Raw genomic sequence first — 142,627 nt, 5'->3', positions numbered from 1 at the left:
AGACTTCCAGCCTGTGTGTCTGGTAGGTGCACCAGAGAGGCAGGGAGCCCAGGAGGAGGGCAGGTTTCTGCACAGGACTATAACGAGTTTGATAATGGGTCAGATCAGGACATGCTGACTTGGGGTGCTGTCAGAACAACCATGCGGAGATGTCTTGCAGGTGCCTGGAGGGGCAAATCCACAGCTACAGATTGTATGAATTGAGCTCCAGCTTCTATTCACAAGATTAAAACGCATTAGGTTAATGAGTGCCCCTGCCGTTGGCTTGTTTCAAGGTTCATTTTCATTTGCTTTCTGAGCATATTGCAAAGAATGGATGGCTGTTAAACTCCTACTACCTCCCCTGTCAGATTTTTTTAAAATACTGCCTGAATTGAAAGCAGGCAAATTAATACATGCATAACTAATTGCCCCTATAGAATCAGGGATTATTTTACCTCTCCCTCAGCCAAAAGGTACTCATTATTTAATGGATTAACAAGCAACCCCTAATGAAAGCATTACATTCAGTCTATCAGCTGCAATGATTTAGAATAATTGGGTCTACAGGTCTTGCCCCGAGATACTGTTGACCTGTTGCTTTTTGAAAAGCCTTACCTAAAATGTCCGAATTAGCTTGCATTACTTTAAATACTCTAAAGTCACTTAAGATATTTTCCTGTTTAAGAAAAATTCTGGTGGGGAGTTTCCATGGAAATGGGAAGTTGGTCCCACTTAATCTATTCAAGAGGTATTTACTAAGCGCTTCCTCAGTGTTCTGTGCTGGCGGATAGTCGTAAATCACAGACACAGTCTGTCTAGTGCTGATGGCAGGAAAGAGAAAAGAAAGGCCACCACAGGTGATAGTGCAGAGGGGAGGGGCCTTTACCTGAAGGAGAGGTCAAGGAAGGCCGTTCTAGGGAGGTGATGTTGAAGCGGACTTGAACCTGGAGAACAAAGACAGTAGGGCACAGTAGGGGAAACCTGACAAGGACAGAGACGGGCTGGAGCGAAGATGTGAAAAGGGCAAGAAAGAGAGACAGAGAGAAAAAAGAAGGTGCCAGAGAGGGAGGCAGGAGCCCGAGGACCAGAAACTCGCAACGAAGTGGGTGGCCCCTGAAAGCTTTGGAACACAAGAGTGATGCGATCAGATGTAGGGCTTTCAGAAGGTCCTTCTGGCCACTATGGAGGGAGGATGTGAGGGAGCAAATCGGAGGTGAAAAGACTAATTAGGAGGTTGTTGATAAGACATCCAGATGAGACTGGATAGTAACTAAGATCAAAACAGGTGTGAGGACAAAGTGAACCCGTTTGGGAGACGCTTCTGAGGCCGGACAGACAGTTTGGAGAACACTGTGACACGCACATATTTGAGTGCCTCGTCTTCTGCTCAAGCCTCAGCCCACTCCTGTCCCGCTTCTGTCTCCTTCATGCCATTGAGCGATACCTGCCAATGCCTACCTTTGTTCCAAACAACACTTCCTCTCCTTAATCCCTTAACAGTCATTGGCACAGACAACTCTGACCTTGGATACTGTCCTTTCTTTGCATCCACAGCCCCGCACTTCCCTGGTTTCCTCATCCCCGCTCAGCTGTTTCTCCTCAGAACTTCCTTATCTGTGTCCCTCTACTTGGTTTCCAGATACTGCAGGGACTTGGGCTTGGACCCTTCTCTACATCCACTCCCTTCCCAGGGGTTCTCATCCATACCCCATCTTTAAAACCATCTGTACGCTGAGAACACTCAAGTTGGTATCCCCAGCTCTCGTGTTTTCTCGCATCTCCAGACTCACGTATCCAACTGACCTAACTGAGCCTTAATGTCATCTCTGGGTTTCCCCTTGGACATCTCAGTGTCTCCACGAGCACCCTGAACCCACTGCTTCTGCAGTCCCCTCCGCTCAGGAGATGGGGCCGCCGGCTCCACAGCACTGAGGCCCCGGAGGCCGTCCTTCTGGGGCTCCCCCACTCCCTGCCAGTCCGGTCCAAAGGCAGATCCACAGGCGGCTGCCGGAGCCTCAGGCTGATCAGACTACATCCATCCTTGCTCAGTTTCAGTCCATTTTCCAAACATCCACAGTGTTTTTTCTTTGTTAATTTTGCCAAATCACTTCATCATAAAGAAAATAAATCCAAAGATTGCAAAGCTCCCCCTATTTTTTTTGCTGTAATTTGTGTCCTTAGGACAGAAGTAAAACAGACAAATACTTATTGAATTTCTCTATTCAAGGTTAGGTGCCAAGGGGGGAACGCGATGACCAAGGTGGGTATGACCCACGCCAGCAAGCACCAGTAGAGGAGACCTGACATGAATAGAGAGTAATCTAAATATGGGGGCAGAAGCGCTGTGCTGTGAGTCAAGCGCCCATGAGGCCCTCTTGAAGTTCAGAAGAAGGAGATCATATTTCCGGCAGAGGTGGTTAGGGCCTGTTTCATGGAAGAAATAGTTCGGGCAGGTACTTAAAGGGCAGGTGGGATTTGAACATGTTGAGATTAGAGGAAAGGGCATTTTAGGGAGAAAGAACAAGAAAGAAAGGTGTGGGAATAAGGGATGGCTCCGTTTGGTTGATGTACAGGAATGCGAAAAGGACGGAGTATGAGAAAGCTGGTAAGTAGTGTGAGACCTGGAAAGCCCTGAATTACGTGCTAAATATCTTAGCCTTTATCCTCTAGGGCAGAGACAATGGAAAATTATGGAGGTTCTTGAGCAGGATATTAACACATGAATAAATTTTAATATGATGAGAACGATCTGGCAACAGTGCATTTAATGGTTTAGAGGGTTTACAGTTTCCATCCCTTAATTTCTTCTCCGCTTCTCCAAAGCGACACTTGCCATCACAGAGTTCTTCAACAGTCTTCTCTTCAAGACGTGAAGTTTAATTTTCCCTCTTGAGTGTGGGCTGAACTTAGCTATTCACATCTAATGAATGGAATAAAGCAGGGACAGGAATAAAGTGTGAGACTCCATGGTTAGGTCATAAAAAGACACTACAACTACCATCTTGGTCACACTGTTTCTCGGATCATTTATTTTGGAGGAAGACAGGTCCTAAGTTGCGGGCAACCCTATGGAAAGCCCCATAGGGTGAGGAACTGAGGCCTCCTACAAGGCTTCCTACAGCCAAGGAGGCGAAGTTGGAAGTGGGTCTTCCACTCCCAGCCACATCCCATCTGGATGGCAACCTCATGGGAGACCTTGAGTCAGAAGCACCCAGCTAAGATGCTTCCAGATTTCTAGCCTAATGAAATGATCAGATAATAAATACATGTTGTTTTAAGCCAATAAATTTGGGATAATTTCTTATGCAGCAACAAATACAAGTATCTGGAGTGTTCTTTAAAGAGCAACTCAAGACTATATTGCCCCTGCGTTTGATACCCCTCAGTGCCTTCCCATTTCACATGAAAGCAAACCATTTTCTCCTATCTGGCATGAAGACAGAGTGAGGCCAACAAATCCTGCCCCCAAGAAGCTGGGCAAAACTGTCAACAATAGCCATTTCAGCTCTCTGGAAATTAACCAAAGTGATATACCAAACTGAGAAGTGTTTATTAATGAAAATTACTAAACTCGGGGTTAGAGCAACATGAATCTGTGACATTTCTGCCTGTGTATGCTCCTCTTCTTGAAAGCAACAGAGAAATACAATTAATGACTCACTTTTCATCCAAAATATTGGGAACCAAAAGCAATAGAATGACATACTCAAAATGTTGGAATAAAACAAACTGTCAAGCAAGAGTTCTATATCAAACAAATATAAAAAATGAAGGCAAAATAAATACATTCTCAGATATAAGCAGTGACTGAAAGAATGTGTTGCTAGCAGACCTGCCTTACAAAGAAATACTAAAGCTGAAATGAACACTCATCAGTTACTTGAATTCACAAAAAGAAATGAAGAATACCAGAAATGGTAAATATAAAAGAGTCTATAAATAGATTCTATTTCTTCTTGTTCCTTTTAAAAAAGATAAAAGATTGGACAAAACCTTTAAGATTGGACAAAGCAATAATTGTTACACTGGATGGTTAGGTTTCTAATAGCACAAAGTATGGGGAAGAAAAATGAGACCTGTTGGAGCAAAGTTTCTGTATTTTTCTGAAATGAAGTTAGTATTATTGGGAAGCAGACTGTGCTAGATTAAGATGCATATTGTAACTCCTAGAGCAATAACTAGTAAAATAACTCAAAAAATAGTAAAAAAAAAAAGTCGACACATAAAGAGGTTCATGAAAACATATTTAACATAAAATAATGCAGCAAAGGAGAACAAAAGAGACATAAGACAAACGGAAAACAGATAGAAAAATGTCATTTAATATCAGGAATATCAGGAATGTCATTTAACATGAATAGCATAAATACCTTAAGAGACAGTGTCAGACTGGGCAAAAAAGCAAGACCCAGGTATTTGCTGCCTATGAACAGAAAAACCATAGATTCAAAGACACAATAGGTTGAAAGCAAAGACATAGAAAAAAGATATACCATGCAAACAGTAACAAAAAGAGAGCTGGAAATTCTATATTAATATTAGACAAATAGACTTGAAGACTTAAAGACAAATCATATTAGCACACATAATGTAGGGGGGTCACGGGGAAGACAGTATAGCACAGACAAGACAAGTAGTGACTCTATATCGTCTTACTGCACTGATGGACAGTGACTGCCATGGGGTGGGGGGGTGGACTTGATAATATGGGTGGATGTTGTAACTACAATGTTGCTCATGTGAAACCTTCATAAGATTGTATATCAATGATACCTTAACAAAAAAAAGAATGAACATAAAATTTTTTTTAAAAAGACAATCATAATGATAAATGGGCCAATACATGATTTAGATATAACTATTATAAATGTATATGCACATATCAACCTCTGTTGGTTGACCCAAAGTAAGTGAAAGGAGGATGGACTGAATTGAAAGGAAAAAGAGACAATTAACAATAATAGCTGGAGATTTCAGTTTCTCAACAATTGATAAACAACTGGACAAAAAGTCAACAGGGGTAGGAATGTACCCCTGGAATGCAGCAGCTGTGGAAAACAGTATGGCACCTTCCTCAAAAAATTAAACATAGAATTACGATGTGATCCAGCAATTCCCCTACTAGGCATATATCCAAAAGAACTGAGGACAGGGTCTTTGAAAGATACTTGCCTACTCCTGTACATGGGGGCACTATTCACAAGAGCCAAAAGGTGGAATCAACCCAGATGTCCATTGATGGATGACTGGATAAGCAAAATTGGTCCAGAAATACAATGAAATATTATTCAGCCTTAAAAAAGGGAATCTTATCACATGCTACAATATGGATGAAACTTGAAGACATTATAAGTTAAATAAACCAGTCTTACACACACACACACACACACACACACAAAACCCCACAAATACTATCTGATTCCACTTATATGAGATATCTGAAGTAATCAAGTTCATAGCAACAGAAAGTAGAATGCTGGTTACCAGGGGCTAGGGAGAGGGGGAAAGGTGAGTTGTTTTTTACTGGGTATTGGATTTCAGTTTTGCAAGATGAAAAAGTTCTAGAGATCTGTTATTATAACGATGTGAGTATACATAACATTACTGAACTGTACACTTAAAAACGGTTAAGATGGTAAATTTTATATTATGTGTTTTTACCACAATTTTAAAAGAATCAACAAGGATAGAGAAGAATTGAACACTATCAACCAACTTGACCTGACATCTATAGAAAACTCCCAAAGGCTAAAGAATGCACATTCTTTTCAAGAACACCTAGAACATTCTCCATGAGAGACCATCAGCTGGACCACAAAATAGGAGTTTTAAAGACTGAAATCATATAAAGTACATTCTCTGGTCACAACAGAATTAAAATGGAGATCCACAACAAGAAGGAACCTAGGAAAGCCTCAAGTTTTTCAAAATTAAGCAACACTTCTCAATAAAATATGGGTCAAAGAAGAGATCACAAGAGAAGTAAAAAAAAAATACTTTGATGAGAATTAAAACAAAAATACAAAGTAAGAAAACGTGTAACTAAAGCTGCCCTTATAGCGAAGTCTGTAGCTGTAAATGCCTAAGCTGGAGAATAATAAAGGTCTCCAATCAATAACCTAAGCTCCTCCTTCAAGAAAATAAAAAAAGAAGAAAACGACACCGAATCCAGCAACATAAGAAAAGGATTGTAGGCCATGGCCAAGTGGAATTTATTCCAGGAAAGCAAATTGCTTTAATATCCAAAAATGGATTAATGTAATATGACACATTAATGAAATAGAGGACATACCTCTGTACATAGTCCCTTCGATGGGCACTTTATTTATTTACTTATTTATTTTAAATTCCCTCAATTGTACATTAAAAAAATTTTTTTATTAAGGTATTATTGATATACACTCTTATGAGGGTTTCACATGAAAAAACAATGTGGTTACTACATTTACCCATATTATCAAGTCCTCACCCACACCCCAATGCAGTCACTGTCCATCAGTGCAGCAAGATGTCACAGATGCACTATGTGCCTTCTCTGTGCTACACTGTTCTCCCCGTGACTCCCCCCATCATGTGTACTAAACATAATACCCCTCAATCCCCCTCTCCCTCCCACCCCACCCACCCTCCCACACCCCTCCCCTTTGGTAACCACCAATTCCTTCTTGGAGTCTCTAAATTTGCTGCTATTTTGTTCCTTCAGTTTTGCTTTATTGTTATACTCCACAAATGAGGGAAATCATTTGGCACTTCTCTTTCTCTGCCTGGCTTATTTCACTGAACATAATACCCTCCAGCTCCATCCATGTTGTTGCAAATAGTAGGATTTGTTTCTTTCTTATGGCTGAATAGTATTCCATTGTGTATATGTACCACATCTTCTTTATCCATTCATCTACTGATGGACACTTAGGTTGCTTCCATTTCTTGGCTATTGTAAAGAGTGCTGAGATAAACATAGGGGTGCATCTGTCTTTTTGAATCTGAGAAGTTGTATTCTTTGGGTAAATTCCAAGGAGTGGGATTCCCGGGTCAAATGGTATTTCTACTTTTAGTTTTTTGAGGAACCTCCATACTGCTTTCCACAATGATTGAACTAGCTTACATTCCCACCAGCAGTGTAGAAGGGTGTCCCTTTCTCCACAGCCTTGCCAGCATTTGTTGTTCTTAGTCTTTTCAGTGCTGGCCATCCTTACTGGTGTGAGGTGCTATCTCATTGTGGTTTTAATTTGCATTTCCCTGATGACTAGCGATGTGGAGCTCTTTTCATGTGTCTGATGGCCATCTGGATTTCGATGGACACTTTAAAAAGTGCTTTGCATGTTTGTACAATGTGAAGGCCTTGAAAATGTGCAGTTAGTGCCAGAATGTGAATCCTTTGAGTGTGAGCTATACTTGGTGAGTGTTCTAGTGAGCAGAGTAAAGCAGAAGTGATGACGCTATCTCTGGAGAGCAGGTCGCACCAGACATTGAGGCTTCCCCCTTGGTCTCTGGGCTTGCTCCCTCTGGGGAGAGCCAGCTGCCAGACCACAAGGACACTCAAGCACCCTGTCAAGAGGCCGCACGGAAAGGAACTGAAGCCTCCAGTCAACAGCTGGGTGAGGGTGCCATCTTGGAAGCAGGTCCCAGCCCCAGCCACGCCGCCAGATGACGCAGCTTTCCTTGCTTGTGGTTGGACTGCATGTTTGTGCAATGAGAAGACTTTGAAAAGGTGAAATTAGTGAAGGAAGTTGAATCCACAGTGGGGAACTCTGTAACCCCTCTGGCAACCTTCTCACACACAAGGAGGGAGCTACAGTGGGGAGGTTTATGAGATTTTTATGGGCAAAATGAACCTCCAGGGCCCCAGAATGAGGAGGAGCAGTACTGGCAAGGGATGGGGGCTGCCGGTCCTCCACCGCAGAGCTTCCCAATTGCTGACCTCTGAACAGGTCCCAGGTCATACAATGTTGTCATTGTCTATGTATCACAATGTGAAAAAACTTGGAGGCAGAATTTCCTTGTTTTTTAAGCCTAAATAAGGGTGAATAGAGAATGAAATCCGGTTATTTGCAACAACATGGATGAACCTGGAGGACGTTAGGCTAAGTGAAACAAGACAGGCGTACAAAAACAAAGACTGCGTGGTCTCCCTTAGATGTGGAAGGAACCTAGTCTACTCAAAGTCACAGAAGCAGAGAGGAGAATGGCCACTGACAGTGGCCAGAGGAGGAGGAAGTGGGGAGGCATTGGTCAAGGGGTACAATATGTCAGCTATGCAAGATGATTGTTGAAAATGGAAAATAGATACACGGATTTTTTTTAGTGCCATTTCCCCACCTTTGTTTTTGCTTTAACTTTTCCATTATACAGTTTTTTCTAAAAAGTCTTTATGGAAGACTTCTCGGGCTCAGACTGGAGAAAGGCTGCTCACTTCTTAGTAGCAGGGCTGGTCACTCTGGGATCCCTGCTGCCACACTCCCCAGCGTGAACACAGATGATGTGCGCAGGAAGTAACACTGAGAGCAGCCCCTAGGAAGAAGCCAAGGGGAGTGCTGGGGAGACAGAGGCCCCCGGAGAGAGTCCTGAGCCCCTCAGTCTAGCCACCCCAGAGGCTGCCATGACTCCTGTCCTTCCTGGGTGGGTGAGCTGGGTCATTTCATTATTTTCCTTCTGGTCATTTGAACTTCTTGCCATTGTCCTGACCATTACAGGAATCACCTCTTACCCCAGTCAAGTGTGGTTTGGGAGTCAAGGTCATACAACAGGCAGCTTCTCTGGACGGAACAAGATGTGTTGCTCTGGAGGGAGGTGTGGGCACTGCAGCCCCCTAGGGTGTCTCTGCATGTGGGTGCTGAGTACAGAGGTCCCTCCTGGGGGACTGCCCAGCTCCTGCCATCTCTGGAAACTGAGGACTGCCTGTACCCTCACCCTTTCTGAAGGGATGCTGCCAGTTTCTGTGTTAGCATCCCATGACCTGATCTCACCTGGTGGTGGCAGATGGGGCTGGAGTGGACACTTGCCCCAACATGGGATCCTTAAACTCTGTTTCCCAGATGTTGGGACTAGGACCAGGGACATTCGTTCAAAGGTGCTGGTTGATGCAGCCAAGAGGTGGTGCAGGGCTGGGCTGGGGAATCAGAGACAGCCACGCTGCAAAGGTGAGGGATTGCGTGGCTCCTGAGAGATGGTGCACCCCACTCCTGACTGACCGACCAGCTCCGACTCTTCATTAATACTGACAGCACTTGTGACCCTCGCTGCTATGAGGCCCCATCCCTGTGTCCTTCCCATGAATTCCTTTTTTTGCTTGGCCTAGCTTGAACAAAAATCTCCTTATGATCAAATGTACCCTAAGATCCTAAGAAACTTCTAGAAAAAGCCCACAGGTATTTTATTCTTGGTAATATTAGATCTTCAATGTCTACTACATTTATATTAAACTCTATTGATGGGAATTAACTATTAATTATTTCACACTACTTTTCTTTTACCTAATACAACTGATCGATATTACTAAATGATATTTAAATGCAATTTCCAGCTTGTCACTTCCCTGCTGAATTGGTAAGGACACTTAGATGCAAGAACTAAGGAAAAGGGGAATTTATCATGAGGCTGTGAGGAGTCTTATGGAAGCAAGGGCAGGAAGGCAGGGAAAGACTGGAACCAGGGTCTGGAGAGCCATTATAACTGTTTCTCTTAAGTGCTCTTCCTGCATCTGCTAATGATCTCCTTCCCTCGACAGATTAGCATCCTATGCATTTCCAGGCTCCGTGTCCAAAAGTGTGGCCATCAGAAAGCCCTGAGGGTACATCCCCACTGTTCAAAAACCAACCCCAGTTGACACTACAATATCCGGGCTTCAGGTCCAGTTCATGAGTTGGAGACTGATAACACAGCTTGGATGACGTTTCCATCCCTGAATCAAGAAAATGTGGCCTAGAGCCGGAGACAGCTATCGAGTGATGCAAAAGTGGCTGCCAGGGTCCCACCATTGTTATGGGGATTTTGGCTGAGTTCTTGTTTGAACACCATGTCCATTCCTGGACCAATCAAAGATGGCCGGGGGACAGCATTATGTTCTACAAAATGACCAGCCTCCCATCATGTTTGTTTGCCAGGCAGACCCGAGGAAAGGGCAGTTCCCAGGTGAAAAAAGAGCCAGAGAAGCCATCTCAAAATGAGTCTGCTGTCTTCCATCCCCGCCTCCCCATCCTTTTCTTATTCACGAGGAGGAATCGCCCTCACCCTCCAGCCACCCCAGCCAACCGCACTGCCGTTCTCTCCCCTCCCCTGTCATCTGGCAGGTAACTCCTCTAACCCACGTGAATTTCTTCAGCAATATTTGGATTCCCTTGCCTCCTCCCTCCTCGGAGGCTCACATTGTCAACGATGCCTTCTCTTCGGGATCGTTTTCTTCCCCTCAACTCTACCCTTCCTACTGACATTTGTAAATGCTCCAATATCTCCTACTTTGGACTAAGTCACTAACCATTCATTTCCCAACCTCCAGACTCAACTCCAGACTTACCTGATGTCCACCTCTCTTTCCTTCCCAACTACATTTCTGGAAAGTCTGTGCTGGCTCGTCTCTTCCTTCTGCAGTCGGCTGCGCTCCGGCTCTTCCTCTCCCCACTCGCACAGGAGCTCTTGCTAAGGTCACAGACCCAGGGGTCCCTTCCCAGTCTTTTGCCCCTTTCCGATGTCCAGCATTGGATACTTTTGTCCCCTCCTTCCTCCACAACAGCACGCGTTTCCCTTGACTTTGGGATCTCTCACACCCTCTGGCTTTTCCTACTTTCTCCCGTTGGTCTCTGGTCTCCCTCACTGACCTTCCCTCCTTTTCCTCTGGGACCTTGTATGTTGGAGATGCTTCGGGCTTGTTCCAGACCTCTCACTCTATATTCGCACCTGTGCCCACAGATCCAGTGATCTTTGTGCCCTGGTGATTCGTGAATGTTTGTACCTAACCCTGCTGTCTCCTCTGGGCTCCAGGTCTTCATACCCACTCACCTTCCACGGCTCCTCTTGTCAGTCTTAAAACATTTCAAACACAGCCTGTGCAAGGTGTACGCGGACTCCCTCCACCCACCCTTACGTCTCACCCCTGTCCTCTTCCTGTGCTCTATATTTTGATGAATGGTACCACCTTTTCTGCTCAAGTAAGAAACCCAAAGGTCATATCTGAAATGTCTTTTTTATCCCATTTTCAATCCGTCTCCTAATGCTCCTTATATTCAACCTTTTTACTCTGTCATCATTGCCACCAAACTGGTCACCATCTTTCGCCCAGACTGCAGCCTGCCCATGTCGCCTCTCGCTCTTTTCTTCCACTGCCGGAGGCGTTTGGTTTTGCTGCCGCTTTGGTTTGCTTGTTTTAGCTGGCTCGCTGCCCCTGCTTTGCTAAAACAGCTCAGTGGCTTCACACAGACCCAGGCGCCAGGCGGCAGGTTCCAGCCTTACAACCCCGTCTCTCAGTTCCTCAGCGTGCTATGGTCTCTCCAGCCGCACGGCCTTTGCATTTGCTGCGTTCTCTCAGTTGGGGTGGTGAGTCCCTCTTCTTCTTGGTTTAGGTAACTTTAATTCATCCTGCCGACCTCAACTCATATAGCATTTGCCCTAGGGTAGCCTTCCCGACTCCCCAGAAGAGGGCAGGTTTCCCTGCTGTATTTTGTTGTGGACCAGTGGTTCTCTACCAGGGGCTGTTTTGCCCCCCAGGAGCTATTTCCCAGTGTCTGGAGATATTTTTAGTTGTCACGTCAGAGAGGTAGGGTGGGGTATAATATTGGTATCTAGTGGATAAAGTCCAAGAGTGCCCCTCCCCGCCGTGCCATGCCATGCACAGGATGACCCGTACAGCCCGGAGTACCCAGCCCCAGGGTCAGCAGTGCTGAGGGTGAGAAACCTCCTCGGCAGCCTGCGCTCCTGGCGTTTGCGGTGGCGTCTCAGTTTGACTGTGAGCTTCTCAAGAGCTACAGCTGTGGTGGTTCTTGTCCACATGGGGCCTCCATGCCTGGCACATCCCTATACGCTTCCACTGGTCCAGGTGCCAGGACACTAGGCAGGATCTCTTCCTCCCTTCTTGGTGAGGGCACCTTGAGTTTCCTGTGGCAACAGCTTCAGCATTCCACTGGGCCTCCCCTCCACCCCGATTCCCAGCCATGGGGTAGGCATGTGACCCACAGTAGAACTAATCAGCATCTCTTATTTTTGAAAATACAATTGGAAAATTTCATAAACAAGCAGTGAATAAATACTGGGAAACGTCCAGGCTCTTTCATCTGCATCTTGTCTATGCTGCTCTCACACACAGCAGCAGAGTTAAGTGCTTACAGCAGAGACTGTACGGCCTGCAAAGTTGAGAGCATTTGCAGCCTGGCTATCTCCAGAAGATAGTTGCCAACCCCGACCTACCGCAGTAATTCCTACCGCTGAGTCCTTGAGCTGCCCGGGACCCTTCTGAGGCCCGCTTATTCACTCACCCTTCAATTTTGTCACCTTCCCAGTAATATTCCACCAATGCTCCCTCCTCCCTTTTGGGCTTGGTTTAGCCAGAGAAGATTTCAGATGTCACCTAAAAAGCCTTAACTAAGGCGGGAACCCGACTGAGGTGTGCTAAGTAGCTTGACACCATGATAGGTTGAATGGCGGTCCCCCAAAAGGTACTGTCCATGTCCTAATCCCCGGAACCTGTGGACGGGGCCACACTTGGAAGAAGAGTGTTTACAGATCTAAGTTAAGGATCTCAGAGTGAGCTCATCCTGGATTATCTGGCTAAACCCTAAATCCAACGACAAGTGTTCTTATAAGAGACACAATGGAGGAAGCCATATGAAGCTAGAGGCAGGCATTGGAGTGATTCTCTGGTAGGCACGGCCAATGAACACTGGAGCCAAGTGAAGGTGGATGAGGCAGAGAAGGGATTTCCCCTAGGGGCTCCAGAGGAAGCATGGTGCTGTGGACACCTTGATTTTGGACTTCTAGCCTCCAGAACCATGACAGGATAAATTTCTCTTAAGTCCCCAACTCGTGGTAATTTGTTACAGAAGCCATAGGAAACTAACGTACATCAGCCATTTCCTAATGCACTTAGGATAAGATCTGGGCTCTGTAAATGTTTACAAGGCTTTTCTTTCACGGCCTGGCCACTGGCTATCTTTTTTTTTTTTTTAATCCCTACCTTTTGTTTTTAAATAGAATTTATTTTTGCAGCAAAATTGAACAGGAGGCACAGAGATTTCCCATATACCTCCTGCCCCCACACATGTATAGATGCCCCCAACATCAACATCCCCACTGAAGTGGTACATTTACTAAACCTGATGATCCTACATTGACAAATCACTGTCAATTCAAGTCCATGAGTCAAGTATAGGTCAGGGTTGACTCTTGGCATCGTATATTCTATAGTTTTGGACAAATTTCTCATTACATATCCACCTTTCCAGTATCATACGTCGTAGCTTCACTGCCCTGAAAATTACCTGTGCTCCACTTATTTAGCTCTCTGTCTCTCCTCAGCCCGCGCAACCACTGATCTTTTTACTGTCACCATAGTTTTGCCTTTTCCAGAATGTCATATATTTGGAATCGTACAATAAATAGTTTTTTCAGACTGGCTTCTTACACTTAGTAATATGCATGTGATTTTTGTTTTTTAGCCTGCTGATGTGATGGATTACTTTAATTGGGATTTTTGAATGTTGAACCAGCTTTGCAGACCTGGGATAAATCTCACTTGATCATAATGTAGAATTTCTTTTATTGTTCGGTTTGATGTGCTAATAGTTTGTTGATGATGTTTGCACTTATGTTCGTGAGAGATTTAGCTCTGTAGTTTTCTTATAATGTCTTTTTATGGAATTAGGGTAATGCTGGGCTCATAGAATGAGTTAGGAAATATTCCCTCTGCTTCTATCCTCTGAAGGAGATTGGAGAGACTTGGTATCCTTTTTTCTTTGAAGGTTTAGAAGAATTCATTGGTGAACTCATTTGGTCCTATTGCCTTCTGTTTTGGAAAGTTATTAATTATTGATTCAATTTCTGTAACAGATATAGGCCCATTCAGATGATCTATTTCTTCTTCTTGTGTGAGTTTCAGCAGATGGTCTCTCTCAAGGAACTGGTCCATTTCATCTAGGTTATCAAATCTGTGGGCATAGTTAGTTGCTGATAATATTCCTTGATCACCCTTTTAATATCCATGGGATCTACAGTGATCTCCTCCTCTCTTTTTTTTTTTTTGATATTAGTAATTTGTGTCTTCTCTTCTTTTTTTTAGTTAGCCTTGGCTAGAGTATTAATCTTTCCAAGGAATCAACTTTTGGTTTTCTTGATTTTCTCTGTTGGTTCCCTGTCTTCAATTTCATTGATTTCTGCACCAATTTTTATTATGTTTCTTCTTATTTTGGATTTTATTTGCTCTCCTTTTTCTAGTTCTTAAAGTGGAAGCTTAAATGATTGAATTTAGTTCTTTCTTCTTTTCAAGTATGTATGTCTAGGGCTATTAATTTCCCTCTAAGCTCTGCTTCACTGCATCCCACAAATTTTGAAAAGTTGTATTTTCATTTAGTTCAAATATTTTTTAAATTTCTCTTAAGATTTCTTCTTTGACCCATGTGTTATTTGTAAGTGTGTGGTTTAATCCCCACATATTTTGGGGTTTTCTGGACATCTTTCTGCTAACGATTTCTACTTTAATTCCATTTTGGTCTGAGAGCAGACACTATATGACTTTTATTTATTAAGGACTGTTTCATAGCCCAGAATGTGGTCTGTTTTGGTGGATGTTCCATGTGAGCTTAAAGAGAATCTTTCACTTTTTGTGCCCTTTGTCAATTTAATTTAGCATTTTATATAATTCCAGTTTTCTTTCTTGTCTTACTGTATCACTTGTAATTAAAAAAATTTTTTTAGTGGTTGCCCTAGAGTTGGCAATATACATTTCCAACTAATCCAAATCCACTTTCAAATAACCCTACACTGCTTCAGGGGAATACTTATCATTTTTATAATAAGAAACTATTCCTAATGCCTCCCTCCTGTCCCTGCATCACTACTATTATTTATTTCACTATATGTAAGCACACTCAATTGGGTACTTTGTTATTATTTTGAGCAAACTCTTATCTGTTAAATCAGTTAAGATTTAAACAACAAAAGTTGGATTTTATCTGCACTTATTTATTCTCCAGTGCTCTTTCTTTCTATAAGTATATCCAGATTTCTCACCTACATTATTCTCCTTCTGTCTAAAGAACTTTTTTTTACAATTTTTGCAAGGCAGGTCTACTGGCAAAAAATTACCAGTTTTTGATTCTCTGAGAAAGTCTTCATTTCTCCTTCATTTTTGAAGGATAATTTCTCAGGATACAGAATTCTATGTTGTTGTTTCATTCCTTCTCTTTTTGCTTGCATAGCTTTTGAAAAGTTGGATGGAACTCTTATCTTTGCTCCTTTAACAGGTAAGATGGTTTCATTCCTCTGGCTTCTTTTCAAAATCTTGTCTTTACCTTTGATTTTCTTAAGCTTGACTACAATATTCCTAGGTTTTGTTTGTTTGTTTGTTTGTTTGTTTGTTTTGGCCCTTATCCTGTGTGGTGGTGTCTGAACTTCCTGGACCTGTGGTTTGGTCTCTCACATTAAGCTGGGGTAAAGTCTCAGTTATTATTGTTTCAACTATTTCTTTCATTCCCTTCTTTCTTTCTTCTCATCCTGGGATTTCCACTACTCGTGTTTTACACCTTTGGTCATCGTCCCACAGTCCTTGGATATTCCATTTGGTTCGTCTTTTTCAGTCAGTGTTGTTTCTTTAGTTTTCAGTTTTGCAGGTTTCTGTTGTTGTGTCCCCAAGCTCGGCGACCCTTGCCCCAGCCATGCCAGTGTACTCATGAGCCCCATCATGGGCGAACTTCCTGTCACAGGGTTTTCCATCACCAGCATTTCTTTCATTTTTCTTAGAACATCCAGCTCTCTGCTTACATCATCCTTGTGTCTTACATGCTGCCCACTTTCTCCATTAAAGCCCTAAGCATATTAATCTTAGTTTTTTGAAGCTCCTGGTCTGATAATTCCCCTCTGCCATCTCTGAGTCTGGTTTGGATGCTTGTTCCATCTCTTTAAGTTGTACTTTTTTGCCTTTTAGGTGCCTTTTGACTTTTTGTCAAAAGGCAGACATGCTCTACAGGGTAAGAGGCTCAGCTGTGAGCAGGCCTTCAGTGATGCTGCCCCAGGTGGGCGAGGGGCGAGGGGCGAGTGCTGCTCCCGTGGTTTGGTCTCAGGCTCTCGGGGAGATGTGCCCAAGGCCACACCCCTCACCAGGGCTTCTGTTTTATTCTGCCCACCTCTGGGGGATAGGATGGCTCCAGTGGGCTGGCACTGACTATCTCCCTTCCCCAGGGTGGCTTATGCTTGATGAAGCTCCTAACAAGCTGCTCAAGTACTTTCTCCTGAGGGCCTGACTTGTTAAGAGGACAGGAATGTTCTGGCATCTTTCAAAATGGCCCTCTTGTCTCTCTTCCTGTGCCTGGTGTTCAACGTGATTCCTGGGGAGGCTCCTGGGAGCTGGGGGTCCTGTCACTGGGCCCCCCTGCAGTTTTTACCTCTCAGAAATGCCCACACTGCACCTCCAGTGGCCCCTCCATTTAAGTGTTTGCCTCCCCGGCGCCAGTGCCCAAGCAGGCTGGGCCTGCGGGTTTCTGCTCCGGTAAGTGTAAATCCCGTCAGCCTGCATGGGTCTCTAATTTAGGGTCCGTGGCTTGCCCTGTGATTTCACTCCTCTGACAGATCTAAGAATAGTTGTTGATTTTTCAGTGTGTTCCGTTTTTTAATTGTTAGGAAGGAGTGGTGACTTTTAATCTCCTTACATGCTAGGCCAGAAACTGGGGGTCCCATTTTTTTCTTAAAAAATTACGTGGGTCCCTACAGTTCCTTTACCTTTTCATAGGAATTTTAGAGTCAGCTTGTCTATTTCTACAAAAATCTTTCTAGGATTTTGACTGGTATTGTACTGAGCTCGTAGACCTTATTGAACTTCCAACCCATGAATACAAAATCTCTCTCCACTTAGCTGGGCCTTTTTGATTTCTTTCACCAGGGTTTTTGGTATTTTTCAGCATAGATTTTAGCCTAGGCATTTCATGATTTTTAGTGCCCTTGGTAAGTGGTACTTTAAAATTCTTCATTGTCTAATTGTTCTTCGCTAATGTATAGAAGTTCAATCAGTAGAACTCACCTTGCCTACTGTGACCTTGCTAAATGCATTTATTAGTTCTAGGAGCTTTGCAAAAAACAGGATTTTGTATTTTCTACATACAATCATGTCTCCTGTGAACTGAGTGTTTTATTCTTTGTAAACAACCTCCGTGACTTATTTCTTGTTCTTACCTTCTTCTGCTAGATAGGGCTTCTCGTATGATGTTGAATAGACATGGTGAGAGTAGACATCCTTGCCTTGTTGTTGATTTTAGGAGAAAGGCTTCAGTTTTTCACAGTTAAATATGATTTTTGATTTTAGATTCTTGGTTTCTGTAATGCACCTCATCTGTTTAAGGAAGCTCCTTCTATTCCTAGATTGTGGAAAGTTTTGATCACGAATCGATGCTGAAGTTTGCTGAATGCTTTTTCAGTTTCTCTTCCCCCACCCCAATTTTGTGCTTGTCGGTAAGGTTCTCCTTTGGTCTATTGAATTACATTCATTGATTCTTGAATATTGAACCAATTTTGCATTCCCAGAATAAACCTCCTCCACCTGTCATGGTGTATTCTTTTTATGTATTGCTGGATTCAGTTTGCTAATATTTTGTTGAAAATTTTTGTATCTATGTTCATAAGGGGTAATGGCCTGAAGGTTATTTTTTTCCTGTAGTATTTATTTCAGGTTTTGATATTGGGTAATGGTCTAAACATTGAGTTGGGAAGCAATTTCTTTTCTTCCATTCTTTGGAAGATCTTGTAAGAATTTGTATTATTTCTTCCTTAATGTTTGGTGGAATCTATCTCTGAAGACACGTAGGTCTGGAGTTCGGTTTTGTTTTGAAGATATTAAGCTACAAATGCAAGTTCCCTGTTATATATGGAAATATCTACATAATCTATTTCCTCTTTAGTGAGCTTAGGAAGTTTGTGTCTTTCAAAGAATCTGTGCATTCCTCTAAATTGTCAAATTTATAGGTATAATGCTCTTGAAAATATTACCTTGTCCTTTTAATGTCTAAGATCTGTACTTGAAGATCTTTTATTCTTTCTTGATATTGGTAACCTCTGTCTTTCTTTTTTATTTTTTCTTTTCAATCAGGCTAGAGGTGTATAAATTTTGTTGATCTTTCTGAGGAACCAGTTATAGGTCTGATTGATTTTTCTAATTCCCCTATTTCAACTTCCTTGCTTTCTGCTTTTGTCTGTATTATTTGCTTCTTTCTTCTTTGTGTTTAAGTCGCTCTTCCTTGTTGTTTCTTAAGGCGGTAGCTCTCAGATCACAGATTTGATACCAATCCTCTTTTCTAAGATAAGGGCTTACTGTTACCATCTGTTCTCCAGGTACCGCTTTAGCTCCATCCTACAACTTTTGATCGGTTGTGTGTTCCTTGTCATTTCATTGAAAACATTTTTAATTGCCTTTGTGACTTTTCCTTGACCTATGGGTTATTTGCACATGGGTTTTTAATTTCCAAATATTAGAGGGTATTCCAGGTATCTTTTGTTCTTGGTTTCTAGTTTAATTCCTTTGTGGTGAGAAAATATACTTTGCATGATTCCAGTTCTTTTAAGTTTATTGAGGTTTACTTTATTTCCCAGGATACAGTCAGTCTGGCTTGGTGAAATGTTCCATGCACACACGAAAACATGTGCTCTTGTTGTACGGAGGGTTCTATCAATGCCACTTGGGTTTTCTGTATTCAAAAGCCATTTTAGTTGAGTTTTCTGTATCTTGCCACTAAAAATGTTCCTATCAATAAGGAATTATAATTGGCCGGGGTCATTTGCCCAGTTCTGAGGCCACAGGAGCAAAGTCCTCTAACTGGCACCCCCTTCAGTGTCATGTGACTGGAGTTGAGGATAACGGTTCCACAAAGGTATTGGGGCTGTTGGTCACAAAACCAGTAAATGCTCGCTGCTGTCCACTCTCGGCTCTAAGTGTGCACGTGTACACGTGCATGCACACAGACACATGCTCATGGTTCCAATGTGTACAATGATAAAAATCCCCCCATATGCATCTCCTAAATAACTCAAAATCTTGCTTGTTTTCCAAATGAAGATAATTTGAAGTCACATCCCATTAAAACACAGCTCCAAGCCTATGTTCTCTGAGTGAGACACATATGCCTTTTGATCATATCTGACTGCTTCCTGCTTCAGTAACCGAGGTCCTAGATGATGAATGAACACACGTCTACCCCTTCAAGGATTTCTTGGTGCAGAAAAGCCATTAAAAAAAAACAGTCCCCAGGGCAGTTGTTACTGCTTGCTTGCTTGTCTGTCAACATGACGCATCAGCGTACCCACCCAGCGGCTGCTGTGGGAGGTGTCTGATGCAACCAGCGCATGTCCCCGGGCAAGAGAGGATGTTGAGGAAGGACTGTGAAGGCACAAAGAGAACACCTGCTGTATTTGCTAAGTCAAAGATGCACACCAGCTTCCAGGCACCATGTTGGTTTCTTCCAGAAAGGAGAAAACAGGGGGTTTCTCCACAGTTGTACCACTTGACTGATACCTGGTATAGTGGCTGGATGGGGACTCAGTGGGGCTGTTACAGGACTCGCCAAGCGTGCCCCTTCCAAGCCCCGGATGGTGATGGCAATCTGTATGTCCTCCCGAGAGGCAGTAGTGCTTTTGGTTGCTATGCTGGAGGGAAGAGGAAGTTATGGTGTTTTCCTCTTGGCCTGCCTGCAGTGGTGGAACTCTCTCCATGCCTTCGTAAGCCAGGGAGAGGACACTGTTGATGCTCAGAAGATCCATCCCAGTTGTTTACATTTGAATGGCAAAGAGCCTTTGGGTGGGCTTGCCATCAGTGGTCCCGATGATAACTCCGCTGATCTCTGGGTCCACATGTCCCTCACTCCAAATGGCAGACCATGCTGATGTGGTCATCAGGGTTCACGGGATCCCAATAATTAACAGTAATTTGGAATACATATCCATTAACCAAATGTTTGGTTAAGTCTCTTCTCCCAGGGCTCATTTCTCCTCGGGGAATGCGAGGAAGAAGACTTACAATTTGCCTTGGTGCTTGTTTAGGTCTCAAGGCTGCCTTACATCTGCTTTATTCTAGACGAGAGACTGAATCAGCGAAGTGCACTAGCATTCATTATTAGACAGAAGGCCTTGACTTTCCTGTGTCTTGATTTTATTGATATCCTTAAGTTGGGCCTATTGTCATTGGACCTGGACTTATTTATTTTATAAAAAACAATGGGACATCTGTCACTAGTTTCTGAGAGCCCTGTAATTAATTAACCACAGTTAAAGATCTCTGGGCACCACACCATTTTGTAAAATTGAATCACCATGCATCCCTTGCTGCCTGTTGTGACACACAGGTCCGTATTTGCTTCTGCCAGGTACCAGGGGCCACCTGGACCAAGCCACCCGGGCTCCTCCGATCCCCACTGCAACTGGTCAGTGAGACCAACTACAGCCCCAACTCCCAGCATTCCCGGGCTAGGAAAACAGGCAATAAAAAAGCCCATTTTGAAAAGACTGACATCTTTCTCACCAATCCAGTCCTCACGGCAAAGGTAAATGTATTCTTCCCAGGCCTAAGTGGGGGCGTAGCAAAGGGTTGGGGGTGCTGAGTGAGTGGGAAGCATGAACTAGTTCCAGTTCAGCATTCCTGCCTGCTGAAGTCTTTGAATTCTTTCCTCTCTCTTATGCCAAAGCGTTTCTGGCCTGCCCATGTCATTTTGCACAGAGCAGCATTCAGAACATCAGCCCAAACAGCAAATTGCTGATGCAGCTGCCCGTGTCTCCTTCAAGAGTACCCTCAAATCAATGACGTCGTCCTGATGCAACAGTGAACTTTTCCAGGCCAAGAGGAAAACGCCATAACTTCCTCTCCCCTCCAACACAGCAACCAAAAGCACTACTGCCTCTCGGAAGGACATACGGATTGCCATCACCATCCGGGGCTTGGAAGGGGCATGCCTGGCGAGTCCTGTAACAGCCCCACTGAGTGAACTTCCATGCCCCCAGTATCCCCGTCTGTTCTCACAGATGTGCCCCAGAGGATGCCTATACATACTAACAAATCCCTGCTCTTCTTTCAAAGTGTGATCCTGTCACCTGCCCTGGTTCTGCCTTTCACTCCCAGACCATGTTGAGTCGGGATTCTGGTTACCAGCCGAGCAAACATTTGAGGTACGAGGGCGTAAGAGAAACGGTTCCCTTTCCTAGGAGGGGAAGGGTCTTTGCTAGGGGAGGAGAGGTACAATAAGGAGTGTTTCAGAATGATGGGGTCTGGGGGAATCTCAGACTGTTTCTGGATATTTTTATCCCAATTCCAACGGGCCAGGCTTTCTTTCTCACCACTGCTGTAACTTTCAGTTAAAAGTACTATGGCCAGTGAATTTGGCTGTGTTCATTCAGCAAGCTGGAGGAGCCGTCTCAGATGGGTTTGGTTTTTAGTGGTCTTAGGTTTACTTATCACCAGTTACAGAGTCCTTGAACATAGTTATAAAAAGGCTCGGAGATTTTATTCCCTTCCCTGAGGCAAGTATTCTGAGATTTGGGCTATGGATAGTTTAGTTTTAAGTTGGCTGATGCTGACAGAGCAACCACTCTGTTTCATTGTTTCTGCATTTCTCATCTGCTTTAAATTAGCCTGTGGACAATGTGAAGGGGAAAAGGCATAGTATACTAACTTTTTATTGAGAAATAATTCTCACACCATATAATTCATTTATTTAAATGTACAATCCAGTGATTTTTAGACTATCCACAAGGTTTGTACAACCATCACCACTATTTAGTTCCAGAGCATTCTCACCGCCCCCAAAAGAAACCCTGTTTCTATTAGTCACTCCCCATCCCTCCCTCCCCCCCAGACCCTGACAGCCACTAGTTTACTTTCTGTCTCTATGGATTTACCTGTTCTGGGCATTTCATATAAATAGAATCATACAATATGTTTCCTTTTGTGACTGACTTCTTTCACTTAGCATAACATGTTCAAGGTTCAGCCATGTTGTGGCATGTATCAATACTTACTTCCTTTTTATGATTAAATAATATTCCATTGTGTGGATATACCATCTTTTGTTTATCCATTCAACAGTTGATGGACATTTGAGTTGTTTCCACTTTTTGACTATGATGAGTAATGCTGTTACGAACACTCATGTACAGAGATTTTTGTGTGAACCTGTTTTTATTTCTCTTGGGTATATATCTAGGAGTAGAACTACTGGGTTGTATAGTAACTCTACGTTTCACTTTTTGAGGAACTGCCAATCTATTTTCCAAAATAGCTGCACCATTTTACATTCCTAGGAGCAATATTTCAGTTTCTCCACATCCTTGTCAGGACTTGTTATTGTCCATCTTTCATTATGGCCATGTTACTGGGTATGAAGTAAAGTATGTTACCTTTTCTGTAAACATAAAGAGTACAGTATATTTGTATGTAATTGCTTATTAGCTGACAGAAGAGTTCTCAAACCTTACACAAAAAACTAGTAACACTGGTTGCCTCCACGGAAGGAATTTGGGAGGTGGCCAAGGTGGGAAGGAGATTTTATACTGTCTACCCTTCTCTAAGTTATTATGTTTTAAATCATGTGGAAGTATTACCTCTACAAATAACTAAATTAAATTGAACCTAAAAAAATTTTAATTACATTTATTGACTTAGAGCAGGGATTGGCAACTATGATCTATGGACGAAATCTAACCTGGTACCTATTTTTGTGTGGCCCATGAGCTAAGTAGTTTTTACATTTTTCAGAGGTTGAAAACAATAAAAGAAGATTCTTTTGTCACCCATGGGAATTATTTGAAATTCAAATTTCCATGTCCACAAATAAAAACGGCCATGTTCACTTGTTTACATATTTGTGTGGTGTTTTCCTGCAGCTGTGGCAAAGATGGGTGATTGTGGCAGGAACTGTATGTGGTGCTCTCGTTGCTTTACACTGCTGCTTGGAAGAATGCAAATTGCAGTTACACAATTATAACTCAGTGGCATTTTGAGTGTCATGTATATTACCATAGTGTGACTTAGAAGAAAACTACCAGTGCGTATCCTTTACATCAAAATAAGAGAAGACGACAGAAGTGGACTGTGAATGTCATGCGTGTAAGGCATGATGGAGTGTGGATTATGTTGTTATCAAATAATTCCCAAATCACAGGAAAGTAATGGTCAGAAAAACTAGAAAATTTAAAATACTATCTTAACATGACAGAATTTCTTCACAGAAATAAAAAATGATAAGGAATCTGCTGTCTAAATAAGTTGTAAAGTGGCTCATTTGTTAGCCAAGAAAGAAAGCCATACAAAAATGTTAAGTTAATTAAATAAGTTGATTGCAACAGCTGAATACATGTGTTCATGAAAAAAAATGAACTTGTTTAAGAATATTTTCCTTGAATTGAGAATAGTTGCCTGAAGAATTTAGAACATTGGGAGCAGCAACAATTTAAGAACAAGGCAGATGTTACTACTCAGTTGTTTATTCAATGAGTCAATGTTAAGTTAGAACTGATTAAAGCATTAGCCTCTATGAATGGTCTGCACTGAACTACACAGGTGAGAATATTTTCAAAGAAGTTAATAAAACAGTAATTCAGTACAAGGTGAGGCAGAATCAACTAAGATGTGTTACAACTGAAGGTGGTATAAATATGTAGAGCAGCAAAAGGCTTAGCTGCACAAAAATGCAAAGCTTGTGAAAATGTAAGGTATTTAAACCTGTGGTAGTGCAGATGATACAGATTTATCAGCAGGAACTTTGAGGAAAATATCTGAATGTATCATGCATTATTGAACCAGTAGTATCAACAGTGAACTTAATTTGTTCTTATGGACTTAATCATCAGTTCCATGAAATTTATCAGAAATATAAAATGAATATCCTGACTTGTCTTAACACAGAAATTTGAATACTTATCAGTAGCAAAGTTTTATTGGGATATTTTGTGCTTGGGGCCATGATCAAAATTTTTCTGAACAAGAAGAATCTCCTTAAAGCATTATTACGAAACATTAAATGGCTTTGTAAATTGTATTTTTCTATGGACTTAAAAAATTTTTTAATGAATTCAAACCAATATTCAAAGGCGGTATAGTGTTTATATGTAAAATTTATATTGTGGTAAAGTCATTTCAACTTTACTAATATTTTTTGAATCACAAGTAATGTCAAACTTCTTTATATACTTCCCATGCTGTCAAAAGTTGAAACAAGATGGAAAATTCCCATACAGACTTGCAGTGCATTTATGTTTTGAACTCAAACTATAGTTCAAGTGGTGTTTTTTAGACCTTGATGCAAGCTCAAAGGAAATCTACATATTTCAAAATCCATTTAACTGTGCAACAGAGCAGCTTCCACATAATCTTCAATTGGAAGTGATTATTCTGAAATGAAATGACAAGAGAACAGGTAAATATCAAGAGAAGAATATAATAGAATTCTATAATTGCCTTGTATGTGATCAGTATGTTCAATTAAAATTACATGTTCATGGACTGATAATCAGTTCTGGCAGTACCTATCTGTGTAAGAAGATGAAAAATGTAACATCTCATTATAGATCAGCATTAATAGGTGATTATTTGCAATTGATCTTGATTATAGAAGGCACTAACTTTGATTATCAATTAAACAAACATTATACCGAATGTTTTGCTAACAAATGTTCCATTCTTCTCATTATACCTGTATAACAAAAATTATATATACTATACTTAGTCAATTTTGAATTTCATCAATTAAAATTTTGTAGTTGGTTTCCTTTCTTTTTTATATATAAGTATCTATTATTGAGTTTGACTCTTTACCCACAGAATCTAAAATATTTACTAACAGAGGCCTTCTTAAAAAGTTAGGTCAGATGGACTTAATAGATATATGCAGAACACTCTACCGAGCAACAGCATACACATTATTCTCAAGTGCACATGGGACATTTTCCAGGTTAGACCATATATTAGGCCATAAATTAAGTCTCAATTGATTTTAAAAGATAGATATCACACAAAGTATTTTCTCTAAACACAATGGCACGAAGTCAGAAATCAGTAACAGAAGGAAAACTGGAAAATTCAAAGATTTGTACAAGTTAAACAATTCTTAAACAACCAATGGATCAAAGAAGAAATAACAAAGAAAATTAAAAACATTTAGACCTGAATGAAAATAAAAACACAGCAAACCAAAACTTATGGGATGCAGCAAAAGCAGTACTAATGGAGAAATGTGTAGCTATAAACACTTACATAAAAAGCATGTCTCAGAACAACCTAAATTTACATCTTAAGGAACTAAAAAAATTAATGAAAAAGTAAACCTGAAGCTAGCAGAAAGAAGGCAATAATAAAGATTAGAGCAAAGATAAACAAAACAGAGCACAGAAAAATAGTAGAGAAAATAAATGAAACCAAAAGTTGCTCCTTTGAGAAGATCACCAAAATTGACAACCTTTAGCTACAAGGACAAATAAAAAAAAGAAGACTCAGATTACTAAAATCAGACATGAAAGTAGGGACATTACTACCAATTCTACAGAAATAAAGAGGATTATAAGAAATTACTATGAAAAATTGTATACCAAAATGTTGGATGACCCAGATGAAATGAACAAATTTCTAGAAACACTGAAACTAAATTATGTAGAAATAGAAAATCTAAATAGACATAACTAGTAAGGAGAATGAATCAGTAATCACAAATCTCCCAACAAAGAAAATCCTTGAACCTGATGGCTTCACTGGTGAATTCTACCAAATATTAAAAGGAGAACAAATGCCAATCCTTCTCAAATGCCTCTAAAAAATTTAAGAGGGAACACTTCCTAACTCATTCTATGAGACCAACATCCTGATGCCAAAGCCAGATAAAGACAGCACAATAAAAGGAAACTACACACCAATGTAATACACCACATCAACAGAATGAAGGGATGAAGGTAGGGGGCAATCCCCACATGATTGTCCAACTGATGCAGCAAAAGCATTTGACAAATATAACACCTTTTCATGATAAAAACTCACCACAGTAGAAATAGAAGGAAACTACCTCAATGTAATAAAAGCCATATGTGAAAAACACACAGTGACTTTCATACTCAATGGTGAAAGACTTAAATATTTTCCTCTAACATCAGGACCAAGGCAAGGATGCCCACTTTCACCACTTCTGTTCAACATGGTACTAGAAGTTCTAGCTGAAGAAAGTAGGAAAGAAAAAGATCAAAGCCATCCAAATTGGAAATATTAATTATTTCTTCCCCCAGGTGATATGATCTTATATGTGGAAAACTCTAAAGATAAAAAAAAAACTGTTAGAACTAATAAACGAACCCAGCAGGGTAGTAGGACACAGAGTTCACACACAAAGATCAGTTGCATTTCTGTACTAACAATGGACAATCTGAAAAAAATTACAAAAACAACTCCATTTATAATAGCATCAAAAAGAATTAAAAATCTGGAAATTAACTTAAAGAGATGAAAGATTTGTACAATGAAAACTACAAAATATTGCTGAAGGAAATTAAAGAAAATGTCAATAAATGGAAACAAACCCCATCTTCATGGCCTGGAAGACTAAGTATTAAGATGTCAATACAACACAAAGCAATCTATAGAGTCAGCATAATTCATGTAAAAATCAAATTTAAAAATTACCATATGATCCATAATGCCACTTCTGAGTTTATACCTGAATAATTGAAAGCAGGATCTGTAAGAGATGTTTGTACACTCCCTTTTACAGCAGCATTATTCACAGTAGCAAAAAAGTGAAAGTGACCCAATGTCCCTCAGTGGGTGAATGGATAAGCAAAATGTGTATGAACATATAATGGAAGGAAGTTCAGACACAAGCTACGACATGGATCAGCCTGGAGGACATTATGCTAAGTGCAATAAGCCAGCCCCCAAAAGACAAATACCGCGTGATTCTCCTTACACGAGTGAAATGGCAGAGTCAAAATCAAAGAGACAGACAGTAGAACAGTGGATCCCAGGGGCTGGGGAGGGAGAGGAATAGGGGGTTAGTGCTGAAAGGGTACAGCGTTTCAGTTTCAAAAGATAAAAAGAGTTACTGAGGTGGACAATGCTGGTGGTTGCACATTATGAATGTATTTAATACCACTGAACCGTGCACTTGAATGGTGAAGATAGTGGTGTTGGTAGTGGTGGTAGGAGAAGATGAAGGTGAAAATGATGATCTTGAAGGTGAAAAGAAGGTGAAAAGGCCGTGGGCTGTGCCTTCTATACCAGAGTGCAGGACTCTGCGCTCCAGACACCACAGGGGTCTGTGCTTCTTTCCCTGGACTCACCTGTCAGATACTTGGAAATAATCACCCCAAGTCTTCTTTCAGAATAAAATCTTGAATTCCTTTGAAAAAAATGTTAATGTGATGCTAAATAGATCAGAATCAATGATGAAAATAACAACAGAAACCTCATTAGTTGCATTTGGAAGACGTTAAAAGATGAACATATTATTTTGAAAACCCATAAATAAGGACAGAGAATCAAGCATTTACCTTGCCTGTCCTATACATAGTGTGTATTTGGTAACCAAATAGTAAATGAGAGGAAGTTCTTTTTTAAAAGAAGCATTCCAGCTAATACATGGAAAAGGAATGCTACTATTAGTTTTTTATTATCTTGCAGCCCCTGGTGAAATAATGAATTTAGATGTTGAACATCAATGGTGCTCCCAACAAAAAGGGAGAAAACAAGACATCATGTTTTTTCTGGTGAAAGTAATACACCACCACCTATGAAGTCATCTTGCCAACAAAATTGAACCGGATTCTAGGCCTCTAAGACCAAGTAGAAATTCATGAGGATTACAGAGGGACTGAGGAACATGTTAAACTGCACCCCAATAATTCAGTCCGCAAAGTCCAGACTGTGGGAGAAAAATCATTTCAAAGAAGAAAAAAGGGAGATGTGTATGTATGTTGGGGGAAATCTACAAAAAAACTTAAAAATTATGTCCAGGGATCTTATTTCTGGATCGTTATTTACTTTATTTCATTTGTACTTTTTTAGAGCAGTTTAGAGTCACAGCAAAATTGAGTGGAAGGTCAAGAGATTTCCTTGTTCTCCCAGCCCCACATGATCGACATCCCTCAACAGACTGGCACATTTGTTACAAGGAATGAACCTTTACTGACACATCATTATCACCCAGAGTCTACAGTGCAGTCCACTCTTGGTACTAGACATTCTGTGGGTTTGGACAAATGTATAATAATGCATTCATAACTATGGTATCATACAGATTAACTTCACTGCCCTAAAAATCCTCTGGGCTCCACTTATTGATCCCTCCCCCCAAGGCCTGGCAACCACTGATCTTTTCATTGTCTCCATATTTTTGCCTTTTCCAGAATACCATATAGTTGGAATCATATAGTACGTAGCCTCTTCACTGAGTAATATGCATTTATGTTTCCACCGTGTCTTTTCACGGCTTGATGGCATGTTTTTCAGTGTTGGGTAATATTCCATTGTCAAAATGTATCACAGCTTATTTACATTTAACCTACTAAAGGGCATCTTGGTTGTTTCCAGTTATGTATAAACCTGCAGTAAACATCAGTGTGCAGGTTTTTGTGCAGATATAAGTTTTCAACTCCTTTGGGTAATTACAAGGAGTGTGATTGGTGAATTATATAGTAAGACTATGTTTAGTTTTGGAAGAAACCAACCATCTTGCAAAGTGCTCTCTTTTGCATTCCCACCAGCCATTAATGAGAGCTGCCGCTCCACATCCTTGCCAGCATGTGGTGTTGTTAGTGTTCTAGATTTTGGCCGTTCTGACAGGTGCGTAGTTGTATTTCATTGCTTTACTTTCCATTTCCCTGATGACATAAGATGTGGAGCATCTTTTCATATGTTCATTTGTCATTTGGAAATCTGTTTTGCTAAGTTGTCTGTTAAGGTCTTTGGCCCATTTTTTAATTATATTTTTAGTTTTCTTATTGTTAAGTTTTAAGAATTCTTTGTATATTTTGGATAACAGTCCATTATCAGATGTGTCCTTTGAAAATATTTTCTTCTGTTCTGTGTCTTGTCTTCTCATTCTATTGATGCAGTCCTTTTTTGCAGAGCAGCAATTTTCAATTTTAATGGACTCAACTTATCAAGTATTTCTTTCATGGATTGTGTTTCTGATGTTTTATCTAAAAAGACATCAATGTATTCAAGAGCATCTTGTTTTCTCCTCTTTCATCTCCTAGGTGTTTTATAATTTTGTGTTTTTCATTGAGGTCTATGATCAATGTCAGTTAGTACTAATCATTTTTTTCCATTTATTTTCTTGATTTTGTAAATTATATCATTGTGCAAAAAATATGATTTTTTCTTCTTTTTTCCAATACATATACTTCCTAATTATTTTTTCTTACCATATTACACTTGCCAAAAATTTCCTAATAATTTGAATAATGGTCATGATAGCAGACATCTTTATATTATGCCAGATTATAATAGGAATGCCCCTAGTATTTGACTTGTAAGTATGAAATAAAATTTTTCATTCTGCAGTAATTCATTTTGAGTTAATTTTTTGAAGGGTAATAAGGTCTGTGCCAAGACCAATTTTTCTGCATGTGGCTGTCCAATTGTTCCACCACTATTTGTTGAACAGACGATCTTTTCTCCATTGTATTGCCTTTGCCACTTTGCCAAAGATCAGCTGATCACATTTGTGTGGGTCTCTTTCTGAGCTGTATTGTCCCATGGATCTATCAGTGTATAATTTTTGCCAATACCACACTGTCTTGATTATGTAGCTTTAAAATAAGTCTTGAAGTAGGGTAGCATCAGTCCTATGACTTTGTTCTCCTTCAGTATTGTGTGGGCTATTCTGGGTCATTTCCTCCCCATATAAATTTTAAAATCAGTTTGTTGATATCCATGAAATAATTGCGGAGGCTTTGATTGGGATTACAGTGACTCTACAGGTCAAGCGGCAAGGAGCTGACAACCTGACAATGTTGGGTCTTCCTATTCATCAACATGGAATATCTCTCCACTTGTTTAGCTCCTTGATTTCAATCATCAGAATTTTGTAGTTTTCCTTATGTAGATTTCCTATGTATTTTGTTAGATTTATACCTAAGTATTTCATTTTTTGGGTACTAATGTGAACCCTATTATTAGGTTTTTCTTAAAAATCAGATTCCACTTGTTTATTACTGGTATATAGGAAAGCAATTTACCTTTGTATTTTAAAATTGTATCCTGCAAACTTTCTGTAATTGCTTATTTAGCTCTAGGAGATTTTTTTGCTTTTTGTCAGTTCTCTTGGATTTCCTACATAGATGATCATGTTATCTGCAAAGACAACTTTATGCCTCCCTTCCCAATCTGTATGCCTTTTAATTTTCTTTTCTTGTCCTATTGTATTAGCTAGAAATTCCAGTGCAATATTGATCAGCCAGTGTGAGAGGGAACATCCTTTGCTTGTACCTGATCTTAATGGGAAGCTTTGAGTTTCTCACTTTAATTATGATGTCGGTTGTGGGTTTTTTGAAGTATTCTTTATAAAGTTGAGGGAGTTCCCCTCTATTCCTAGTTTACTTAGAGTGTCTTATCTTGAACAGTATTGGTTTTGAATATAAATGCTTTTTCTACATCTGTTGATATGATCATGTGATTTTTCTGTCTTAGCCTGTTGATGTGATGGATGACATTAATTGATTTTTTGAGTGATGAGTCAGCTTTCCTTGCATACCTGGGATAAATCCCACTGGGCAATAGTGTATAATTTCTTTCATATATCGTTGGATTTGGTGTGCTAATATTTTGTTGAAGATTTTTGCATCTATATTCATGAGAAATATTGGTCTATAGTTTTCTTGTAATGTCTTTGTCTAGCTTTGTTATTACAGTAATGCTGGCATCATAAAATGACTTTGAAAGTATTCTCTTTGCTTCTGAAAGCAGACTCCTCTGAAAGAGACTATAGAAATCAATATAATTTCTTCCTTGAAGGTTTAGTCTAATTTACCAGCCAACCCATTTCAGGATGTTGCATTCTGTTTTGGAGAGTCATTCATTATTGATTCAATTTCTGTAGTGTACATATATATATATATATATATAGACCCATTCAGATTTATCTATTTCTTATTGTGTGTATTTTGATAGATTATCTCTTTAAAGGAATTGGTCTATTTCATCTAGGTTATCAAATTTCTGGGCATAGAGTTTATACTATTCCTTTATTATCATGTTAGTGTCCACAGGATTTATAGTGAAGTCCTCTTTCATTTCTGATACTAGTAATTTGTGACTTCTTTTTTTTCTTAGTTAACCAGGCTAATCAATTTTATTGATCTTTTCAAAGAAACAGCATTAGTTTCATGATTTTCTCTATTGATTACCTGTTTTCACTGATTTCTGCTCAAATTCTTATTACTTATTTTCTTTTGCTCACTTTAATTTCCTTTTTGTCTATTTTGGAAGCTCAGATGATTGATTTTAGATCTTTCCTATTTTCTAATATATGTATTTAATGTTTAATGCTGTATTTATATGTAAATTTCCCTTTGAGCTCTGCTTTTTGATAAGTTGTGTTTTCATGTTAATGTATTTAAAAATACGTTTAAATTTCCCTTGAGATTTCATCTAAGACCCATGTGTTATTTAGAAGTGAGCTGTTTAATCTCTATGTATCCTGGGATTTTCCAGTTATATTTCTATTATTGATTTGTACTTTAATTCCAATTGAGTTTAGAGAGAAGGCATTGTTTTCTAAATTCAATGATTTCTATTCTTTTAAACTTAAATAGAAATGTAAATTAAAAAAATTTTTATTCTCATAATAGGTGAGCTTTATGTCCAGAATGTGGTTGATATTAGGGAATGTTCCATGTAAGATTGGAGAAATGTACATTCTTTTGTTGTTGGGTGATGTGGTCTATAGATGTCAGTTGTAGCCAGTTGACTGATGGTGTTGTTCCATTCACCTGTGTCCTTTCTGAGAACATGCTGGCTGGATATGTGCATTTCAAATAGAGGGGTGTTGAAGTCCCAAGTGAAAGTCTCATAGTGGAAGTGACAAGTGCACCAGGATTCAAGGGTTTGGGAATAGACTCCACCCTAAAGAAGAGCCAAGGTTCTGGAAGAGCATGTGGAACTGAAAATATTGCTGTGGCCATTTGTGGAAAGTGCAACCTTCCATACTGACTGCACACTTCACGTCCTCAGGTCCCACAAATCCCTATTCTCTCTATTCTCTCCCGTCTGCCTTTTGCTTTTCAGCTGCGCTTGTGAAAGTCACAAATTTTCATTTTTTTTTGATTAATTAAGTACATTTTTGCGTGTTTTATTTTGTGGTGATGTATGGAAATGTTCCGATACATTCAGAAGTAAAGAGAATGGTGTAAGGCATTGCCTGCCATCACCCAACTTCTGCAATTATTAATATTTGCAAATCTTGTTTCACTGACCACCTCCCATTCAATAACTTTGTAGAGAATCTCACCTCACTTGACCCCCAGTAGCCCTGGACAGAGGTGACCTCTCTCTTCCTCTTGGCTTTCCTGGCACAGATATCTGGTGGTTATCCTTTCCTGTTCAGGCCTTTCTTTCCCAGTCTATTTCTCTATTATTGTACTCTCTGAAACCTCTAAATGTTAGAGGACCTCAGCGGCTGGCCATGGCTTTCTTTCCAGTCATCTGGTCTCACCCTTGCCCCTAATATCAATCCACCACGTGCAGATGACTCTTGGGGCAGAGACACCAGCAGATGCCAATAGCCATCCTATCTACATTTCTGCCTGCACAAAGCACACCATATCATCAGAGCCCACACAGGCCTCTTTCTCATGCTCCTTGCCCCAGCCACCGTCATCCTGTGCTTCCCCAAACAGACCCTGAGCTTCCTCATCTCAGGGCCTTTGAACATGCACATCCCTCACTTGGAACATTTCCCTGCTTTTCACTTCACGATCTTCTTCCTCGCCCATTCAATAAATACACGAAGGTATGCATCATACCAATTTAAGAGCTCACCTATTTCCAGTGGGTGGTGAGTGGAAGTGTACACAGATCCAGCTGTGAGCAGGTGAGCTGTGGATCAAAATGTGAGGTCCGTTTGTTCATCATTCAACAAATATCTATTGGATTAAACATCATCCAGGGGAAACATCTTAGGTTAAACGTCACGTCCTCCGGAATCACCCCAGGCTAAGTTAGGGCTCCTGCCACCTAGTCTCAGGGCACGTTTTGCCCGGTGACTGCTTCCCTGTAACATTAAATACGGTTGCAACTATATAATCTATAGGATTTTCATCCCACTGGGCACTGTGATTGGTTCAGAAAGGGGCATGTGATGCAGGTTGGGCCAATCCAAATTCCTCCCTAGGTTTCTTTTCTACCATAAGGGTTGGGAAAGAGTTGCTTTCTTTAGGCTGCAGTTGTTAAGGTGCTATGTGTGTTTGGCTATTAGAGGCCACCATGCCCACTCTGGAGAGATGGAGAGAAAGATGGAGATCAGATGACATTATTTGAGCACCTAGATCCAGCTGTCCTGCCCACTGGGCTTTTGAATTACTTGACCCAATATACTCCTTTCTAAAAAATTAGTTTCAATTGAGTTTCTGTCTCTTTCAATCAAAAGCATCCTGGTAGATACACGACCTTATCTTTCACATGAAGTGCTAAGCCAGGAGTCGTCATTGGTTTTTCTGCCCAGAAGAAGAGCGCCCCTCCCTTCTTCTCCCCCTGCCCCACACTTATTCTACTTGTTCCCGCCTTGTGGTTTAAACAGAAGCTGCCATTTTATAGGCCTCACCCTCCCAGTAACCTTTGATTGGCCCAGAAATGGCTCCTGATTCAAGCCTGGCCTATCTTTCTTTCTTGAGATATTTTTTTGTCCCCAAGGAGTTGGGAGATGAGTTGCAATCCATTAAAATAATATATTACTTTCTAGGGGAACAGTAATACACTCATATTCATATGGCTTCACATCCAAAAGATACTAAAGGTTATGCAGTAAAAATCTCTATAAGGAACTCTCAAAAATCAACAAGAAAAATATAGGCGCCCCAATAGAAAAAATAAATAAAGAGATAGGAGCAAACGGTTTACAGGAAAAGAAATCTAAAATCAGTAAGTATGTGAAGAGCTACATAAACTCACTAGAAATCAGAGAACTACAATTTAGAGCAATAATAGCTATTGTTTTAGACCCATCTGGCAAAATTTAAAAAGCTGGTTTTTGCCAAGCATCAGGAGGATGTGTGAATATACCCACCTTTGTGCCTGCCTGTGGCAGGGGCTGGAGAGGCAATCCAGAGAATGATTCGGCACCTTTAGTGAAATCAAATACGTGCTGTACTGCCCAGAACACCACTGGGTGTTTGTTCAAAGCAACCGTCACCAGGGCCTATGGGGGACATAGGCAGGTGTGTTCATCACACCATTGTTTGGGGTAGCAGGCAGTTGAAGCCTGGGGGGGTCACTGGTACTCATTAGGACTGTCCACAAATATTCCAGCTCTTTCTCTTTCTACAGTCACATGATAGGACTGCACTTCCCTGCCATTAAAGTTAGGTGATATACTTTGGCCACCAAAATATGGGCAGGAAGGATGAATGCCACTTCTGGATGGAAATCAAGAGTCAGTGCAGACTGCATTCTTACATATTATTTTGCCACATTCTTTCACCTCTGGTGGAGCAACTGACAGTGATAGAGATTGTGCCTGGGCTCTGGGTGATTACAATGGGCAGAGCACTGCTGCCAACTTATAATGGGCTGAGGTGAAGAACCAAAATGAATGAGAAATAAGCTCTCCTGGTTCTAAACCATTATGATCTGGGGAGTACTTGTTACTCCCCAGGGTAATCCACTCTAGACTGACAATGGCCACATACACAGCAGTGGGGGTAGATCTTAAAAACAGTGCTGGCTGGAGGAGAACTGAATGAATCTATGCCATAATGCCATTTTTGTCAATGAAAATAACGGGCCCCAAACCGTTTACATGTTTTCCAAGAACACATATACACAAACGGATATAAATCAAATATACTGGGATTGCTGCCAATGGTAGAAAGGGAAATGCAGCTGAAGGGGGATCCGTGAAACAGGAGGCAGCCTGCACAGGCCAGTGACGGCCCTGCCAGGGCCTGGGGAGCATCGTTAACTCTTCTCTGGAGGTCCGATAAGAGGAACAAGATTCCCCCCTTGTAACACCTCCCTGGAGGCAACCAGTAGTACCTGTTTACTGTGTATCCTGCTGGGGGGGCTAAACAAATCCACACAGAGATATTCTCCCCCCAACACCACACACATGTGCAGCTTTTTTATACAAATGGGAGCACAACGGGTTGCTCTGCTTAGCCCATCATTTGTTTCTTGGTGCATTTTTGATGGTGAGGTTGGAACGTCTGAGACAGGGGACAGGCTTTGACACCAGATCGGAAGAAAAAAAGGACTGGGAGAATAAAGCCAAGAAGCAGATATGTACCGTTGATCTTTCCAGAGTATTACGAATCCCTCCATAAAATTCCTCCTTTTCTTGAGGTATTTTATACTGAGTTTCTGTTACATATAATCAGATGAATTCTGACTGATGCCCTCACATGCCACTTTGATCGTGTATCACATTTCCATTTTCCTGGGCCTGTTTTTGGACTTCCTGTTTTGTTTCAATGCTCTATTTGTAATATGTTTGTAATATTTAGAACGTTTTATTTCTGGTAAGGCAACTCTCCCATCCACAGCCTTCATTTTCAGAATTTCATTTTCTATTCTTTTATATGATTTATTCTTCCAGATGAATTATAACATACTAAACTATAACATCCCACATTAAAAAAACTGTACTCTGAGGTTGTGTTAGATTTAGAGGTTTAGAGAACTGACACCTTTAAATGGGGATTCTGCCTGGCCAAAAAACAAGGAGTGATGTTTTTATTTATTTAAATTTTCTTTTATGTTTTTCAGTAAAATTATAGTCTCTCATAAAATTCTGTACTTCTAACGTTTATTTTTAAGTACTTTAGAATTTTTCTTGCAGTTGTAATTGGTGTCTTTTTCTAGTTGTATTTTGTAAGTGGTGATTGTTAGTGTATTTGCTATACTGACAGCATAGCCCAGTGCGTGTGTGTTTATTCTGCATCTTGCCCACTGAGTGACTCTTAGGCTGCGTCTATTTATTGCAAGAAATGGAGGATCTCTTGAAGGAGCTGCATCAGAGTGCGTGCATATGTGCACTGGGAGTGGGGAAGTTTAGTGGTGGCCGTGGGGAGTCCGGGCGTGGAAACAAGGTAGTCAGTCCTCAAGCAGCCTGAGCAGCAGGCCAGTGAGAGCCAGAAGCCAGTGAGAACCCGCTCTCCCTTCCCGGTGGAGGCCCTCTGCCCTGTCCCCGGGCACCTCTGCCCACCTGCGTATCTGCTCCTTTCTCCCATCTGCGCCGTCTGGCTTCTCCCTGCGCTCCTGGGCAGGCTGTCAGCTCAACCGCGGCCCTGCAGGAAGTTTTCTCTGCAGCGCCCGTGGGCGGCTGGCTGCTTCCCGTGCCTCTTCGCTCACACCCCTGCCGATCGGAACCTGGTGCCACCTTGTCCTCTTTTAGCCGCCAGCCAGCAGGTGCTCTGCACGTGGCCATGTGTCGTTCCCTCCTTCAGTCACTTGGAATTTTTTAGAGCACACACACACGCACACACACAGCTCTTGGCCCTCGGAGGGAGAGTCATTTCTGTTTCTTTCAGGGTGGAGAGGGGCAGGGGAGGCAGAGCTTCCCACAGCCAGTGAAAGTTTCCAGGCTGTTGGGGGGGTGGCTCCAGGCAGGGATTCTAGAACCAAAGCGGCGCTGGAGTTCCTGCTCTGCCGGCAGCGGCCTCCGTGGCCCCGGCACGCGAAGTTGCCTGCGCCTCAGGTTCAGCCTCAGCAAGTGGGGGGACTTACAAATCAGAGAAATGGAGTATAGTGTGATACAAATTGCATGTAACTTAATATGTAATGTTATGTCCCATTATATACTTGTAATTATAATATGGTGTAAAAATATCAATATGCAGTGATATGACATTTTAATAACCTATATTAATCTTTATCACAAAATATAATGTAGTATAATCCATTATATATAATTTAATATGTAATACCTTATACATACATAATTATATATGAAATATATTACATAAATATAAATAAGTAGTAATATAAAAATATAATGCAATGTTAAAAATCTATAATCCATAATCAAATTTATAATACAGTATAGTACAACATAAATTATATATATAAAATGTTTTACATATATGTGTAATTACATATAAACTGTATTATAGAAATATATACAGTAATATAGTACATGTTATTAATAATCTATGATATTATATAAAATGTCATAAATAGGGTTTAAAGCCTCTTACAATTGTTAATGAAGGTATTTTGACAGGGCCTGGCACACGAACAGTCAGTAAGCATAACCTTTATTCGGTAGCTGTGTAGTATATCTACTATGTGAGTAGCAAGGTGCCAAAGAGTCCCGGGCGCACAGGAAGCCCTCCATTAACCCTAGCTTTTATTATTAGAGCTATCCAGTCTGTGAGTATTGAAACACTGAGACTAGGACCTGGAACTCAGTAAGCTTCAAGTCTAATTATAGCTTCGTGAATTTTTTGGGGGGGTTTCCTACACTATACAATCATATCCACACATGACAGTATTACCTTTTATTTTCTCATGTTTTTAATTGCAATTATTATTTTATCATCGAATTGTCCTCAGTGTAGCCACAACTTGCAGAGCAAAATGAAACAGTATCGATGAGAGTAGGCGCCGTTCTTGTTCCTGACTTCAGGAATGTTAAGAATACTGCTGGCTGTTGGATGCACACCCACAAGGGCACACAGACACACATGATACTAATGGAGTATCCGTTTATTACTCCTCTGCCAAAGGCCTTAAAATATTCCCCGGAAGGGACCTAATGCTCTCAAGGGCCTTTTCAATCCGCACTGAACAGTCCCCACCGAGTGTGCCTTCCCTTTTGATCCATTAATGTGGAGCACCCTATCAGCCAATTTTGAGATGCTCGTCGTTTTCATTGCTTAGGTAAAGCCCTCTTGCTGTGGCCTGGATCCTGTTTGCTATGATTTAATTAATCTCTTACTTTGTAAAGAAGTGTGTCCAGCAGTAGAGACAAAGTATCAAAAACATTTTAGGAAGAACCCAAGGAGCAAGAAGCAAGCTCAACACGCCAGCATTCTTGCAGATGTTCCCTAGTTGCTGAACCGTATCAGACGCAGACCAAGCTGCGTGGGGTGCAGAAGAACATTTGTCAGAATCGCCTGGTTCGAGGGCATAGACAGAAACTGACCTTTAAACTCTTCTGAATTTAAACTCTTACAATGAGGGTTTGGCTCTCAGAGGGTACCTGGAATTATACCTGAGAAAGCCCTTGGCTTGATCAGATGTGTAAATGAGGTAAAAATTCCTAATTGAAAAAAAAAAGTAAGCGACTTAAGTTAAATTTTTATTCAATACAAGTGGAAAGCCCTAAGGCAAATGATAAGCCACTACTGCAACTTCAGTTTATTGCTGAAACTGTTACAAGACTAACCTCTATATGAAGAAAATGGAAATGTTTATAGTTGTGGATGGAAGCAATTACAGAATTCTAGATGTGGTAATTTCTCAATTTGTTGTACCATTAGCTATAATTTTATAGGTAAAGGTTTAATGCTTTGTTATCATATACTGTTACTTTGAATTTAACCCGTATTGCCTGCTGATTTTTAGATTTCCAGCTACTAATTAAGGAAAGGCCTTTCTCTTTTGTGAAATGTATTCATTTCTGCACTGGAATCTTATTTCTGGAGACAAACAAGAATTATTCTGGCTAGTCCAGTGACAATAATTCTCTTTTTTGAGGAGTCAAGAAAACTTGAATTTTCCCTCAAAACTTTCTACATCAGCAGTCTGGTTTCTCCCTCACCATTTACCGGTTTTGTTTAGGAGCCTCCGTTTCTCTGATCTACATCTTTTTTGTGGCCAGTCGATTTATGATCTGGAACTAAAAAAGTTTTCAGTTTGAAATTAAGGAAAAAATTATAGCACCAAATTACTCAAAATAAACTACTCTGAAGGGTTCTTCAAATGTTAGGAGCCCAGGATATTCAATCTTGAGAGTCTTCAAGAAAATATTGTCACTGTGGGCACTGCTACCAAAGGCTACTTCATAATTGGGAAAGAAAGACCAAAAAAAGGGGGAAATATTGAGTAACTACTGATTTACCAAATGCAAGGTGATTTTTAATGGTTCTTCAGATGTTTGCTAAACACCATGAGATTACAAAGCCCTAAAGAACAGACTTCAGAATGTCTTCACTGGCCAGTTATTACAATGCCTAAAGATCCCCAGGTTGCTATTGATCAATAAACTTCTAAAACAAGTACCAGAGAATAAGAATAATGAGAAAACACAAAAGCATTGTTAACCTTTGCTTCAGGAGCTGCTTGGTAATACCAACCCTGTACACAGTTTTCCATTTCTTAAAGGCCATGTTCACTGACATCCAATTTAATGGAGACTCTTTCCTTTGAAGGGCCCCAACCCTGGGGAACAGAGTCATAGTTGTTTTTTGTTTTGTTTTGTTTTGTTTTTTGTTTTTGTTTTCTGTGGTTCTTTATTTCCTCTTGGAAAAAGAGAAGAACCAGTTCTTGTCTCTGGTTCATGGGTCCTTATTTCTAAGGGCTGATCTCAACTATTGTCAGACTTGAACTTCATCTCTGAAGCAGCAACGTGCATGTGCGGAGGAAGTGCGCAGGCAGCGGTGGCCAGGGGGTTCCTACGCTCACCTACCCACTATCAGAAGAGTGGCACAGACGGTTCATTAATTTCAAGAGTACGTTGATGGAAATGCCCTCCTATTTCTCCAGTTGGTTCCTCCCACAGCTCTTTGTGCTTTGTGCTGGGCACTGTTCTGGGCTCTGCGTTCAATGCCTTTTATTCCAGATTCTGATACTTGAATCATTCCATTATTTATTCTTGTCTTGACTGTACCCCCAAGTCCTACCCCTTCCCAGCCTAAATCTTGACTCTTAGTTTATATCTGAAGAACATCATGTTGAAAAGGGAGGAATCTGAGATGCAAGCCCAGCAATCCATAGGCAGCGTGTCATACGTCCTTAATTACAAAAACACACGTGTATCTCAAAATGTGTGGCTGAAAGACATGACGTGATCCCACGGCCTTCCTCACACTCGTGCCCAGTGCCCTGAGTGCCTTCCTCAGACCCTCGCCTCTTTCACACTATAGGCCTCAGCAACAGCGTCTTGAGTTATTCCTTGTAAAGCACTTAGCCAGGGTCGAGCAGGTAGAAGGCCACAGTAACACCCCAGCTCTTACTGTTCTCATTGTCTCAGTTTGGCAGGTGGCTCATGGGCAGCCCATGCGATTATGTAATTCCTGCACATAATTGTTTACAAATGGCCACCCATAACGTTGGAAGTGTTTAAAAGATTTGATCTTGAGATTTAGGATCTTTCTTTTTTCTTTTTGGTTATATTTTTGGTTCAAAAGTCAAGTATATATGATATTAGACGGGGATGTAATGCACAGCATAGTGTCAGCAGTTACCGTGCAAACAGTGACCCTGTGCAGTCATGGACGTTAGCTGAACATATTGTGGTGATTGTTTATATACATATATATGTAAAATATATATATATGTAAAGTCATTATGTTGCACCCCTAAAACTAACACAATGGTCTATGTCAATAATGTCTGAAAAAAAAAAGCTAAAATAGTATAATGAACCCCCATGGACCCGTCCTCCAACTTCAACAGTCATCGACTTGTAGCCAATCTTACTTCGCCTCTGCGTCTCTCGGGGGTGTGCCGGAGCCGGCTCACTTTGTCGACCAAGAGCACATTTCTTCCCAAGTCCATGTGCAGTGACATACTCCTGGGGGTTTGAAATCAACCGTGATGGGAAGATGTACATCATGGAAACTGGCAAATACTACACATCAAGGCTCCCCTTCCTCGCACCTCCATGCTGGGGAGCCTGTTGTTAGGATTATTTTGGAGCATCATATTACTTTGTTTTAGTTTGTACATTTAAAATATTAGAATTCCTTTAAAAACTCCCCCATCACACATTAAAAGGTTAGCGCTAATTTTAAAAAAATATTGTCAAATATCCAGTTGCTATTCAAATTTCCCTGATAATTTCCTAATCTTTAAAAATTATCAGTTTGGTCAAATTGGAATTGCAAATAGGCCTGCACTATAGGGATGCGATCAGCAAAATCTAAAATATGGAAAACTTTACAGGACAAACGACCTAGTTCCTTCAAGGCTAAATTGTAAGGGTGGGGGGCTGGGCAAGGTAGGGGAAGGGAGGAGAGAGGGAGGGAGAAACCTACAAATTCAACAGATTTAATAGGTGTATGAACCAACTGCAGCATGGGGGCCCTGTCCAACCACTAGTCTTCTAAATTTTTTTTCTTCTAAAAGCTTTGTTGCTTTAACTTTAACATGCTATCAATTTCCTCCCATCTTTATTGAGGTATGGTTGACAATTTTTATAAAACATATATTTAAGTTGTACACCTTGATGTTTTGATATATGTATATGTTGGGAAACAATCACCAAAATCAAGCTAATTAATGTAATTAATGTACATCAATTCATATAGTTGCTATTTTCTTTTTTTGTGGTGAGAACACCTAAGATCTACACTTTTAGCACATTTCAAGTATACAATGTGATATTAACTATGGCCACATTGCTGCACATTAAATCTCTAGAACTTACTTGTTTGCATAACTGAAATGTTACCTGTTTATCAACCTCTTCCCTTCCCCCTCAACCTCAGCCCCTGGCGACCACCATTCTAACTCCCTGCTTCTATGAATTTGACTATTTTAGATTCCACCTATAAGGGAGACCATGCAGCATTTTGACTTTCTGTGTCTGGCTTATTTCACTTAGCATGATGTGTCCAGGTTCATCCATATTATCTAAAATGGTAGGATTTTCTTTTTTAAGGCTGAAGAATACTTTGTGTGTGCATGCATAAGACATTTTCTTTATGCATTCATCCATAGACAGGTTTAGGTTATTTCAATACCGTGGCTATTGTGAATACCACTGCAGTGAGCATGAAAAGACAGGTATCTCCTGAGGTATTGATTACATTTCCTCTGGCTATAAACTCAGAAATGGGATTGTTGGATTGTAAGGTTGTTCTAATTTTTTGAGGAAACTGTATAGCGTTTTCCATAATGGCTGTACCAGGGTCCATTCCCACCAACAGTGTACAAGGGTTTCCTATTCTCTACATCCTTACCCACATTTATCTTTTGCCTTTTTGATGATATCCATTCTAACAGGTGGGGGTGATATCTCATTGCAGTTTCAATTAGCATTTCCCTGATAATTAGTGATGTTGGGTCCCTTTTCACATACCTCTTGGCTGTTTGTATGACTTCTTTTGAGAAGTATCTATTCAGGAGCTTTACTCATTTTGTAATTGGGTTATTTGGGTTTGGGGGTTTATTTTTTTTGCCACTGAGTTGGTGAGTTCCTTATATACTTGGGATAATAACCCCTTTTGGATATTAATCAGATAAATGGTTTACGCATATATTCTGCCATCCCATAGGTTGCCTTTCACTCAGTCGTTTCTGTTGCTGTGCAGGAAGTTTTTGTTCTGATGCGATCCTGCTTGTTTCTTTTGCTTTTGTTGCCTGTGCTTCCATGTGATATCCAAAACATCATAACCCAGATCAATGTCAAGAGATTTTCCCCATGTTTTCTTCTATTAGTTTTATGGTTTCAAGTCCTATATTTAAATATTTAATCCATTTTGAGTTGCTTTTTTATATGGTGTGAGATAAGAGTCCAATTTCATTCTTCTGCATGTGGCTATCCAGTTTTCCCTATGCCATATCCTAGACTACTTTTTCACATTGGTACTGTTGTCAAAGATTAATTGACCATGGATGTGTGGATTTATTTCTGGGCTTTCTCTCCTGATCCATCAGTCTGTATGTCCATTTTTATGCCAGTACCATATGTTTGATTACTGTAGCTTTGTAACGTATTTTGAAATCAGGAAGTATGATGCCTTTGGCTTTATTCTTCTTGTTCAAGATTGCTTTGGCTATTTGGGGTCTTTTGTTGTTATATATATTAATTTTAGGGTTTTCTATTTCTCTGTAGAATGACTTTGAGATTTTGATGGAGATTGCATTGAGTCTATAGATCATTTTGAGTAGAATGGACATTTTACCAATATTAATTTTTCCAATCCATGAACATGGGATGTCTTTCCATTCACCTGTGCCTTCTTTAATTTCCTTCATCAATACTTTATAACTTTCAGTGTACCAGTTTTTTTATCTTTTTGGTTGTTTATTCTGAAGTATTTTATTTTTGTTGTTATTGTGAATGGCATTGTTTTCTTAACTTCTGTTTTGGATAGTTTATTGTTTGTGTATATAAATATGACTGATTTTTCTATGTTGACTTTTTTATTCTGCAACTTTACCGAATTTATTAGTTGTAACAGCTTTTTGTTGTTGAGTCTTTAGAGTTGTGTACATATATAATAATCATGTCATCTGCAAACAGAGATCATTTAGATGAATTTTTTTTTCTTATCTAATTACTCTGGCTACAACTTACAGTGTGATGTTGAACAGAAGTGGCAAGAATGAGCATCCTGCCTTGTACTGAATCTTAAAGGAAAGGTTTTCAATTATCCTCCCTTGATTATGGTGTTCACTGTGGGATTTTCATACATGGCTTTTATTGTGTTGAGGTAATTTCCTTCTATACTTTTAGTTGAGTTTTTATTATGAACGTGTATAGAACTTTGTCAAAAGTTTTTCTATAGCAATTAAAATGGTCATGTGATTTACACCCTTCATTCTTTTAATACGGTGCATTATGTTGATTGATTTGCATATGTGGAATGATCCTTTCATCCCAGGGTTAATTTCCACTGGATCATGGTGTAAGATCCTTTTAATTTGCAATTGAATTCAGTTTGTTAGTATTTACTAAGGATTTTTGCATCTATGTTCACCAGAGATATTGAACTGTTTTTTGTTTTTTTTCTTGTGATATCTTTATTTGGCTTTGGTGTCAGGGTGATGCTGGCCTTATAAAATGAGTTTGGAAGTATTAGCTATTCTTCTATTATTCTGGATGAGTTTAAGAAAGATTGGTATTAATTCTTCTTTGAATGTTTGGTAGAATTCACCTATGAAGCCATCTAGTTCTGTGCTTTTCCTTTTTGGGAGGGTTCTGATTACTAATTCAGTCTCCTTATTTGTTATTGGTCTGTTTAGGCTTTCTATTTCTTCTTGATTCAGTTTTGATAGGTTGCATGTTTATAAGAATTTATTTCTTCTTAGTTATTCAATTTGTTGGCATGTAATTGTTCATAATAATCTACAATTTTTTTGAGGCATCTGTTGTAATGTCTCTCATTTCTGATTTTAAAATTTGAGTCTTCTCTCTTTTTTTCTTATTCTAGTAAGTGTTTGTTGATTTTGTTTATCTTTTTAAAAAAACCAACTCCTGGTGTGTTTTTTCCTATTGTTATTTTATTCTCTATTTGATTTGTTTCTGCTCTAATCTTTATTACTTCCTTCCTTTTGCTAGCTTTAGCCTTGGTTTATTCTTTTTCTAGTTCCTTGAGGTGTAAAGTTTAGATTGTTTACTTGCAGTCTTTCCTCTTTTCTAATGTAGGTGTTTATCACTATAAACTCACCTCAGTACTGCTTTTGCTACATCCCATAAGTTTTCATATATTGTATTTTCATTTTTATTTGTCTTAAGATACTTTTAAAATTTCCTTTTGTTTCTCTTTGACCCAACAGTCATTCAAGAATGCCCTGTTTTTAGTTTCCACCTATTTGTGAATTTTCTCATTTTCTTACTGCTATTGATTTCCAGTTTCATTCCATTTTGGATGGGAAGTCACTTGGATTGATTTGATCTTCTTAAATTTGTTAAGACTTGGTTTTAACAAACTGTGTTTAACAAAGATAAGTGTGATTTATCCTGGAAAGTGTTTCACGGGTGCTTGATAACAATGTGTATTCTTCTGTTGAGTAGCAAGTTCTGTATATCTCTGTTAGGTCCATTTGGTCCATAGTATTGTTCAAGCCAGCTGTTTATTGATTTTCTGTCTGGATATTTAATCCATTATTGAAAGGCTTTTGATTTTTCATGTTGATTGTGTAATCTGTTTACTAAATTCTCATTTTTTAGTAATTTTCTGTGAGTTTGGGGGAGCAATTATGATATTTAATTATATAATTTGCAATAAAGTATAATTTACTCCTTTCCAATTCTCAGGCCTCTAAGTTTTCTGACTTATATGTCCAATACAGTGATAATCAGTATGGTAATATGAGATATCCTTGTCTATTTTGTTTCTTATTCCTGACACTAATGGACAACCTTTTAGAAGTTCCTCATTAAGTAAAAGGTTCATTTTTGGAGAAAAAAATATTTTATGTATATACATATATATGCACTATACTGCATATATTTTATATAGATGTATGTCATATATATATCCATATAGTCATATATTAAGAAAGCATCCATTAATTACTCCTTTATTGTGTTTCTAAAAATATAAATGGGTTTTTGGCAAAAATTACTATTTTGCTAATATTCAACTAACCTTGAATTCAGACTAAGTCTTAGCTAGGCATGATGTATTAGTCTTAAAATTTAATATTGGATTCTGTTTATATTTCAAGAATTTCACATTACTATTCATAAGTGGTCTCTAATTTTACCTTTAGATATAATGATCTTTATACTAAATATAATGATCTTTAGCAGGTTTTAGAATCAATGTTATTCATATTTTACAAAAATAATTTTGACGTTTTCCTGTGGTTATACTATAGAATAATTTAAGTAATATTGGAATTATTTGACCTAAAAAGGTTCAGTAGAATTCCCTGTAAAACCATGATTTTTTCCCTTTTCCTCCTTAAAATATTTTCTAGTTATAATAAACATACTGAAAACTGCAAAATCATGGGTGTACAGTTCAAAGACTTCTCTCGAATGTAATGTATTTGTTTAAGGAGCATTTAGGTCAAGAAACAGACCCAAGCACCCATAAGCTTCCCTCATGCTCCCTTCCTGCCACCGGCTTCCTGCTCCCACAGAAGCTTGGGACCGTTTGTCATGAGGCTCTCTGACTAGGCTCTGTAGTTTGTCCTTCTGGTAGCTGGTGTGCTTACACTTTTCTGTCTCCACTGGGGTCAGTTTTGATAAACAATGTTTTCCTGGGCAATTATTTCATCTAGGCTTGCAAATGGATTTACACAGAATTATGCAAATTAGTCTCTTATGATTTGAAAGTTTTTTTACCTGTTACCTTCGCTATTCCTTAAAAACTACAAGGCACTGAATATATCTTTCTGGATGTTCCATCAAGGTCCATGCAACAGAAAATTACAAATCCTGTGTGTGTGTGTGTGTGTGTAATCGTGTCATTGAACAGATACTCTTGTCTGTTCAGTTGTCTGCCTAGCTAGCGGTTTATCTAGCTGTCTAACTATTGATCTTGCTATCTAGGCACCTCATGTATTTCTCACAGTGGAGAGAAGAGCAGCTACAAAGCATCTGCATTCACGATAAAGGAAAAAGTTGGCTGGGCTCTCCTTTTTCTCTCCTTTCTGCCTTGGGCTACACTGTGACACCATCCTGCAACCATGGAGGAGGAGCCAAGGGAACTGCGGAGGGCCTAGCCCTGCCTTGATGAGCTGCTAAAATAACCCCAGGAATCACCTGTCTCCAGACTCTTCGTAAGTGAAATATAAACCTCATTTGTTTGTGCCACTCTAAGGGTGCTGTTGTATGCAGCTGAACACAGTCCTAACTGATATAAAGAATAAGATAGGCAAAACCAGAAAAGTTTAGTTGTTCATAGTATATGAATACTTAAACACAGGACAGTTATCATAGAGGCACCAAATCCCCCGACTCTCCAATAGGAACCTGTATAGCAGTTAACCTTATTGCAATGGCCTTTTGAGTGGCACCATTGTTAAAAGCATGATTTGCATAATTATTCACAGTGGTTTAGGTATGATTTTGCCTTTTTCATTTTTGTACAATGGGATACAGATTGGGTACATCTTGCACAGATGATAGGGTTATCTCCTCATAGGGTTTTAAAAAGATTAAATGAGATAATCCATATAAAGGGCTTAGGACAGTGCACATCACATGGTAAAATACTCCATGGTATTAGATTATAAATATTAATTATAATGTAATAGTATTAATAAAAAATAGTGATGTTAGCTACTTGTACTTAGATGGTTAGCTCCTTCTCATCATTCGCACTCCCATAAGTCACCTTCTCTAAGAGACACCCCTCCCAGTCTATTCTATCTAAAGTGGATTCCCTCCCATTCTGCGTTGCCTCCATTCTGTTTATTAGCTCAGAGACCTTGTCAGTGTCTTTATTCCCAGTAGCTGACATAGATCCCATACTCTTTATACATTTGTCAAATAAAAAGATGGTCAAAAATGTCTAAGAAACTATTATGATGAAAGAATGCCCTTTGACACAGAAGAGCTTTGCAGAAGACATTTCTTGTGGTATAGTTTTGCACACATTTAAATAAAAGTGAAGGAAGATAAAAATTCTTCCCAATTCTAGATAGACCCTCTTTATACTAGGCCTCATTGGGGCAGAGGCTTAATGGTTTATTTATTTATTTTCAATCTCTCAAAGGTCAAATATTTATTTATAATATTTGGCCTATACACCTTTATAAAGTGCGGCACAAATTACTAACCTTTAGAAAATACATTGTTTTGCATTTGAATAGAGATGTAAAATTCAGCTAAAAAAATTTAAAGCTGATGGCATCTCGTAGTCAAAGATTTAGACGAAATTCTTCATAATTTTTTGGCTTCCTAAAGATCCTAGAATTTAGATTTTAAAGTAGGCCTCTAAAAGTTAGGTTTGGTATCAGGTCAGAGGGAAAATGGAAACAAAAATGTTTTAAATAGAAGGGAAGAATCCTAAGGAAGAGAAGAGGTCTTAAACACACCTGAATGACTGGAGGTGGCTCCACCGCAAACCCCTGAACTGGCAGGAAGCAGGTGTATGTCCAGCACCTGTGTCCGAGGGAAAGTGACCCCCCAGCCCAACTCTGTCACCTACCCACCCACTCCATCATGAGCAGGGGCGCCTGGTGGACGTCCCCCTGGGGTCCCAGGTCACGGCCTCCTGACAACTGGCATCCTGGAAGGAACACCAGGAGACCTCTTCCTTTTTCTGTACCTTCCCGAAGGACAGGATCATGTCATAGTCAAGCAGAGGCTTGACTCCGAATTTACAGCCCATTTTTGTTCACTGGTCATGTCTCTTGGAGCCAGTTACCTTGACCTCTGTAGGTCTCCCTTGACCTATTGGCAAAATGGTATTAACAGCCAAACCTTTGTTGCTGGGCCATGGTTGGCACACAGTAGGTGCTGAATAACTCTGATTTTTATTACCCTCCTTTTAGAAGTTATCACAAAGGCTCTACCAGGTTTGACCAGCAAGGGGGAGGCTCTGGAGTGATATTTTCTTTGTATAACTGCTCTATGGCCTGGAAATTTGTTTTCTAATTTTGGATATGTGGCTAGTGATGTGGCAATCTTATGTGGCAGAGAAGGTTCCAGAATTTCTACATAGGAGGGGTGTACAGACAGCCATCTTTAAGAGGGGCTAAGGGGACCTATGCTGAGCCATTGTTTTCTGTTGGTCCAGCCTTTGCTTGGATGGGTGTTGGTATGGCGGACTGGCCTCGTGATTTCCCTTGATAGCTGGTACTGGGTTTGAGCTAGTTGTCTTTCTTTGGGGAACTTTGGGGGCTTATGGGATCTGTGGGCTGGTCTTCTGGCTGTATGTGCATAATCAGCATTTATGTAGATTGTTAATTTGGGGGCCCTTTTGATAGTTGTTTTGTAACTAAATCTGCATAGCATGCACACGTTTTCATGTGGACCGAACATCACATAGGAAGCTTTGGGAAGCTTCATGGGGGGGCCATCTGCTTTTTCTGCCATCCTTGGGCTCATTTTGCTCACCTCTGCTAAACTATGCTTGAAGAATAATTTGGCTGGGACTAATTTAATTTGGAAAATAGAACAGGAAGTGGATTTTTGGTCTGAATTACAGAATCAACTTAATGTCCTTTTTGGCTGGTATCAGAGGGCACATGGTCGGTGCTGGGGGAAAAGCTGGCCTCTTCCTCTCCTGTGCAGGAAGCCACGCCAGGGGTGCCACCCAACTTCAGGTGTGAGCCTGGGGGTGAAGGACTAGAGCCCATGGACCTCGAGGCCAAGCCACAACACGCCACAGTCTCATGGAGTTTGGTGTGGGGCCCATGAGTGCTGGAGGCCACTGCCCACCCCCACTCATGGTGGTAAGTTTATTTGTACATTATCCCCCCCAATGATAATTGAATCTTTTTTTAAATTGCATGTTCACGTACTTTGCCCATTTTTGTGATGGGTTAATTCTGAAGAGCTCTTTATTAGGGATATAAGCCTTTTGTTAAATTTTTACCCAGTCCCCCCACCTGTGCATATTTTCATGTGATTTTAATTTATAATTCCCTTCTTCTCCCACCTCCCACCCTTATGGCTTTTGGATCTTAGGTCATCCTTTGAGAGGTCTTCATAAATCATTTTAATTTTAAAAATAGCCATTTTTAAAAGTACTTTTTATGTTTAACCGTGAGATCTACTTGGAACTCATCTGTGTTCGGAATGAAGTAGGGAATCAGTTTGAAGTTTTCCTAAAATGGCTACCTGCTTGTTTCAGCACGATTTTTAGTTTGATAGCCCCTGTTCCCTTGTACCCTGAGGTATGAACTAAATTGTAAGATATTTAAAGTGTAGGTTGTGCTGATATACATGCACATTGATACACACCTCAGCTTTTGAATAACCCTACTTCCCCTCAGGTTGAAACACTTTATTCCTGGATGTCCCCCACATCGCTGAGCCCATTTCTTAAAGCCGGACAGAGATTCTAAAATCCTAACTATTCTGGGCAGCCTCTAGGTAATCAGGCAAACTGTGTGATGACTTAAAAGGGTGAAGATGGTAGAATCTCTGGATAAGGAAGCAATGGAGGAAGTGTAGAATTCTTCGAAGGTGCCTGACTTTTCTAGAGGTCATGGATTTAGGACAGGAGTGGACTTTTCATATGGCTTATGATTGTTTTAGAGACCCAAAGATTAGATCAACAACATCACATAGTGGCCAGATTTTACAGCCACTGATAACCACAGGACCTTGTCACCTAAGTGGGGCTTCCCAGCTCTTAATGCAAGTCAAAACCATGGACAGGTATTTGCTCGATGCCGCCAAGTAATTCATAGGAGTCATACTTTGCTCACATTTAATTTTTATTTTGATTTTTTTAATGCTGCACAAGACAATATTTATCTCACTTTTTTCATTTATTTCTTTTATTTCTTTATTTCTTTTTGCTGCTGTTATTTTTTTACTGAAAGATAGAGGGAACTCTTGTGGCCTTTTTATTTTTCTCTTCTTTTTCTGTAGGCCGCCTTAAGCTTTCTAAATTTGGAATATTTAAGCAAGCTGTAGGCAAAAGGGGTTTCGCAAAATCACTTTGGGGGGAAAGGGAGAGGTTGCTTTGTTAACCATGCCCTATGGTGGGTGATTAACTGCGTGTACAATTACGTTTCACTTTTAATTAATTGTGCTTAAGGCTTAATTAAATCTGGGCGTTCCCTTCTTAGAGCAGCTCGTACTGACGGAGGTGCATGCGCTGGATGATGTCACGGCAGTCGTTGAACACACGGCGGATGTTCTCGGTGTCCACGGCGCAGGTGAAGTGAGGGTAGCAGTAGTGGCGTCCATCCCCACTGGCAGTGCTGATTCTCTGAGGCACGCACGTAGGGGACACGCACGCTCAGTGCCGCCTCTCCTGAGTCCTCCCGCCCCTCACCAACAGGGACATCTACCAAGACTGCTGACCAGCTATTAGCTTCTTGTTAAAACCAAACCAAGTACAGGGGCACAAACCTAAAATTCACACTGGCTGTCAGGGAAATAAAACCAAGAACTGGATCCCTTAACGCCCAGAGTTAGAATGAAGTGAACTTACACCCCACCCCTAAGAGAAGGGAGATAAGTAAAAAAGGTCTGTACTCACCAGAAACTCATCGCGGATGAAGTACTTGGCCCGGGTCACGCGTGGGTCCTCTCCGGGCTCGGGAGTGGCTACAAAGAAGATAAATATTTTGTTACTTAAGGTAATTAAAAGGTCAGAGCAGAGCATCATTGCAGCCCCTGCCCGGATTTCCTGGATTTCTCCATATGCAGATGGAGTAGAAATAAGTTTCTGTTGCTTTCCCTGCAAGTCCTGTATACTTTTGGTGGTGGAAGTGGGGGAGACTTCCGTGCTTGGAGGCTGTTCATAAAGATGCAGCTAAATGAACAACCGCCAAGAACGCGAACTTTTAACATGTGCATGACTTGCATGACTGTGTAGGACCAATGAGCTGAGCGGGCGCCCTCCAACCAGACCCTACGTACCATCCTCAGGAGTAGTGTAGCGAGCAAATTCTGGAAAGTAGTCCTCAATTTTCGATTTTCCAGCAAGGACTTTCTCAGCGAGCAGGTCTTGCTTGTTGAGGAACAGAATCACAGAGATGGTGCGCAGCCACCTAACAAAGACAGAAGCGGGTTAAACATGAGGAGGAGAAAGCCTTGTTTACGATTCTTTTCTAGAACAGTGCAAATACAGGGCTCAAGGTCAGGAACAGGGCTCCTGGGGGGCAGTCAGGAGAACAGGGGGCCCCTGACAGACCTGTTGTTCCAGATGCTCTTGAAGAGGTTCAGAGCCTCCTGCAGGCGGTTGGTCTGGTTGTCCTCCCGAATGACCATGTTGTAGCTGCTGCTGGCCACCACAAAGATGATAGCAGTCACGTCTTCAGCACGAGAAAGCAAAAGCGAGTCACGTTAGTGGTGAGTACGGTTCTTCAGATCGCTACAGTAACATGTCCCTGAAGAGCACCGAGGCCCCCCCACCTTCCGTACCGTTGAAGCACTGGATCCATTTGCGGCGTTCATCGCGCTGGCCGCCCACGTCAAACATGCTGCGGGACAGAAAGGACGCCTGCTCGCACCAGGGGGCGCACGCAGGCCCCCTGCGCCCCCGCAGCCAGACACCACTGCCTCTGCTCTTTGGAAAGGGGGCCATTCACTTACTGGAAGTTGACTTTGTCCACCTGGAACTTGGTTTCAAAGATCCCAGAAGTCAGGACACGGCAGCGGAGCAGATCCTAAAACAAAACCAGGGTCAGTGGGTCTCCCCCAAACCAATCGGAACATTAATAATCACCAATGGGGGGCAAGAATGTTGACTAGCGTAGAAAGAGGGCTCCCAGTCCTTGATGTGAGAACTTTTGCCTACCTGGTCGCTGGGCACATAGTCAGCCTGCTTGATGACATCAATCTTGTCCAGGAAGCTGGGAGGAAAAGACAGGCACACGGGGTGTTCAGAGTTCATGCTGATCACCTGAGACTCCTGAGATTTTAAAAGACTGATTCTGCGCATATCAACCAGCAGGCTCCAAAAACAGGCCTCCCAGATTCTACACCATTTGATAGTGATAGAGTAAATAATTTAAAAATTTCAAATTGCTTGACTTTAATGAAAGTGGCAAGTAGTTTAAAATTGTACACTTCCATGTCATTCCACTTTTAAAAAAAATGTAAAATGTCACTCCTAAAGGATTTTCCCCCCAAGGGACTAATGAAACGAGACTGAGTTACTCAGAATGGGTATTCCTTCCGTCTACTTTTTAAGAATCTCACTTATGAAAGAGAACAAAAGAGGCTGACACAAAGGGGCCCTTTTTGCCCTAACCACACTGAGTCGGAAACAAACACCAAGTTCCCTTCCGGTCTGTTTGGTCCACGTAATAGGACACTCCCGATATTAGACTTTGAATTTTGAGAAAACCCTACGGTCACCCAGGTCCTGGGTCCTTATATGGCAGGGACATGGCACAGAGAGGGGCTCAGGGTCCTAGAGATTGTCCTCAATGATAAAAAGCTTCACACGGAGAAGCAGGCTCTCCACCTCCTCCTCCACGGCCATAACTTTTCCCAAAGCAGAAAGTCTCTTGCTTATGTTGCTCTGCTAGACGCACCATTAGGAAAAATAACTTCTGAAAGATAGGCCAAATTAATACAGAAAATTAATGTTAAAACCATGGTGGTGGGGAGAGGGGGGTGCAGCTGTAACTGTTGTGAATTGGGCCGATCAGAAAAGAAAATCACAAAGGGGAAAAGCCTACTTCAAGAAATTCTGTAAGTTTTGTTCCCCTTTTCTTTTTACGAGTTTAGAGTTAGTCTGGCTTAGAGGATATACTAACTTGCCCAAGCAGTCTTACATTACAGCACCAGTCCAGAAATAGCTCCCCAGCCGCCCTGGCCTCCAGCAGGTTGCCATGGCAACAGAACCACAGTTCTATAAATAGACCATCAGCACCAAATCTTGTGAGAGAGACATCTGGAGTGGGGCCAGCCAAACCCCAGCTCGACAAATAAAAATAGGCTGCTTAAGAAATGGGCAAGGTACCAGTATCTCAACTTTAACATAAAGGCAGTTAAACCAGAAACAGACTGGCCGGAGAAAATGCAGGGCTGTTTTAATCATCCGACGAAGGAAGACATTTTAAAAGTTTTAAGCTATGTTGTTCTTTTTCTCTGAGTTTCCTTAAAACTTCCTGTAAACTGTGCAAATGTTGCCGTTTTCAGATAAAGTGGCAGGAGTAATTTAATGTTCTAAAAACAACTTTTAAATGGTGTGAAATTTAAGGAAAAAAAAAAAAACTTGGCCAAACTACTATTAATGAAGTTGTTACACCCTCCCCTGCTTCCAGGGCGCTCAAAATCACACGGCTAAGCCCTCCTGATCCCGTACCTGTACTTCTGGCTCGGATCCCAAATACAGAACGCAAACAATTCCAGGATTTCCATTTGTTTTGAGTTACTATAATTAGCACTTCCAGCTTTTAGTTCAAACTTTTCAGAAAATCAGGGGCTTTGTTGAAGTCGGGGTAGGGGCGCGGGGTCACGGGGACTGGCCAGGATGGACTGTTTTTCTGTTCCTTGAGAAAATATACAAATGTGCTTGTATATTAAACCGTGAGATAACTACATATGTGAGAATTGGAAATAATCAAATATGTACTTCCTATGGGAAAGCAGGGCTGGGGAAAGGTACACTGATAGACTTCACAGACCCTCACACAAGCTTATGTGATTTATAGGTAACAGGACTGCAGGGAACTCGCTTTTTGTTTGCTGTTTGATGACTGTTACCTTCTTCCTCCCTCCTATTTATTCAACTGGTTTTCACAACAAATTCCTTAGGCTTGGGGCTCCTGAATAGTACTCTGTTAACTTTATGTGAGCCAGTCTGGTACCCTGGTCCTGAATATGTAATACTTTCTATAGTAAAATCCTGAGTTTCAGATACTTACATAAGAGGCTGAAACATCACAAATTATCTCCTCTCCCCCACACCCTAGTCATAAAAGACACTCCCACTTCAGAATATTATAACTGAGACCCATTAGTGCATTTGTACAACAAGGGCAAACACAGGGTATCTTTAAAATTTATGATGGCTCTGACCATCATATCTTTGCTGTATCATGTACAAGAGGTGGGAAGCCATGAACTCTCTAAAAGCAGCTTTCCAGATGTGTGTCATCATGTGTGCACTGGAAGAGAGCCTATGAAGAGATAAGGCGAGGACCCCATGGGGGAAGCATCCTGTAATTAAGGACCAGTTTAAATGAGTAAATAAGGTTGGGGAACCGAATTCAACACCAATCCACCTCTTGATGGACTTTATCTATTGACGCTGGGCTTTACTGCCATCACTCACCTGACCAGAAACACCAAAGCAATCATTAGCTACCAGGCAGGAGGAGGTATATTTTTGTTCTTACCGTACTTTCTGTTTTCAGATTACAGCGATAACAATATAATATTTTTATATTATCCAAAGTGAAAGGGCTACTCTATTTCCCTAAATGCTTGGTGGTCAATCCAATTAATTTTTCCAGGCTAATTAATTACAAACATCACTTTATTGTAAACGATTATTGTTTTGCTCTAACATGCATTAACTGTTTATATAAAATAACGTCGGTGCACTAAAAAGGGCAGTTAAGGGCTTAATAAAACAAATGAATCAGACTAGAGCTTTCTGGCTACAGGTGGGGTAACTGGTTGGCTTTAATGAACAGAACTCATTTGCGAATAACTTTAAAAGGGAGACTTGAGGCTTCTGATATCTTCTCCATCTGTGTCTATTTCGTGTGCTGGTGTAAGAAGGAGGTACTTACTACTGAGCGCAGTCGATCAGCTGGTATTCATTGGAGCGCTCATAGCAGGCGCGCACACCTTCGTCCTCCCACAGAGCCTTGGCGTGCTCGTAGAATTCCTGAAAGTGAACATGAGAATGTCTAAAGACGTGAGCATGCACCAAGATGAGGACACTGTCATTGTAAGTGAGACCATAGTTCACTGCATGACCCACACTTGCTGTGATTCCCAATTGAGAGCAAATTAAGGAATTAGCATCCATAAAGATCTTTCAGTAAACGTGTTAAACGTATTCCAAAGTTGAATTAACTCATGCTGCTCTTACTGTGAATTACTGGTCTTGGGTGGTTTTCCTTCTGTATTTCTTTTTTGGGGGGTGGGGGTGCTCTGCAGAGGTAAAGTCCTGAGTCATTTTGTTTCTTCACACAATTGCTTATCTGGTTAGAATATATGTTAATATGCATTAGGAAAATATGCTAATAAGTGATTCAGTGTTGTGAAAACAAGAAATTCCATTTGTAAGAAGTGCTGTTTAAGAATTTTACCCAAAAATATTTTTAGTTGGGAACTGCTGGCAAATCTGGCCTTGCCCATGGCTGTCCTGTGGAGAGGGGTCATTGTAGGAAGAAACAAAGGCACGAATAACCTCGGAGCTGTTTCAGACTGCAGTGGGTTAGGTTTACATTTCATTTCATTTGAGCATAAAAACACTTTTTTAATTGTATGGGGGAAGTCTTCCCTTACAAGGAAAGAAAAGGCTCTCTCCACTGCCAGTTCAGCAGAAGGATCAAAAAGTCTGTAGGAACATAAAGTCCGGCTGTCAGGTGGACTGATAAAAGGTTACTGCTCTGGTGCATTTTTAATAGGCTGTCATGTTTTCTTCTCCTATTAGAAACACAGAATCACATCTCATGAAAAAGCCTGTGTACTGCATTATGGATATTGTGTTTACTGTTTCATTAATCTTTTTCCTTTTCAAAACAAATGTTATATAGAAAAATTTACCTAGCCATACTTATTAATACTGTTTCCCCACTAGGGTAAGTTTGCAGCCAAACCCACTTAAAATACACAAACACAAATTCCCACGAAAGCCTGACAAAAGGCAACAATAACTCATTGTTTTAACTGTAGACAGTCTTTTCCTTCTGGGCCTTATAAACTCACACATCTTTCCAGCTTGTTTCCCATTACCCTCCTATCAACTATTCTTCCCTCAAAAAGGGGTCAAAATGTATACACCTGTGCGCGGGCAGGTCTGTTACCTAAAAAGAGTTCTTTATGGAGCAGACAGAGCTCCGTAAACAGTGTCATGCACACCAAGCAGGGTGCATGAAGAAAAATCTTTGCATTATCATTTAATGGAAAGTCTTTTCTTTCTTTTTTTTAAATTAATAACGAGAAAATATTTCATTTGCTCCAAGGCAAGGGGCTGATTTTCGAAAAAACCTTAATAAAAGATAAGTGGCAAATTATTTAAAATGAAAATGTCTTTCGCTTATAAAACTCAGAGCTGGCACTCATCCCTGCATCCCTTGACGTCTCAGGTACTTCCGTTTAACTGGACAACTAGCATTTGTCTGCCATATTTAGCATACAGTGCTGTCTATCACGAGACGTGTATGAGGGAAGTAAGGCTGCCACAACTCATGACTTTTTCCCTCATAAAAATTTACAATCTAATAAAGTGAGAATTGTAGTATCGAAGTGTGATGTTTACTTGTGGGGATGGATGAGCCAAGATTTACAAAGGTGACAGAATTTTGCTCATCCACCTTGAGCAAAGCCCTAACGATTGTTAGCTCTTATTTTTTTAAACATTAAAGATGCTTATGGAATTGTCTTTTTCCTAAGAATCACTATCACTAAAATGTGTTTTGCCAGAAGGGTGGCTTCCTCTCAGGTATGTGTGCCCGTGTGTGGAAATCACGCCCGTTCCTGGATGTGAAGGTGACGGGTGGGCAGAGCCCGGCCCACCCGCTCACCCCGGTCTGCTGTGCAGGGGAGGGACCGAGGCTACTCGAGGCAAAGGCCTAGCTTACAGGAGGGAAGTCGAAGTCGGGCACGTTCATCACGCTCAGAATGTAGTCCACTCTGAACTGGTTCTCAGGGTTGGCCAGCTCCACGGGGGGCACCAGGTTGCTCATGGCGGCCACAATGGTCTGAAAATGAGTCAGCAAAGAGGTCAGGGGCACAGCGCTGTCTGAAAGGGAGGCTAGAAGAATGACAGAAGGTACCCAAGCACATACTTCGATGGCCTCCTTCAGGTTGTTTTTGATGTCCTGCACTTTGGTGGCCTTCTCACTACAGTGGGATTGAAAAGAAAAAATAAATCATATTGCATCATGATGACTAACATTGTCACTTTACTCAAGACAGTCCCTGGGAAAGCATAGTATTCTGTTCTTGAAAGAGTTGTGGGTTCAGATCTGTACAGATTGGAGGTTTGTGAGTAAAGGTGGTTTCAAATTATAACCTCCCAAATGTGACCCGAGGACAGGCCCAATTGGGGCAGACCAGCAAACTAGCATCGAGATAATGGTCAAGGCTACTGTACCAAAGTCAGACCTGGGTCATTTATTATTTCAGATGTGGTTCCATTGTCCTGAAGCTCCCAGTGCACACCCTCACCTCCTAAAATGTCCCTCCTGGCCCTCACCAGCACCCCTGTGTCTGTGTTGTCAGGAGGGGGTGGGGGGAATGGTGGTCCATGAGAGATTGGGAAGGAGTTCAATTGGTTTGATTTAGGGTTTCCTGGGCCACTAGATTAGGATATGCAGGTGTTAATTACAAATTTAAGGGCTTTGTAGCTCTACCTGTTCACTTATTTAAAGTGTCACTGTAGCCAGCAGCACCTTAACAACAGCTGAATGCTGACACACACTAATCCCTCAACATGAAGAGCAGTAAGATAAGATTCTGCCCCCCAGAAGTCTTTATGGTCTGGGACTTACATGTCCAGGGTGGGGCGGTAGAGGTTAGAGGTTCAGTTGCTTTATAACGGTCTGAACTCAAGACACACAGAATGGTCTGTGGAGAATAATCTACATTCAGAGTTGCTGGGACAAGTAAAAGTCACATCCTTTGGTTTCTGGGCTCCTGATGGAATGTTTGCACCTGATCACATCAAAGTGCTGTGTCTTTTTGAAACTGTCCTTCATTAGAAGCACAGCCATGGAAGGCTCAAAGTTTGTGTTTTTAAGGGGTAAGGATGGACCTCTTGCTCCAGGTATAAATCCTGCCACATCTACTGCCCCCACCGGGCCTCTGTTTCTGAGTAGGGCAATGGGACCAACATGCATGACCCACCTACTGTGCACTAGGTCCTGGGACGTGACAGCACTGCACATGGAATGAAGGTGCTACTCTCACAGAGGGGGAAACTGAGGCTGAGAGGGACAACATGCCACAGGTGGAAAGGACTGAGCTCATCTTTTTCTTGTTCTGTGTAATTATTTAAGAATCTCTTGAGATTCTCAATTTTTGAAGCATTCACTTGGTTGATTGACCGGGAGTCATGGGCTAGAGGTAGAAGTTAAACACATGATCCCTCAGGAGCAGACATGACAGGTCAGTGCAGGGGACACACAAAGCAGGGTTACCAAGGTGGTTAGAGGGGTGGGGAGGCAAGCAGACCTGGGTGGGGCACGGGCTTGCCTGCCAACAGCCCCGTCCCCCAGAGAACCCAGTCTCTTCCTTTTCAAATAATTATAATAGCTACTATTTCCTGAGCATTTTATTCTTTCAAAATAAATACAGGCAGATCTATTTGAGGGGTGGGCCCTCATTTTCTGAATGACCTTCTTTCAGGCTTTTCCAGGGCCGGTCCCTTTCTGTCACACCAGCCTTGGGGACACTGTTCCTTTAGTATCAAATAATGAGCTGCTTTAGAGGTGCTGTTATCACTAATTGAGGGCAAGCATTTTGGGGGGAATGACAGGTGGCACCCTGATCCCCCTCACAGCCATTTAGCTATTTAAAAACAAAAGGGGCTGCGAGCCAGGAATTTAGGAGGTGAAGGGTGTACTGAACACCAGGAGTAGACAACTGGGCCCCAACCTAGGGTCTGGTGCTGGCTCCCGGACTCTTAATGCAACCACCCTATATTTAAAGGGACTGCAGAGTCCTAAGCCTGCTGTGGGAATTTCCTGCTTTGTATGTGCAGAACTGATGCTCAATTCTGGAATTAGGACCCACAGCCAGACTTGAGTGGTATAGTCTAAGCTCAGTTATTTAGGTGTGAAAACTTAAAAGGACGCGTGTTTGCTCCTGATGTTCACTCATGAATTCAATTTTACCCCAAACCCACAGGACGAATCTGTTCCCATTCATTAAAAACAGGCTCCATTTCCATGGTACCGAGCGCATTTAACCTCTGACTTTAAGGTTCCACCAGTTAAAATTAGGTAAGTCCGGGTATTAAATACGCAACTGTATGTACAACGAGAGAAAAGTATTTCCAGAAACAAGGTTCTTTCACTCAGTTTGATATTTTGGTCTAAGTAGTAGTAGTGTAATTGGAAAACTTCCAGTCTTAAATAGATATTTTGAGAACGTGTTCAGATTCATCTACGTATGTGAATAGGTGTGGGAGTATATCAAGTTTAAAACAGCTAAAATAGAAATCTAAAACCTAAATCGGGTGTGGAATACTAAAACAGAAAATTCTTCCATTGAAGCAATTACTCTGTAGATGGAGATATTATACTGGGGGCTGGCAGGGTTATTGTATTTACTGTCACTTAATTGCAGATTGTGAAATTTAGAGATAAGTCCTAATATGTCTCTAAACGACTAAACAAAGCCAAAATATAGATCAATAGCTAGAATTCTGATGGACTGAACACACTGGGGCTGGGCTGGAAGTACTTTAGGACAGAGTGGCTCCCTCCTCCCCATGTATAAAGCAGTTAGCTGGGTCCTAACTGAAAAGGCCCCCCCGCCCCCCACCGCAGCTACGTAAGTGGTAGGGGGCTGACTAGTAAGATCCTTTCAGTCCTATATCTCATCTTTGTGCTTTTGTGGGAAAAGACAGACAAAAGAAGACAGAAGACAGACGCAAGATACAGGGATTGCTGAGACATGCAGAGAATTTTTATTTATCACATATGTTAATACTTATATCTACTTGTAGAACAGAGTCACAGAAGTGCAGGCAAGGTGTTAGTAGGGCTCAAGGGTTTAGCACAGCATCTAGCACACAGTAGGTCGTTCAATAAGGACTTGTCATATTTCTTAAATGCCAACTTTTGGTACAGTAAGCTGCCACTTTACGAAGATGCCTGTTTTGGTTCAGTACACTACATTTTTGCCAGTTAGAAATTTCACCTTTGGGGTGTTTTTTTGTTTTGTTTTTTAGTTTTTTTTTTTTTTTTTTGGTTTTTGTTTTTTTCAGTTATCTTTATAGGTTAGGTGGCAGGGCCCCATTCCCCTCCCCCCACAACAGAATAGTATTCTTATTAGAAGTTTCTAAGACGGGTTAATTCCAGCATGCAAGGTGTGATAGGACATAGCCGGGAAGATGAGAAACTGTAGCCATCATCTAGGGGTAATAAATTCTAAAAAAAACAGACGAACAAACATGTGTCAGTTGCTTTGTCCCGACACCAATATCCTTTGCCCCTCCCCTCCCCAGCCACAGACGCTGTTTCTTTGAGATGGCCTAGGCTAGGTCAATCAGCGCTGCATGTTCTCATGAGAAATAGCTGCTCCATGACTGCATGCTGAATATGCAAGCAGAGCTAGAGCGGGGTACCTGGCATGCATGTGTGCGTGTGCAAGCGCGCATGTGATGGGGAGTGGGCATGTAGCAGCAAAGAAAAAAAACGGACAATGAATGGGGAAAATGATGGAAGCCAGCAAGCACTTCCTATTCACTAGCTGATGCAAAGTGCCTTGGATTAATGTAAGTGCGATGATTTTCAAAGGAGCAGAATCTTTTTGAGATCATTCTTTAACGATAACCTCCCGCAAGGTGCTGCAGCGGTTTTTTTTTCTTCTTCCCCAGAAAGTAAGGACAGTGCAGCGCCATGTGTTTGAATAGAAGAAAAATTTTTTTTCAAACAGGTCTGAAATTTTAAAATCAGACCGGCCACTGGGTAGATGGAATTTAGGAAATAGTTTTAAAAAACAAGTAGCCGATTCAAATGGAGACTGGGGAAAACATACAGAAAAACATGGATTCTTGAAACCCTAAACTGATGGTCTCATGCTGAAATCTAACTTTCCCCCAGCTGGACCAAATTAAAGGATGGCCGGGGGGTGAGGGGGGGGGGAATGTTAAGAAATTGCTTATGTGTCATGTGCAAACATATACCAAGATGGCTAGATCGCCCCTAAAGGGCTTTTGTTGTCTTCCCGGGTCTCTGCCCTCAGTTTCCCAGTATCATCCTCATGTTTGTTTTGTAACAAAGTTTTTCTGTTTTTGAATGTGCCTACCCATCGCTGTTGCTCCTTGCAGCCTGCGGGTCCTCTTCGCCGCCCCTTTTAAAGAGAGATTGAAAGCTCACCTAATCTGCAAGGCACTTCAATTTCACAAAACCCCACACAGCCTTTCTACATTCCTCAACAAATGGCCGCCATCCTCCCGCTAATTCTTAGGTCGTCTTTCTGGCTAAATTGGAATGTCTACTGAGACTGCAGGCCGTAGAGGGAGAATTCCACACCTCTGCTGCAGTATTAGCTCAGCCTTCTGAGACTTTGATCGGGTACAGGAGGGAGAGATAATTATTTTCTTGTGCCTTCACTAAATGTACATGCATTAGGGAGCTAACGCAGTGATTTATCTCACAATTCCTTTGAGAATACAGCTGTGCGTGAGGCTCCCAATTCTCCCAGATTTCAGCCTTCACCCATGTTGTCTATCTGAACACACAAAGGCATAGACATGGGTGATTTCTGCCTGTGATTTCCTAGTGCAATATTAATTTCCTCCTTTTCTGACGTCAGGAAAATTACCTATAAAATGTTCTTATGTATATATAAGTGCTCCCCATCAGTTGCCACCAATTAAAACTATGTCTGGACTGTGAGACAGCAAAAATAGTAGTAATAATTTTAAAAAACCCAAACCCACTCATAAAATGGTTAAGAATTCCTCCTTCAAGGTGGGAAGGACAGGATAGCTAAGCCTTCTAGGTGGTTTTGTAATTGATTAGCTTATTAGCTCAACCAGTGTTAATTGCACTTATTTTTTTTCTGGCACTATATGTAAGGAAGAGTTAGCTTTGAGTTAGGAAAATCCGCACTTGACCTCTATATTTCTGAAGGTCACATTAATATTGCACGTTACTATAAAAATGTAATCGGCACGGCAGTCTGCGGATAGTTAAGGCAAATTTAATAGCTCAGCGCAGCCCTAACGAAGCGCACGTTTATGGGAGGAGAAAAAGGCCCTACACCACGCAAAACACCCTTTAGTGGATGGATGTCACCATTTCACTGGGAATTCCTAGTGAAGGAAACCTCTTTTGTTGCAATACCGCAGTGAGGAAAAAGAAGGAGGCTCAGCTGGATGAGATAAAAATAAGGTTTCTAGACTCACATGAAGAATTCCCCTGTATGTCACTTTCACAGGCTAAATTTAACATCCTTGGAGATTACCTATGGCTTCCTGTACAAGGCAGGCAAAATGGGAATGTGGCTTCCTCTTTTTAAAAAGAAAATAGAAAACAGAAGTTCTGGTTTTGAATGCCTTGTGTGCATTACAGACTTGCTCACTTAAGGGAGAATGCTTTCTCTAAAAATTAAAATAATTTTAGGATCATCTGTACATTATAAAACTATATTCATTCAAGGATGTCCTGTCTTCCATTGGACTCAAGCTAAGGTAAACAGGGGCTGCTGCATCCTTTTAAAAATGCTAGCCATGTCCAGTTTTAATCAAAATATTTATCTAGAGGGTACTGGTTAATTACTTTTGCTTAACTAGCCCCATGAAGAAGTAACTCCCTGGAAAGTTGCAGGGGAAAAAATTATGCAGGATTTTTTTTTTTCTTTAAATTACAAATTCACAGCTAAAAATGTCTGTTTCAGGTTTTCTGTTTGTTGACTGATGGCAATCTCTGGTGGCAGGGCTTTATTTGAAGGGTGTGTGCCAGGAATTAAGAATTCAGAATTGGCTTGTGACAAATGAAGGTTATTTAATTAACAGCATATATGTGCATATTAATAACTCATTGAGTCATTCAGAAGATTGGTAAAACAGACCATCCTTCTGAGTTCAGTTAAAACGTAACAGCATCCTAAACCAAAATGGCCACTTGTATGAGTGATGTCATCCTTTCTTACCCGATTATTTGATCTAAGAAATTCTAGAATTTTCCATAAAAAGCTGCTTTCAGAAGGGCAGTTCTTTTACCTCGGAAAGGTGATAAAATTCATGTTTTCTCCGTGCTTGGTGCACGTAATGGGCGACAGTGGCATTTTATTGGTTTGTTTTGGGGGCTTGGGGGGCATAACTGAATTAAACTATGCTGTAGTGATTCAATCTCCCCTTTCGATACTAAAGGGAATGAATGCCTTTGAGGGACAAATTCTCAACTGAATGCAGGTTTAAGAAAGGGAATGGACTACTAACCAGCTAGTAACTGCAAACTAGTGCCTTCAGGAGTTTGTAATCTAGTGAGGTTAACTGCTCTTACACCAGTCTACTGGAGGCTCGGTAAACTTAGCTTTTCTGTTTCACACATTTTGTTACATGAGAATGATGGAGGGGCCTATCGGGGTCAGAGAGAAAAAGCAAACTCCCTCATAGGAGGCACTCTCCCCCGTTTGCCTCTTCACGACAAGCCCTACCCTGTATTTTTCTTTTACAACCTTGACATACGCGCGCTCTCTCAATCTTTACTCTCATTGCGGTATCGGTACCTTCATTGTCCTAAGCCAAGATGCCGGGAAGGTCTTTTCAAAGGCAGAAACATTCCTCGATCTGGCCGAAGTACCTAACTTCCAGTCTTTCCATCACTTAAATTTCCCTTTTCATTTCTTTAGGCAAGACTGAGTTTTTGAAAAGGAAACGAAGATTTGCCCGTGATGTTAATTCCAAATCGAGGGGGTAGGGGGAGAATAAGGTGATAAATTATTAACAAAGGCTGCCTCTTGCAACTTTATGTCAGAGTATCATTGAAATATTTCCCTAGTAGTTAAAACACCCTGCACTGGTGCACTGCGCTGAAATCTGCCTGAGGTGGGGCAGGGATGGGGGGAGAAACCCGTCTGCAGAGGTCAGCATCGCTGGGCAAGATGGGGAGCTGGGGTGGCACAGCCCCATCAGCCATGTTGGAGACCCACTGAAAGAAAATCTGTGCGCAGCTCTGCGCAGACCCCGAAGAGGGGCCGGCCAAGCACTGTTTTCTCAGACAAGGGAGACGTTTTACAAGAACATTGGTGCTTCATTATTATTTACTGCTGCATCAAGACTGAAAGGAGGGAAGGGGGAATCCCTGAAGAGCTAGTCCCAGGATTTTCTAATATGCAGGCTGAAAAAATTAAGTGAAAATTGGCTGCCCAGCCCCCACAAACCTACCTAAACTTCCTAAAAGGTTAGTATAAAATTTGTTCCTCTTACTGTGCCCTAGCACAGATTTGACACTTACTCTCCATTAAACCCATTAACATGCAGGATCCTCATTTGCTTCACAATGGTGCTTTTACCAGATTCTCCAGCACCTAGAAAATGAAAGTAAGTCTCAGGTTATGAAGGAGGCATTTTACACACTTGGGGCGGGGAGAGTACAGCTTGCTCTTTTTTCCATAGAAGCAGCACGCAAAAAACAAACAAAATAATAGGTTTGCAATTTTCCTCGACATTTCGGCAAAGAGAAATATATCCAACTCTGTGTATACCTGCAGTATTTTACCATTAGAATAACAAACAAGAATTAAAGGTTTTTCTGTCTTCAAGTTTTTTGGGGGGAGAGGGGGGTTGTAAAATTTGTTAGGTGGGGAAGCAAAGGGGCATAGAAGGAATGACGCAATGTGTCATGGGGGAGGATTGAACTTAAAACTATGAAACTGAATTGTTGAAATAGTAATATTTACATGTCAATGTACAGAGCCACATAATTCATTGTTTGTCAGATGTTTCATGGTTAAAATACCCAGGATTTACAAACAATGCCCAGACACCGCAGTCTCCCCTCCAGATCACGTTCTGACACAGCACTTCCTCCTAAATATTTTCACAATGCAGCTTCTTTTTGTGCAGATTCCCCCACCTCCCGCTGCCCCACCACCCCTTGGACTACTTAAAAATCAACCGCTAAATCCACAATATTACATTTTATATCCACTTATCCACCCTCCTTTTCTTGTGAACTGTATCTTTCTGAAGATAAATGGTCTCTGGATAGAACCAAGGGATGTGGCGGGGCGGTAGGGAATATGGAATACCATCAATTTTCTGACATCTCGAAAAGCACATTTTAATATCATAAACAGTGCTTGAGAGCAACCCTGTTAACACACAGCAACAACTGGTAGGAGGTATTAAAAGGACAGGACTTCAATCATCAAGAAAAATATTCCTGGATACCATAGCATTTTCAGATTCCAACCCCTCCTTAACTGGCAGGGTAAGAAGGGACACAAGTCTCCATTTTAAATCACCTTTCATTTGTAAAAATGTTTTGTAAAAAAAACATATCCACCAAGCTAGGAGGAAGATTGCTATTTTTCATTTTTCTTTTTTGCAAATGCACACTCTCCAACCAATAATCCTCGCATGAACAATGTTTTGCCCTCCTCCCACACAAACCTGTTTGTTTTCTTTACCCCTTTTTCACTTTAAGTTTTATTAACTGTTTTGTTTTGCTGCCCAGACAGCAAGCATTCCTCCTCCTCCTGCCTTTTCACAAGGCATAATCAATATCTGTAAAGTTACAATTCGTTTCCACAGAAACACTGATTTCAAAGCAAGCAGTCTCTCTTAATGAGCCTGTCTCCTATTAAAACACTCAAGGCACTATCACATTCCATTGAGAGAACTCATGACATTAATCAGAATCTCCAATATTATCTGGGAAGTCTTAAAATGTGTAACACCCTTCTTTTACAGGCACAGGCAGATCTGTGCCTCAGTTTCCACCCGTAAGAAATTAGAAAACTGAGCTGAAAAAATTACTGCAATATCTTTTGTGGTACTGTAATTCACTCAGTTTTGATGTCATTAAGATGGATTAAAAAGAGGACTTTGAATATTATTATGTTTCCTCTTGGCGGAGGAGGCATTATTTGGTGAGAATCACCATTTAAAAATGCAAACTGTGTGGTGGTTTGGGCTGCAAACCTGTGCCAGAGGCTATCAAATAAATCATGATAAAATGTAGCCATATAGACTAGTACACCTGGGGAAGATTAGTCCGTGGTGATGCAAGGTGTGTTCAGAGTTAACAGTTTCAAATTAAGTGGAGACTGTAATCATTGCTCAAAGGTGTTAGAAATTTAAGGTACCGTTAGCATCACACTTGTGTTAAATTAGTACTCAGCAAGTTGGCATTCCTTGGGAAGATTCTAGGCTTTTCCAGGTTTACAACTTGGAAATCAAATCATGTGCATATTAATAATCACAGAGCATAACTCTACCTTCAGAAGTTTTAGAGAAGACCTCACCATATGCCATTCAATTACTGAAATTGCAAATGCATAAACACAAGATACTTATTTTCACTTAATAATTTTCTGCTTTACATGTATCTGTGCCCAGAACAAAGACGTGACCCCCATTCAAAAAAAAAGCAAAACCATACACCACCACAAAGAAAAAACCAGCCTTTCACATTTTATTCTGCATAATTAAAGCTGTTTTGTTGAAATATGACCATGAACTAGGTCTTAATCCAGCCAATTCACAAATTAACTCAGCCAAATTAATAAGGAAGTGGAAAACTTCCATACTAATTGTTTGTGTAATTCTTCTGGTCATTTCAACAATTTCTTTTATGTTTTTGTTTTTTCCCCAAAGCACCTTTAATAAGAAAGGAGGAAAGGCCATCTCCTTAGTTAACAACCCCTCTAACCCAACCCGGGTTTTTTTTTTTTGTTTTTTTTTTTTGCCAAAGAGGAAAAACCGCAATCAAAAGAAAACCCCAAACCAAACAACCAAATGTCACTTGACAACTAATTAATGCCTTTTCACCTCCTTCCACCTGGAAAAAGTCTTCTCCTTAAAGCGCTCCCAACCACCCTCCCCACCTTAAACAGGACAAAACACAAAAAACAAAAAAAACGCCATTTCCAGACCTAGAAGCCATTTACAAATGTCATTTTCCAGTTCTGATTTGTGAATGTCTTTTTTTTTTTTTTCACAAGGCACTCAATGTGGCCAACTAACAGGAAAACGTGTGTGTGTTAATGGTTTATGGGGGTGGGGGGGCAGCTGCTACAATTAATTCTCTTCTTTGCTTTTTAAAAAGCCTGCATGTCTGGAAGGGGAAAAAAAGGTCATACTGTAAAAATGACGTGTCATTTGGCTTCGCTGGGCACTCCAGAGTCCTAACTCCATTTTTTCGAGGGGGTGGGGGTCTTATTTTATTTGATTATCCTTTTCCTTCCACCGCCGGCCCAGCCCGGGACACGTCTCCGCGCGCACACAGCCCGTCCTGCCCCGAACGCACCGAGTCGCGCCCAGCGGCCGCCGAGCTCCCTCCGCCCCGCACCCCCCACTCCGGCGCCACGACTCGCCCGCGCCCCCTCCCCCCCACTGCACCACCTTTACCGCTCCGAGCCCTTCCGAGGGGCTGATGTCACTCGCCCCCCCACTCTCCTCGGCCACTTCCCTCGCCAAAGCCGCCCCTTGGAGAGGCCCCCTCCGCCACCGCGGCGCACCCCCCCCGCGTCACCCCCTCCTCTCGTCTCTCCCTGTCCCTGTCCCAACAAATCACACACCCCACGGAGGCGGGTCCCCCTCCCTCTGCCCGCCACCCCATTTCCTGTCCCCGAAACCCTCTTTTTGTCGCAGTCTCCCGAGCCCCGTGGGGCTCCCCCTCCCCCTCCCCAACATGCACCTAAGCCCCTGGCGTCGCGTAGGCCTCGCGGAGAAGGAGAGCGAACAGAGCGAAGGGAGGGCGAGCGCGCCGGCGAGCGGACGGCCAGGGGAGGGGGACCCGCGCGCGCGCGCGCCGCCACGGCCCCTCGCCCCATTTTGACCTCCGCCCCGGGGTCCCCCTTCCGGCCTCGCCCCCCAGAGACAGAGCCCGCGGGGCGGGCGGCGGGCTCGGGAGCGCGCGCGCCCGGGGCGGGGGGCGGGCTCGGCGCGCGCGGCCTGCGGGGCGCCCCGAGGAGCCCCGGGCCGCGGCCGGCGCCCCCCGGCCCGCCCTTACCCAGCAGCAGCAGACGGTGCGTGGCCCGGTAGACCTGCTTGTCCTTCTGCAGCTGCTTCTCGATCTTTTTGTTGGCCTCGCGCTGCGCCTTCTCCTCGTTGCGCTGGTCCTCGGTCTTACTGTTGCCGAGGCAGCCCATGGCGGCGGCGGCGGGGCGCGGGGCGCGGCCGGGCTGCGGCGGCGGCGGCGGGCCGGGCGCGGGCGGCCTCACGCGGGCCGGGAGGCCGGGGCAGCGCCGGGCGGGCGGGCCGGGCGCGGGCTCGGCTTCTCGGGGAGGAGCGCGCGGACGGGCGCGGGGAGGGTGGTGTCGCTCGGACCGAGGGCAGCGCGCAGCTGCTCCCCGCCCCTCGCGCCGAGGCCGAGGGGGTGATGGCCGCCGCCGGGCCGAGGCGGAGCAGAGCAGGAGCCGCGGGAGCTGCTGCCGCCGCTGCCGCCGCCGCCGCTCTTATTGCCTCGGCCCGGGCCCCGCCGCCGCCCCGACCCAAAAGCACCGCGGCGGGCGGGGGGAGGCGGGGGGAGGAGGAGGAGGCGGCGGCGGCGAGGGGGGCGGGAGGAGGAGGCGGAGGGCTGAGGAGCGGCGGCGGCGGCGGCGCGGGGAGGGCGGGCGCGGGCGGGGGGAAGCGCCCCCTCGGGGTGCCCGGGAAGGGGGGGTCCCTCCGCCCGCGCGCGGCCCGGGCCGGCCCGGGGAGCCGCCCCCTCGCCCCCCGGCGCGGGCCCCAGCCCGGCGGGCCGCGGGGGGAGAGGGGGCGGCTCCGGGCCAGTGACGACCCCTCGCACGACGCCAACGCTCCACCCCCCGGGCCGCGCCGCCCTGCGGCCCCGAGGCCGCGGCCCCCCCCCCACCTCCCGCGGGCGCCGCCGAGGGGCCGGGGTGGGCGGAAGGGGAGGGAGCGCGCGCCCGAGCCCGGACTTCGGAAAATTTTCGAACCGAAGAGAGAGACACGGAGAGAGCCGGGGAGCAGGGCGTGTGGAAAAAGCGAGGCGAGCACGAAGCGAAGGGCAGAGCAACCGAAAAGGAAAATGTGTCCACGCACACACGCACAAATACTGAATAAAACTCCACACTACGCAGCGATGGTGTCCGGGGGCGGGGGCGGGGGGCGCGGGGCTGGGCTAGATGAGCCGCTCGTCGCGCCCCCGGCGCCCGCCGCGGCCCGAGCTGAAGGCACCCGGGGTCCCCGCGCGCCCGCGCCTCCGGCGCCGAGCGCGGCCGCCCAAGTAGGAGAAGAAGGCGCAGCCGAGAAACGCTCGGAAGCAGCAGGTCGCCCCGAACACGAAGCCGCAGCCGCGGCCCTGCTCCGTGCGCCTCTGCAGCAGGAAGTTGAGCACCCACGAGGGGCTGCGCACGGAGAAGACCAGGAACACCACGAGGGGCGGGTGGGCGCCGAGCGCGCCGGCCTTCAGCGGCCCGGGCCGCCACACGACGCCCCCGACACGCGGCGCCGCGTAGTAGGCGTCGTCCTCGTCGCCCGAGTCCGCGGCCCACGCGGCCCAGGCCCTACTCGCGCCCGCGCCGCCGGCGTCCTCGTCGACCCCGCCGGCGCCCTCCGCGGCGCCCTCGTCGGCGGCGGCGGCGGCGGCGGCCTCCGAGCCGTGGGCCCCCTCCGAGGCTCCGGGCGCCCCCTTCTTCTTCTTCTTCTTCTTCTTCTGCATCTTCTCCAGCCTCTTCCTCTCCTTCTCCTGTTTCCTCTCCTCCTTCCTCCGCTGCTCCAGCAGCTTCTTCTCCAGCTTCTTGCGCCCCTTTTCGGTCAGGAGCCTCTCGGGGGCCGCCTCGCGCGCCGCGCTCTTCGGGGTCCTCTCGGAGTCCGCGCTCCTCCGCGGGGCGAGCGGCTCTCTCGGCCCCGCCAGCGCCGCAGCCGCCACCGCAGCTTCGGCAGCCACCCCGGCCGCCGCCGCCGCCGCCGCCGCCTTCCTCTCGCGCTCCGCCGCCCGGGCTTTGATCCTCATGGCCATCTTCAGCATGGTGGCTCGGCCACCTCGGGGTGCCCGGCGCGCGCCTGGCCCGGGCGCCCCGCTTGCCCTCGGCCCGGCCGGCCCCCGTGCGCCCCGTGTCGGGGGAGTCGGCTGTGATCCCTGCGGAGCAGGGCGGCCCGGGCTTCGGGCTGCTGGGCGGGCTGCCTACGAGTTAGCGCCAAAAAGGATGAGCAACGAAAAGGGGGCGAGAACGAACCAAAAAGCGCCCAACAACAGCGAGAAACCAAAAAGCACCGAGAAATGTCAAACAACTCAAAAAAGAAGAGCGCAGAGGCGCGACGGCACGAGTTTGCCGTTACCCTCGGGCGCGCCTCGGTTTGGCTCTTGGGCCGCCAATGGAGAGGAGAGGAGAGAGAGATTTGGGGGGCGCCCGGCCGGCGCGGGGCAGGGCGGCAGCGCCAGGCGCCCCTGCCCTGGCGGCTCTTGCCCGCGCCGGGCGACTCGCCCTCCCGCGGGAGGCCACGGTGCGGCCAGACTTACATGTGAGTGAGGTGCACTCACACGCAAGGCAGTGCCCGCCGCCGGCCGCCCGCCGCCGCCGCGCCGGGACAGGGTCCGCTCCGCCGGCGCCGCAGCCCGAGCCGGAGGGAGAGCCAGCCAGCCAGCCAGCGCGCCAGGCCGGCCACCTGACGCAGCCCGCTCCGCGGCGCCGACGCGACTGAGTGTCCCCGCCGAAGACCGGCGCTCCTAACCAGCCCGATGACGCCCCAGCCTCTTCAGAGGACCGACCCACAGCGGCTGCCCCTATAAACCGAAGGGGAAGCCGAAAAATTGGCCCTCCGGGGACGTGTCCAAACTGGCCGCCACATGCCCCGGGGGTGCGGGCCGGGCCGGGGGCGCCGCGGAGTGGCACGTGGGGCACGGCTGCGGGGGGCATCGGGGCGCCCAAGGTGGTGGGCACTGGACCCCGCCTCCTAGACCTGCCTCCCAATTTTCGGCGAGTGGTGTAGCCCTGGGCGGCGTGCAAAGTGTGCGACGGCGGCGCTCACCCCCGCTGCGCGCCTCCTTACCTCCAGCTTCCCGGGTAGCGCACGCGGCACGGCCACCCGCCCCTCCCTCCCGGCGGCGCGCGCCCGCGGAGGAAGGTGTCGGCGAGTCCAAGTCCAAGTAATCGCGACGACGACTGAAAGGGTTTCGCATCCGATGAGAGGTGCTCTGTGAGCGCGAAACTAGCACGGCCGGGAGTAGGCGGCAGGCGGCACGCCCGGGACGCGGGAGCCGGCGGCGGTGGCCCTGGTGCGGGGTGTGCGCCCGCTGTCCCCCAGGTGGGAAGGTGGCGGGCCGGTTATCAGTGGCCCGTCCTGAGCGCCACGAGGGTCTCTGGAACAGAGGGAGAAGTAGTTAATTGAACACGAATTTGTTTGAGAGTTGTTTAAAAACTCTAAAGTGTCCCGCACTAGGATGTGAAGAGGACACTAGGTTAAGAGCAGCGACACAAAGTTCTCAACTCGGCCGCTGCTCACTTTTCCCGGGACCTTGTGGGCCGCGGGTGCGTCTGCTTGAGTACAGTTCATTCATTCATTCAGTCAGTCATATAATTCATTCAATAAATGTTTGGTTCGGGAGGCCCACCTTGTGCCCAGGTGAGCCACACTAGCCAGGGAATCAGGCTAAGACATGGCCACTACCTCTGGTGGGTCAAAGGCCTATCTGCCGAAAACCCAGGTCGACAAAGTTTTCATGAACTCTCTCCCACCTTTAACCTTGACTTCTCAACAGTCAGTAACACTGGGGCTGTTTGGAGGATAAAAACAAAGGAAGGAAGCCTCCCTGTAAACAGAATCACACCTTACCTATCTAGGGCGAAAGGGGTGACTGATACTTCCAGAGGCCTTGAGCGAGTCAAGAGTTTTTAAGTTTTCTTTGAACATAGAAAGACAGTTAACCACTCAACAGGGCAGTTGAGAGGGGACTTCCCCCTGCCCCCTCCCCTCTTTGCTCAATGCTAAGGAAGAAAAGGTGTGACAGATGACGATGTCACGTACATTTTTCTTGGCCCACCAGGTACACTCCTACCTCCACTCTACAAGGCCTCTTTTCTGAGGATCTGAAAGCCCACAGAGCATGATTGCAAGTCTCCAGAGAACACTGGGAATTAAGGCCAGGAAGTGAATGCTGCTTGCCAGACCCTTCAAACTGCAGCTGCTCCCTCACCTCACGGCAGGCCTGCCCCTTTCTCCAGCTCTGCTGAAAAGTTGCTGCTCTGGCCCTCCGCTTCCCACAATCCAAACTGAAGGTCTTTATCACACTTTGGATTATGGCCTCTCTTCTGCACAAAAATAACACCTTTTGAGGAAAGCTCAAAGAAAGCACTGTTGCAGGTTGGTGCTTTTCACCTAAACAAAAGCAGGGAAAAATACTGAACCAATAGACCTGGGTGCACTGGTCAGTCGCCTCACAACCAATAATTTCACTACAGTCTGAAGAGATCATGACTCCTAGTCATTCCCCGACTGCAAGAAAACCACTTGAAGACAGGGCCCAAGTTATATATCTTTATATATATTGAATAAAAACTTGGTTGAATTTGATTAGTTGACTGATTGTCAGTTTTATAAAATTGATGAAGACTTATAACAAGGAGGAACAGGCCAGAAATTTTTGTTATGCTCCATTTGTTCAAAAGCATCTTCCTTCCTGCTTCTAATGTGACAAAACACAAATACATTCTATTTAAGAGGAACAAGGTAAATAGTAACCAATAAAACCTTGATACTTATGCCAGTAGCTACACATTACTACAGTGAATAAAATGAAGAGTCTCCTTATTTGGAAATTCCAGAGCTGGGTGACCACCTTCCCCTTTAAGATAAATATCACACCTGAACTTCGAAAGGAGCAAAGCAGTCCCATGTCATATACTGACACACATTCCAGGCAAGGTACAATTGGGACTGTTGTCCAAGAAATGTATACAGCAAGGTCAGACTTCAGTCATTTCAACCTCTAACCTAGCAGGCCATCCTTGAGGGTAAAAAAAAAATTTTTAAGTGTACATTTCACCTATATTTTATTATGACCATCCACTGATGGACAAATCATTTACTTTGTAAATAAATGACAGCAGGTGGAATCAGGGTTTATAGGTAAGCAAATGACACTCAGAACTCTGAAACACAAGCTCGTTTGTGGTCTGTTCAGCTTTCTGTTTTCACTCGACACAAAGTGAAAGATGAGATTTTACTTAATTGGTGTGGTGAGCTGACACCGTCTAGTTTTCAGTCCAACATTTGGCCTACCTGGGCCTTAAAAGTTTTAATTTTGTTTAAAAAGCCATTCAGATTTGGAAGCTACCATGTGTGACCTTTTCATATGAATTAGTAATTTATTCTGATAGGTTGGTGACGATTTTAAGTACCTGCTTTATGCTTTGAGAGTAAAGCAATCATTAGCATAATTCTTGGAACAGTCTGGACTAGAGAGTTTTCCAATGCAAGGCACCTCTCATTTAGCTCAGGAAGAGATGGAAGTTGTAGAAACTTCAGGCTCCTCAGAGGGGCAAAGGGTATAAAATGCCCGGGGGGGGGCACAGGTCTCTGGCTCAGGTGACTTGCTTCATGCCAAAGCCAGCAAGTTGGGAAAATAACACACCCCTAACTTAAAACACTAGGTCACCTAATGATACAACTTGGCTAAACAGATGGTGTCACACGCTACCCCGCAGGGGTGGCCTAGCAACTCTTCTTCCCAACACTGCATATTTTACAACAATAGATGAATTCACATGTCAGGGTTTGAATTTTATGGGCTTGTGAGCTTCATATTGATGGGTGGATGTGTTCCTTGGCGTTGTCTGAAAAAAAATGCCTTGTCTGCTTTTAGAAGCAATACACTCGCTACAACTTAGAATCTTAAAAATATCATCACCCTTAGTGATGCAATCCAGTTTTTGGACAAGAGTGTTCCTCTTGGCCTTTCATTAATTGGGGTCATTGTAGGAGCCCAGAGAAAATATAATTATAATATTTTTATATTGCCTAGGGAACAATAAATAGGTTTCCACTGAAACAGAAACCTTGGCTGTGAGGCTTTAATAATAGTAGTTAGTGCTTCCATGGTTCTTTCTGTCTTTAAAGCACATTCTGTACTTTATTTAACAGGATAACTGAAATTGTTGTTGCAAATGACTGTGACCTGAAGTCTGTGCTGTGGGATTGAAAAAGCCTTTCCTCTTCCCCATTAATCCCTAGTAAAAAGGTTCTATTATTTAGGACCATAAAGTTCTTAAAAATCTAATGTAGTGATCACCTGCATTTTTTTTCTTGTCATATTCACTAGTTAGTAACTTCAACCACAAGTACTCCTAAACTTACGTTCTAAACCAACACAAATGTTTTAGTTAAACTTCACTTTAGAAAACTTGGAGTCAAGGAATTAACTGCATATGAAATTCCCCTATTTAATTTCCATCAACTAATTTTAAAATAATTTGTTTTTTTATGCAGGACATGGTCCAATCCAAACAGAACCTGGGGATACACTGGTCAATGTTTTTGGACCCAAGTTCTTGAGCCAGTGGTTTGGGATGCTGTTCAAGAATCTACTTAAAACCACAGTGTGAGGGCAGTTGGGACTTTTTGCACCTTTATTGATCTTTCCTGACTCTGATAGGTAGGCCCATCTACGGGAAAACCTTCCTACCCTCTGTGAACTCCCAGTCTCCAAGACCACAGGACCTTTCTCACACCATCCCAGGAGTCCCAGAATGGGTGGGAGGCAGATTTTAATGAAGCCATCATCTACCTTAAAAAGGGAAAACAATGAAAAAGAGACTGTGCATTACTCTATCTCTTTTAAAGCTTAAACTTAAATTGTATGATATACCTGTTAGCCTTGGTTGAAGATTCTAGATGGAGAATTTGGGTTAGGGGCATAATGATCTCACCCATATAGAGACCCGTGGACCCACTTACTGGAGATCTTAATTGGGTGAAAAAAATGTACAGGTGTTACCACTCTATAGCAGGAAAGTTAATTTTCCTAAACCCAAGTATCTTTAACATCCCTTGGGGGCAAAAATTTTCAAGAGGACTAAGGTAATGGGAAAATCTGTTGCTCAGAACTTGTAACTTGGCCTTGAAGATGGAAACTCATCCAGGATGAGGAATAATGTGGGAAAGACTAGTTAAAAATAGGCGTGGGTGAGCTAACTTTCATTTTTATTTACAAGGTGCCTTATTTAAATGACATTTTGATCCAATGTCTTACTAAGCGAGTAACAACAGGAAAAACAAAAAGGTTGGCACTACCAAGAGTGTGCTGAAATCCTACTAAGATGTCCTTAGGTGTAAGAAGCCCTTTAATTTTAATAAGAAGCTCTTATTTTAAACATTTTAATTTTTTTCATTATACTCAATTATTCAAATGTAGCCCCATATAATTAAGAGTTTAGAGAGTTAAACACTCTGGGGTGAGCAGGTAATAAATTTCCTTTCATTAAAATCTGCTTTGTGTATACATATATACAAAGGAAACAACTGCTAAGTACAAGTTCTTTACATCTTGGATTATGACTTTATTTACCTGCTAACCAAATGTGGGTGATCACTTTCAAACAGCCTTGCAATTAGTTACTAGTTTGGGACAACGGAGATGCTCTCAGGACTGTGGGTGTCATTTGCCTTCCTAACTGAAATCCCCTTTTTCTAGTCCTGTTTACATCTGCTGTCAGAAAGCCCTGAATTAAGCAATGAATGTGACATAATTAGTCACACGTTCATTTTGTCTAGAAATGTAGATAGCTTTTCATTTTTTTGTGTTTGCCCACACAGGTTGAAATTGAAATAGAAAAAATCAATTTCAATTTAAATCAAAATCTAAAATAATCCTAGTTTAGCTCCATCCATTTCTCTGGGATTTTATTCAGGGGGGTGGGGGAACCATCAGGGCACATCCGACTCAAGGCTGCCTCTTCCTCTGCACATGGCTACACACAAGCCCCCTACTCCCTGCCAGGCTGCCGCCCCTCCACTCCCTCACTCTGTGGTTTATTGAGGGCTTAGCAGTGTTCACAGCCCTCTCCCTGGCCTCTTGGGAGCCCTCTCAACGTCCCCAGAGCCCAGCTGGCCCTGTGGCTTTCTAAGGTCTTTGCTGACCTCTGGAAGTTACGAGGAGAAAATTATTCAGCTCAAAGCCTTGAGCATTTGCAACCAGTCTGGGAATCAGATGAAAAGGGGACCTTTTTATGAGCTGCAGACCTCAGCTCTACCCACAGCCTCATCCCAGGGTCTCTGCCTGCCGCCCAAGACTGGGAAAGCTGCCTCGGCTGCGTTCCTGAACATTCCTGTCTCTCAGTTTCTGTAGTCGATACTACCTTCTCAGATTACGGCTCCTTTTGTGCTAATTACACCGAAAAAATTGAAAGAATGTCGCTGACTTTACAAAGAACACAAAGCAGGCTTGCTTTAAAAACTAAATATAGCCAGTTTCTTTCAGAAGGCAGACGACTCTGTTTTCAAACGACTTGTACTATGTGGATTAATTGCAGACGGCCAATTCATTTATAAAGACCCAGGTGATGGAAGAAGGGTCCAGCTATTGGGGGAACACATTTAAAATGTGTGGTTGCTTTTGGGGGCCATTTACATAAAATTGGAAGCTCTGATTAATGATGAACTCCCCCCCCCCCCCCGACACCAGCCCAGCACTTGGTTGTAAATTAAGACATGCCAAAGATGGCAGGCTAATCTAAGCTACCATGAGAAGACGAAAGAAGCACAGCTGCTGGCTGGCTAAAAGCAGTACCTGTACTATTCAGGTAGAGATGGAAATTAAATGGAAAGAAAGTCTAACTTCTCCCCCGGGAAGGCTGTGGCTGCTGCAAAATGAGATGTTGCTGTTTTTGCTCATCCTAGTCTCCACTGTATGAGAAATGATCTTGCAAAAGACAGAATTGGGAGGGGTATGCTATCCCCACCAGCCAAGCAAATCATGGATGACAGCAACATCCCCCCTCCGCCCCCGCTGTGAAGTCCTCTAAGGGTTAATACGTGAATGATTTATTTTTCCAAGGAACATTAAATACTGAATTGCTCATGCTGAAATAATGCTACAGCTGTGACCCTTAGGGCTGAGTTTTGGACACTGGCTCCAGTGACAGGTGTACTCGATGTATGCCCAGTTTGGCTGAAATTGGGATGCCTAACTCAAGCCCTACCTCCCCACCGCCCCCATTCATTGGTGGGGACTGTGGAGCCAGCCAGGAGAGGGCCTTTTGCCACAGACACAGAAAACCATGTGTGCTCAGCCATCAATAAAAACACCAGCCTTGAGGGGGAGAATGAAGGCACCGGTACCTGAATGTAAAACAAGAAAATCAACACAGACCTCAGAAGGTAGCGGAAAGAGAAAGTGGGGGCCAAGAGATCCGATCAGGACCAAACAGGTCTGTCCTATGATCCGCTCTTGGATGATTTTAGCAATCGAAGCAAGCTCAGGATTCTAGGAAATGTGTCACCAAAATTGGTATTATTAGAGGAAGTGGCACAAAGCTAGAAATGCAAAGTCTAATCTGTAACATACTAATTGTACCTATTTTTATCCCAGGGTTGCAGTGACCTAACACCAAGAAATAAAAACCCTGGAAAACTAGCCCTTCCCATATATAAGACTCAAATACCTCGAGGGGTGGGAGCCACAGGGCCAAGTTTTCCCAGAGTCCCTTGGTCTGATTTAGGGTAAGACGTCAGCAGTCCCCCACGAGGGCAGCTGATTTCTGCGGGAACCTGGCATCAGTGAAGAGAGGCAAGTGGAGCTCTAGATCAAAGCTTGGGAGTTATGGTAAGATGTCAAACATGCGGGTACAGGGCAACTCTGAAATGTTAGGGACCAACTCGGGCAGGCTGCACCACGCCCATGGGGTGTTCTGGTCTGCAGAGGGAAGGAAGAAGGCTGGGCTATGTTTGGTCAAGCCAAGATGGAACCGCGACCAAGTTTGCCTTGGTCCATCCCACTGACCACAAAGGCCCTGGGTCCCTATCTTCTAACAAGATGGGTGCCAGATGGCTGACGGATAGAGAACGAGCTCCAGATGCAGCCGCATCTCCCACCTTGGACACTGGTTCCCGTAAGGATGACTGATGGTTGGAGGTGTTAACCAACTTAAAACAGCGTTGTTTTTTTGCTTCCTTATTCTGAATTATAATCTCTACATTCTGAGTACCAGGATTTTTCATAACTGGGGCTCCCTGGAGCTGTTTCAGAAGAAGTTGATATAAAACTTAGCTGTGACCCCTGTACTTATAATCATTGAAAGCATCTCAAAGTCTAGGAGAGCTTAACTGACTCGGAATTCCTATCATGATGTTACTAACCCACGCCTCAGGGGGGCGCACCAGAACAGGGTAATTTAAAGTCATTCTTGGCCATACAACTGAGTTTCTTAAATGGTTTTCTATTAATTAAATCAGTAATTATCCTAAGTACATCATTTCGATGAGCTGCCACGAGTTAGTTGAACGCAGAGTGTGAAAAAAAACAAATTGTTGAATAACTAGCATGACCCCCAAGGACAGTTAATGTTTTAATCTTAGATATGACATATCCTCATATTTCATTTACCTTGCACATTCTTAAATGTATTAAGTGTGTTTTCTTCAACCTGGCACAGCTGTATCTGCTAGATTTACTGAGGTTACAGAAGCAAGAGAGGGGAACTTTGATTCAAAAAGGAAGAAGAGGACTCTGAAGAATAGAGCTCTATGACAAAAATATAGTGTCTAAAATGGATGCCAAAGGTAGAAGAGATTTCGAGAAAAACATATGCATAATTTCTAAAACACGTAAGTCAAAACAGCAAGTCTGCAAATGAAAAAGGAGAGCTTCTACTGCATGCAAACCCCAGGGAAACAAACAAACAGAATCACTCTAATTGATAGTAATTGAAGCCTTGCTTAAACCTGCCCCCCAATACCTGATAATTCTGTAAAATCACCCAGCTGTCACTCTTGTTCCTTTGAGAAATATTACATTGATTTGTCTACAAAGACCCATTAGTAGAATTCCAAGGTCTGCTTAACGGGGCTACTAATAAATCTAAGGCATCAATTCGTGACCTTCTCCCCAAATTTTTGGTATGTGGCAAACTGCCAGAATCACGTTTTCAAGGTTCTGTGACTATAACATAAAATAAAGGATCAAGGGTGGACAGCTTTGGAGGGCTGAGCACACCTGGGCTCTGCTCCTGCCTGCACCCTGGAGGGAAAATAAGTAAGATCGATTAGATACAGCATCTGGGGGTATTATTATCAGTGTTCTGCTTCGGGCTGAGCTGTTTGCAAGAAGAAATGGACTGGACAAGACGAGCCCAGGAGGAGGTGCAAACAAGGAGCATCTCCCTTCTCTGCCTCTCTGTGTTCCATTCCTCCCCCATCTGCTTGGCTGTTTGTGCACTGAAAAATCAGGAAAAATTGTAGCCCAGAGAGTCTAAATTGGCTATCCACACGAGAAAGAAAGAAAGAGAAAATGATTCATGATCTATCCCCAGTTTTTGGTGACTTTGAGATAAGCCTGGTGGGGTTGGGGGGTGCACAGTGGGGGCATTTTTTCTTTTCCTATAAAAACAACAGTCCTCATCTTAATTTTTCACGGAACTGGATTGAGCTGGTCGTAACCTAAGACAAGATGAGGGCAGGTGGCTTTAGCTTCCTCTACATTCTATTGTGGCTGCAAGCACCAGAAAAGTCTTGACCCTAAGAATGATGTTGCTGAGAGCCCCGTCGTAAAGATTTCTCCTCCCCACAGCTGCCTGCGAGGACCCGAGTGATGCCTCCCCACCCCTACTCTGCAGCAGGCAGCAGGTGGCCACGGCAGGAGAAGCAAGAGACCCCAACATCCTGTTCATGCCTCCCGTCCTCACCCCTCAAAGTCAAGGCTGGCTTCTAGCTCTGTTCCCTCCTATTCTAAAAGATTCGTTTACCTATGGCATTTGGTCTGTGTTGGGGTGATGTCAGGGTTGGTGGCTGCATGGACTGACCCTCTCCAATGTTCAGGCAACCTGGCTGTCTGTAGACAAAACAACCAGTGCTTTTTAATGACTGAACTTTTGATCAAATTGATTGGATGCTTTAGGGTCAAGAAGACAAAAACTCAAGTCAAAAAAGTCACCAGAATACGAGATTTGTGGGCAATAAAAAGCCCTATGATAGTAGAAAGCATTACATTTTTCTGGCAATGCAAATCCAAGTTTTCAGGTTGTGCTAAATGACTCAAAATTTGCCAGTGAAGAGAAACAGCAGCAGGAATGGATTATTTTTTAAGGTTATATTGTTCCTATTTATTTGGCTTTGCTGCTGCCAGAAAGTGACTTGGAGCCCTCCTTTTTAGCACTATAAAATGTAAATAGTCTAAATTAAGCCATCTAATCTCAACCAATATTAATTCTGACATGAAAAATGAGACCAATTCTTCAGACAGGATTATGACCGCCTGACATTAACTGATCACCTCACTGTGCGTCTCAAAGCACAGGATGTTTTCCTTTCTCAACATGCCTATTTCTAGGAGGGGATGAAATCCTCACCCTTTTCCTTATTCTGACATTGAAAAGGCACCATGCCCGAAGCAGGCTAGCTTTGACCCCCAGATTCTGGGAGCTCCTGAATATTACTTGTCTGCTGTTGTTTTTTTCCCCTCCAAATTAAAATCACTCTATAATAAAATATCCGAGCACCCCGAGGGCCCGAAGTCAGGATGTTGCCTCAAATCTGCCTCCTTGCAGATGAAACTGCTAGCCCCTCACATTGTTTTCCAAGTGGAATTGGTTTAAACATATTTTTCTAGTGTTTTCCCCTCAACTGGCCTACCGAAATCAGCACGATCAGGATTCCTCCATCTCTGTAGCAAGTACAATCACCACATATCTAGATAGAGAAAGAATTTGCATCTCGGCTTATCTCCGGAGGGGAGACTGCAGTAGTTCTAAGGAAAGGGGCATCTCAGTGCAGTCCGGCAGGACAGCGCCTCAATTTCAAGACCACTGCCTTCTCCTTAAGATCCTGCATATGTTGCATTTTGTTTGTTAATCCTCTTGTTAAGTGGGAGAAATAAAGTGGCTTTACTCGGAAATGTCCATAATATACCTTCCACAAAGCTCTAAATCCGGCTGTTTCATATCTGGTGCCAGTTAACCTGCACAATCAGAGGTGTCTCTAGCAGCCTGACGGTGTAGTGAGGGGAATAAGGAACCCCAGAATGTCAAGAATTGTTTGGGGGGAGTTGCCGCGCAGGGGGTCTCTCTTCAGGGAAAGTAAAGCCCATCAGTGTTTAATTCAAGGCCACGAGGTGCTCTCTGTGGCGACCACACTTTCAAATGAAACCTTGTGTAATTCAGCTACACAGAAGCAGCTGAGATGAGCAGGTCCAGATCATCTCTCCTGCTCTGGGTGATACTTTGCTAGAGGCTCTGGAAGCAGCCTGTGCTGTGTGCAGCACGGCAGGAGAGAGCCCTAAAACAGAAAGGCAGCAGGCACGCTGCACCCCTGTTTTTTACTTCTCTCTAAACACTGCCAACCCGGAGTCCCAGGGCCACCTTGGGGCCCAGAGCAATCCCCTGGGGGGCCTCCTATGGGCTCCAAGCTGAGCAACAGGGCCAGGAAAGGGAACTGGGCCCTTCCCTGATTCCTGCCTGAGCCCAATTAAACCCATCAACATCTGCTTCTCTCCACCGCCCCCCCACCCCCCAAGGGCATCCTCTGCCCATTGGAACATTGTCCGCAGGCCTGCAGGCCTTTCTTTGCAGCTCCAAGGCCTTTGAATGTCCATTTCAACCTGCACCTGACTTTAAAGAAAAACACGATTCTCGACAACAGGGTGTGTTTCCACTGAAAACCAATGCTTTCAAAGCCGGTGGAGCAGAGCGCAGGCTGGACTGCCCCTTTCCCCTGGGGGTGAAAGTCACAGCTCACCCCACGAAGGGGACGGGGAGCCAGCACGCAGCAGGGGCCAAGCTGTACCCTATGGGCCCTTCCCCTTCACAATGCACCTCTGGCTAAAAGCAGCAAGGCCTGAGGACAGAACTGGTGATGGGCCCCAGGCCGAGGGCCCTGCTCTGCCTCTAAGCATTCATCACGCGTGGTGGCAGCCCGCTTTGGGCTCGGCAGCTCAGCAGCTCACATCTCTCAGAGGTCCCTTCCCTGCCCCTCCTCCACCAGCCTCCCCTGTAAAAACCAAAAAACATCTTGTTCTTTCATCATAATTAAAGTGCTGTCAGGGCAAATAGCATGGCTGCTATCTGCCGCAGCTGAAATGACCCTCTCCATCCCTCTTCTCTCATTTGCTAAAGTGGGCCTTTCTCTGCTGAAATCAGGCTCTTTGATGATGGAAATTTTAGCTGGAAGCAGTTGAAGCAGTGAGTTCAGAGCAGAACCTTAACCTTGGGAGGGTGGGGAGAAAATCGATGCTTTGAGCCGCCGCTTTCTGCAGCAAGGTGCAGCGGAAGACATCTTAGCTAGCCGGCAGCTACGTCTGGTCTGGCTCCTGATCAAGTCATCATCAGGGTGCGCGATTTAGCAAGATTTGGACGCCAGTTCTCCCTGTTGACTTATCTAAGGGGCAGGGGGAAGCTGTTTAGAAGGAAGTAAACAGGTTCTGGGTCTTGGAAGATAAAACCCAAACGCTTGTCGTTCTCCGAGGGAAAGCATGGCTGCTATTTAATTCTGTCACCAGCCTGTGTGCTACCATGTTTGCCAGAAAGCCACAGCTCCTACGCATAATTAACCGCCCTCCCCCTCAGCCTTGCTCCAGCTGCTGGGGACACCAGCGGTGGGGGCTCTTTCTAAAGACCTGGCCGGGCCTGTCATCTCATTTTGTGCAAACAGCTCTCTCATCCTGTGAACCATCACAGACCTTTCTGAAAAGAGAGTCTCAGGTGGGGCGCAGGTTAATGTTTAAAGAAAAAAAGGGGGGGGGGCGGTTAAGAGAAAAAAGAAGAGAGGCAAAAAGAACCTGTGACCCTGAGCAGTTTTCAGCTCTGCCATCAGAATCCATGACATATATTCAAATACACGTGATGTGAAGAATTCATAACAGTCATCCTCGCCTTCAACTACTTACATTTTAAGGCAACTCACATGTCAGGAGCTTTCAAAATTCGCTTAATTTCCTTTTCCTAGAGATCATGCATCTTGGAAAGGCCCTTTTTGAGGTACACTGGGGAGCTTAATTGGCAGGCTTCCGGTGTTCTATAAGGGTATGCTAATATCTGGCAAGTCAAGTTGGCAATCCAGGCCTCCCTCAATTGAATCATTAGTTGTTAATGCACCTCTGAGCAACTGGAAGCTAAGGTGTGAAATCAAACGGAACTCCAGGGCTTCCTAAGGCTGTGTGACGGGGGCTCAGGGCTGTTAACGTAACACCAGCAATGGCAGTTCTGCTGCTGGATTACCTGCTGCGGGGGGCCGCCTGCCTCCTGCTCCTTCTCCCCACCACCCCTGATCTTTTCTCTTTTTTTAAAGAAAGCAAAGCAACCCTACAGTCCTCAAGTCTTTCATTTCCTGATGATTCTGCATGTCACTGTGTCACAGCAGAGGACACTGGGGAGAAACATGGCGCTGGTCCTATGGACCTGAGCGGGAATGGGTACGGCACCCAAAGGCTGCAACCTGGACCTGGCTCTGGACTCCAATGTCACCCCCACCCCCACCCTGCAGAGCCCAGTCAGGCACCATACTAATACCTGGAGATCTGGAGGGGGGAACCCCCAAGTCCTGGGGTGGTGGGCTAAGAAAGCCAATTCACTGAATTCACTGCACTGAGGGTGCATGTGTGCGTGCACGCGCGCGCTAGGCCACGGAGGAGAAGGGGTGCGAGTGTCCTGGGCCAAGGAAGATGACTACACAGTGCCCCCTCCCCTGCCCCATGCCGTTTTTGATTTTACTCTTGAGGACTCCACTAGTAAAAATGTGACTCTGCCCATTGGCCTCACAGTACTCTATTAAAATGCAAATGTCGCTTAAGGGTAGCCTGTAAGCCTCTGCCAGCTAATGGGATTAACTGAACAGAACACAGCCACCTGCAGGGACGTAAGGAGGCCTGGGGTCAAATCTGCTCCATTTGCAGGCACCCAGGAAGCAAAAGCCAAGCACCACCATTCATGATCTCTTTGAACTGGGCACTAGAAGCCAGTGCCAAGTTCCAGCTGGGGGGTCATCCGCTCCCTGAAATCCCCAGAGCCCTGGAGTCCTCACCTCTTTGAAGTCACTTCTCTTAAGATGCACGGTGCTTTCCAGGTATCCTAAGAGAATGGTGCAGATCAGGAGAGCGGCACCAGCCGGGGTTGGAGGCGAGGAATGCACGAAACTAATTCATTTACGGAGGCTGCAACTTGTAATAACATAACTTTGGCAACTGAGCTCCCTGAGCTGGCCAACAAGCTTCATTTTATGTCCTGAGAATGGGTTCCACTCACACTGATTTCTCGGAGTGCCTGCCAGGTGCACGGCATTAGACAACCACAGACAAAGTGAAGAAGCCACAACTAACAATTCTGTAAATCTGAGTCTTACTCATGGAGCAAAATCGGCCGCTGTCATCTGGGAGTCCTGTCAGGTGAGGCATCTACACAAATGCACTTCCCTCCTCTTATATCTAAAACGATAAATTTCTGTACACAGACTCATATTCTCAAAGAATATCCAAGAATCACGTGTCAGATGCTGAGCATTACGGAAGCCTGGAGGTAAGATGCACTGTATCAACAAACAGATAACTTCAAAATTATTTGTGAGAGGAAAACTGGGAATTAAATTCTGGAATTAAAAGTGTACTTTTCTTTTCCTGATTATTCTACTTGGATATAGACTATCTCTAGCCACACTAGGGAACAGGAAAGAGGCCCGAAGCTGAGGACCTAAGGTGGAGAACTAGAGCCAAGACGGAGGCAGCCGGGGGGTCTAAAATGGTGGGCAGGCCAGGACCTAAGACGGAAGACTGGAGCGAAGATGGAAGGCCACCTAGAAGCCAGGATGGAGTGCACAGTATGTCAGCGCATCTGGCTGTAAACTACAAAAGCTTTCTCAGGACAGGCATCCTAGACAGAAGATTCTAAGGCTAAGCAGAAGAATTTGGGCCCAATCCCAAGACAATTTTCAGCCCTAGAAGATGCTGGAAGGCATAATGTGGCTCCAGTCAGAGCCGAGAAGAGATAGGGGGCTGGCTGGCTAAGGCAGTTCATGGATTTCAGCCACAGCACCGGAAATCTAAATGGTTGTGCCTGTCGAATATCTAGTCATGGCCGTTTGTTTTGACCCAAGCAGATCCTTCTGGGTTTTCTGCAGTTAAATTGTCAGGGTTCACAACGATTTTACGTAAGAGCTGATTTGATTTGCTCAACTAGGTTGGAGAAGTGTTGGAAGGTAGCTGAAGTCTGGTTTTTTTGACAATCTTTCCATCTTCTTTGCCCCTTTAATCATTCAGTAGAGACTGCCCACCTCTGTTGACTTTCTGGGTTTGTTGTGATCCCAAGACCACCAAAGGAGGCAGCAATGTCTTATACCTTGGTCTCCCCTGCAGGAAGGGTGCGGACTAGGCACTCCATCCTTATATATTGAATGAATGAATAAATGAAAATACCCAAATCAGGGCAAACTCACCGACCCGGCGAGGACTTCCTCACTGAGAAGCTGGCAGACACACGAGACGCTACTGCACAAGCTAAAGGAAGCTACTAGAAAGGCAAAGAGGACAAAGCTATTTCCACAGCCAATTTCACCCCCAGATCAGAAAATAACTTATCAGTGAGGAAAAATGGGTACACATGCACCAAGAACTGGGCAGCATTCCATGTTCTTTGCCAAGTTGGACACAATCTGAATGTGAGGTGAATCTCAGATCTGCCAATAGTCAAAAATTGGAAAAAGTACTTCGTGACAACTGTTTTCATTTGGAACTATGATTTTCCTCAATGAGGCCTGCCATTTTATGCTAAATCTCCATTTAACACTTCCCCACCACCTTTCTTTTATTCTGAAGCATGACCAAGATCCCCTTGCCCCCAACAATTCCTAAATATCACAGAAGGCCCATCTTTTAAATTTATTTGTGGCAAGTCCCTTTTCTTGGCCATCAGAACAGCAATTATCCACCCCCCACCCACCAAAACACTGGCCCCCTAATCAACCATTTGCTAAGTCTCAAAGCAATACAAATTGAGGTCAAATCGATTAGGAACACATTTCTAAGTCTTGGCGCTTGGACAGGGTGTGAAACTTCCCGGGTGGAGAGGAGCTAAAGCTTGGGAGTGACCTGAAGCAGGGGCAGCCTGCAAGCCGCCTGGCTCTGCGGGCCGGGCTTTTCTTTCAGAAGGCAGACACTTGGGAGCACAGGTTCCTACCAGAGCAAGCAAGACTAGACTTTGATTTTATTTTTTTCACTTGAGCTAATGAATAAAGCACAGGGCAGAGAGGAAGCACCAGGAAGTTGAAGGTCTGGTCTGTTGTGTTCAGTTTTCTACAGGCCGAGAGATTTGCATCTGGGTGAGAGTCACTCTCAGCTCCCCCCCTGCCCCCGGCACGGGGCAATCAATCCTGTCTGGTCTCCTCCTGCAGAGGCCCCCCTGTCCCCTTTCCTCCTCCCCCCACTCTTCCTCATTGTCTCCCTTCTCTAATGAACATACCCAGGAGAATAAAACTTGTTTTCCAAAGGGGGGAGGCTGTGGGGGGGGGGGGTAGGGGAAGAAAGGAAGGAAGGGAGGAAGGAAGGAAAAAAAAAAATAAAACAATGCCCATACCGGCTCTGGCTGGAGCCAAATTCTTGAGGACACCAACCTGCAAACTTCTAAGGATTCCTAAGGATTTCCTCAACATCTGAGACGTATATGTAATATACACGATGTTTGCTTTCGACTTTAGGATTTGCTTTGTTTTGTGCTGGGTAATTTTCGAATCAAAGACCTCATGAAGATTGGATTTTTTAATTAAGGACAAAAAAGTCCACCATGTGCCTGATTTCTTAAAACCACTCACTTGGGTTAAGGTACGTGAAAAGACTTGCAAGATCAGGTTGTTGTGCTAGAAGGGGGCTTATTACTAATCCCCCCCCCCCCCCAAAAAAAGATTGAACAATCATTCTAGGATGAGGAGAGGAACATATGGGGATGCGAAAGGGCCCACTGGGGAAAGAGGGCAAGGTCAGAGCTGAGAGCCCAGGGCGGAAGGGGGCAGGGGCTCTGGCCCCAGGCACACACAGGGCCCCGAGGGGCAGTGGGCTGGGCTGGCAGAGGGCTGATCCTGTCCTGCCCGGGAACCCGGCCTGGCCCTCAGCTGTGCGGCTGCCTTGCCAGCACTCCAGCCTCTGCCAGGCCACCGGTCCTCCCTGTGTTCCTTCGAGACTCCAAGTTCCTAGAGGGCAGGGACCCCATCTGGTGTGAGGGCTAAATTTAGCAACAGTGCTTTTCTTTTTTCTTTTTCTCTCGGTCCCTTTTAAAAATGTTCACATACTCTCTGTATTTCTCTCTCCTTCCTTTACACCTTTTTTTTCTCCCCTTTCTTTCTCCTTCAACAGTAAAGACCTGGCTAAGGGATATCGGCTGACGTCGAAGTATTTCACAGAGACTGTGGCATTTCACAAGTTCAGAGAAGGCCAGAGGGAAGGAATTCAGATTCCTTGTCCCCTTTTCCCACCTCTGGGAAAGGATGGAGCAAGTCAAAGAACAAAAAAGACACAACAGAGCAGGTAGGAAACGTCCAAGGACATCAGTGTGGGGGGACCGAGCACAAGGCGGCTTACATACTAACACTCTCTGTAGAAGTAGCCATACATCTGGGTAAAGAACAGGAGGCGATAAGGAGAAATAAAACCATGGCAGAGTACGGGTGGGGTAGGGGATTTCCTGCAATGTTCTAATGTCCTTTTCACAATACAACTTTTGGAAGAAAATGGGAAAGGGGCCAGGGCACGTGTGGCGGGCAGAGTCCCATCCTGCGGGAAGCGGACGTGGGCAGTTGGGCCCCGAGCAGCAGACCCTTGGGCTCTAAGAGGGCACTGCACCCTGCAGAGAAGAGGGCTCCGTGTCAGAGCCCCCTCTCCCCGTCTGCAAGCACGGAATATCAGGCCTGTTGCTGAAACTAAGCCCGCGGGGACCCAGGGAAGGATGAAACCCCAAGCTAAGGTACCTCTGAAACCTGGGGCTTTTCTCCACGGGGGCTTCTTACATTTCATCTAGAGAATTCTAAGAGATCCCACTTCCTGCCAGCAGCTCCTCCATTCTGGGCTCTCTGCTGACCTCTGGTGGGGGAGGATCTTTACTGGCCCAGGAGAGGTGCGGGGACCCACAGCCCACCTGGCCTGCCTCCCCTGCACCCCAACATCCAGAGCAGCCTCCATGGGTGGGCAATGCTGTGTTGACTTGCCTCTGCCACGGTTCAGGCTCTAAGCTGAGGGGTGTGGGGAGAAAAGAAGAGCAAGAAAGGCTTTAAAGAAGCCCCAGAAGCTTATGGGCTGAAGTGGAATATTGGACTTAAGTTGGTTACCTAAAGTTAATGTATTTTATTCAGCTTCTCTGACTTTTCAGCCATAAAAGAATGAGGAGAAAGACAGCATCTAAGAATGGGGTATGGAGCAGAAGTCTTGTTGGAAAGGAATAAATCCCCATTACTGGGCTTTATAGGCCCTATCTGAGTGGCTTATCTGGCCCTTCTCAAAGTGATGACCTCAATATTTTATAGCCACTGAAGGAAGGGAGGGAAGGGGGATGGAAAGAAATGGCAAGAGTGCCCATTCTTTCTGGAAACAGGAACTTGGCCCCAGATAGCATTAGAGCCAGCTGACCTTTCACTAGAGAGGGCAGGCGTGACCTGCTCCAAGTCTAGAGTCAGGCCTGAGATGGTGCCATCCTTAGATAGGGAAGACTCTTCATTAATAAGAATGCCCCTTGGTGCACCATGGGTTTGCAGCATCTAGGAATTCAGCAGTGCTGAAAAGGAGGAAAGAATTAAAACTAGCCCTGACATCTGAGACCCTGAAAATCCCACTGACGCTCTCAGTAAGGATTCATCCTCAGCCAGTACCTTCTCGGTAAAAAATCACTGAGTATCTACCCCAAATTCTACTCCCCAGTTTTCCTAAATCTTCCCATATTGTGTCAAATGCTGACTCCTCCAGGAAGGCTTCATGGGTTTTCCTGGTGGAAAAGAGTCTTCTGCCCAGCTCAGAATTTCTTCTCTAGCCCTTGATTGGGGTGTGACAGACCACACCACTCACCTCTGCTTCTTGCAGAGATTCTCCCAGGGACAGGTACCCAGAAATTATTAATAATTTGCCAAAGGACAAAAGATAGGCCTGCAATTTCCTGTGCAATCTGCCATTTTTGGAAGGGACACTTTAAAGCAGAGTGGGGGGCCGGCACACCTGTTCTGGTTAAACTTTTTATAAGGGAATGAAAGAAGTTTTAAAGTGAGAAGGACATGCTTCTCACTTTTCAGATGAGGAAAACTGGGACCCAGAAGATAAAGGATTTGCCCAAGGCCCCAGAAGGGGTTCCTAGGAGAACTGGGGCATGCGCACAGGCTGGGAACTGTGGTCTCTGTGACGGTGTTTTCTTGTACTGGCTGAAGTCTGCAGAGCCAACAGTTAGTGATGGGGTTTGTCCTCTGATATCAGTTATTGGACTGAAAAACCTGTGAATTCTCCTGGGCCCTGGGGGTGGGGCCTGTATTCCCTGAGAGTGGAGCTGAGGGGCGGGGGATGCAGACAGGGGCCTCAAGGCACCAGCACACGGCCGTGGGTTTTGAAAAGCTGAGCTCTCAACAGTAAAAGCCGAGCGCCACCTGCCAGCCAGCTCTGAGCAGCCTTGCTTTTCTTGTTTCTACTTTCCTAAATGTTGGTGTTCTCATCTCTTTCCCTAATAAAAAAAAAAAGGTATTTGTTGCTCAGAAGCACCCCCAAAATAAGAAATCTTATCTTAAAAAAAAAAGAAATATCAGAAAAAAAAGGAAAAAAGGGAAAGCAAGAAAGAAGTGAGGGAATTTCTTAGGAGACTGATTTCTGAGCTGTGCACACCTCTGGGGAGAATAGGACAAGTCCCTTCTCTGCATTCAAGGCAGCCCTATGGTCCCCCTCTTGACCTTCTCCATGACCTCTCACCTTCTTCCTGGCAGAATGAAAGGTCAGCTCCCAACTTTGAGCTTGCCTTAATGTCTGAAGTCAGACCTCACCTCTGGGGAGTCAAGGTATTAGGGCCTGAAGGAAAAAGAAAAGAGACCAGAGGCGTCTGCCACCTGTCAGCTTCAGTTTCAGGATAAGGTGCCTGCAAGGGTTTTGAGTACAAGTCTACCAACTGACTACAAGTCTATCCAGAATCCCTTTTCTCAAGCGCTGCCACTGCCCTAATTGTAGGTCACTACCTCTTTATCCAGAAAGGTGACTACAGATTCCCCAGGGCTCTCTCTTGGACCACCCAAGAAATGCAAGGCCCTCCCCTGACCATGGCAGGACCCCAGGAGGACTCTACTGAGCCAGCACAAAATGGAGCCTTGTTAACCCTTTTAAGATATAAGTTTGAATGTCACTTGGCAAATTCATGGAATCCTCAGAGTGCTCGAGTCAACCATGGTCCCAGGAGTGAGAACTTTCTAACATCCGAGCCAGTGTTCTTCCGCTCTCCTAGGACCCTCCAGAAAAGATGGGTCCTCTGCCCACCTCCTCCCCCATTAGATCAGACTCCCTCCCTTAGGGCAAGTGGGAAAATATCAAAAAGCAATCACCATACCCTCCACCCAGCGCCAACCAACCCACCTGCCCCAGTGATCAGCAGTTCCTAAGGGCGCTCCAGAAGAACTGGACCCCGTCAGGAACACTTCCAACACACACTTGGAAGGGGGCACCCGCCATCCAGTGTCCATCTTAAAATCAGCCCTGGCCATGTGTTTGCAAGACAAAATTATCTAATATGCTTCCCTTTTAACAGCTAAAAAGGAAGAAATGAAATCACATAGACGCTTAATTATAAGTAGCCATTAGTTTTCTGGCAATCCAACTTTTTAAAATGTTCCCCTAATGTCTGGCATTTGTTTTTGGGTTCTGCCCCAAGCCTTTGAAGCATTTCCTTGGAAAGAGACACCTGGTCCCAGGCAAAAGGTCAAAATCAACATTTGAGAAACAGGCCTCAGGTAATTTCAAGGATTCTGCAGTGAGGAGGTGCTGGGGGTGCTCTGCTCAGCGACTTGGAACATGTAAGACCCAGTTTAAATTTTGCAAGTCCAATATGTCATTTGCCAAAGTACCCATCAACTTCTTCCCCTCACCCTAAAGTAATCCTAATGGTAAAAGGAGTGTTTAAATTCACACAGATGTCTGGGGTGGAAATCATCAGTTATTATCTTAACCTTTTATTCCTTCTAGACTTTGCAATTAACTTAAGGGTCACAAATTCTCAACTCTCTAAGAAAAAAAAAACAAAAACCCTGTTTACAAAAATATTAAAGCCTTCTTCCATAATGGTCACTTGAGAGGCTGGTTAGATACAAGTTGTGGGGATTAGGCCACTGCTTAAAAGTAAAATCATGACTTCGTCCTACTATGACCATTCCAGACATACGGGTTGCAGGATCTGCCCTAGGAGGGAGGAGGGGGTACCAGCCATCTTATCAAAGACCAAGTGCAAGGTCTTGATCAGGAAATGTCCTTGCTTAGGGTTTCTGTTGGCACAACCGGCCTTTATTTCTAAAAGACCTCATTTTACCGTTGTCAGGTACAGTCATACAGAGGTGCTTCCCCCGACCTCTCCCAGACCCCACAATGTGACTTCCTGCCTCGAAAGATGAGTTGCTAAAGGTTGAGGGCTTGGAATGAAGGTGACCCAGCTAACAGGGCCCACACCCCATCACTGGTGGCCACACCCTGCCAACTAAAGCCTTCCTTACTGCTTCACAGGACACACGCAAGGTGGGGCCACAGCCACCCCAGAGCTGACCTAGTATTAGCAGCCATCTGAGCGCCAGTCCTCAGGATCTTGGCACCTTTTGCTACAATGCAGAGTGAATTAATTTAGTGCACACCAGACAAAGGGAGAACTCCCAGCTTGCTACAAAGGCCCCTAAAAGACCCCTAAATATAGATGTGATCATTTAAATGTTAAAATCCATTCAAGCCCTGATTTATCTCCCCGGCCTATTGATTAGCTACAGGACTGATGTGGTTAATCAGAGTCTTAGACCAATTCATTACTAACATCCCTGGAATGATTCCTTTTTCCGTTCTCCTTAGGGCCATCTGGGTCGCCTTCTTTTATGAGATTTCTGGAAATTACTTCTACTCAAGAATGCAGTATCACTAATGCTGGAATAAACGATTCTGACTGATTATTAGTAACTGAAGACAACAACCCTTTTTCTGATAGGAAAGATAAATTTCCCTTTTAAGGTGTTTGGGATATGACATGCATGATCTCTACCTTGCACAGAATTTCATCTCTATAATGTTCAGGCAGTCACTGCAAGTAGGGGTGATCCCGCTCCCCAAGGGACCTTTGGCAGTGATGAGAGACAGTTTGGGTCATCACACTGCACATGTGGTGGTAGGGGATGGGGGTGGACTTTATGCGTGCATGAGCGTGTGTGTGTGTGTGCATGAATGTGTGTGTGTGTGTGTGTATGTGTTACTGGCATCCAATGGGTAGAAGTTAGGGAAGCTGATAAATATTGTATGGCGCACAGGAGGACCTCCAACATGAAATATCCATGGAGCCACTATGGAAGACCCTGTGTGTAGACAGAGTCCCCCAAGACACTGCTAAAACCCCAGTGCATAGCCAGCAGGGAGATGTCACAGGTGAAGAAAAAAAGGCTGGGTTTGATTAAAACTTTGGGGCCTGTTAAAGACAGACTTTGTCCTAGAGTGGCTTTCCGGGGAAAGTGAGGTGGAACCCTTCTGTACCTTTGCTGGCTCTCCCCATCCCTCTCATTTTAACCACAGATGTGACACTTTTCTCTGATGCCGCCTCACCATCTAGTGGCCACCTGAAATAGCAACTCACCCTCACCGTCTCTGCGCCTGCCTACAGACATTTAAAAATTCATATTTGCAGGGGCAGTGGGCAGAAGGACCCCTGAATGACATATCAGATTTTATTAATAATTAAGCATTTCTAGGCCTAACGGACCTATGTGGAGAGTGACTATAAGGAGTGAAGATGGACACTTTCTAAGATTTCAGAAGCCCCTGAAGATCAAAGACTCAAGGGGCTGATGACAAATAAGGCCTGGCTTTTTATTAACGAGGACCCCACAAGGCTTCTGTTAAGTCCTTTGGACACTTAGGATGTTACTGTATGTAACCAGAGATAAGAAAAGGGCAGCGATTTGAAAGGATGTGTCCCAGCGGTCCCAGTCCCTTCTGGAGCCATTCACTTCCCAAGTAACCCCATCTAGTCCTAACAGGTTTTCTTGTTTTTCTCTTTTTGATGGACCAATCAGTTACTTTTACAGCTAAAGAAAGTGAGTCCCAGCAATATGGCCCCAGAGGTTGTGGGGAGCTGGGATGGACACGAGCTAAGATGCAGGAACACCTGGCTCCTGCTTCCCTTGGCAGAGCCCTGTCGGGCAGCCCTTCTTGGTACTGAGCATATCACAACACGAACTTTGGTTTCTGTGCATCATAATAAGCATTATGAATGCTTTTCAAAAATCCTACTGCTGCAAACTTACCTGACTGCAGGTCCCCTGTAAAAAAAACATCTTCAGTCATGTGCACATTAGCAGTGGGTTTGATGAAAGGCAAATGTTCAAATAGGGATAAGGAGAGAGGCAAGGTGGTCTTTTGCCTGAGGGGGCAGACAAGAGCTGGATAAACCCAGAGAGGCTCTTCATACCCATGTTACTTGCTTATGAAAAACTGATGTGCAGTGGTAACGCTGAGCCCATGACAGCTTGTCTGTGGCACTCTTTAGAAAGTGGGGACAAGAGATTTCCCTTCCCATTATCAACTCATTAAGGGAAGTTTAAGATACTCTGTCCCACACACCAAATGTGTGTGACAACTTCAGAAACACTGACTCATGAGTTCGGGATCAGATAACAATTCATGCCTTTATACCTCTCTCCTCGCCCCAAATTGAATCATTAAGAAATATTTAGTAAGATCTAATGTTCAAGTTCTGTGGGCAGAACTCCACAAGTCAAAATGCTCACAAATTCTCCTGAGGTTTAACAAATTATTCTGCAGTGCAATTTGGGATTTTCCTGCTAAGTACGACAGCAGCAAGCTGCTTTGCTCGGCTCCATCACACATTAGTCACCTAACATTCTCCCCAGAATCCTGTCCCAGTTATTGCATGTGACAATTCTAACGTGAGAGCTGTGCCCCTTTTGTGCCCCCTGCTTGCTGGAGACCAGAGCATCCTCTGTCTCAACTAAGCATGTGTTGATTGACAGTAATGAAAGGTCACACACTGTTTTTTTTTTATGTTGCTCCCTACCTCATTCTTGAAGGGCTCGTCTTCCATTCCTGCTGGCTGGCCTGCTTCACCATCTGGCTGTTGGGAAGGAAGACTAAAGACAACCTTTTTTTTTTCTTTGCATGTGCAATAACCATAGAACAATCCGCACTCAGGTCCTGGGACTCAACCACAGTATAGAGTCGATTTATAGATGGGGGCTGATAAAAAGGAAGGAGGTGGCAGGGGGCAGGGAGGCGGTAAGTAAAATGCCTTTACCCATCTTCTGCTGGCCAGGTCACTCACCTGAGAGTGACTTCACACAATGATACATTTGGGGAGGTTTCGTTTGTCATCTGCTTGAGCTTTGTTTCTAAAATATATACAAAGAGTGTACTCTGAAACAGAGACCAAGGCCTGGGACTCTGAGAACTTAAAAGTTGACAGTCTTGTGGGGAAACAAACAAACAAGCAAACCCTCAAAACAAAAACATCACTTGGAGCAGGGAGAGAACAGTCTAAGATAATTAAATTTCTAAAAATAATGGTTACCGTTTATTGGGCACTTACATGTGCCGGGCACAAGGTTGAGAACACCCCTCAGAACCTTTCCTTGGTTTCTGGAGGGCAAGTGCGCCTGTCTCCAGAGGAGTTAAGGAGAATGACCTCGCCACCCCCTCTGGTGCTCATGGAAGCCCCCTCCTCCTTGCCCACAGGCTCCTTGGCCTACCTTCGTGTCAGTTTGTATCTGGGCCTTCTCACCTGTCTTTCTCAGTTTTATAAAGACCACTTAGGACTTGATGATTCTTTGGCAGGACTCCCCAAAAGAGACTAGACTCAGGCCCACTGTCCTCTCACTCTCTGGAAACTGCAGGCCAGACAAGCATCTGAGAATGGGACAAAGACCTTTTAGTCTTCATCCTAATGAAACCTGTTAAGGCAGGTGTTAGTAGGGTCAGAGCCTCAGAGTCCCTGTTACTAGAGGACCACTGGGACCGGAGGGGTTGATGGGACTGAAAAGTGCTTATAGTTCCCTTCTAACTGTTTTAATGACAGGGACCCTGCCCTATCAACTGGCCCTGACCTTTCAATTTTGAAAATTGCTACTCTTCCTGAGAAATCTGATTTTAAAATGGACAAGTGGGACATGTTAATTTCATATTCCACTAGGAACCCGGAGAGGCCCAAGGTGAGTTTGGGAAGAGACCCTTTGCCACAGGTTAAAGAAACAAGAAGCGTTAGAGGCCAGTTTTCACTTGCTCTTTGCCTGCCTCCCAAAAGTAGCTTTATGTAGAGGCATTTGAAGAGTCATACTGTGCTGGGGGTAAGGGCTAAGTTTTATTTGGTGAGGAAATGGACTTTCAAAAGAAGAGGCATAGCCAGTCTGAGGAACTTCGGGTCTGGTCCGTTAGGTCAGCCTCTCTAAAAAGAATTTCTTTTCTTTTTTTGCTTAATAACAACCTGTCTACATGGAAGTCAAAGGTGAGTTCTAAGATGCTGCACTGACAATCACTAAGCAGGAATCAGCCCAACTAAAAGTACAGAATACTTTGAAAAAAAAAAAATCACTATGGAGAACACTGGGCAAGAGTTATTTAAAACCCAGGCTGGGATTTTAAGTAGTCTAATACACTCTAGCACTAAAAACATAGGGGGAGCCATGCATAAAAGCAACTGAATTATATCCTCCTCCTCCTTTTAGTGGAAACCTGAGTAAGGAGAAAAGCCTTAGACCCTACTGAAGAAGACTACTGGGTCATCAAAACAAGGTTCTAAGGAAAACCGGTATTAAAAAAAAAAGTGAAAAGGCCCAACAAACAAAAGTCTGAAGTGCTGCCAGATGGGCTAAAGCACATGTGGAAATGAAATATCATCATAGCAATGACAGATATCTCAGAAATGGGGGTGCTCACATTTCATGTACACTCAATGGACTTTTATAACCAGGGATCTGTCAGAGTTTGGCTATAATTCAGAAAGCAGAAAACTGCAGACACCTGTCATTTGACAAGGGATTTTAAGAGCACGTAATACCCTTACAAGAATCATGCTTTCCATTTAAATAATGCTGGATAGCTTATTGCCACATTTTTTTCGTAAGCACTGTCTTACCTCAGTTAGAAATTTTGGATTCCTCTACTTACCTTGCAGTCTTTGGGTGCAATTCCCTGACATTTGATCTCTGAGTTTTTGGTTTATTTGCCTACGAAGTGGGGCCCCTCACGTTTTTATTGCCCAAGGCTGTTTCAAAGGACAAGTGTGCCTTTTAGAAATACAATAAGAAAGTGGTATCATTATGCATAATAATTACTATGACTGGTTACTAATAATGCTGAAGGCAGGGAGATCATCAGTTTCAAGTGTGGAGTGGAGAACTCCACTTTTCTTTGCTTAATACCAGTTTCCCATAGTTCATACAATGTGGGCAAATTATAAAAATTAACCTACTTGTATAGAAAAGAATTGAGAGGCATCTATGGGAAATCAGGTTTTAACAGTCAGGGAAGAATTTCAGCCATTGAGAAGTGTGAAGGACTTTAGGGAGCCAGAAGGGAAAATCACAGAAGTCTCTTGTCATTCTGAAACTTCTGTGGTCTGATAGCCATGCCATTCTCAGTGCACCAGACAGCTCAGTGGAGGCATTTTGGACACGAGAAATGGCAGTACTGAAAAAAAAACAACAAAAACCCTCTGCATGATGGGATACAATGCATCACCATTACACCTGGTGGCATAAATAATCATGCAATCAGCTGAGATTCACTGTATAAATACAGTGTTGGCGGAATGGCCATTATATACAGCATTTGCTTGCACAATTTTAATAAATGCAGCAGATACTGAGAAATTCTATCTAGCAGTCCCTTTAAATCTTAAAAAATGAGGAAATCACACCCAAATTAAGTTGCCAAAAACATGTTTAAATCACCAAAATTACTCAAAAGGACAAGAGAAACAGGGAAATTGTCTATTATTGGATAGTATTGGGAAAAAGGCCTCAACTCTTTAGATATTCTCAAATTTTAGTCATGTTATTATCTACTTACCTACTCGTTTCCTTTTTAAGATTCCCTGTAAAATGGTTAAGCTGTTTGGGCAATAAAAACAGAGAGGGCCTATATACACACATACACACACTCATTTTTAAAGCAACAGATGAATCTGCATGTCACAAATTAGGAACCCAATCAAAGGATGGTCATTTGATCTGCATTTTCAGAGGGAGGAATATATGGCTGTGTCTTGTGTTTTATGTTGGGGCTAGAATGTAAGAAATCCTGTCCTAAATGTAAGTAAGTACTCATTCTTCCTCCTTTCCCCTCCCCAGTCACTCAGACCCAGAAGGGACTCCTCGCTTGTCATTTTGGCAAAATGAAACTGACAAACCACATGGCCACACAGGTTAACACTTGTGCTACAAGATGTGGCCTAGGATTTAGCCTCCCAAACTGCACTGTCTCCAAATGTGCTTGCCACTAACACCCTGGGGGCAGAGCCAGGAAGAGGGCAGGGTGACCCCAGCAAATTTCCTTTTATTAAAGTTAATTCCCCCTCTGGATACCAAACAAGGGTAAACAAGGGAAACTGCTAAGATTCTTAATACTTGGCTCCCAATGGGCTGCAGCATGGACGTTTGCATCACCTATGGTGTGAGCCTCTAGTGCTGATATCAACCGACTGCACTCCCCACCCCCCCACCACCACAATAGAGGGCTCAAGACCTGGAGCAAAGGAGACTTCCTGGTGGGTAGGCTTCATTTCACAAACTAGGCAACTGAGGCTCCAGCATGTAAGGGAGGTGGCCAGTTAGGGTTGTGTGCACACTGTCATCTGGCTCTCCTGTCTGCACCCTCTGTGTCCCCCCTCCCCCATCAGCGGTTTGCTTGCTAGAGTTATGCTGGGAATATTGAAATGGGCCTGTTATGCAAAGCCGGTTGTCTGCAAGGAAACAGTGTGCTGTCATTTGAGGCTCTGTGGTCTTGGTGCAGTTGGGACATTGAAAATTTTAAACTACCCCCTCTTCTGTATATTTCTGGGAAAATGATGATGTCATTATTTCCCTGGGTGGGCACAATTAAAATGACCATCACATTTAAAACTGTGATTTGTGAAAAACACACATCACAATGGTATAGTTATGTCCATAAGGTCATTAATTAAAACGGACAAACATTATAAAAATTTAACAAAGGAGCACAATTGTGATCTTGAAATCCCTTGAAAGTTTTCAGAAAATAAAATAAATTAAGGTTGTGGCGCTTTACTTTTTAAATTTACATACAAGCCTAAATTTACACTTAAAGCTACACACTCAGACCATTGATAATTTGCTCCTTTGAGCTAAGCAGAGATTTGAGAAAGGGAAGGTGCCGAGTGGGAAGGGCCAGGAAAACAGGGGGAGGGTATTGCTGGGGGAAGAGGGGGATCCCGGAGTAGGAAGGGTCACGGAAAGGTGGAAAAGGTGAAGAGAAGGGGGGAGGGGAGGGCCGCCAAAGGTACCCACTATAACCTTTCACATTTTGGGGTATCCCAGCCCACTTTAGAGGAGCTTACCTTTGGTCCTCTTTGCCCCCAGCTACAGCTGCTTGAAAAAATTCACGTGCAAACATTTACATGTTTTACAAGTCATATTCACAGTTTTACTATATTTCGTCCACATACTTAAAATACACTGGAAGCATTTTTGAAAAAATTTTATTTTAATTGCAACTCAAACACAAGACGGCATTCCACTCCCAAGGCACAGCCCCTCTCTTGTAAAAACCAAGCCCCTCCTACTACACTCTTTGTAAAAGGGTAAATGATTGGCTTACCTCTGGCTCTTCCCTAGGAAGAAATTATTTCATATTTTTAACACACAGCCACGCCCACCCCCCTGGCAGCAGCCCCGGGTGGTTTGGGATTGAGACTCGCCTCCAGCATGTTAAGTGTTTTCCTCCCGCCCTCCACCTCCCTACCCCGCCATCCCCCACCAGGTGAGCTGATGTATGCAGAATACCGAGCTTAGGGGTGCAGCCCCTGACGCCCCAGATACCTGAGTGTCTGTTTTTTCAACCGTAAAGGCGGGAGGGTTTGGCGAACGAATGAGAAGTGAGGAAACGCTTAGCGCAAAGGGAAAAAAGAGAGAAAGACATACAGAAAAAAGGTTACGGGAGGCCAACGGGAGGCGCCCCTTCTCCCCCCCGGCCAGTGGCCCAACACATCACCCAAGATGCCCCACCACCTTCTCCGCATTTTTCACGCCGCCCGCTGCAGAGCGCCAGCGCACAGGTACCACCAGAGTGTGCGAACACGGAAAGTTTTTGCCCGCGCCATGGCGCAAAACACGAGACAGCCCGCTCCCCAGTACAAGTACACAGTCGGCGGGTAATTTGGGGGTGCCGGGGATGGGAACTGGGGGACACTTGAGCATATCATGCACAGGCGAACACAATATGGACACCAACACACACCAACGACAAGCTGTCTGAATCCAAGCAGCCGTGCCAGGCGAGGCGGGGGCGCACCTTCCCCAACGACCCCAGCCCACCATGGCCCCAACCAGCCGAGCCTGGGGAATCCCAGGCCCCTCCCGGCAGTTCCTGGCTCACCTGAAGCCCCCGCCTTTCTTGCCGGACCCCACCCCAGGACTCGGGGGCATCTTACGGTCGCTGGCGCTGGTTTGTCCAGCTGGAAACGACCCTCAGTGTTGTACGGCACCACTTTTCTCCCTGGAGGGCACATACTTCGACCACCCAAGCCCTCCCAAGCCCCTCACCCGCTCCCAGGGCAAAGTTAGGGCCCCTCACTGGAACTTTCTAGCAGGCTCTTCCCGCCTTGGCCCAGTCTCCCTCCTCCCACCGCCAGGCCCCGAGCCCCAATGGGCAGCCCTGCCGCCCACTCCCGGGGTCCCTCAGCGGCCCCGCTCCCCACGGGCACGGCCCGCCGCCTTACCTAGAAGCAGCAGGCGGTGTGTACACATGTAGCCCATCTTTTCTTCCTGCAGTTGCTTGTCGATGAGCTTGCTGCGTTTCTTCTCTGCGCGCTTCTGGGCGCGCTTCTCCAGGGCTTCCTTGCGCATCTGTCGGCGCTTCTCCGCCAGAGGAACCTTCTTGACCTTGGGGCTGCGCGGGGCTTTGGGCTGGGGGCTCTCGGCCCGGCCGAAGCAGCCTCCGAAGGCTTGCATGAGGAAGTTGCGGAGCAAGTTGCGCCGGGGCTTGCGGCGGCGGCGGTTTCTCCGGGATTGCAGCCAGCGGTGGCATCCGGAGGTCCCATCGTCGGATTCGTCGCTGCTGTGGTCGTCGTCGCTGCTGACCGACCCTTCGTCGTCGTCGTGGCCGCGCTCCGACCTGCCCCGCCAGGCAAACGCCCGAGGAGGCTGCGGAGTAGGCGGATCGGCAGCCTGGATCTCGGGGCTGGGGGGTCTAAGGAAACGCAGCTTGGGGCGGGCTCCGGAAGCAGGGGCCGCAGGGGCTGCCCCGGGGGCTGGAGCGGCAGGGGCGGCCCCGGCGGCGGGAGAGGCTGGGGCGGCCCCGGCGGCAGGGGCGCCGTCCCCCGTAGAGGGGACCTTTCCTCCCTCCGCGGCAGCGGCGGCTGAGCTTCCTTCCATCTCGGCTGCTTCTCCCTCAGCTGGGGGTCTCTCTCCCTCTGCTCGCTCTCTCTTAACTGGGGCTCGGGAGACCTCGATGGGCGGGCCATCCAACGCGATTGGGGGGCTGTCCATGTTGACGGGAGCGTAGTCGACCCCAATGGGGGCTCTGCCAATCTCGAGCTGGGGTCCGGGGATCTCCATCGGGGGGCTGTCGCCTGTGAGGTGTGAAGGAGCGCCGACGGCCTCTCGGGATGGGCTGCTGCTGGCGCCCGGGACCCAGAGGGGGGGCTCGTTCGCGCCGGGAGCGAGGAGGACCGCACTCGGGATCGCGACTGCCGCGAACTGGCCGCCGTCGTAGTCGATTTGTGGGATAGCTCGGGGGAGCCCAGGGGGTTGGTTGTCACCCCCAAAGCCTCCTCCATCAAACTCAAATGGCAGAGCCTCCTCAGGGGGAGGGCTGCTGGCTCCTCTGAAGCCTGTGCTTGCAGGCCTGAGGGCTCGGGGCTCCTCTGGAGGGGCACTGAAGACCCCTGGACCTGGACCTCCTGGAGCAAGGTCTGAGACCTGCAAGAGAAGTTGGCTGCAGCCTTCCTGGGTAGGCTGCTCAAACTCAAAGGGCATGGCTTCTTCAGGAGGAGGGCTGTACCTCCCCAAGCCTGATCTGGCATCACCAAAGACTCCGGGCTCCGTGAACGCTGGGCTGAAGGCCTCGAGGCCTCCATGGGCCCCAGGGGTACCTCCAGGCTGCTCCAGGGTAGGCCAGAAGCCTCCCAAGCTTGGCTGACCGACTTCGAAGGGCATGGCTTCCTCAGGAGGTGGGCTGTGGCTTCCACGGGTTCCAGCTTCCTCAGTGGCCTGGTTGAGGTCCTGGCGGTTGGGACTGGAGATCTCTGGGGGTCCACAGGCCTCGCCTTCAATCTCGATGGGGACGGGCTCGCTGTGAGGCGGTTCGGTCTCCATCTCTTCGGCTGTGCCAGGCCCAGCACTGGGGGCAGCTGCCCCTGGGGCCTCCAAAAGTGGTTGCTCGAGCTGTTCCCCAAGTTCAAGGGGGATATTGCATTGTCCTGACATATTATTGCCGTCGAGGCCGTTGCACACGCCCATAACACGGTGGCGGACTCTTAAAATAAACTTGGGGCCCCGTAATACGGAGCACCCAACCAAACTAGGGTGAAAAAATTGTTTTCGAAAAAAAAAAAAAATCGAAGTACCAGCTAGAAAGTTCTCCAACCTCAGTTTCCAACCCTCCTAAGATCTGGGGGTTCAAGGCCTCAAACCTTAGATGGTGCTGGAAGAAAGTCTATTGTTGCTGGTGGGGTCTTGGCTCATTCCTGGCCACTTTGTATCCCCTCGGGTTTTTATGCCCCCTGACTCCCGCCTTGGCCTGCCCTCGTGCCCTCCTCTGTCTCTGCGCCAGGCCAGCCCCTCCTGCCTACTTAGATCTGAGGAGCGTGCCGATTCGGTCCGAAAATCGCTCGTAGTGCTCTCTCTCTGCCACCAGGGGACGCCGACCCCAGGGCAGAGGCAGCTCCGGAGTCGGATCTGGGCGCTGGCAGCCCCGGACTTGGGGTAAGGGGGCTGATGAGTGCAGGCCACGCAGGGACGTTTTGGCTCATTCCACTTCTCTCCCTGGTTGATTTGGAGTCTTTCTCCGCTCTTCTCCCCTGGCCAGAGAGAGAGAGCTCGCCTGCGTTGCGGGACACGTGACGCAAGACGTGGGCCCCGGGCTGCTTGAGCGCAGGAGCTGACACCCTCCCTCTCAGACCCAACTGACTCTTCCCGGGGGGGGACGGGACTGCAGGAGGGTTTCATCACCCCAGGTTACCCCTAAACCCCTGAGCCGCAGCCCCCAGCCCTGAGTAGCCTCTGATCCTGAGCCCCAAATCCGGAGTACAAGGCTTTGGACGCATGGGAAGGGGGCGTGGGCACGCTGTGGTGATGCGACAGGTGGTCGTGAGCCCACCAGTAGAGCAGATAGGAGGCTTAGAGTGAGGGGATGCTGAGTGTGTACATACAATTTGTTTTTAAGATGCCTTGGGGTACTTCCCCCAACCCCCCGCCCCCGCTTCTGCAGCTTTCATTTGCCGGCTTGCCGAGGCTGCCTCCTGTAAAGCACTTCAATATCCCCCATCCCCACCACACTCTGGGGGTCTCTACAGTAGTCTAGGATGGCGCAGGTAGGGTTCTCCCTCGTTTATGTGGACGATGATGCGGGAATAAGAGAGTTTCGGACATGTACCATAGAGACCCTCTAAGCAGTAGGTGCCGCGGCACGGAACGGGGGGCGCGGGGAGCACGCGGGGACCCCACGGATTAGCCTCAGAGTTTCGGGGGTCCTATTATTCTTGGGAAAGGTTAAAAGGGATTCTAGTTCGGATTTATGTCTGGTTTAGGGTGGTTTTGGAGACTGGAAAACATTGTACGCATTAAACCCAAAGACACACACCCGTGCCGTGCCGGCAGCGGCAGCCGCGCTGTGCGGCTCCCTGCTGCTGGTGCTGCTAGCTACAGGGTTGGTCCGTCAGCTCCTCTAGCTCTTGTCCAGCTCCCTTCTAACCCCCTCTTCTCTTGCTTTGGGTCTCCCAGGGCAGCCTTTTTACTTTTCTACTGCTAGAGATCCCTGAGGCGGCACTAAGTCCGGCCGCCCACCCAGCGGTTGCAGTGCTGCGCTCCCATCGCCAAAGCGCGTGGTGGGCTTTCAAAGCAGCCGGGGCTAACACCCGCACTGCCTGGGTGGGCTTGGTGAGTGCACACGCACTGCTCTAGCTACTGGGTCTATGTAAGGATTTGAGCCCCGTGGTGGGGGTGGGGGTGCAGGAAATGCTGCTTGGGAATCTTGTAAAACCCGGGACCTGGGCATCAGTGGGTAACACGGACCTGCGAGTCATCTTTAAGTGCAAAGCAGACGGGATGGAGGCAGGTGGTTGCCTGGCCGGCGAGTGGGGTACAGATGGCACGATGAGTGTTAGTTGCACGGGGTGAGCTGGGGCGAGCGGACCGACGGCCTGGATCTCTGTATCACAAGCCACAGCAGGTGTACCATGCGTGGTCCAGTCTCGTTAAGTCTAATGCATCCCTCTTCGAACGAGGCGACCTCAGCCACAGAGCATCGACTATCCACGGCGCACTGACTGTGCATCCACGATCTACATGGCCGCACGGCATGAAGGAAAGCTGACAAAGTCGGACCCTGGATAATGTTTGGGGCCCCCCACAGGCGTAACACCTCTGCCGTAGAGTCTATATAGTTCCAAGTACCAATACTGAACTTTTATCCAAACTTTGGCCAACTACCCCCACGCACCGCGGCTCTACCATTTGTGCATCCATGGAATGGGCCAACTGGGTCCCAACAGTCCCCTCGACCCTAGTGCCGGGTCAGCTATTGGGCTGGGGTCACGCCAATCAAGGCTGCCTGGCGAATGAGCAGGGGGCGTCGGACCGGAAACCGGATATGAGTGGGAGGTCCAATAGGGGGCGCCGCGTTGGAACGCCCTAAGAGGCTGTGCTGCTGGGGTGGCTGGAAGCAGCTGGTGGGTCGTAGTATGGCGGCCAGGCCTGGACGCCACGAGGGCAGCTGGCGCCATGGGGTCACTCTTCCTGATGCCACAAGTTACGATGGCTGAAGGGGGAGCTCGGGAGCTCTCAGGGGCCAAACGTTGGTCTCGCTGAAGGCGGTGGGCAAACCCACCCAACAGAGGGGCAGCTGCTGGGCGAGGCAAGAAGATTCCCAGGGCCTGGAAGTAGAGGGCCAGGACCCTGAGGAGGGAGAGGGCTGCCTGCCCCGATGCGAGGAGCAGCCCCAGAAGGATAAGAAGTTGAGGCCCCAGGGATGCTGAGCCCTGCCGAAGTGGAAGGTCAGTAGACGTTGGGGTAGGGAGGCCGCGATGGGGGCCCTAGAAGTATGGTTGGCTCTGGTCAGGCCTCGCCTTCGGCCCACTTCACTTGGGCTCTTTCCCAAAGCACTATTCATCAAGGAACGGGCACGGGGTCTCTTTGTTAGACATCCTCATGAGCTTGTGGGACCCCTTTGTTAAACACTTTTTCTGGTTATCTTGGGTCTTTGCCAGGAGAGCACATGCGGCGAGGGGATAAAGATCCTGCAGTTACCAATCCTCCATCCTTAAGCAGCATAGAAATGCAAGAAAAGACCTCCAACTGGAGGGACCTTGAAAATCTTGGAGAAAACGGCGTTTCAAATACAGGGGGATAGAGGCCTAGGCTGCAGATAGAAGGTGGGGGATGGGAGACGTTGGCCTACCATGAGCAAAGATCCAGTGGGAGGAAATGAGACATGCCTGGGTAAAGAGAACAGGCTACCTTGCTGGGTCTTGGAAGGGCAGGGAGAGATGGCAGGGAGAACTGGATAGGATCTCTCTGAGGGTATCATGGCGCAACAGGGCAGTTCTGAGGCGATTCTGGTAGGAAATGGAGCAGTTGTTGAACATTTTGTTGTACGTGTGAGGATTTGATCCTAGTTTCAGGAAAGGTTGAGGCAGTGTGGAGGATGTCCTGATGAACAGAACAAAGGAGGCTGTGGCTGGTCATGACCTTTAAAGGAGAGAACTACACCAAAGGAAGCAGGAAGGGACTTAAGAGGGGTCCCAAAGGACCCTCACAACTTCTGCACCAGAAGGGCACAAAAGGCAGAGGAGCCTAAGTATGGCACTGGGACAGAGGACACGAGTGGATTAGAAGAGGAGCTGGCATGGTGGCAGAGCCAATCTGACTTTACACATGGCAGGGGCGAAGAAAGGAGATTTTTACAGCCTGTTATTATGGAAGATGGGTCTGAAGTTTAGGAAAAGGTAAAGACCCCAAATTCAAAGTGACAGTTATAGTTGCTAGGGTATGAATGAAATCACTGGATCAGGTAATACCCTCAAGGGGAGAAATGTTTGGTGATAGAACTTGAACACTTGGAGAGGAAGAGAGACAGTACAGGGAGCTGGAAAGGTGCTGCTGGGAGCATGCCAGAGGGAAGAAGAGAGAATTGGTCAGCACAGCTAAGCTAGCTGGTGGTTTCCTAGCGTCCACCCTGTTGCTGTTTGGGACCAGGTAATTCTCTTTGGTGGAGGCTATTATGGGCACTGTAGATGGTTAGTGGCACCCCTAGTCTCTACCCACTAGATGCCAGTAGCATCCCCTTAGTTGTAGCAACTGAAACTGTTTCTAGACTTTGCCAAATGTCCTCTGGGGGGCAAAATTGACCCCAGTTGAAACCACTGCTGTAGGCTGAGAAAGGACCCTTAGATTTGAGTAGGAATCATCTTGAGTTAAGGGTAAATCAGGACTGGGAAGAGAAAAATTCAGTATTTAACTCTGGTGTTCCCCTTTTTGTCTACTCTTGCTTATTTTTCTGTAGTGCCTGGCCACCAGAACCCAAGAACTACAAATCACTTGGGTGAGTGGACTTCAGAGTTGAAACTCCAGCCCAAATGAGCAGTGACACTTGAGAGACCAGAAGTGTGACCTGATGTTTGTTTTGAGGAGCTAACCTGAAAGGCAGCGGGGTGGCCTAGCTCCAGGGACCAAGCAGCCTGGCATGGTAAGAGCTTGGGGGATCAGCTGTGGGTTGACTGGGGGCCACCCTGATTGTGGGACTGTCTGGCAAGCCCATGCAGGGCTGGCAATCTTGCTGGCTCAAGACAGAGTGTGGAAATGGCCAGTGGTATGAGGTGGTGGACAGCCTAGTCTGGGCCTCACCCTACCAGGGGCACAATTTTCAGGATCTGCCATTATAGTTTTAGAGTAGCAAAGTACCTTAAGCATGAATTTCCAGTTCTGGATGGATTTCTATCAGGGAAAGAGGTATAGATTTGATAGGAAATGCAGGAATGAGGAAGCAAAGTCAACTAATGGGTTCAGGTGGATCAGGAAGAGGAAGGTGAGATGGGCTGGTGAGTTGCCTGAAAGACGGCTGAGCTGGGGTGAAGGACAGAAGCTGTGTGCTGGGGTCAGGACCCTGTTCACACGGGGAGTATGTGAGAGTGAGGAGGAAAGGACTGGCTCTCAAAATCCAGGTGAAGCTGTCTTGAAAATTGTGTTTACTTAGCTACTTAAACAGAATAGGTTTTCTACACTTGATGAATTTAGAAAGTAATGGGGAAAGCTACTCATGTTTCAGTTAAACTCTGCATATCCAAGGAAACTCAGCCTGTTCAGACCAAATGGCTCAGGTGCCGCTGGAACAGATCAGCTGGCTTTTTATGAAAAAGCAACCCCAAAAGGAAAGAAGGTATTTCTTCCCTGTTGACCCTGAATAGCACCATTGCAACCCACAGGGCCCCCTTCCCTGGCAGCAGCCCCATGAGGCTCCCTGGACTTCCCAAACCGGGTCTTACTGCTGTATCGACGCCTCCAGGCCAGCCGGCACACATTATAATGAGCAAATGATTGTTCGTATACTTAGATTGGGGGATTCGTACTCATTGCCCAAAGCACAAGGCACATCCTCATTTGAAGTAGCTGCCTGTCAGCTTCCTTTTTTAGTTCATCCCTGTATCCAGGAAAGAGAAAGCAAAGTAGTAGAGAGTCCCCAAGGAGAAGAGGTGGGCAAGACAGGAGGAGCAGAAAGCAAGAAAGCAGGAAAAATGATCTGTTTTTGGTGGTGACATTCCCTTCTAGCCTGTGTCTTTAGGGTGGTGGGGGGGGGGTGAGAGTGGAATGTTTGCAGAAGAGCCTTCTTTGCAGCCCACCCGTGTCATAAGTTGTCAGTGGGTTTCTTTGAAATGAGGAAAAAGAGAATCTCTCTACCAGTTAGTTGTGCAGAAAAGGCAAAGCAGACAGGAGAAAACACAGGAAAGAGAATGCAGGCAACTAATATGTTTCTCAGCCTCACAATGACAAATGTTTTCTGAGTGCTGACTGAGGAGCAATAAGACTTTGAAGCTGTTCAATTAATTACTGTTAAATTAAGACTTGCTGCGCCCATCCTTACACCTTCCAGCATCTCTCTGCCAGCCGTGGCCGGCGGAGGCAGCAGCCTACTGCTGTCTGCAGAAGGGACTGCGTGGCCAGACTGCTTCAGGCAATGCCAACCGCAGGGAAAATGCCTCAACCTGATGAGGGTGTGGAGCAGGTGCAGTGCTGATTTTAAAGACAATGGAAACCAGACTTCTGAAAACACCGTATCTGCTCAGATTAAAAAGCCCCATGCTGGAGCCCCAGAGGCCTGGGGCCCCCAACCATGAACTCAGACCCCCTGGCTCAGCTCACTTGCTGTCCTCAGCAGCCCCCCTCTTAGAGGGGCTCCCTAGCTCTGCTGCAGCCTGGCGCGCCACTGTCACCTGACCACCGTGCTTGTACAGTGGATCTAGACATTCTCTACTGTTGCCCAAATGGCAGTGGGTCCTTTCTCCAGGCTAGCTGATGATGCAGCAGAGAATTTCGAGGGAACAAGTGGCCATTCTAGAGAACATGACCAGCCCCATAGTAAGGGGACTAAGGGAGGGGCAAAAGTGGGGGCTGGGGTGGTGAGAGGGGATCCTGGAAGATCAGTCTGGCTTTAGTAGAAGCTCTGTTTAAAATTCTGGCAAGTCATAGTGGCAATTCCGGGCACCCTGGGGGCCTCTAAGCAACGTCATTTGAATTTAGGGGAATGGTATACTTCACCTTCTTGCACAACCTCAATTACCCAGTGAATTTTCCTAATGAAATCTAATTGAGACAGCAACATAAGCCAGGGCACTCAGTAACCAGCTTCTGCTGGATCTGGCGGGTGAGGGGTGCAGGGGGACTTATCTTCTTCAGCTACTGGCATTCCTGGCCTGCACCCCTCAAATTTGGGAGTCAGGGCCTCTCCCTGAACCAAAATCTTAAGACTTAGGATTTGGACTATGAAACAAGATTTCCTAGGTCTTAAATCTTCCCATTTGTTTGAAGCAGTTAAGTTACATGTATGAAAACACCCCTGCACCAATGAAATTGGAGTTTCTGGCCCAGGTCTGTGGGAGTCTCCCAGAGGGACAGTGACTTTAGGTGTGGCTACTCCGAGCACTCTGCTAGTGGCCCTCCACTGCCACTCTTGGCTATGAAAAATGCTCTTCCTAGTGCTGAGCCTACATGGCCCCTACTGCCACCAAATATGGGAAGATTGCCATGGAGTCTCCCCCAAACCCTTTGCTTCCCAAATCTCCCATTTCTTCAAACTACTCTTTAGCCCTCACATTTATGGGCCTTATGACTTCCATCTCTATGTCTTTTCTGTTCATTTCCCATGTCCTAATTTCCTTACATCTTCCAGTTTTTTGTGATCCTCCAAAACCTTTTCCTTTTGTCACCCTCAAATCTTCCCCCACGTGACAGACACCACCACCCCTTTTGTCCACGGAGCCTAGTCTTACTCTGGCCTTTCTGATAGCCATGGCCACTGTTAACTTGTGATGGGCTGACCCTAAACCCACAGAAAACAAAAATTGGCCGTGTTTGCACGTGAAGCCAGGAAGGCAGCCTCCCCAGTTCCACCCTGGAATAGGGAGTTTGTGGGCAAGCAGGGGTGTGGGGCATCCTGGCGCCAGCTCCTCTCGGATGTCCTGCCTCTACTGGCTGAGCACTGTCAACAGGTGACAGTGGCCCTGTACTGCAGACTCTTGGCTTTGAGAGAACCAAGCCACTAGTCTCATACTATGGCTGCCTTGCTATGCGAATTAACTAGGCACCAGCACTGGTACCAGGGCCTTTGTGGGGGCGGGGGAGAGGAGGGACTGTGAAATTTTAAAAAGGGACAACAAACATCAGTAAAACTCACCTTATATACAGCCCTGTGATAGTTGGCCAAAAAAGGTTAAAGTATAAAACAAAAGTGGAATGTTAAAATACTTAATTTGACATAAACTTTTTTTTTTTCAACATTTGCCTTCTTTTGCATTTACAACAGACAAAATTGGTTTGGGGGAGTGCAAAAAATTCTTAGCTGTTACAAGGTCCTGCAGTACAGAAGCAGATACACAGTTTATCTATATAACCATGGTCTTAAAATTTAATGGGAGGGGGCAATTAAGGAAAAAAATACCTGAAAGGCTCCTGGGAGGGAGTGATAATGGGAAAAAAAGGCTGAGAAAACTGGTTTATCCTAACTAGCTGCAGCCTCTGGGGCAAAGTTCTCAGGTCTAGCCTAACCAGGGCACTTGCAAGTGTTACCAAATAACACATTCAACACTTGTGGTTAGTTAAGCAGTGTTGCTGTCAGCCGGCTGTCTCCCAAAGCGCCTAGGATTCCCAGGCTGCAGTACTGGCTCCGTGCTGCCTGCTCCCACCCTTCTTAAGAGCTTGCTTTTAGATACTAGATCAGGGAGAGCAGGGGTGGGGGTGGGGGGGGGGGTGGGGGAACAAGCACACCGAAGACAGTCACCAAGTATCTGCTCTGAAGGATTGGCCAGTTTAATTTTCAGGTTCATAGTAGGACATGGTGGAATTCTCTGTTGTCTAACTTGCCTCTTTAAACCATTTTTGCCACCAACTCAAAAACAGATTTGACAAGATTGAGATTCGATCAACACAAACAGATTTCGCAGCTGGGGCTTTTTATTTGATCAACCTTTGAAATTTTGGGGCTCCATTAGTGTTAAAAATCATTGATAGAGTCAAATTGGGCAACTCTGGGCTTCTTAAACTAATCAACTGATGTGAATTTGGAGCTGAAAGGGACGTTGGGAACATCTCATTCAGCTGCTGGGAACATTTTCATTCAGCTCGGATCCAACACCTTTCCCCAGCTCAGCCCGTGCCGTGCTCTTTGAGGACTTTGAAGAAACTGAGGCAGAGTGGGGCTGGGTCTGACACAAGACCACTGGGCAGGGACAGGACTTAGAAGATCCTTAGATCTTAGATCCTGCTACCCCTTCTCTGGGGCATCAGTATTTAGGAAAAGGAGTCATTAGTGTCAGAACCCCCAAGAGCAGGACTAGGAATTCCATCCCTCGCTTTGGAACATGGGGATTAAAAATGTAATGTGAGACTCTCATCCTCTTTGCTAGGCAGTTTCTCGGAGAAGGCCAGCACTTGAGCCGGCATATGACATCACTTGCCTCTGGAAGCTTAATTTGATTTTCGTGATGTGTTTTTTGTTATAGGTCACCTTTCTGTTAAGAGACATACTTTCCCCAACACCATGTTTTCTGCTGTTTCCTCTCAGTAGCTTCCCTCTGTATAAAGAGCAGTGATAACACAGATAAATGAAGGAAAACCCATGTAGATTACTGGAAAAAAAAGGAAGACCTAATTCTTATCCACACTGAAGTGTCAGCTTTCTTCCCCATTAAACCTTCTATCATAGCTGCTAAAAGTCAGCATAGAGTGAAAGGCTGTAAGCAGTTCCAGGGGAGAAGCTTCTAGTGCATTAAAGAAACATCTGAAAACAATTCCCAACTTTAAAATTTCCAATTCTTGAATTCTGATAAGCATAGACTAAAGTTTTGTTAGAAGTAAACATATGCCATATTTTTGACACCACACAGTATGTGAACATGGCTATATGAGTTTCCAACTCAAAAAGTTGAGTTATAAGAGCACCTTTGTCCAAGAAAAAGTTTCTATTAAGCAGATGATTAATGTAGTTAAGGAAAAAATCCAAAATATTGGAGCATACCATTACATTTAACTACCTTTATCCTCCTCCTCTTCCTCTCTCTCTCCATTTGAAATATTTTAACTAGCTGGTAAATCACCTGTGTGGTCAACTATTAAGATGTGTTTTTTTTTGAGAAAATTTTCTCACCAGACAGACCCTACCCAAGTTGAAAGGGCAAATGAGCCCATTCAAATGCTAACCCCAGTTTTGCAGGGTGAGACAAAGGGCCAGTTGGGAGACTAGTGAGTTGGGAATGCTTGGAGAACTTGCCAAAAATGTCTCTGGAAAAGAAAGGCAGCAAGCAGCCTCAGGGAGAAAGGTTTTAAATGTCTATGGAGTAAAATGCCCTTTGCTTGGGTGGGTGCTGGGCACTTCCCTAGGGCACTGATACATTCCTCAGCTGTATGGTCCCTAAAGGCTTTTCTGTCCCGGAGGGAAGTTGGGGGAGGGGACTGAGTGGGGGAGGGTATGTGTGGGTGGGGAACAGGTTTTCAGAATCAGGTAGTTTATGGAAGAGTAAAGATGGCACAGTATTTATGTACCTAGATGCCTGCCCCCTCCAAATAATGACCCTGGCATATTGTAATTAAGAAATACAGTGCTGTGCCCCCCTCCCCTCCCCCAACAGGCAGACTTCTGTTTAAGGAAACAGACCAAGACTAGGGCAAGCTTGCAGTCTAGGCACTGAGGACCTTTTTTTTTTTTTTAAACACTTTATTCAACCTGCAACAAGGCAATATGCTAATTTCTCTAATGAAAAAACCTGTTCCCCAGACCACCCAACCTGTAAGATGGCTCCCACACCAAAAAGCACACCCAAAAAGCCAACCAAAACCCTGGCTTCTTTCACCTGCCCACTAGAGACATTTTACTTGGTGAACTGAGGCTAAGATATTCCCAGAGGAAAAACAGAACACTTAAAGCCACAGAAAGGAACATAGCATCACTGTTCACGTCACGTACAAATTTCAGCTTTGGGGAGCTCTAGTTCATTTAGGCAATGACACACTTTCAAGCCAAAGGCAGGGCACTCCTGGCCCCTCTGCACGTCCTGGGCAGCCTCCATATTTCTGATACATCCATGCTGCCCAGGGAAGCCCCTTGCTAACAAGCTGCCCTCCCACTATTTACTGGTGAGGACCATCACGCATCCAGCAGTCATTAGCGCTGGAGCCCAGGAAAAACTAAGTTATGGGGCGCTGCGAGCCTTTCCTAGGGAAGAGACCTGGAAGGAAAACCATGTAAAGTGTGGTCCCTTTGGCTGCATCCCTTCCTTAGCAGTCTAAGAACGCGACCCGACTTTTCACCTCAAGCCTCAAGCGCTTCACTCCCCCCGCCCCCTCCAAATCATTCTCACCGGCATAGCTCAGATCTGCGCGAGACGCGCACGCACCAAGAAATGATCGATTTCCAAATTGGGTGAGGTTTTGTAATGCATTTCACTTACCAGTCTTTTCTTCCAGGACTGGCGAGAAAGACACCCTTTCCGCCCCCAAGATGCATTACCCGACTGCGGCCGTTTTTGTGCTTGGACAGCGGAGCAGTTTCAACCACCAGGTTACAGACTCCAAACTTCTCTGCACCCGAGCTGAAAATGGCCGGTGCGCGCCTCCTCCCCTCCCTTAGGCTACCGAAGCCGCCGGCCCCTGCCCCCTCTCGACCGGTCGCCCAAGGACTTGCATCGGATCCAACACCTTTCCCCAGCTCGGCCCGTGCCGCGCTCTTTGAGGACGCATTGTAGGGTGTCCTGGTGATAAACGCGACCCCCTCTCCAGCCAGTTTCTTATTCCGCTTTACCTTCATGCGCGCAACCACCTCGCGGGTCTCTCAGCCCCGCTCTTGCACCCCCAAGGGCCTTGCACAAACAGCCCGGGACCTCTCCAGACCAGCTGCGCCCAGCTCTGCTGCCAGACCAGCTGCGCCAAAAGGTTAGCGATGCCCCGACGTGACCCAGACCAATCCACCAACCCTGCTAATCTGTAAGGGCACCCCCAAGACTCCCGTACCTCCTCTACCTGCCCTCCGAGTATGGGCGACTCGGGGGGAACTGCCGGCCGGCCGGGAGAGACTGGCTCTGGAGCGCGTGAGCAGGTGCGTACGGCTCTTTGCTGCGGTTTCTGATCCTGGGAGCACCCAGAGGCGGGTGGTGGCGACTAGGACTGGTGCACAATCGCGGGGGATACTGGCGCCGAGATCCTGCGGCTCCAAATTGGCAGCGCCGGGACCTGGGCTCCAGGCTCTGAGCGTCTTAAAGCGCCGCGCGCGCGCGCCTTTCCTGGGAGCCGGCAGCCTCCGGAGTTCTCGCCCAATCCCGGTCTGATTACTTTTCGCACATTGCAACAGTGTCGCTACAGCGCGGTGGTTCTGGCATTGTGAAAGTTGGCGCGCGCACCCCCGAACTACGTTTCGGGCGCACGCCAAGGCCAGCTGCTTTGAGACTAGCCTCCCTAGGAGGGAAAAAAGCGCGTAAAACAAGTGACTTACCCGTGCCTTTTGGGTGTGCGGCCGGAAACCTGGGGCGGGCTCGGGATACAGTCGCGCGTCCCGGACACCCGCTCGGCGTCCTCAGGCTGTCTCCAGCCCGGCGCGAGGAGCGCCCTGCCGTCCAACAAGACTTTGGCCACCCGGGCACCTCCGGCGCCTTCCCGGCGCCCTGAGGAGACTTGGGGACCCCTTTCCAGCTCGTCCTGGCCCCCCGCCTCCCTGGCTGGCCAGCTGAGCCCACTCTGACCACCTGCCTCCTAACCTACCGTTCCGTCTCCTGTCCTTCCTCCCGCCGCTCCCACACCGATCCCGGGCCCCCCCAGTTTAGCGGTGGGCAACCAACCTGGGCCAAAGAACACAAGGAGAATCTGGACCGCGTCCTCCATTAGTGACGCCGGATGGGTATGGGGCCCCTTTTGGAAGGAGACTCCGGGGACGGGTCGCGGCGGGTGGGTTTCTTGGGTCTGCAGCGGCGCTGCTGCTTCCCCTTGGGCTCTTCGGGGTCCCCCGGATCCTCGTCCTCGGGCCCCTCCCCCTCCTGGGGGCTCTGGGGCTCCTGAGTGCGGGGCTGTGCGCGACCCGGGGACGCGTCGGGGCTCCGCAGCCTGAGCGCGTGCAGGCGCTGGGAGAGAGACTGGCCGAAGGTGGGGCGCCTGGGCCCCCCGGGGCCGCGCTCGTCCTCCGGCTCGGTCTCGGGCTCGGTGGTGGGGGCCGTCTCGGGCTCGCTCTCGAAGTCGGTCTCAGATTCGATTTCAGACTCAGTCTCGGTCTCAGATTCGTAAGCGAACTCCTGCTCGTACCCTAGGCACTCGGGGAGGGAGAGCTCGCGGTCGGCCTCCTCGTGCTCGAGGTCGGCCTCGGGGGGCCCCGGGAACACCTGGGCGCCGGAGCGGTGGTGGGCGTTCGGGAAGCTCCGGCGCTGCTGGGCGCGGGCGTTGGAGGAGGCAAGGGCGCGGAGCAGCGCGATGGAGCAGGAGAGCCAGAGGAGCGCGGTGGCCGCCCGGCGGCCTATGGGTGGGCACAGGTCGTTGTAATTGTGGCGAGCTCGGCGCCACTGCTGAGCCCGGGACCTACGATCCATTCTCTTACGCGCACCCCGAGAAGCTGCCCCGCCCTCCGGCTCTGCAGAGAGCGGCTCCGATGCGCATCGGCTGCTAGAGCCGAAAAAGGTGCACCTTAACCAGGTGAGAGGCTGGGTCCGGAGGTCCCCGGCCCCACCTCGGTGTCGGGCAGAAAGGGGAGCACCTACCTTTCTGACCACTCAACTTCCTAAAGCTCCGCGCCTCTGCTTACCTCTCTGAGCCACCAAAAAAAAAAGGGGGGTGGGGGAGAGGGATGGGGGAAAGGACCAAAAAGTCTGTCTCCTCCTAGGCTCCTGTCTAAGGCTCAGACTCCGCAGTCTGACTGGGGAGAGGTGCCTCCGCTGGTCCTCTCGCCTGGGAGAGGAAAGAGGAGACTGAGGCGAGGAGGGGCCGGGCGGAGAGGTTGTGCAAAGTTGCGCGCCCGGACTTCTGACGGGCATGTGCAGTACGGAAGCGGGGGCGCGTCCCCGCGAGCTGCGCGATGGCGCCGAGACCGTGGCTTAGACCCTAGTGGGCCGGCAGGTGGCAGGAGGGAACCTTGTTTGAAAGGATTTGGATGAATCCAGGGGCGGGGGCCCTGGTGGGTGCCAAGGAGCGAGCAAACGAGCTACAGGTTAGCGTACGTGGGCCGCTGGGCATGGTTCTCCAAGGGGTCCGTATCCCCCCACCCCCATCCCCCCAAGTTCTCTGAGGTCATTGAAAAAATGAGCAAAGCTAGGAGCTGCTGAAACCCAAACTGCAAATTGCAGATATTCAGTGGGAAACAGGGTCCGTATGCGTACTAAGGGTCCAGAGCCTGGGCATTTTCCAAGGGCTTAATAGTTTGGCGATGGTAACCCCAGGCCCTCACTCATCATGAAACCACCTTTGCAGATCTGTTCTAGCGTCCGTAATTAGAAAAGTTTCCAAAAATCACACCCCCCCATGCAGTCACATTTGTTTAATTTACCTCATGGACAAATAAGCATCAAGTCCATGAAGGGCCCTCACAGACCGGGTGATGGTTTGTAAGTCCCCAAACCCACCGGTGGGCGGCAGTGAGGTCTAGCTGAGAATAGTGCTGGAAGACACTTCAATTTGCAGGAACCACTATTTAAGGGAGGTCTTTTCTGTGCGGATATTTGGTAGGTATAGCAGGCTCTCTGCCCTTGTGGGGTGTTTCAGGGTGATCAGCTAGCTACCCAGAAAACCTCAGGTGCTACCCCTGAAAGCTCTCTCTCTAGGAAGTTTGCAACAAAGTTGATTCATTCAACAAATATCTATTTAGAGTGCCTAGCACATTCCAAGCTCTGTTCTAGGTGCTGAAAGTAGAGTTAAAAAAAAAAATGAATGAATGAATCTTATATTAAGGAAAGGATATTTAGGATTAATCTGATGATAATCAGAGCATTAAACCACTCAGAATCCCTCCATAACCACCAACATTGTTGAATCCAACTTGAATTCTGCATGAGAAAACTACTGAATCAACCAGAGCGTTTGGGTTAGGGGATGACTGGATACCCCTAGAGCATGTTGTTAAACCATGAAGACTAAAAAGTTGGAGGAAATCAGTACATCTCTTTCTCAGCCTTGGAGAATCAAATAAGCTCTGTGTCCACTGGCGGAGGGGGGAGGTCCCTGGAGCAGTCGTTGCTCTCAGAAAAGGATGACATTAGAGGCTCTCGAGTCCAGCTGACTGTTCCTGGGTTGTGCACCACCTTCCTGTTAAAACATGGAAGGCCCCTTCTGCCCTAGGCCAGGTGCAAAGGTGGTATATAACTCAGCAAAACCGTCTCCCTAGAAGCCATGGAAGTATTGACAAGGTTGCTTCACTTGGGACACAGGGTTTTTCTGTCACTGAGTCACTAAGGGGAGATGCTTGAAGAAGTGTGAGCTCTTGTGATTCTGCTTTCGCTTTTGAGTGGTCTGCCAGGCTTTGTCACCTGGTGCTTCTTCCTGGTGCTGAAGAGTCTTGCACCCACAGCTGTGACTCAGCATGGTGGGACAACATTAATGTATTGATGTTGTCAAGCTGGAGTTAAGACCCTAGGAAGATCTTAGCAACTGCTTTTGATGTGTCGAGGTTTTTCTTTTTGCATTTTGGACATTCTTGAATGTTCCTGACCTGGCCTTTGGCTGTGCCTTATATGGCATATTGTGTTAGTTTGTAGTATTAAAATAAGGGTTGGTTTAACAAAGTGGGATTAATCTGGCAGACCTCAGAACAAATGTCTGCGTCCTGGTTATGCTTAGTTCTAACGTTTTCCAGAGAGACTGAAAGGGCTTTATTATCATTAAGTGTCTGGATAGCTCCAGTCATCATGTAGGTATTATTATGGGACACTGGACCGGGGCGTTTGGAGATGTTCATCTCAAATTCTGATCTCTCAGCCTCAGCTGAGGGGGCACGTTTCTGAAGGTTTTACTCACATTGACCCAGCTGCTTTATTTCTTTAAATTAGCACAGCTCCTCTAACTGTGTATGGAACATAAAGACATCTGGTTTTCAGGGTGAACTGGGGAAAAAATCAGGGCTATGTGCGTACTAGTGAATGCCCCTTCAATGGAGACGAATGCCAACCGTCAGTGACTAGGTGTGTGATGGTTTTTTAGTGCACATCAGAAAGAACTTCCTTTTTCAGGAGTGCTTTGTGCCTATAATGGAGATGGCAGCCCAGAGCTGATCCACTAATATAGATACACCAAAATTGCCTGCATTATTAAAAAAAAATGTGTATTACATAATACATATTTTTCGACTAGATTCTGCATTAATAATGCACTTTCTTTGCAAGATGCATTTTAATCAGCAAATTCGCATTTTACAAAATGCTGCATTTTAGAGCTCCTACCATGTGTAGTCACAAATACATTTAGTGTATGTTCCACACAGGCTCCAGGAGGAGCAGGAGGACCACACTGAAATATGGTTCTATCTCACACCTAGTGCCGAGGTCGAGCAAATGGATCTGTGCAGAAAATGCTCTTTAAAATGCATTATGTGCAGGACTTTAAAGAGACGCCCGCTGCTTGGTGAATTTCAAAAAGGAGCAAGTGGGTGATGAACGACCTCAGCTTGTTACCAGGCTAAGGAGCAAGGGGCTCTGTCTGTCTGCTGGTAAATAAAGTGTGGGCATATATCACCTTCGGGCTGTGCTGGCGGGAGGCTCCTGAGCCGGTTGGACAGGGAAGTGCAGCTCCCAGTTCATCAGAGAGTCACACAGTACCGTTCTGATGTGATGACATGTGAAGAATACTGTCTCCAGCCCCTTAAAGGATTGTCCCGTGGAAGGGGCATGGAGATGTATCATGTATGGCTCCCGAGGGCAGAAGTAGAATGTATGGGCGGCAGTCACAACAGACAGATTCCAGTCTAACCCTAGGAAGAATATTCTAACAATTAGGGCTCTGAAATGGAACGGCTGTCAGGAGGGAGTGTTAAAACCAAGGACAGATGATCACATATTGGCGGTGTTTTCTGTGGGACTCATGAGCCAGGTAGAGTTGGAACTTGAGCCCACCAAAGCTCTTTTCAGCTCCGATTCTGATTCCGTGGAAGGCATCTGCAGGCCTTGGGAGAGGGGTGGGGGCAGGGGGCGATGGGCTGTGTTGATGGACAAGCTCTTCCGACTCTGCTTCTATTTTAGAAGCATTTGAAAGCGCACGTGGCTCAGGGACAGGGAAGGAATGTTAGGGTGGCAGTTTCTGGACATAAGCAAACAGGTGGATGCAGACAGAACCAGCAGCCTGTGTGGGCCTTTTATAACCAGGTAGGGTTCTGAGGCGCTTTGCTCCCCAACTCACTAGCTGGAAAAGAAATTAGTCAAGTCTGCCTATTAATTATATTGGTCCTCTTTGTCTCCCCTCCTGGAGTTGTCTCAGAAATTAAAAATGAAATTGGCTCTTTAGTGATCATGAGTTGAGTCACTTCTGTGACCGAGACAATTCCAGGCATTGTAGGGAGATGGAGGTAACCGAGAGTGAACAGCTCCCGCATATCAATGTGAAATGCCCTCAGATATTAAAATGTGGATTGCCAAGAGGTGCCAAATAATCAGTCCTGTACCAGATAGATAAACCTGGGCGGGAAGTTGAGTACCAGTGGTTTCTACCAGAGGGGGGGTTCATCTGGTAGGTTTCTGAAAGAGGTAGGTTTTTACCTGTCTGACTTTGAGATTTTCCCTGTTTTTAAAGCCGGTTAAAGGATTGCTTTCAGTCCACTTGTTCCTATGTGCCTGTTGTGTGCAAAGCCCTGTGCTGGTTGCTGTAAGGGAGACAGCGATGAGTCACGAGTTCCCAAAGGATTGCCAGGCTGTTGTCGTGGGTCCTATAGGCACCAGCAGGAGACACAAAGGTAAAAAGATGGTTCTGCTCTGTCAGGAGAGTGGGTATAATCACTCTTAAATATATTTTTTGGACAGTCATTGAAAAGGACTATTTTTGGAGATGGAGAGCTTTTCAAACTTCCTTTGAGTAGAAATGGATTAAGGAATTTGCGGGCTCCCCACCCCTGACTGTGGCAATCAGCCAGAAAGGCTCAGCCCCACTGAGAATTTGGCATTCCTCTCCTGCCTGCCCCCCAAAGAGGCCTGGGTACAGTATGAAAAGCACTGGGCTCATTTCTCTGGGGCACTATTTTGCTATTACTCAGATGGCAGTGATATTTATTGATCGGCTCTCACCAGTGGAAATGGTGACAAACCCCAAGCTCCTGATTCTGTGATTAGGGGGGAGTGCCATCTAGAGCAGATGCAAACATGAGGGAAAGTAACTGTCCTTTGACATGGCTGGGTTCCATCCAGGCTGTTCTTGGGTTTACCATCCTTTGTGCCATTGCCTTTAAAGGGAGGTAGGAACAGAAATGAACTGTATTTCTAGTACAGAGCTATTAGAGGGCGTCTCAGGACTCACCTTGCCTCTGCCTTTGCTTTGTGCTTCACCCGCTGTCCCAACACCCACCCACCCACCTACCTACCTGCCACCTCTGCCACAGGTGGAGCAATTTCTAGGCTCCTGACCCCACAGAAAATGTCTGGAAGCTCCCTGCCTCAGGTAGAGTGCCGGCTTGGGTGTACAGGGCCTCCCTCTCTGTGCTTGGGCCCTAGCACATAGTTTTCATATGGCCCCTGGTTTTCTCTGGACTCTGGCCATTTGCCTGCCTTTTTCCTATGGAAGTCGGGGCTGGGTTCTGTCCATCTGCCTAGCACCCCTTAGCTTGTCTGCTTCTTTCCCATGGCCAGCTGAAACATCAGTTTCCAGATACGCCTGCATCCCAGGTGACTCTGGGCTCTGCTGTCCCCCTGCCCTCCTGTGAAGACACTCCTGGCTGCTAGGGGCAACTCCTTGTCAGGAGCATCCTTTGGCTCGTGGCTTCAGCTTTTGTCCAGCGTTCCCTGTCATCCGCCCTTTCCTCCAGCCACGAGCACTGACAGAGAGCTGCAAGGTTTGTTTTGATCTCATCTGCCGAGGTTCTGACTCACCCCTTCAGACTTGGGGGAGCGGGCAGCAGTGAGCCCAGAGGGGAGGGACACTTAGCAGTGTCATGGCTCAGGCACATGCTCACAGACATCCTTTTAGCTCAGCTCTTCAAAATATGATGAGACCAATTTTACACGTCTAGTCACTGAGGCTTTGGTAGATTGGGACTGTTTCTATGTGTGCAGAGTGAAGTGGGGAATTGAGGCAATTATCTTCAGGCAAATGGCTCTGGGCTCTGTAATCAGTCCGTCCTGGTCACGGGGGAATCAGCCTCATTCACTGTAGCGATGCTTTGAGTTAAAGAGGATTCTAGGTATTTGTTGGTTATTTGTGCTTGGCTTTGTTTTTCCAAAAGGCAGTCTGGTGAGGATCCAGGCTGCCCGGCCCAGGGGTTCGATGTGCAGGGCCCTGTGAGCCAGGCAGGTGTGCGGGGTGGGTCTGGATCAGTTTGCCATCAGTAGGTGGCGGCTGTGGTCCAGGGGCCCGAGCTCCCCTGGAGTGCGCCTATTTGCACTTCACTCCTGCCTGCCCCCCTCTCCCCATTTCCTGGTGCGTAAGGATCCTGGGACGTTGGCCAGATGATGGACAAGGTCACCTCCAGTGCCAGGATAATAAAAGATCCCAGTAGGGCCCACCATTAGACCCGAACCCCATGTGGTAAAGGAAACGCCCTGAAACTAGGAGAATAAAAGAACAGGTCTCCTCGAGATCAGAAATGACTTGGACCCTTCTTCCCACATCCATGGTTTTGGCTAAAAATCACTTGTAAGCCGGGAGTCTTCCCCTTGGCCCATCTAGAAATTCCCTCATAAAACACCGTTGCCTCTCTTCCAGCTCCTCACTTCTGAGGAAGACTTGTTTTCCGCATCTCAGACGTCTGCTTTGGTTCGAGGCAGGGAGGACATCGACTGTGATCGCCCCGAGAGCAGCCCCCGCAGTGAGGGCTGCTGGGCGCCGGGTGGCAGGACCCCTTCTAGGCGCCCCCACTGTCACCCTCTCCCTCACCCACCCTCTCACAGCTAGAGAACAAGACGAGTCCAAGTAACTCCAGCTGTCAGTGCCCTTGGAATGAGGTGCTGGGGCTTGGGTGACTGGAAAAATACATAGGAATTAGAAAGGTGTTTTGTAGACTGTCAGGAAATCTTCCTCTTTATCACTTTGAAAATTTCAGTTTGTCAACTTGAAATGTTGCTTAATTTGTTCAAAAAACACCAAAACTTGCTGTGCACAATTGAGGTCAGATGGTTTTAAAAAACATATATCTGACCTCAGACTAGTGTGGCATATGTGGGTCATGTATTCTCTTATTCCTGCTGTTTGCTGAATTGTGACATCCTTCCCCAGTGCTCTGCAGTGATTGGCTTACAGCCTTACTGCTTATTATATTGTAAGATCTGCTGGGGCAAGTGCCTTCTAACTGCATATTTTTTCAGGATCTTCTGATTTTGCCTATTTATTTTTTTTATAGAATTTAAGAGTCATTTTTATCAAGTTCTGTAATGACCTTGGTGACATTTTTTTTGTTATCATTAATCTACAATTACATGAAGAACATTATGTTTACTAGGCTCCCCCCTTCAAGTCCCCCCCCACACCCCATTACAGTCACTGTCCATCAGCGTAGTAAGATGCTGTAGAATCACTACTTGTCTTCTCTGTGTTGCACAGCCCTCCCTGTGCCCCCCCAACATTATACATGCTAATCATAATACCCCCTTACTTCTTCCCTGCCCTTATCCCTCCCTTCCCACCCATCCTCCCCAGTCCCTTTCCCTTTGGTACCTGTTAGTCCATTCTTGGGTTCTGTGATTCTGCTGTTGTTTTGTTCCTTCAGTTTTTCTTTGTTCTTATACTCCACAGATGAGTGAAATCATTTGGTACTTGTCTTTCTCCGCCTGGCTTATTTCACTGAGCATAATACCCTCTAGCTCCATCCATGTTGTTGCAAATGGTAGGATTTCTTTTCTTCTTATGGCTGAATAATATTCCATTGTGTATATGTACCACATCTTCTTTATCCATTCATCTACTGATGGACACTTAGGTTGCTTCCATTTCTTGGCTGTTGTAAATAGTGCTGCGATGAACATAGGTTGTGCATCTGTCTTTCTCAAACTGGGCTGCTGCATTCTTAGGGTAAATTCCTAGAAGTGGAATTCCTGGGTCAAATGGTATTTCTATTTTGAGCTTTTTGAGGAACCTCCATACTGCTTTTCACAATGGTTGAACTAATTTACATTCCCACCAGCAGTGTAGGAGGGTTCCCCTTTCTCCACATCCTCACCAACATTTGTTGTTGTCTGTCTTTTGGATGTTGACCTTGGTGACATTTTGACTAGAATTGCATTCAGACTATAAATTAAGTTGGGAAATAGAATCTTTTGGGGGTTTTTTTGCATTTAGTCTTAAGCCAGAAGTATGATCTCTCTTTATCTGCTTTTGTGTTTTCTTTATGTAATTCCAATACATCATATATAAGGTTGGATATGTGAGTATATATCATATATTTCCCAAGTATTTGATACTTTTGTTGACATCATTAATGGGCTCTCTTGTTTCATTATATTTTCAGGCTGTTTATTATGTGTTTATTGGAATGGTATTGATTTGGGGGCATTTTTCTCATATTCTGCTGTTGGTTTATGAGGCAACCAGCAGCCTGCTCAAGTAAATACTCTGCAAAGGCTGTTTAAGGATCCAGTAGAAGGGTCTCCTGCACAAGGGAGATCGGCGAACCAAGTCAGTGGGGCCAAATGCCGATCCAAAGTGAAAGGAGAAAACTGGAGATGATGTAGTGGTTTTCTTTTTTGGTTTTTTTTTATCAGGCTAAATTTATTCAGGAAAGAAACTGTTCTTGATACAGAGGCTGTATAGGCACCCTACCTTTTAGCATTTCAGTGTCATTTCTTTTTGAATGATGATAGATAGTAATTTGGATTTTTTGCTTTAAGATTTTAGAAGGTTTTTTTTTTAGAGTTTTTAAAAATTTTGTTATCATTCAGTTTTTAAATGACTACTTATTAGCATATTATAGAAACCAGTTGGCAACTCCATGTTGGCATCCCACGTTTCTTGGAATTTTTTGCATTGTCTGAAATCTCAAAATTAGGAGTTTCCAGCTCATGTCGTCTTGGACTTGACAGTTTTGTGATGTTTGGTAATTCTAGGCTTCTTTTTTTATTTTAAAATAGTTTGTGGTTTGTCCTTTTGTATTCTTCTAGTAAGCCACCTCCCTTAGTTAGATGGATGCCTCTGCTGATTTTTGTCACCCTCTTCCTAGCTTCTCTGCCCTGCCTGTGGGCCTCACCGTGCTCCCTGGAACTGGGCAAGAGAGAAGAATCCTTAGTCCTTTCTAGATGAGGGGGATGCAATGGGGACATTCTATTGTGTCTCCTCTTTTAGAGGGATTATCTCTTAATGTCTTTTCTCTGACAGTATTTAGGTGGTATCCTGTCCAAGAGATTGAGCAAGAAGGCTGAGGGGGAGAGGTGAGAAGCCAGACTCAGGACCACATGGGCCTGGACGGTGTGTCCCTCTGCTGTGTAGCTGGCCAGTGGCATTGACTGCACTTCGGTCTCCTCAGTTGCAAAATAAGGTCCTTCTAGGGTCAAAAAACCCTTGCCTTGCAGAGTTACAGAGATGATCAAATGAGGAAAGAAATAGAAGTGCCTAGTAGTGATCAGTAACTAGCAAACACTGTGCTGGTAGCTCAGTTGACGGGAGCCATCGTCGATGGTGGTGGTGGTGGTGGCTGTGGTAAAGGCCTAGAGTCAGGGGAGTGATGGTAAGAACTGGGAGGAACCCCACCTAAGCAGAAAGAACCTAGTTGGAGAGGCCAGTCCAGCTCGGTTTTGTCTGCATGAATTTCCAGTTCTCTCTTAGTGGCTTCTTGATGACGGTCGTAGAAGCCATGATCTGATCTATGGACGTGCACTGAGTACCCACTAGGGGCCACACACTGCCAGGCACCAGGAATGTGAGGGTGAGCTTAATCGGACTCCGCCTCACCGCTCAGTGCGTCTGCAAACAAGGAGTCACCATATTAAGGAGGGTCCTGTGACGCCGGAGCTAAGGGCCCTGGAAGGGAACTGCATGTTTCAGAGTGTGCAGCAGAGGAAGCGGCCCCAAACTGGGCATGTCAGGGGATACTTGCCTGAGAAAATGATCCGTGCACACTTGAGCTGTGAACTGAGGTTCGAGCACGAGGCAGCAGGGCGGGTGCCTTTCCAGGGGCAGGAATAGCCTGTTTGCACGCCCTCCGGTGGAAGGGAGCGAGTGTGTAAGGGCAACCGGCAGCACTGGAGCACAGAGCGCCGTGAGTCTGCGGGTGGGCAGGGGCTTCCCTTGTAGGGTCTGGTTGGCCTCGCTGGACCTAATGCAGCCTTGTGTCTTGAACCTCCTTAGAACAATGGGCAGCCCTTGTACTGATGACTGGGAGGCACCATAGACAAACTGTCTGTTTCAGAAATCTCTCTGACCACACGGTAAGGGGGTGGAATTTGAGAGGAAGCTAGAGATGATGGTAGCTGGCCTAGAGAGTCGGTTGGTTCTAGAAATACAGAAATACAGCAAAGGGTGGTGGGAGTGGCTTTGAGAGTTATTTAGGAGCTTGACTGACAAGGCTGGCGGGAGCATGGGTGCGGGGGATCAGCTGTGTGGCGGACGACGGACGCCTGGGTGGAACGGTGTGGAAGTCGGTACCCTCCACGGAGCTAGAAGGTGGGAAGAAGCCTCGGGGTGCCGTGGCAGGAGACCCCGAGCTCCGGCGTGCCGAGTGGGTGAGAGGCAGCCAGGAGCCTGTCTTGGACTCATGCAGCGAGAGGCACCGTTGGACGGCAGGTGAGGCGGATGGAGGGGCTGTAGCGGGAGTACGCGATCTAGCGGTGAGGAAGGTACAGGACGGGGGCGCCCGACCGTCTGGTGAGGGAGGACACAAGACAGTCAGCCCTAAGTTTCTGCTTCCTATTGAGGAGCACTTCAGCTGCCCCAGAGCTGGGAGGGACTTGGGAGATCAAGTCTTGTCCCTTTATTGAGAAGTGACGAAGCCGAGCCTGGGAGAGGGGCCGGCCCTGCGGTCAGGGCAGAGCCATCTCCTGGATGGCATTTCATGCCCCTTTCAGCCCCTCTTTCACCAGACCAAGTGGAGAGTCTCCATGCTGAGGGGCTCAGATGCCAGTCCCCTTGATGTCAGATCTGGTTTTCGTCAGCATCCAGACAGGCAGGTCCCAGCCTCTCCTGATCACTTCAGAACTGACGTTCTGCCGGCCCCTTATGAGAGGAGGGGCGAAGCCAGGGCTGGCTGGAAGTGGCTTGGAAGCTAGAAATAGAACTATACCATGCCCTGCATGACCAAGCCTGGCAGGGACCGCACGGCAGGCTGGAAGGAAGGGACAAGGTCAGAGTGAAGGTGATTTGGTGACTCCCTTTTTCTGCTGGTTATTCAGAACCCAGCCAACTCCAAAAGCACCAGCTGTTACTTAAGGCTGGTCCCCCAAGTGTGGGAAGTAGGGACAAGAAAGGCCTTCCTACAAGGAAGAAATGGGTGCTTCTCGAGATCGTTTTTCAAGAGGTCTACCCTGGGAAACCTACGGCATAGCAGCAGCTCCTCCCAGCCGCTGCTTGAAAAAATGCAGTGTGTAATTACACATGGAATATGTGAAACAGATATATAAGTTAAAAATACTAACTGGAGCTCAGGCGGACACTGGCTTTAATGACCCTCCACCAGCCACAGCCTCTCTGCCCCACCTCTCAAATCTCTGAGGTTACCACCTTCATGTAGAGTGACCAGTTTCCATAGAAAACGTCTTTTTTTCAAGACCCAAGCAGTGTTTGTGTCACTTTGCAGCCTTTGTACTTGGCAGAGCATCTTGGAGGCCCTTCTACAGCGGTTCACGTGAGAGCCCCCTGTTCTTCTGAGTGGTTCCCCGCTGTCTCTGGTCGGAAATGAAGATCGTCGACAGCCGCTTCCTGTTGATGAGCATTTCAGCTGCTCCCACTGGTCCCTGTTGGCAGCGGCATGGCCACCCCCGTCCTGGCATACACATCTGGGCACAGGCTTACAAGGGTTTCTCTGGGGTTGACTTTAAGCAGTGGGACAGCTCGGTCGCAGGTGGACATCGAGCTTTTGTTCAGTTGCCCTTCGGTACAAGGCCACTGGTCTGTCCCCACCAGCTGAGTCTGTCCCCACCCCTCTACGGCCACCCATTCCTCTGGCCAAGCAAGCAGTGGCCCTGCTGGTGTCCCCAGATCCCCGGGATGCGGGGGTGAGGGCGTGGGCCTTTTTTCCTGTGGCACGTGACCGTGGCCGTGGCTTCACATTCTTGTCTCTGACCAGTTGGGAAGAGAAGTTGAACTTTGGTGAAACACATTTCAGGGACCTGCCAGGAGGGAGACGTGGAGAAAACTCACAGAAACAAGCAGGGAGGCCGCGGAACCAGGGCTGCATTTCCTTCGCTTCTCAGGAAGGGTGCCGAGCTTGTGGGAAGTGGCATTGTTCCAACTGCTCTTGCGGTGCCACGCGAGAGTGCTGGACTGCACTCCATCGTCTGCTGCTCTGAACCTGACTGATGACCTCCTGTTCTATTCCCTGATCTGAACAGTTTAAATGGGGAATGGCCACAATTGAAATAATGTTCTCCAGCTTGGAACGGAGGTCCCCATCCTCCCCTCTCTGTCCTGCCCTGCCCATGGCATCATGCATGAGTTCAGGCATGACATGTAAGGAAGGTTACCATACAATGTGTTGTCCAGAGGGACTTTCTGGGCATGAAAGGCCCTGGGGTTTGGGCTAAGCCAGGACTTGGATGGCAAGCCAGCTGAATGGCACCCCAGCTTGTCATTAATAATAACATTAATGATGTTACTAACAATAGTTATAACACTGTAATTACATAAATAAAAATAATGAAACAGTATAATTAACACTACTTTTTAAATCACATTTAAAAGAGTTCCCATCTCCAACTAATTTCAAAATAGACTTCCTGTGGTAAGAGAAAGGTCTGCCATTGACAGCCCCTGGTCAACTGGGTAACTGCCCGCATGAAATAAACAGTGTGCTCTGTTTCTGAAGTCGTAACAGAGACTTAAGGAAAAATTCAAACTCAGAAGAAAGAAATGGGGACTTTTCTCTGGCTCCTCCCTGGGGGTTCCTGGCCGGGAGCTGAGGTCAGTGGCCGCCCGTGCTTGGAGCAGCAGCACTGTGGACGCTGGGCCCCTCTTGCCACTGCCTCCATGCGAGGGGCCTGGGCAGACCCACTGGAAACACCCTTCAGCCCCGTGCCTTGAGTTGGGCTGTGAATGGCCATTTTAGGCAGAGGATATGGTCAAAACTGCCTGAGCTCAAAAGTACCTTAAAAGTCTGAAAAAATTATACAGTCCCTTAGAAATACTGAGGTCATTTTTGCCCAAACTTTAGTTACGTCCATAGTACCTTAATGATTTTTGCCATATTCCCATTCTATAATTATACCTTTTCCTTTAAATCAGCTTGCCTTCTTTGTGTAAATGACTTGGTTTTAAAGGAAAATTTTACCGATATCTACTTTTTAAATATTCAAAGGTAAATGCTTGCTTCTAGAACAGCGTTAGCCCTTCTCCCCTTGGAATTACCCTGGGCACCACCTTGATCTAGCCCAGCATTTTCTTCAACCATGTTAGGGTGGCTCAGTCTGTTTCTCCACCTGGGATGGTACTGTCAGGGCCCTGGGAAAGATATTATGGCAGGTGGTCTTCCTATATGTGTGGCATATTCTTGTCACCTTGCCAGCAGACATTTACCATCAAGGGGGACAAATCAGATTTTGACCTGAGTATCTATAAGGCAACTCTTAGCTGAGGAGTGGTGGGAAGGACTCTGGCTCCAACCAGCTGAAGCCTGTTGAGTCTCAACAGGACTAAATTGCTTGGGGCACATTTCTTTCCATGACATTTGCCTTCTAATAATAAATTGACAAATGTGGTTGTGTTGATCTGCCTTTACCATGGCATTTGCCGTCACTTAACATGTTTTTGTTTGCAGATGCAGACACAGGCTTATCAGTGAGGCTTTAACCCATGCGCTTGGCCCCAGAGCTCTGTCCCAAAGAACAGGAGCGTGAACTTGGGCACCTTTTACTTCCTGCTGGCACTTCTCGAAGGACTCACCAATTCCCCTTGAGAGGTGGGCTTTTCCTCTTACTTTGGGCTTTTCTGAGGATTTGGGTAGGGGAGCGGTGGGCCTTTTCTGTTATCATGCTTTCTGTTCTTGATTGGATACCAGAAAATGCCAGAAAAGAGTAAAAATACTTATTCAGACATGTTGTAGGATACACTTTTCATAAAGTTCAAGAGCAGTGAAACTAAGCCAATATACATGTGATAAACCTAAAACGTTCACAGCAAGCATATGATAAACCCAAGATTACACGTCAGTTTATCTGGGGGTGGTAGCAGGGCATCTAGTAGGTGAGGCCACCAGCTGTGCTCCTTCTGGGCTTGGCTGCAGCGTCATGGGCTCGTTGTAGTATTTTTAAATGCTAAATTAAAATTTTAAAAGTACGTGTTCAGCCTGTGTCCATGAGTTAGTGGAATGGAATCGTTGAAACCAACCTCGGGCGGGCGGGGAGCGGACCCGTTGTGCTGTGGCCGAAGGTTGTTTTCAGGCTGAGCCATTTTGACCCGTGTGCTAGGGCTCTGCTCACGTCTCCCGTTTGTGCAATCGACCAGTGGCCAGAGAGCTCCTAGCGCATGCTAGGCCCTCAGCAAACATTTGTCAATTTCTTTTCACATGTATATTTTTAAACTTGTTGTTATGGAAATCTCCTGCACACTGAGGTGGAGATGAGGCCCAGGGGCCCCAGCGCAGCTGCGCCAGCCACCAGCCTCTGCCACTCTTGCTCCCTCGTCACTCCCACCGTCTCTTCAAGCAAGTCCTAGAGATCATACCAGTCCACTGCCCTGTCTGAGTCCTGCTGGGGTCGGCTGAGGGCTGCCTTTTCTCCCCTTCTCTTCCCCATGAGATGCTTAGTCACTGCACAGACCTCAGGCACCCCTTCCTGGGAGGGAGACCCTTACCCCGGTGAGCCCAGGAGGCTTCTGAAGCCACCACCCATCTTCTGGGCCCCCTTATAAAGGCCCCCCAATTGATCATTGGAGATTTCCCCAGTTCCCAAAGCAAAGTGGACACATTTTCAGCAACCCGGCAAATGTCAGCCATGCTTTTTCTAAAAGAATGCACATTTGGAACAAGTAGAGCCCAAATCAGTGTGATGTCAGTTGTCACTGTCTATGTGGAAAGACGTTGCCATGGCCAGCTGCCAGCCTCTTTGCACCATATTAACAGCAGGACCATGGGGCCCGGTGGGGGGGGTGGCAGCCAGGGAGAGGAGAGGGACAGCTGTGGTGGGCATCACACCATGCTGCAGGCGTGTGCTCCCGTGTCATGGCATACGGATGGCACACACCTTGCCCTGCCACTCAAAGCCCCCCAAGTCCACACCTGTCTACTTGTGGGGTCAAGAAGGGGCTCCAGCTGACAATACTCTTGACAAAGGAGCCAAGTTCAGATGGGTCGGATTGGGTAGCAGGTTCAGGTGGCCCTGTGCTCTGGGTCAGCTTACCCTGTTACTGGAAACAGGCATGTGCCAGCCGCGTGAGGCAGTGGCGTTTAAACAGCTGGGGTGTCAGGTTCTATATGCCAAGGCTGCTTAGATATTTTTAAAGGTCACAGGCCAAATGGAAGCCCAGTTGGCAGCAGGACAGAGGGGCAGGGGGATTTGGAGGACACTGCATTGCCGCGGCTGGATGTGGTCCAGAGAGCTGCGTAGGCTTAGTGCCTGGGGGGAAGCCCAGCACGTCAAGTCCAGAGAATGGGTAGCAGGAGGGCCGGCTGAGTCAGCCCAGGCGCTCTGGTGGGCAGCTGCAGGGGCGGGTCTGAGGTCGGGCTGGGGGCAGGGGTGGATGGGACTGTGTGGCAACATCAGGGGCAGGTTTATAATTGAGAGGTTAGTGAGGCTGAGCCCCCAAGCTCAGAGGAACGGGTCAGGGAATAAAGCCTGTGGTCAGGGTCCCTGGGTTTTTTTGTCAGACAAAACTGAACACCAGCTGAGCACCCGCTATCCACCCGATGCCCTTGGGGCAGCTCACTTCTCTGCTGGACTGTGAACTGACTCGTGGGGAAGGGACCAGGGGTCCTGGGGGATTAAACTAGTCAGGCAGCACCTGGCGCTCAGAAACCAATCTCTAAATGGTGGCCACTATTATTGATAACAAAAACTAATTTGTGAGAAACCACCAATATAGAATGGAGTTGGAAGCTGCCTTCCAGACCTAATCCCACCCAGAGGCAGGCTGTGTTTCAATTGCACGGAATTTTTTTTTAAGTCTGAGTTACGGTAGCTGCCAACGTTCAGATGTAAGGAGGTTTTACCACAAGCTTTGGCGATTGGGATTCCCCGGGCCACGGAAGCCTTGAGTCTGGGGCCTGCTGTTGGCCTGTCCGCAGGCAGCCGCAGCTGAGGGGTGGCCGCCCCCTGCCGGGGAGCCGCAGCGCCGCCACCGTGTGAGCCGCCACCTGGTCCGTCACTCACTTCTGAGCGGGGCCTGGCCCTGTGGGCATCCAGGCCTGCCCTCCCTGCAGTAGGGTGAGCGTATTGTCATCTCAGGAGTACGGCCAGCAGAAACAGCCGCTGAGTTGACATTTTGCCGTGACACTGTTCTGGGAGACCTGGGCTCCTGGGCAAGCACCGAGTGGCCTGGCCTCGGGAGGGGGAGGCAGAGGAAGGGGCCACGAGCTTCCCCAAGGGCTTGGGCCAGGCCCACTGAGCGGACACACCCATCACTTCCTCTCACGTCCCCTTTGGAACCTGAACAGCAACACGCAGGGTTAGGGCAGTTACCATGGTAATGCCACATCTGAGCATAGGGCCTCCCATCCGCATCCTGATGGGGGCTCATGGGAGCTGGGGAGGCCCCCAGGAGGCCAGGCAGGGCCTGAAACCTGGACGCGTCTTCTCAGCACGGGAGGGGGAAGGCAGGAGGGCGCTGATGGCGGGGGCTTCTCCTGGGGCTCCTGGGTACCTGGGCCGGTGGCCGGCAGCCCTTGAGGGAATTCCTATTCGTGTGCAGGCTTCTCTTAGTGGTCCGGGCCCCTGGGAAGAAGCCGTGGCAGCCGTGACTGTGACTGGTGGGTGACCTGATGGCTGCGGAGGCCTCTCCTCTTCTGGGGGAAGCCCTGGGGTCCACTGTTCACATGGAGCCCACCCCGAACCCGGAGGCCCCTCCTCCCTGTGGCTTTGCCCCTTCTTTATTCACTATGTCGGGGCGCCTGCCATGTCCGAGGCGTCAGGAGAACACTTCAAGTTATTTAATCTTCACAGCAGCCTTACAGGGAAACCGAGACACAGAGAGGTCGAAGTACTTGCCAAGGTCACGCAGCTGAAAAGTGGGCGAGTGTGACTTTGAACTCAAGAGGCTGGTCAGTCTCCAGAGCCCACTTTACAAACTACTGCCTTCCGGTGTTGCTGGGAAGCTGCAGGGGCTCTGGGGAGGGGTCCGAGGTGGTGCTTGGGCCGAGTCAGGAGCCCGCCCTGCGGCAAGCTAGGGACGGTCCTGGGCTGGGATGAGCTGGTCATAGGCTGGGCACAGTGGGAGGCCCTCCTGGTGTCAGGAACTGCCAGGGAGGACGAGGAAGGCGCTGAGTTCTCTCTGCTCCTGTTAGGGAGGGTGTTGGAGGCTGGAGGGGCGCCAGGGAGAGCGATTGGTCCCCGAGGCCTGGCCAAACCTTTTAGCGGTGGCGAAGAGCCTGTGTGAGAGGCACTTGCTGACCGCCACGTTAGAGGGCTCAGGAGCTGCCTGACTGGACGGTGGTCTGAGCCAGGGCAGCTGGGGTCTGCCTTCTGAGGTGGTCCAGGCTGGGAGAGCCTTGCCCTCTGAGGCCTCTTGCTTGACAGTGTCGAGTCCCTGGTGCTTCTGGAACCTTCCTCAGCCCTTTGGGGCTCTGCCTGTGGTCAGAGCTGGTTCCTTTTGGCCAGGAGCAGATGCGAGCCCCAGCACAAAGCAGCCTTGGATTGCCACCTGGGTGGGTGGCGAGAGGGTGTATGACAGGTCAGACCATGGAGCATGGGCAGGCGGGGACATGAGTCATGGGTCACGGTGACCCGACTTAAGCAGTGGCCTCCCTCCCTCCCACCTGCCCTCCGCAGGGGCAGCTCATCGTCAGCCTCTTGACAGGGTGTTGTGGGTTTCTTTTTCTTCTTTTTCTTTTTTATTGAAGTATTGTTGATATATAATCTTATGTTAGTTTCAAGTATACAACACAGTGATTCTGCAGTTGCCTATATTAAATCCTCACCCCCTCTAGTGCGGTTACTATCTGTCAGACTAGGAGGATGTTACAGAGCCAGTGGCTGTATTCCCCGTGCTCTACGGCCATCTCCCTGACCACCTCAAATTACGATGGAGGGTTTTTGTGCCCCTTTAGCCCCTCCCCCTACCCGCCCCCACCCTTCCCCCACGGTAACCGCCAGTCACTTCTCAGCGTCTGTGAGCCTACTGCTGTTTCGTGCCTTCTTGTTTGCTTTGTTCTTATATTCCACAAATAAGTGAAGTCATATGGTACTTGTCTTTCTGCACCTGGCCTGCTTCATTTAGCATAATACCCTCTAGATCCATCCATGTTGTTGCAAATGGCAGGGTTTCTTTTTTAATGGCTGAGTAATATTCCATTGTGTGTATGTACCACCTCTTCTTTATCCACTCCTCTACTGATACTGATGGACACTTTGGTTGCTTCCATATCTTGGCTATTGTAAATAAAGTGACAATAAATATAGGGGTGCACATACCTTTCAGCATCAAGGATTTTGTTTTCTTCAGGTAAATTTCTACAGTCGTTTTTATATTTTGGTAGGTGAGGAAAGTGAGCCTGAGAGAGGTCAGTGCCTGAAGCCCCCTTTCCAGTCACCTGATGAAAATGGCAGGCCTCAGGGGTGAGCCAGGAGGGTGAGTGGTTGGCAGTGCCCACGTGGGCACACTGTTCTTGGACGGAGCTCAGTTACCATCTGACTCTGGGTGACTGCTATGCTCAGGGCTCGGGTGGTGACATAAAGTGCCCCAGCCCCTCACCACCAGATGGCGCCGCTGCAGTAACGGAGCTGGTGGTGGCTTTTAAATGCCCCTTTTGCAGAATCTATGGGGTGGGGTTCCTATACCTTGGCCCCAGACACCTCTTGGACCTGCTCTGGACGTGGCCATGTGGTTCTGGGTAAGAGATGGCACCTGCACGGACCTCTTTGTCTGTGATGGTGGTTGGGTGCCGAGATGATGTTTCCACGAGCTCTGTCCTTTCATAATCATCACGACCGCAGAGCCGATGCCTCCGTTCCTCTGCTGCCCGTTCCCTGTCCCTGCCCTATAGGATCAGCAGGAGCACCATGGCTCCTGCGCCCTGCCGACCAGGGGGCTTTCAGGAAAGGTTCTCTAAGCCTTAACTCGTGCACTGGCCTTGCTGGGTCGAGGAGCCTAGACGTGAACTCTAGGCAGGTGATCTGTCTAAGATCACGCAAGAAGGCCTTGGAGATTGCAACTCCAGACCCTCTCATCATCCACAAAACTACGACGGCTTCTCTCTTCAATCAATAATGGACAACAGACTAAAGATTCCACAGAAATATAAACTGCATTGATGGGTATTTTGGCTATTGGAAGAAAGACATCAAGTTGAGCTGAATGTGACCTCAGCTGTCACGGCATATGTGTGTGTCGGATTTCGTTTATCCTGTTTACCCTTTCCCCCTTTTTTCCTTCTTTCTGCCTGAGGCTTTCAACTTTCAGGTGTCCTTGCCGTCTTTGGCATCTGTGACCCTTGAAGCTACGACACTGCTCTGTGTGGCACCACCGGGCCTCATCAACACCTCCTCCTTGATTTGAAATCTTAATGCTTCGGCCTCTTCCTGATGGGAGTTCAGCCTTTGCTCTCTGCGGGAAAGGTTTGTTGTGAAAATCGAGTTATATGGCCAAGGTCCTGGGAGGTAAGGACTGAGCCTCGCCCTCCACCAGAACCCAGCTGTTCCCTACCACGTTACTGGCACACGTCAGTCAGAGTTGGGTCGGATCTAGCTTGAATAAAGGCCCAGCAAGGTGGCCCCTTGCTTCGGGTTCACCACTGGGCTTCCTGAAGATGGCTTGACTAGTTCATGGTGCAGCTCTACCACCCAGAGCCACCTGAAATGAGAGGACATACTCTGTCGGTTTAAGGCCAAGCCAAATCAGGTGGTAGGCAGGAAACTTCTGCCAGAACATCTGTTGTTAAAAAAAAATCAATAGGGGCACAGCCATGAAGCACACACTTTGTCCTTCCATGTGTAACAAGTGGGCCTGCTGAATGCAGTCAGGTGGCCGTGGTTCCGTCTACACACACCCTGCTGGAATGGGGCGCTAGCGTGCTTAGATTTGTGGACTTTGGCCCTGGGGAAAACCCTGGGGCTCAGAGCCATCTGAGCCTTCAACATCGCTCCTGTCCCAGCCGCTGACTGGCTCTCCTAGCTCTGGCTGCGTTCGCAGTCTTCTAACTATCTTGACATGACAGCGAATGTCCTAGGCAGAATGTCCAGCCTCGGGCTGGCATGTCTCATCAGCCGGTTCTATCAGCCCGGAGTCTCCGGAGTCAGGTGTACAGACGTGTCGCAGGGCGTCATTGCCAGACGGCGCGGGAGTGGAGCGGGCATGAGGTGGAAGGGAGGCAGCTCCCCGGCACTTTTCCATGAGCAGCAGGACCAGCCTTTTGCTCTGCTTAGGGGTAAGCTGACAGTCCCTTTCTGACTTGCAGCCTTTGTGCGGAGCCGGCAGGGGTTCTCCATCGCCTCAACACTCCAGTTGGGCAATTGTTCATAGGCTTTTCTCCTGGGGCCCCACACAGCACAGTATCATTAGCACATACCTGCCACTCAAATCAAGGTAGCGACAGAGCCTTCAGAGAGAAGCCTTCGGAAGATTAAATGTGGAGGCTGCTGTCAGTGCGTGAGGCCATGGCAGTGCTGTGGTTAAGTTCTTTTCCATGGTGCTCCGAGCCTGCTGCCGAGGCCCGATAGACCCATGTTCAAAGGCGGTTTCTTCAAAGTAAACAGTACTGCCTTTGAACTGGGAAGGGAGACCGAGAGTTGAGGCAGGTTTCTACATGCATGTTTGCATGGGGGTCCACAAGGAGGGGGCTGGATGGGCCTTTGGTTTAGGATCACGTAAGAAGCCCTTGGGGTGCAGACACAAAAGGGCCCTGTGGCATGCATGTCCCTCTGGGACCACCCCGGGCCCTGGCTGGGGCAGGGTTGTGAGGGGAGGTGGGAGACCCTGAGCCACATTAAAAAGTCAGCGAGGGGGTGAGCTAGGCACGGCCTGGTGGGAGGCGATGGTGAAGAACTCTTCCGGAGGGCCCCCCCCAATCCTGTTGTGCTCAATTCAGAGGGTTGGGTGGAGGCTTTCCTGAAGGGCTCTGAAGAGCACTGCGCCCACAGGCTGTGTGGCCAGAAGGTTAGATGTGCGGAGTTGGAAAAGAGAAAGGCCAGCCCTGGTGGCCATGGCATCTGCCTGCCCCCCTGCGGAGGCCCCCCTCACCAGGGCGTCAAGAGGAAAACGCAATCCTGCTCCAAGCTGCTCCAGACCTGCAGTGGCTCCCATGCCCTGGAGTACAACCCGCTCTGGCCACGGCCTTGTGCACCTGCTCCCCCTGCCTCCGAGGCCCGCCGGGCACACAGCCCTCACGGCATCTCTCCCTTCTGGTTGCTGCCTGCCTCTCTAGAGTGTGAGCTCCGAGGGCAAGGGCCATAGCTGCCTCATGGGTTTCTGCCTTCTCCAGCTTCTGCATCCTTGTGTGGCGTGCAGTAGGTGCCTCATAGATCTGAGAGCACGGAGTAGGTGCCTTTCCCTTGGCTCTTTCCCCAGAGCCCCACCCATATCTGCAAGACCTATAAACTAGCAGGTGCTGTGCTTGCACTCACTCGCTTCCCTGTTTCCTCCTGACTCAGTTGCTGCTTTGGGGTCCCTTGGGAGGCAATACTCCCACCTTCACCCTCAACCGGGTCAGGTCCCCTCTGTCACTTCTGTCCTTACAGTTTGCTCTTTTCCTTCGTGGCACTTAGCGCAGCTGCGAGCTCTAGGCCCACCTTCCCCACAAGACTAGACCCCAGGCAGGGCCTGCCTTGCACTTAGAACAGAGTAGACATGCAGCTAATTGCTGGCTGGATAGCTAGACAGAGGCGGATGGGCAGACAGAGCAGAGGGTCAGACGCCGGAGGACAGGGAAAAAGGCAACCCAAGTTGAAGCAGCACAAGTGCAGAGTGGCTTCCTGACAGCTCATGGAATGCTCTGAGCATGGGCAGGAAGTGCTGGGGAGAGAGGTGTCCCCAGAACATACTGAGAGCAGAAGCAAGGGGTAAGATAACGTCCTTCCCATTAGAACAGACGCTTCTCTATAACAGGTTCCCCTGAGGAGCTGACAGCCTCACCCTATCACAACAGCAACATAGAGCTGACATGGAATTCCCAGGGCTCCTGGAACCCTGATGCCCATCTGAGCCCTCGAGGGTCTGGCCTGGCTCAACAGGCCATGAAAAGGGAGCTGGGGGGGTGCCCCTGGTGCCCAGCTCTGCAGGAAAGGTGCCAGGTCCATCGTGGCATTGTGTTGGGGATTTGTCATCAGACCGTGCTTGGGAGCTGGGCCAGAAACCGCTGGCCCTGAAATTACACCTGCCAGACTTGGGCAGCCCCCAGTGAGGTACTAGGCAGAAAACGTGTTGGGCAGGTGGGACAGGAGGCCAAGGGTGCGGCAGGAGGCCAAGAGGTGAGAAGAAGGGACAGGCCCTCGCTGCCAGACAGACGTGCAACAGGGAAGGGCTCAAGGTCATGGAACCGATTCTGCAACCCAGCTCCCTGCTAGGCAGGCCCAGGACTCGAGTGCGGAGCTGTGAAGGTGAGGCCCTGCCTTTCCTGACCACCTGCCCCTACTCCCCGGCCCCATCATGGCCACAGACCTGCTCTCAGATCCTCACAGCTTGCTGCCTCCGGCCCTGCCATAGACCTTGCCTCCCTTCTGTAATGCTGAATGCCACTCGTTTCTCTGGCCCATAGCCTTGCCTTTTTCTCAGGGAAAAACAATGTGACCATCCTTGCCGAGGCATCCTTGCCAGCCATCTTCATGGCATCTACCTACTCCCATCTCCCCCTTCCCACCACCTGTTCAGCCAGTGGGCATGCTGGCCCATTGTGGGGCTGGGGTGCATGAATGCACAGCAGAGGCGAGGATCCCTTCTACGTGGAGGGACCCCTGTGGGGAGAGGGGGCCATAAACAAGAACTCAGCATGTCAGAAGGAGATGAGCTCCGCACAAGGCTGAAGCAGGAGGGAGCGGAGTGGGAGACAGGGCAGCAAGTTTCAGATTTAAGTGGGGCCCCCGAATGTTCCATCTGAACCCCAGGGCCTCTGTTCCTTCAGCACTTGACATTTGGGGCTGGATCATTTCTGGTGGGAGGTGTCCTAGGCATTGCAGGATCCTTGGACTCTACCCCTGAGATGCCAGCCACCCCCACCCGTGCCAGCTGCACACACCAGGAATGTCTCCAGACTTTGCCCTGGGGAAGCAGCCTCCCAGTTGAGGGCTATGGGTGTACCATTAGCTTACACACATTTCACCCTGACCTGCTTGGTAGGGAAAAAAGATGAAAGATTTAGCACGTTGACCTGCTGTCCTCTTTAAATCTGACCTAGACTTGACTCTACTGCCCCAGGGTAGCTGAGGTAAAAAGAAAGTCTTGCCCTTCCAAGGGTCCTGGTGATGGAGGATGTTTAGCTTAGTATAGAGACTGAGGGATGATGTGGTTCTAGCTGAGTGTATACACGGGCTAGTACATGCATGTATTGCCTAGCTCCATCCAGGGCTCTGAAATGGCCTGGAAACAGTGACGCCCCAGTAGCAGAAAGCACACCCTACCCTCAGAGTTTGGTTTCTAGTACCATCCTCCAGCAAGAGGAACCAGGCTCCTTGTGAGAAGAGCTTACTCTTGGGCTGAGGCAGAGCCTGCCTGCAAAGTGAGCCTGGAGCCTGGTGTCGTGGCAGAAAGTGAACAACTGCTCAAAAACTCCACAGAGACATGGCAGAGGATGGGCTACTGAAAGCACTGTGCAGACAGGGGCAATCTGACTAACAAGTAGCACTAGATTATAATCTAATGTATAAAGTAAAATACCCATGCTGATGACTGAGTACATAGGATCTCTCGTACAGGGAATTACAAAGAATTCATGTAGACACCACCCACTCAAGGAAGGTGGACATAACTGCCCATCCCTTAAGTCAGGGCCACACTTAGAGACTTGCATCCAGAGCCCAGTGTGGAAAAGAGGGACATGAACATTATACTGGGGGCTGGGGAACTGCACTCCGTCCAGGGAAAGGGTCAGAGTGTCAGTGGGAATCATGTTGAGAGGGGACCGTCCTAAGGCCTCTGTCTGTGGGCTTCCTCCCAAACCCATTCCCCCAACCTAACCATGAGCCAAACATCAGGGACGTGCTGCAGAGGATCTGCCGGCACTCGTCGGGATGGTCACGGTCATCAAAAACAGGGAAAACGGGAGAAACTTGCAGCCAAGAGGATCCTAAGGAGACATAACACCTGAATGTCGTGCGGCCTTCTGGGTGGGATCCGGAGCAGAAAAGGGACGTCAGGCTGACACTAGTGAACTCTGAGTGACATGTGGAGCTCACTTGGTGGTAGTGTGTCAATACTGGCTCTTTAGTTGTGACAGATTACTGTGGCAGTGCGACCGTGGGTGCAGGTCACCTGCACTATCCTGGTAACTTCTGAAATCTAAAACTATTCTAAAATAAAAAAAATTTAAAGCACGGCTGTGCACGTGTCATGTGTGCAAACGGTTGTGCCCAACCTCATGAGAAACAGAGGCTTCAGGCCTCCCTGGACAGAGGTGAGCGCTACAGACAGGACAAGGCGGGCTGTGAAATCGCACCCGACGGGAGCTCCTGAGGTCCCATGTCCCGTCTCGCAATCCTGATCTTTTCTCTGAACCGCAGCTTGGATTTCATATTCACAGCGCGTGGGGTTCCTCTTCTGCCAGAATGCATGCTGCCCAGCAGGGCTCTGCTCCATCCCCTGGGGTCTCCCAAGTCCTGGGTGTGCTGGCACCCGGCAGGGGCACAGCCAACATCCAGGAGCAAACACAGCTCCTTACGCAGGGCTGGCTGGGCACGGGGGAGGTGGAAGAGCTGGTGTCCAGGAGGTGCCTGGGGCTTTGGCTGAGACCAAAGATGGGCAGCGGCAGGTCAGAGGGGTGGGCACGAGGGCTGAGGCAGGGCCAGGGAAGGGGATGGAGGGGCTCCTCACGTGGAGCCCGGGACATGTTAGGGGAAAGGCCCAGGCCCCCCAGGCTGGAACCTCTCATTCCAGGGCCTCCTTGGCTGGCCTGGGCCTGGCAGAGCCTGTCTCCGAAGCCCCGAGCCTGTGCCGGGCAGCCTTCCCAGCTGCTGGCCATGGTGTCCACAAAGTGAAAACCCAGAGCACCTTTGGCAGAAGGAGACCCAGGGGGGGCCCCATCCGCTCAGAAGTATCTCCCACACCCCTCCCCCTGGCATCTTCACTGTCTCGAAAGGCAGGGTGTTACAATCCGAGGTGGACTGGGACAGGTGCCCGCCTACTGGGCATTCGCGCCTGCCTGCAGAGGGAGCCTCCTGTGGCCTGCCCCTCACCGCGCTCCGTGACGCCCTGCGAGCTGGGGGGAAGGACAGCTTCCTTCTGGGGAGAGTTCTGGGAAGGGCTGGGGAAGAGGGAGAGAAGCCAAGGTGCCCCCAGCGTCGTCCGCAGCTCTCAGGGGCCAGTCACTACCCCCTCCCTTGGGACAGTCTGAAAGGCCGGTGCACATATCCTGAGTGCGGGGCTCTGTTGTGGGCCTCAGGGACACAGGAGGACGAGGTGGACATGGGCCTGTCCTCATAGAGCTTAGAGCCCATGGCCACGTGAATAGCAGGGGCTTGGCCAGGAGAAGGGAGGGCTTCCTGGAGGCAGTGGCAAGTACATGGACTGAGGAGGAGGTAGCCAGGTGACTAGGCAGAAGGGAGTTGTGCCCACTGGAGAGGGGGTAGTACGTGGGAAGGCCTTGACCCTGCAGGACTCTCTGACCCCTACCCCCAGCTTGGATCTTCACAAGGGGGCAGGAACAAGCCATTGAAGCATTTCAAACAGACAAGTGACAATCCGGTTTGTATTTTGGAAAGTTCCTCCTAGAATGCATTAAGGCTGGAGTGGAAGTGTGGAGACATGGGTGGGAAGACCGTTGGAATCACCCCTTGATGGATGACAGCCCCTGGAGCAGGGACGAGGTGGCAGAAGGTGGGAGATGGGAGCGCAACACAGGGGGACAGGAGGGCCAAGTGGGGGGCCTTGGGGGCTGGGCCTGCTGGCCAGAGGGGGCGAGGCACCCCCTGAGTTCGGCATCTCGTCCTGCTCTTTGAGTCCCCATCTGTAGAGTAAGGCTGCCTAATGCGCCGAGTCCCCGTGGAGCGTGGGGCCCCCGGGGTGTTGGGGCCACTGACTAGGGCTCAGACACAAGCCCCTGCCACCCCACTTCAAGCACCACAACACTCAGTGCAGGCTTGATTGCATATGAGCTGTCCTCCACCGCAGCCCGCGCCCACAGCCACCGGGTGCCCTTTCTGCATGGGTGACTCACCAGAATTAATGTTCATTTGAGTTTTACTATAAATTATGCCTCACATAATTTCTGCATTACAGATGGAGGACGGCTCCCCGGGAAGGGCAGGCGCAGGCCCCTTGGTCGGTCCCGCTGGGGAGGCGCTGAGTCATCGCCTCTCCCCCGCGCCGCTGACGGCACACAGGCCACGGCAGGTGGCTTAATGGATGCAGCTCCCCAGCCCACCAATGCCAGGTGCCCCCCCCCCGGGCCCCCTGAAGGGGAGGGGAGGGGGCTGACAGTCATGTCCATGTGCCACTTGAATATGGAAGAGTGGAATGTTCAAGGTGGAAAACCCACACTGTAAGGGTGGAAGGGTCTCCCCTTGCCTGCATCCTCCCCTGCCTCCTTTCCTTCACATATTTACAACCATGCCCAACATTGTGTGAAGAAATTGTTGCTGCAACAGTGAACAAAATTATACAGGGCCCCAGCCCTTGGGGAGCTATGGCCTAACTGGAGATAGACTCTAATTGGATAATTGCAGAAGCACAGGTCACACTGATGAGGGGGTGCCAC

At 46.5% G+C, this 142,627-nt stretch overlaps 4 protein-coding genes and 1 long non-coding RNA gene across 8 annotated transcripts; 1 reads left to right on the top strand and 4 right to left on the bottom strand.

Moving 5' to 3' along the window:
* Positions 1-50,563: 50,563 nt before the first annotated feature.
* LOC118920642 (guanine nucleotide-binding protein G(s) subunit alpha) lies at positions 50,564-69,040 on the bottom strand. Of its 4 annotated transcripts, none has more exons than XM_036901872.2 (13): positions 68,870-69,040; positions 65,147-65,219; positions 61,989-62,033; positions 57,800-57,854; positions 57,593-57,712; positions 55,571-55,668; positions 52,618-52,672; positions 52,413-52,486; positions 52,242-52,300; positions 52,012-52,132; positions 51,738-51,868; positions 51,355-51,422; positions 50,564-51,081 (listed from the first exon to the last, which is right to left on the bottom strand). In XM_036901872.2, the coding sequence occupies exons 1-13, from the start codon at positions 69,006-69,008 to the stop codon at positions 50,935-50,937; spliced, it is 1,185 nt and encodes a 394-aa protein (XP_036757767.1). In that variant the 5' UTR covers positions 69,009-69,040; the 3' UTR covers positions 50,564-50,934. The 4 variants fall into 4 exon arrangements, with proteins under 4 accessions (XP_036757767.1, XP_057359098.1, XP_036757768.1 ...); XM_057503115.1 differs by having other exon boundaries at positions 57,800-57,858; positions 61,990-62,033; XM_036901873.2 differs by lacking the exon at positions 61,989-62,033 and having other exon boundaries at positions 57,800-57,857.
* LOC118920643 (neuroendocrine secretory protein 55-like) lies at positions 61,993-117,825 on the bottom strand. The gene is made up of 3 exons (XM_057503118.1): positions 115,176-117,825; positions 65,147-65,219; positions 61,993-62,033 (listed from the first exon to the last, which is right to left on the bottom strand). The coding sequence occupies exon 1, from the start codon at positions 115,911-115,913 to the stop codon at positions 115,218-115,220; it is 696 nt and encodes a 231-aa protein (XP_057359101.1). The 5' UTR covers positions 115,914-117,825; the 3' UTR covers positions 61,993-62,033; positions 65,147-65,219; positions 115,176-115,217.
* On the bottom strand, positions 69,785-71,447 carry LOC130683914 (uncharacterized). Its single transcript, XM_057503116.1, has 2 exons — positions 71,324-71,447; positions 69,785-70,987 (listed from the first exon to the last, which is right to left on the bottom strand). The coding sequence occupies exon 2, from the start codon at positions 70,829-70,831 to the stop codon at positions 69,983-69,985; it is 849 nt and encodes a 282-aa protein (XP_057359099.1). The 5' UTR covers positions 70,832-70,987; positions 71,324-71,447; the 3' UTR covers positions 69,785-69,982.
* Positions 71,740-73,374, top strand: LOC118920645 (uncharacterized). Its single transcript, XR_005028004.2, has 2 exons — positions 71,740-72,086; positions 72,848-73,374. It is a non-coding gene; the product is annotated as an uncharacterized LOC118920645 (long non-coding RNA).
* Positions 100,446-103,510, bottom strand: LOC118920139 (guanine nucleotide-binding protein G(s) subunit alpha isoforms XLas-like). Its single transcript, XM_057503290.1, has 2 exons — positions 101,142-103,510; positions 100,446-100,918 (listed from the first exon to the last, which is right to left on the bottom strand). The coding sequence occupies exons 1-2, from the start codon at positions 102,880-102,882 to the stop codon at positions 100,446-100,448; spliced, it is 2,214 nt and encodes a 737-aa protein (XP_057359273.1). The 5' UTR covers positions 102,883-103,510.
* Positions 117,826-142,627: the final 24,802 nt, after the last annotated feature.

Source organism: Manis pentadactyla, chromosome 5 (assembly GCF_030020395.1).
Source record: "Manis pentadactyla isolate mManPen7 chromosome 5, mManPen7.hap1, whole genome shotgun sequence".
In the NCBI taxonomy this organism is placed as follows: Eukaryota; Metazoa; Chordata; class Mammalia; order Pholidota; family Manidae; genus Manis; species Manis pentadactyla.
The sequence above is the reverse complement of the archived record's forward strand: the minus strand, read 5'-3'. Positions and strand labels throughout refer to the sequence as shown.

Bases quoted from the DNA above. Each gene is read 5' to 3' on its own strand.
- LOC130683914 (XM_057503116.1), bottom strand. From the start codon at position 70,831: ATGCTGAAGATGGCCATGAGGATCAAAGCCCGGGCGGCGGAGCGCGAG.
- LOC118920642 (XM_057503115.1), bottom strand. From the start codon at position 69,008: ATGGGCTGCCTCGGCAACAGTAAGACCGAGGACCAGCGCAACGAGGAG. The intron at 52,133-52,241 runs GTACGGAAGGTG...CTCGTGCTGAAG, and splicing joins ATGGATCCAGTGCTTCAACG to ACGTGACTGCTATCATCTTT. The intron at 51,869-52,011 runs GTCTGTCAGGGG...TGTCTTTGTTAG, and splicing joins AAGAGCATCTGGAACAACAG to GTGGCTGCGCACCATCTCTG.
- LOC118920139 (XM_057503290.1), bottom strand. From the start codon at position 102,882: ATGGGCGTGTGCAACGGCCTCGACGGCAATAATATGTCAGGACAATGC. The intron at 100,919-101,141 runs GTAAGGCGGCGG...TGTGCCCTCCAG, and splicing joins ACACCGCCTGCTGCTTCTAG to GGAGAAAAGTGGTGCCGTAC.
- LOC118920643 (XM_057503118.1), bottom strand. From the start codon at position 115,913: ATGGATCGTAGGTCCCGGGCTCAGCAGTGGCGCCGAGCTCGCCACAAT.